This window comes from Mesoplodon mirus (assembly GCF_964341445.2).
Source record: "Mesoplodon mirus genome assembly, chromosome: 5".
Classification (NCBI taxonomy): Eukaryota; Metazoa; Chordata; class Mammalia; order Artiodactyla; family Ziphiidae; genus Mesoplodon; species Mesoplodon mirus.
The window spans coordinates 1,894,867-2,039,045 of record NC_138980.1 but is presented as its reverse complement, the minus strand read 5'-3'; the positions used below and the strand labels follow the sequence as shown (position 1 = coordinate 2,039,045).

General features: G+C 41.6%; 2 protein-coding genes across 8 annotated transcripts; one reads left to right on the top strand and one right to left on the bottom strand.

The window, feature by feature from the left end:
* Positions 1-26,632: 26,632 nt before the first annotated feature.
* On the top strand, positions 26,633-76,147 carry ZNF454 (zinc finger protein 454). Of its 7 annotated transcripts, XM_082620358.1 has the most exons (11): positions 26,633-26,691; positions 29,681-29,776; positions 38,140-38,273; positions 38,589-38,678; positions 47,341-47,429; positions 49,090-49,165; positions 54,402-54,634; positions 54,964-55,035; positions 56,975-57,101; positions 57,505-57,594; positions 72,000-76,147. In XM_082620358.1, the coding sequence occupies exons 8-11, from the start codon at positions 55,003-55,005 to the stop codon at positions 73,331-73,333; spliced, it is 1,584 nt and encodes a 527-aa protein (XP_082476484.1). In that variant the 5' UTR covers positions 26,633-26,691; positions 29,681-29,776; positions 38,140-38,273; positions 38,589-38,678; positions 47,341-47,429; positions 49,090-49,165; positions 54,402-54,634; positions 54,964-55,002; the 3' UTR covers positions 73,334-76,147. The 7 variants fall into 7 exon arrangements, 6 of the variants coding, with proteins under 6 accessions (XP_082476484.1, XP_082476486.1, XP_082476483.1 ...); XM_082620360.1 differs by having other exon boundaries at positions 54,402-55,035; positions 57,017-57,101; XM_082620356.1 differs by lacking the exons at positions 26,633-26,691; positions 29,681-29,776 and adding an exon at positions 31,094-31,657 and having other exon boundaries at positions 54,402-55,035.
* A 21,863-nt stretch (positions 76,148-98,010) lies between these two features.
* GRM6 (glutamate metabotropic receptor 6) lies at positions 98,011-109,243 on the bottom strand (the record flags this gene model as incomplete). Its single annotated transcript, XM_082622032.1, has 10 exons — positions 108,627-109,243; positions 107,473-107,689; positions 107,111-107,246; positions 106,309-106,463; positions 104,677-104,817; positions 104,370-104,574; positions 102,439-102,580; positions 101,723-102,346; positions 98,958-99,269; positions 98,011-98,208 (listed from the first exon to the last, which is right to left on the bottom strand). Exons 1-10 carry the CDS (start codon positions 109,107-109,109, stop codon positions 98,011-98,013), a joined length of 2,613 nt encoding a protein of 870 aa, XP_082478158.1. The 5' UTR covers positions 109,110-109,243.
* Positions 109,244-144,179: the final 34,936 nt, after the last annotated feature.

The window sequence follows — 144,179 nt, the reverse complement described above, 5'->3', positions numbered from 1 at the left end:
AGAAGGTCAGAACCCAGCATCACTGGGAGAAGTAATGTCCAATCCCTGTACTCAAGGGCTTGTCGGGAAGCATCTGTGTGCCTGGGTATTGTTCAAATTCACTAATGAATAACGAAATCTGAAAACACAGAACACAAGGACTTTGACTAAGTATTTCATGGCCTGAAAGGGCTCATCCTTTGTTTCAGGAATGTAATCCATCCTCAGAAGGGGCCTTGATCACCGTCTGCTTACCACTCTGTAGACAAAGACAGAGCTCTAGGTACAGGGAGCCACAGGCCCTGTCAGCCTCAGAGATGCCCCTGTGGACCTGGGAGGGGAATTTAGAGCTGGTGCAGGCCCTGAGGCTGAGACAGAAAGTTTAGAGAGAAAGAAAAGTGACTGATGGAATGTTGTAACCAGAAAGCTTCTCTTGTCCCTGAGTTTCCTTTTCTTTCTTAATGACTTAAAATTTTTAATATTTCAGTCATCACCTAAGTTTTAAAAATGAAGATATTTTAACATGAGGTAATCACTATTAATTCACAATCCTTGCTTGTGAATCTGTTAAAATTTGGAAAATCACACTATTGAAAATAAAAATCTAACATTCTTAACACTAAGAACTAAGCTAGAATTACATTATATAAAAGTAACAGGACATCCCTGGTGGTGCAGTGTTTAAGAATCTGCCTGCCAGTGCAGGGGACACAGGTTTGAGCCCTGGTCCGGGAAGATCCCACATGCCACGGAGCAACTGAGCCTGTGCACCACAACTACTGAGCCTGTGCTCTAGAGCCCTTGAACCACAACTACTGAGCCCATGCTCAGAGCCCATGCTCCGCAACAAGAGAAGCCACAGCAATGAGAAGCCCGCGCACGCCAATGAAGAGTAGCCCCCACTTGCCGCAACTAAAGAAATCCTGCATGCAGCAACAAAGACCCAATGCAGCCATAAATAAATAAATAAATAAATAATTTTTTTAAAAAAAGTAACAAAGATTCTCAGTCCCAAGTTAATAATCAAGAATTTATTTCAAAATCCTTTCAGAGCCTCCCCTTCTGCCTGTAATGGAATAACAAGATCCAGACTTCCTTCCAACATCAAATGAGTAAAAAGCCAGATGAACTATGTAAAGCAAATATTTCAGACACTGGATGAGAAGAGCACAGGACAGTGGTCTGGAGGCAGGAAGCAAGTGAGGGGAGGCCCACAGCTGGCCCAGCTCAGAGCCTGCAGAGCTTCCAGGATACAGTGATGAGGAGATCCAGGCAGAGAGTGAATTAAGTTAAGGAAACAGGGATAAAATTTTGAGGAGGGAAAGGCAGCTATAAATCTAGGGCCACAGTATAAAGAGAAGGTTGCTGCACACAGAGAGAACTCTGGAGATCTTCATGGGTGTTTGCTGAACTCTTTGCACAGGCACTAATGCGTATATGCACATGAGGAAACTATCCAGGCTGGATAAGAACCATGGATAGGGGAGCAAGCTGAACAATCCCCGGGGTCACTCAAGTGGGTCATTCTGTGTCCACAGAAGTCAGAATGGAAAAACCTCCTACCTGGTGGGTTATGCTATAGAGTCCTTAGAAATGTATTGCCCACTAGCAAAGCCACATTAGCCTATCCTGGTCCTGCCTTACAAAGCTTTTATAGTATCCTCCAAAGACCAAGCTCTTTAAAGCAACTGCATCATTTTAAAGAGTCTAAAAGTATTTAAAATAATTCTGTGATGGTTAATTTTATGTGTCAACTTGTTTGGGTGAAGTGATGCCCAGATAGCTGGTAAAACATTATTTCCGGGTGTCTCTGTGAGGATGCTTCCAGAAGAGATTAGCATTTGTATGGTAGACTCAGCAAAGGAGATCCACCCTCACCAATGTGGGCGAGCATCATTCAATCTGTTGAGGGCCGAAATAGCACTAAAAAATGTGGAGGAAGGGTGAATTTTCTTTCTCCCTCCTTGACCTGGGACATCCATCTTCTCCTGCCCTTGAACATCCAAGCTCCTGCTTCCCAGGCCTTTGGACTTGGACTGCATTATACCACCAGTTTTTCTGGTTCTCCAGCTTGCAGACAGCAGATCATGAGACTCCTTGGCCTCCAAAACTGTGTGAGCCAATTCCTATAACAAATCTCCTTTTATATATAATATAATATTGGTTACAGAAACTATGGGATATATGTATATTACATATAATAGGTCCTCTGGAAAACCCTAATACAAATACACACACACACACACGCACACACACACACACACATATATACAGTCTACTAACCACCAACATAAAATTAATGGTGTCTAGCCTCCAGGCCAAAATTACAAGGCATGCAAGAAATCCAATTCATGACAAGGAGAGATACCCATCAATAGAAACAAACCCATAAGTGATACTTATAAAAGAATTAGTAGACAAGGACTTGAAAATAACTATTACATAAATAACTGAGATGTGAAAGACATAAAATGAGCTGAAAAATCAAAGCACCTTCACATTCTCATTAAAATTAGAATGGTAGCATAACACAGTGGTTAAGGTCATGCACTCCAGGGCCAAGTGGCAAGTTCTAGTCCCAGCTTTGAAAATTACAACTGTGGAGTCCTGCTCTAGTGAGGAAAACATGCTGGACCTTAGTTTTCTATTTTGGAAAATAGGGATTGTAATAATACCTTCCTTGTAAGTTGCTATGAAGACAAGTGACTTAATATTTGTTATAAACATAGAAGGTATTTCAGGGCTGTATAAATACATATGAAATAACTGAAAGACACATAAGCCAGTGACCTGCCATAAGCAGAGTAAGTAGATAGCTCTATTTTACCTCCTTTATTGCCGAGATTTCAGCTGCACTTAACACTGAAATTCCGGAGAGCAGTCTGTATTTCTTTTCTCTGCATCTTCAAGGCCTATTCTATTGCCCAGAGGACAGGCAATGTTCTCTTAGTGGAAATTTTTGTTATTGATACTGTTTATTGTTTAAAGGTTTTATTTTTTATAATCACAAATAATTTCAGCTGATGAGCATCAAAGCCATCACCTATAGAGACTGTGCCCCAACTCGGGCATAGGTCTCCACTGTGTAGAGAAGAGTGGCTGCTAGGAGAGCTGGTGGCACATGCAAGAGCATATGCCAGAAATCTTAAAAGTTCAAAGTCCACACTGGTGTCAGAGTCAGGGCCAGAGTGGTCTTAGGCACAGCAACCCCTGCAGCCACAGGGCACACACCCAATGTTTCTGCCGTCTTCCGGCTGGCTTTGGGGACCCCAGCAAAGGCAGCTGGTTCCAGAATTGGTATTCCGAGTCTATTCATTTAGATACACAAGCTTTATGTGTTGTTGTTAATGTTTCAGTCAAATCTCTTCTCTTTTTAAAAAATTTATTTATTTATTTTTGACTGTGTTGGGTTTTTGTTGCTGCATGTGGGCTTTCTCTAGTTGTGATGAGCGGTGGCTATTCTTTGTTGCAGCACGCGGGCTTCTCACCGTGGTGGCTTCTATTGTTGTGGAGCATGGGCTCTAGGCATGTGGGCTTCAGTAGTTGTGGCACATGGGCTCAGTAGTTGTGGCTTGAGGGCTCTAGAGCACAGGCTCAGTAGTTGTGGCACACGGGCTTAGTTGGTCTGTGGGATGTGAGATCTTCCCAGACAAGGGCTCAAACTCATGTCCCCTGCATTGGCAGGTGGATACTTAACTGCTGTGCCACCAGGGAAGTCCCTCAAATCTCTTTTCAACTTCAACCTTTCAGTATTTCTTGTTTTAGATGTTTTGCTTATAAAATGCATATAATTAAATATTGTTTACTGTTTCCACTCTAATAAGTCATTCAACTGGAAGATTTAGTCCACTTACATTGAACATAAGTACTGATACATTTATATTTAAATAGGCCATATTTCTTTGTGCTTTCCATTGGTTCCATCTGTTCTGTGTCCCCTCTCTTTTCTCCATCCTTGAATTCTGTTGGATTAATAACTTTTAATCATTCTATCTTTTTTCTCTCTTCCAAGCAGAAGTTACTCACTCTGTCATTTTTATTCTAGTGATTAGCCTAGAAATGCACCACATGCATTAGTATTTATCAAAGCTCAATATCAATTGATGTTAACTGAGGATTAATTACTATCCTCCTAGAAAATAAAAGGACTAGATCTACAAAACACTTTTCTGCATGTGTTTTAGAGAGTATATGTATCCATATCTGTTGGAAATAGGAGTGAAATTGCTGAGTAGTAGGGTAGACATATGTCAGCTTTAATATTTAATGAATACTGCCAAACAATTTTATAATGTGATTGTACCAATTTATATTTCCCTCATCATTGCAAACAAGATGTTGCCTATCTATTATTTTAATGGATCTGGTGGGTGTGTATTTGTACCTCATTGTGATTTTATTTTATGATTTCCTGGTGTCTAATCAAGTTGAGCATCTTTCCCTATGTTTATTGGTTATTTGGATATCCTACTTTTTTTTTTCATTTTGATATCCTTCTTGTGTATTCATGTTTCATGCCCATCTTTCTATTGGGTTGTCTGTTTTTTACTGATTTATAGGAGTCCTTTATGTTTCATGAATTCAAGTCTTTGTAGACATTTAAGTATTACAAATATCTTCTCCCACTCAACTGCCTGCCTCTCATTATCTTAGTTGTCTGCCCACTTCCTCAAGTACTAATTAGGTTACCTTTTGGAGGACTGCTGGTGAAGGGATGCTAGTTGTTGTTGAAGGCCCTTCTTAGAGGCAGCTTCTAACTGCATTTCCAGATTTGAGTCCAGTTCTCTTTCAGATTCACAAACTGACTTTCTGAGGGCAAACAAAAATGAGCATACCCTTGGTAACAGACTCATACTATTAAAAATCCAAGAGTCTTATGGACATCATAATGGAATTGCTGGCTCATAAGGATGTAAATGTTCAATTTGAGTAGTTACAGCTAAAGAGTTTTCCAAAGAAGTTGTACAATACACATTTTGTATCCAGCCAGCTACTGCACATACTCATGAACACTGGATATTGTCAGTCTTTTAATGTTTCCCATTCTGCTGGGGATGTAGTAATATTGTGTAGTGATTTAAATTTGTATTTCCCTGATAATTAAGAAAGTTTATTGGCCATTTTGATATCTTTCTATTCAAATTACTTGTTCTTTTTAAATTGGATTTTCTGCTTTTTTTCTCATTTATTTTTAGGAGCTTTTCATATATTCTGGATGTGTCCTTTGCCAGTTAAGTGTGCTACAAATATCTCTTCCCATTGTGTGTCTTGCATTTGAATTACCTTAACTATCTTTTGATAAACAGAAAATTCTAATTTGAACGCATGGTGGTGCCAACTAAAAATTGTCACTTGCCATCTGCCTCTACAAGGATTAGGTCATTAGCCACTGCAGTCACTGACCTTCAGTACACTCTGAAAAGAGTTCAGGGTGGAGATCAGGAATGAGTCACTCTGTGCCCTGGGAAAAAACCGGCAGAACAAGCCTTCAGATAGTTAGATATTTTCAGGAGAAGATTTTATGAGCCCAATTTCTTGCATCTTCTCATATCTAGAAAAACACTAAAATCAATGGACACATCTGCTCCTGGTGACTAGCAGCAACCTTCTCATGTCTACCAGCAAGCCTCTTCCAAAATGTGTGCTTGACTGCACGTACCCCCCTTCACCAAAATCACATATATTCTAACCCTCCCCGCCACCTCTTCAGAGCAGTTCCTCAGAGCTATCAGAGATGCTGTCTCCCAGGTTGTAGTCCTCATTTTGCCCCAAATAAAACTTAACTCACGATTCTCACATTGTGCATCTTTTTTCAGTTGGCAGCAGTTTAATATATAGTCTAATTTATCAAGTTTTCTTTCCTTATGATTAGTGCTTTCTGCAACCTTTAAAAAGGAAAACACTTTCCCTATCATAAAGTTATAAAGATGGGGACTTCCCTGGTGGCACAGAGGTTAAGAATATGCTTGCCAATGCAGGGGACATGGGTTTGAACCCTGGTCCAGGAAGATCCCACATGCCGCGGAGCGACTAAGCCTGTGTGCCACAACTACTGAGCCCATTCGCCTAGAGCCTGTGCTCTGCAACAAGAGAAGCCATAGCAGTGAGAAGCCCATGCACTGCAAAGAAGAGTAGCCCCCGCTTGCTGCAAGTAAAGAAAGACTGCGTGCAGCAACAAAGACCCAACACAGCCAAAAATAATAAATAAATAAATAAAATATCCATAAAGTTATAAAGATGACCTCCTATTTTATCTTTTAGAACTGTACTCTCTAATATGGTAGTCACTAGCAGCATATGGCTATTTAAATTAATTAAAATTACATTAAGTTAAAAGTTCAGTTTCTCAGTTGCACTAGCTACATTTAAAGTGCTCAATATGGGACTTCTCTGGTGGTCCAGTGGTTAAGACTCTGTGCCTCCAATGCCAGGGGCCCAGGTTCAATCCCTCATCAGGGAACTAGATCCCGCATTCCCCACCTAAGAGTCTTCATGCCACAGCTAAGACCCTATGCAGTCTAAGTAAATAGATAAATAAATATTTTTTTAAAAATTAATAAAATACTCAATAATGGCATACAGTAGGGATTATAACATTGGAGAGTGTGTAACAGGAAAGAGCTAAATTGGACTCCATGTTGGATCTGTTTCTTTGACTTTAACCTTGGCTTTTCATTGCTTTTGTTATTATAACCATACATAATGGCCTGCCTCGGGGAACCCTGCCCACCTGTGAATGGTTGCAAGAAAAAAGAAACTAGCACATCCCCTCACCAAAGCTGGTCATTCCAGGAGATGTTTTGCAAGACTGCTGGCCCATTTACTTTACTTCCTCACCACCTCTCCCTCTCTGATTCTATAAAAGAAATGGGCATCCAGACCCAGGTAAGATGGTTTTCCACAGACACCAGTCTGCCATCTTGGTCTGCTGGCTTTCTGAATAAAGTCGTATTCCTTGCCTCAACACCTCGTCTCTGATTCATTGGCCTGTCGTGTGGTGAGCAGAGAGAGCTTGGACTCGGTGACAAATTTGGCGAGCCACCCAGGAGCCTTGCTGCTAGTAGCTAGCCAGACCTGGTCAGGGAATATTGGGGCAAGGCCCTAACAGCTGCCAGGACCATTTGTCCTGAGGATATTCCCTTCAAAGTTTCCTGAAGTGGAACCAGCTACCCCAGCGCTTGGCAGTTGAAGCAAGGAACTGATAAACTTCAATTTGTGGCTACGAGTTGACAGACTTGATTCGATTCTGGAACTTCGGTTCCATCTGGGGAACTTTAGTTCCAATTTGGGGAACTTCAGTTCCACCTGGGGATCTTTGGTTCCATTTGGGGAACTTCGGTTCCATCTGGGGCTACAAGTCAATGGACTCGATTCGATTCTGGAGGGTAAGTTGCTCCAGTGTGCACGCCAGGAACAAATTTCCCCCTCAATGTGGGCTTTTCCTTTACAGGACAAGCCAATCTGGTTGGGATACCCTGCTGGCGGGGAGAATTGTTGGACTCTACCTGATTCTGGGAACTGGTTCACTGGGAACTAGTTCATTGGTTTTGCAGGGTAAGTCTACCCATCTGGGAACTAGTTCGTTGGTTTTGTCTTGGTTTTGTGTGCATCGATGCTGGAATTTGTTAGTGCCTTTTCTGTTGGAACTTGTCTGCGTCTTTTGTGTTTTGGTGTTATCAAACTTATAAAAATGGGAACTACTCCTTCTATCCCAAAGGAAAGCCCTTTGGGGTGTAATTAGATAAATGGGCAAAACATAGCCGTGAGCCTATAACTAAGAAAGACATGATGTACTATTGTAATAGGGTGTGGACCTAATATATGTTAGGATCAGAAGAACAATGGCCCCTGAATGGCTCACTCAATTATTATACAATCTCGCAGTTAGAAATGTTCTGCAAAAAAGCAGGGAAAAGAGATGAGATTCCATATGTAGGAGCATTTATGCTGTTGCATCAGGAGGAAATGGAGTCAGAGGGCTGCCACCTTATGGTGCAGCAGTCTGAAAGGAAACACAAAGGGAAATCTGTTCTACAAGGGAAGAGGGAGAAAATGAGAGTGAGGACATATTATTTCAAAACTTAAACCCGCCCTCCAGCCTATCCAGCTTCCCCAATGGCCAAGCAGGCTGCACCAGCAGTTGTTCCAACTGTCCCCAACCCATGCCACCATCATATTCACCACCTCCTGTTTCCCTGACCCGTGGGGATCAAATAGAAGTTTCTATGTTAAAAACTGGAGCACAGGGACCTCTTTTAATATCACCATCTAAGACCCGACAGGGCACCCAATTTGTACCGGGAGGTACTTCTGCAGCTGGGCAATTTCCCCTGTCCCGATATCCTGCAAGAGGCCAGGGGACTCCCTTGGACATGAGGCATCCGATTCTGATTTCCCCACAGGAGCCCCAGGTAACATTGACAGTGGGGAACAAGTTGATTGATTTTCTAATAGATACAGGTGATCTTAAGAGGCTTGTAAATATTAAACAAAGGGGAAACAAAGTCATGCTAGGAGAAACTTGCCTGTATCTTTGAGATACAAATGTCCTATCTGGTCTTCTCAGAAACCCTTTTCTCTGCCATCTTTTTAAAATGCAAATTAAGAAAAAAAAAGAGGGTACAGTAATTTAGAACTTGACTTGCTTTCCATAAATATTAGTAGAAAGGTTTTAGCCATCTAGACAAGTGAGCTTGATTTTTTCCATCTGCCAGAATCCCAACTTTAATCCAACCTCTTTTGTAAACTGATGGATTTTACATTGCTGTACCTGACTCAGGACTGAAATTTTAAAATGGGAACTATGATGCCTCTCTGTTTGCTTGTGTGTTTGTATGTGTCTTTGGATAACATTGCTGAAGTTAATTTGTAAATGACCTCTATTTAACTGGCTTAAAGAAAAGTAAGTGCTTACAAACGAAACAATTCTAAATACAAGAGAAATTAAGCTAGATGAGTTTCAGGTTCACGTGAACTGGGATATATTTAGTATTAAATTAATAGCTGGTATTAATCTTTGTTTGTTGATCTAATTAATATAGACATGTTCTTTAGAGCCATCAACATTAAGTATAGTACTTTGACTGCACCTAGGTTTAATAGAAGTTAAACGAAATCTTGTTGTATCTGTTGCAAATTTGTCAGCAAGAAAAATAACTTGATATGATGAAACTTTAAATATAAATGAGATAAGTGTTTCTAGGTAAACTAAAAACAATTACCTTCTAAAAATCATCTAAAATAGTTTCTCCAGATTTTAGTAACTATTACTTGCCTCTTGGTTGTCACTAGAAATCAAGGTTTTTAAGAGTAGGGGATTCTAATTTAAATACATTAATTAAAGCTACTGAAAACAATAAAACATTTCAGTGTGGTAGAATGTGTGTTAAGATGGTATGAGAAATGGAATTACATTTTGCTGAGAAAGTTTTGTACCTGGTCAGGATTAACTAAATTTATATTGAAGTTAACTAAGTAAGTGGATTTTTTTTTAAGTAAGCTAATACAAGACTGGAATTTGATTTCTCTCTGTTAGAAGTGCTCTTTTTGATAACAGATTATATAAGTTTCTGTGCCCTTAGGTGATGCGTATTTGTTTTCTTTTAATCGTTTTGTGACTTTAGTTAAATGAATAAGGATTGTTTCACAGCGACCTGTTGTGTTTTAAAACTGTTTTGATATTTTTAACAAACTTCCCAAATATCAAATCTAAGCTTTTTAGCCTCCAGCTGACTATGGGATACTTCAAAAGAACAACTCTGAGACATCTCAGAGAGAAATGTCAAACTAGGTTTATTTGGTATGTTAAATTACTTCAAAAACATTGTCAAGTGGTTGGAGATGAACCTTAGGTTATAGTGTATGGATAAATGTCATTTATATAGATATTCCAAAATTTATATGGAATCCCTAACATCTGATATGTCCTGATATGTTATCAATCATAATACTAGTTATTCTAAAATGGTATATCCAAGTTTCCTGCTAATTGCATTGTACTCAAATCTTTAACTATGCTATTTTAAGTTTTGTCCTGATGCTTTTACAAAATGAAGATTTTCAAGAAGGCTGATAAAAAAGGAACTTTTAAACAAATATAAGTTTCTGATAGCCTTTAGATAATATCACTGGACTGGGTAACAAATGACAAGACTAATGGGAAGCCTGATTATTTCATCCAGATCAACGGGAATTAATTACATGGCACTGAATGAACTGGTAAATATGATTTATAACTTTATGACTTTGGGAAATATACTGGCTTTAATCTTTGTTTTTCGGAAAAACCCTTTCTCTTATGCTATGACCTACAACAAGTTGATAAAGTATGCCTTTGTAAACAAAGATGAAACCTTTTTTTTCTCTCTACTGATCCTGCCAGAATTTGTTGTCTCTAGCTGGCTCTCCTGTGGACTTAATATTATACTAATCATTGTTTTAATTTGTTCTTTGTTTCCAAATAGTTTGTGCTTTGTGTCTCCCTGCTGCACTATGTCTTTGTCAATGTTACTAGCTACATTACTTATATGCTGTCTATTTTATAAGATTGTTGCCTCTTGTAGTACCTAGTGTGTAACAAGGCCTCCAACAAAACTTCTTCTATGGCTAAACATCTTAAGTAAATAGATCACATTTATAACATAAAAAATTGTAATAATGTGATTCTAGGTATGGGAAGAAGCAACAAGGGAAAATGTCTTCTGGATCATAATTAGAGAATCCAGAGAATCTTTAATTATCAATAGGGCCTAATCCGAAAATTAGCACCTGGAGTAGCATATCAAGAATTTTCACCTGACCTCAGATAAGCCTCCCAGCACCGTGGGACAAAATTTGGTCATAAAATGTCTCCCAAACATTGGTCAAATTCCTGACCAAGAGGAGAAGATCAATCATCAGGGATTGCAGCCCTCCAACGTGAGCCAGTGAAGCCTGAGAAAACTCAGGAAGGAGAAGAATACCTGCCATCTAGCAGCCATCAGACTGCAGCCACTCCCTATGGTGAGTCCTGAGGAAACTCAGGATATGAAAATACAGGATACAGGCCCCAGATAGTTGTGGTATATATCAAAGAAATGACTTCACTGAGCCCAGACTCTTGCATCTTCCCATACATAGAAAAATGCTAAATTCCTTAACTTGAGATGTGGCCTCCTGAGCTAGAAGCCCTCAAAATTCCTGTTAACTCTCAACTTTTAGGCTGTAAATATTTTTAAGTCTACAGGTGTAAAGTAGACTCTTCCAAAGCGGAACAAAAGACAAATCTCAACATTTGGAACTCTGACACCGATGGCAGACACTCCCAGAAAGATCCATCTTACTGAAGAGTTAAAACGTTGTCACCCCTTTTTCCACAAGGTTGTGGAATGGACATTGACAGTGGGGAATTGTAAAAGGGAAGAGCTAAATTGGACTCCATGTTTGATCTGTTTCTTTCACTTTAACCTTTGCTTTTCGTTGCTTTTGTTATTATAATCATGCATAATGGCTGGCCTCAGGGAACCCTGCCCCTCTACCTGAATGTTAAACTAAAGTGCCTCTGTTCAGCTCACCGGACGACAATCTGACCCCGCCCACCTGTGGATGGCTGCAAGAAAGAAGAAATGTACACATCCCCTCACCGAGGCTGGCCACTCCAGGAGATATTTGCAAACTTAAGGCCTTTTTCCTTTACTTCCTCATCTCCTCCCCCTCTCTGGCATCCAAACCCTGAGAAGACGGTTTTTCAGAGACAGTAATCTGCCACCTTCTCGGTCTGCCGGCATTCCGCATAAAGTCGTATTCCTTGCCTCATCACCTCCTCTCCGATTCACTGGACTGTCGTGCAGCGAGCAGAGTGAGCTCGGACTCGGTAACATGGGGATCTGCTCAGCCCCACAGGGCCGCTGGGCTTGATCGGAAGCTCGGGAATCTCTCTCTACGCCAGCCTCCTTCAGGAGAGCAGAGGGTCGGAGAATATCTCTGAGTCCAGATTGCCAGGGACTCCCTGCCACAGGGCTGCGCCCGGGTCACACCCGGCCCGCCGACTCGGCTGTGGAACTCCGAGGCTGCGGCGTAGAATGGGGGAGAGGCTAACCTAGCAGCTGCCGAGGCTCCTTTTGCCTTGAGGACACCTTCTCTTCTCATGCCCTCGTCGGCCTGGACTTCCACTCCAAGAACACACTAAATATTGGAGGATCAGAAAGAGGGCGTTTGGAAGTCGAGACGCACCTGTCAGCACTTACGATGAGTCTCCCGGAGTGCACTCCATGACCTTTGACTGTCCCTGTACGGGAACTTCGGTTCCAATTTGGGAATTTCCCTGCAAGGGGAAATCCTTATGTGGAATTCTCCCTGCAAAGGGAAAATTCTGATGTGGAATTCTCCTTGCAAAGGGAAAATTCTGATGTGGAATTCTCCCTGCAAAGGGAAAATTCTGATGTGGAATTCTCCTTGCAAAGGAAGATTCTGATGTAAGGCGCCGCTTTGGGGCAACGGTCCAGGTTCAGTGGGACTCGGAAGTCACGTTTGGGCGCGTCTCCGCCATATGTTTCTCCTTTTTCTTTTTGAGCATCCCTTTGCTGTTTTCTTTTACGGTTTATGTTTTATGTGCGACTTCCAGCTGACGAGGTGAAGGTTTATGTTTTGATTTGAGTGCGCTAACATCTAACGTCTGTTACCAACTGCTCGAGCCAAAATGGGAAGCGCTTCCCCTAAGGTTCCACCCCAACCTGGGGACCCTTGGGGAAAATGTTAAATGACTGGTCGACCTATAGCTATGATCCAATGACAAAGAAAAATGACCTGAAAATGGGTCTCCTACAATTAGATCTCTATTGCCACAGGATGGGATAATGGACTGAGGTTCCCTTATGTTCAGGAATTTATGCCCCTTTTATTATAATCCTGCTCTGGGTGGCTCCATAATCAAAAGCCTGAGGGAAAAAACCCCAACTCTGCTGACACTCTAAATGATCCCCTTCTAACTTCTCCCAGCTCTCAGGGTGGGGGAACCAAGCTTCCCCGACTCCTGCAAGTTCCCTTACTCCTTCAGATTCTTCTGATCAAACTAAGACCCCACCTCCCCAGAGGGCCAATCCCTGCTGGGACAACATTTTATCAGCCAGTCTGCCCCTGTTATCAGAGCCAATTTGAGCACTATCTGGTTTAAATTTTAGCTATGAAACCATGACCACAGAAAGAGAAAGATGATTTTCGACAGTATGGCCACAATATTCTTTAGACTCCGGAGAAAATTGGTTAAAATAAAATTTTTCTTAAAATTGCAAAAACCAGTCCTTTTTGCATATGCAGTTAGAAAAAGCTACCTTGTTAAACAACTTCTCTTCAAAATTCTGACCCTGAGAGAACAAAAATATACCTAGGACAAAGCTTGAAGTTACCTCTTATCATGTCCTTGAGCTACAAACACAGCCCACATTACCTGAGACTTCAGCCTTGGGTTAATTAGTAGAACTTCAAGCCAAGAAGAAAAAAAAAAAAAAGAGGCAAAGAGACATTTTAAATCTCAAGTGAAAACTATGAGAGCTCTCTCTGTCTGGATATATGTGTATGTCGCAGTATGTGTTTTTGTCTTTGGATAATATTGCTGAGGTTAATTTGTAAATGAGCTCTATTTAATTAGCTTAAAAGAAATGTAAGCGCTTACAAATCAAACAATTCTAAATACAAGAAAAATTAGGCTAAATAAATTTCAGGTTCATGTGACCTGGGAAATATTCAATATTAAATTAATACCTGGTTTAATGTTTAAGTTTGTTGATCTAATCAATATAGACATGTCTTTAGAGCCAGCAACATTAAGTATAATACTTTTATTGTGCCTAGGTTTAATATAAACTAAATAAGATCTTATTATATCTGTTACAAATTTGTCAGCAATGAAGATAACTCGATGTGAAGAAACTTCCAAGAAAAAAAATGCAAATAAAGTAAGAACCTTGGATGAACTTTTTAGGAATAATTATGCTTTAGGAACGTCTACTTAAGAATAATCTCTCTAGATATTTGACAACTTAAAACATTTAGAGTTGTGCTAAATTAAGTTAAAGGATGGAAGTTTATTAAATAACTAGTCCATTTCCAAATAAAATAAGATACTGAAACTGTAATTACTGAACATTGGCTTCCTTTTACAGAGAAACAAAAGATTTAGAACTATTAAAAAATGTGTTTGGTGCCACACTGAGATGTTTTCTATAAGAAAGCACATTCTTCAAAAATTATTATTTGGATGTATATTTACCAACCTACAGAGTGCTGATATAAAGGATAGTTCATGGTTGCTTAAGGAAAGTAGGATGTATGTTTTTAGTAAAAAAGGTATGAGGGGGCTTCCCTGGTGGCACAGTGGTTAAGAATCCGCTACCAATTAAGGTGACATGGGTTCGAGCCCTGGTCCGGGAAGATCCCACATGCCTAAGAGCAACTAAGCCCGTGCGCCACAAGTACTGAGCCTGCACTCTGGAGCCCGGGATCCACAACTACTGGAGCCCGCGAGCTACAAATACTGAAGCCCGCGAGCTACAACTACTGAAGCCCGCGCACCTAGAGCCCGTGCTCCGCAACAAGAGAAGCCACCGCAATGAGAAGCCTGCTCACTGCAACCCCCCAGTTCGCCGCAACTAGAGAAAGCCTGAGTGCAACAGCGAAGACCCAATGTAGCCAAAAATAAATAAATTTATTTTTAAAAAAGGTATGAGGAATGGAATTGCATTTTATTAAGGAAAAAGGAAGTAGGACTGACTTACGGGTGGCTATTTCTGAATGGGAAAATAAGTTGATGGATACAGAAAGTGATAAAAAAAAGTTTGTGGAAAGTGGACCCCGAGAAAAGAGTTTTGTGCATGGTACAAGTTTTCTTAAGATGTTGAACTGCCTTGGATGACAGATTTTAATTCTTTACCTTTTAAGTGATCAGGTCTATATTTGCCTTTAAAGTCTTTTACTGTTACTTTGGCTAAGTGAATAACTGTTGTTTCACAGTGACATATGATCTTATGTGACTGAGTGTTCTAAACCCTTTTGGTTTTTTTTTTAATAAAACTTCCCAAATCAAATTGTAGTGAAGTTTCTTTGACCTCTAGCTAACTTTGGGATGCTTCAAAGGGCCCCTGAAACATCCCAAAGAGAGATATTACACTAATTAGGTTCATTTGATATTTTAAAAGTACATGGGAAGTATTGTCAAATGTGTAATAAATCTTCTTAGGTTATATTGTATGGTAATTGTTACTAATACAGATATTCTAGAAATTATATATGGAATTTCAAAAAATTCTGATATGTCGTGGTAAAATGTTATCAGTTATAGTTCTAGTTATTATTGTAAGTGTCATATGTCACAACAGTAACCAAGTTACCTTGTTAATTACATTGTAATAAGATTTTAAACATTCCTTAAGTCTTTAGTCATTATAGACACTTACACGGTTTTACTCTTATGCCTTTGCAAAAATGATTCCTCTTCAAGAAGATTTATAAAAAGGACTTTTGGATAAACACAAATTTCTGACTTTCAGACCATAATGATAAACTGGATATAAAGAAGCTCTTCTCCTCAAGCTACTTATGATTTACAATAATTTGGTAATTTACATCTGTGTGTAAAATTAAAACATTTATCTTTTCTCTCTATCTGCTCCCTCCAGAGATTGGAAACTCTTAGGTCCCCAGCAGCTTTATCAGATAAATTAGGAAAGCTATCTCACAGGTACAGAAATCTCAAGGTATTTCGGGGAACTTGAAAAGGGAGGAATTCACCTAGATTTGGTAAGCAAAATCTGTGACAAACCCTTGGTGTGACTTTCCTGAGAGGTCTTTTAAAAGTTCACTCTGAGACCACTTATAAAAATTTCAGCAAGCAAAAAAGCCTATATGATCAATTACAGTTATATAAATCATCAGACCAAGTTTGTTGAGACCAGACTGAAATTTGGTTCTCTCTCTCTGTTAAGAGAACAAAGTTTTCTTGGAGTGCTGCTCTTAATAACAGATTATGTAAATTTCTTTGCCTTCAGTGATTTGTATGTGCTTTTAAAATCTCTCGTTATTTTGGTTAAGTAAATAAGTATTATTTCAAAATGATCTGTGAAGATTTTGGCACATGTAGATAAAGTTCATTTAGCTTCTACACAAATTAGCCCCTCATTGTCGGACTTTTGGTATCCTGATGTCTTTGTAGCATGGCAACGGTCTATTCCTAAGTCAAAAAGTTTAACATGGGTAAACAATAGCTGTAAATTAAACAGTCAGGGCCATGGAAAATCCAAGATAGCCACTTGGCTTTTTCTGGCTCCCTGACAAATCTCATTTTATTTGATAGGATAAAGCCTTCCCTGGCTACAAGATTAATGCCCTCACAATGGAAAAAAATTATGTTTCACTAAATATTAAATTCTAGTTTTGTTAATTAAGGTCTGTGTTTACCAAGACTCACTTCCCAGATAGTTCCTTGCTGTTATGTTATATTGCTAAAAGTTTAATTAGATTATTAAAGGACACTCTAAGTTTGTTTCTAAAGCTTATCTCAGTAGTCTATCTTTAGATGAAGATTGGATGCCCTATGACTTACAACCAGGGAATTATACATACTGGAAAGGACACAATTTAAAGGACTATCTCCAACCTGGATGAAAGGACCCTTATCAGAGAGAACGACTGACCTCAAAATCACCTTAAAACAACGCTCAAACAGAGAAGAAACTACACTCACACCAGGATGAGAAGAAGACATCAAAACTAGATAGCTTACCCACGATCCTGGACCTGACTTGTATGACCATTTCTAATGTTTTCTTGACTTCTTGGACCTTTGTATATGAATCAAATGTTTTTCTATCATAGGCACGATCCTATGCTAGTTTTAAAAATCTATCCAATTGTTGATTTGTGGCCTATTACCTATGTCTAGTACTTCTGGGTTACCTGAGTGGATTTCTCTACTCCAAGGCTATAATTGGTTGACTCTTAGGAAATTTATCTTAGAAGGAAAATTATAATCATGCTCAGGCCACTGTTGATATTATTAGATGAGATCCCCTCACCTGACCAGTTAATAGTACCTGCTCTGATGCTGACCATAAATCTGAATTTTCCTCTATTACTCAAAGTTCAATCAGAACAACAAGCAAAATTTCAGCCAAGGAATAAAACCTCCCACAATTATGGGATGGATTTATGTAATTAACACCAGGCTATGGTAATTTAAGTTTAAAGACTCCCCTATGCTAGGAACAAATAAATCATACTAAGGATAGTCAGTCTAGTAATGCTAAGAAACTGGACTGGACGCCTTATGGACAGTGCCAATATATAGTTTCCCTGAAAGATAAGGATTGGTACAGAACACACTAATAAGTTAGATGACCTGAGGTATACTGGGCTGCACCTAATGGAAGTTCTTGGCTTAATTCTTACTTATGACTTTACTAATACTGCTAGCTATGTTATTTGTATTTTGCCTATTTCAAAAGAATATTGTTGTTTCTTATGTTACCAAATGTGTGACTGATCCTCTGATAAAATGGTGATATATAGTTCCATACGAGATCAATGATTGCAGTAGTCTAACTCTAGATATGGGGAGAAGCAACAAGAGGGATTATTTTCCTGGACCATGAAAGACTAGGAAGACAGGTCCAGAGACTTTTGGATACAGTAAAGGCCTAGTCCAGTAATAGCACATGGAGTGTCCTATCAGCAAAATCTTTGCCAGACCTGGGAATGAGCATTCCTAGCAACATGGGACAAAATGGTCATGAAATGCGCCAAACCATGGTTGAACTTATGACCATAAAGGAGCCCTGCTGACTAAAAACTGACCCTTTCCATCTACTTCTACAAGGCTTAAATCATGAGCCACTGTAGCTGGTGACCTTCAACACCCCCTGAAAGGAATTCAGTGTGGAGATCAGGAATGAGGCACTCTGTGCTCTGGGAAAAACAGAACAGTCCTTCAGATGGTTAGATACTTTCAGGAAAAGATTTTATGAGCCCCAAATCTTGCATCTTCTCATACCTAGAGAAGCATAAAAAATTGTTAATGGTGACAACTGCTTTGTTTTTTGTGTTAATACCACATCAAAGATTAAAACCTACTTGGATAAACCTAGCCAACTGGCAACCTGCTTACAGGTCTCCTCAAAGTGCCAAGTCTTGACTGGGATTCAGGCTTATTCTCCTAAAAAGAGATAAGATCTATTTTGTCCATAAATGTTCAGGTTGTCACTCCTCCAACTACTTCTGAGTCTGTTATACCGACATCAATCACACTGGGTTAATAAAAAGGACATCAAAAATGTACATGACCACGCCAAATGGCTCCATTCCTTTGGACAGGGTAACCCAAGTGCTGACTTTATCTGGACTAAGATCAAAATTACTACCAAACGAAATGTGGCTCTTACTCTTGCGTGGGCCCCTGGTTACAATAATTCTTTTACTAATCTTTGGCCTCTTTTTTTTTTTTTTTAAACTACTTGTTAAATTCTGTCTCCTCCAGAGTACAACAGGTTCACATCAAGATAATGAAGATGCAAAGATTCCAGCTATTTCTAAGAACAGATCCTGCCAAAATAACAGCAGAAGTCACCGTGGGGCCCCTTAATAAAACAGGGCAAGTGCTCCATGACCCCAACTAGGTGGGGTCTATGAGCCCCTTGCCAGCCAGCTACAGAAGACAGACCGTAATCCCTCATCCTCCCAATAAAGATTTCTTGGGGTTCATGTCTCAGGGGGGATTTGAAATGGAAGATAGATGGGCCCCTGGGCTGGACAGCTGGTGTTTGTCAAATGGAGCAAAACTGAAGTTTTGTCCTCAGTCAGACAAGAAGGGCGCCCGTTTCCCTTCCTCCATTGATATGGAGGGAATGAACTAGCAGTGGGGAATTTGTTGCAGCAAAAATAGAAATGAGACTTTTCTGATAAACAAGGAAAACAAGCAACAGTGAACAGGCTGGGAAAACAGCATAAACAGGCCTGAAAGAGCTAAGCAATCTTGGTTATTCTTTAGCTGTTACTACTAATGAACACTTGTAACTAGACTTGTACTTCACAAAGCTAAACAAAGCTAATTACTCTGATTCCATATGAATTGTTCCCTGCCTCTAGCATTTACTCTCACTGCATTCTCTTGTAGCAAATCACCCCTTGTAGCTGTTTACTATGCAGGCCATAACCCAGAGATAAACGGACCCAATTACCAGGTTGCCTGAAGCCAGCAGTGACTGTTTTAAAATACTGCAAGAAGAAGAAGAATGCAAGACCTTCACCACTTTGATCCTTATCACTTATCCTGGACTGCGAATTCCACCTATAAGACACCCTGTGATTCCCCAGGACAGGAGGGCACAGTTCTTGCGGCACTAGGCTGCTGTGTCTTCCCTTCTGCCTGGCAGAAAAATAAAGCCATCTCTCCCTTCCTCCAAAATCTCTGCCTCCGTGTTTCTGTTCGGCATCGGTGCACAGGGAAGCCAATATTTCGGCAACATCAGCACCTCGTCTCCGATTCATTGGCCTGTCTGCGGCGAGCAGAGCGAGCTTGGACTCGGTAACAAGTGCAGGTGTAAGATATGTCTATTATTACAGAAAGTTTTATTGAACAGCACTGATTTAGAATCTACATTTCTTTACCATTCACCTTTAGATCTATAATCCACATACTATTGAAAATGAGTCCTCCTAAAATCGAGTTCCTCTGACAAATTTATGATTAACCTTTCTATCCAAAGTGTTATTCCCTTTCTTGTTCAACACCTGTTCCCCTCAAGATTGAAGAGTATCAAAGAAAAGGTGGGGGGCGGGGGTCGAAACTGAGCAGGCCCCTGTGGGGCCCTCTTGGGCCCAAAAGACTTTCTGTGTCCCCCATTTCTGGTTTGTAGGAAAAAGGTTTTCAGCCTCCTAGACCTTACCTGAGTTCCAAAGAGCATATTCAAATAGTTACTAATTAGGGCAGTGAGAGAATGCAGAAAGAAACAGGAGTACAGCATGGGGCAGGGTACTGGTTCCTCCTCAAGGAATATACAGAACAATATGTCTCTGCATTCTTCTACAGGAACTAGCCTCCCCACCACCAGGTGGATGATGGTAACTTCAGGCTGAGCACAAGCACATGGGCCCAGACTGGTTGGAACCAGGAGGCTGATGATTGAGATTCTTGGAACCCCACCCCGTTACCTCACCACCAACCAAATCAGGAAGGTTACATACCCTGCAGCCCTTCCCTCAACTTTTTCCTGTAAAAACTCTTCCTTGAAAACTAATGGGGAGTTTGGGCTTTTTGAGCACAAGTCACTTGTTTTCCTTGCTTGGCCCTTTCAGTAAACCTTTCTCTGCTCTAAACTCCGATGTTTTGGTTTGTTTGGGCTCATTGTGTGTTGAGCACACTAACTAGGGTTCAACAACACTATTAAGTTTGCGAATAAGATAAGGAAAGGATCAAGTTTTATTTTTTATTTTTTATATATATATACACGTAAAGGCAAGTAAAAGAATATTCATAGCGGCGTTCTTCTTAATATCCAACAACTGGAAACAACCCAAATGTTTGAAGGGATAAATAAATTATGATGTATTCACATAACAGAGTAATGGGCTGCAATATACAACAATATGAGTTTATCTCCAAATATAATGTTGAATGAAAGAAGCCAGACACAAGAGAATATATACTGTATACTGTAGTTATTTTAAGTTTTTAAAATGCAAAAATAATCTACAGTGTTAGAAGTCAAGATAGTGGTCATGTTAGCTAGGCAGCAGTAGGGAAAGGATAGAGTTAAACCAAAGTGCGATTTGTTTTGCAGAAACTATCACTTAAATGGCAGAAACACACCATGTTCCAAAAAGGTTACAGTGCATTCCAGTCAACAAGATACTACCCTTTACCTCATTATAATGATCATGCCTACCCTTTCATGAATATTTGTGATACCCCCAGGCTTAAAACTTCCCCTGTCCAGCTGTTCATGGAGAGTTATGTCCCTGTCTCCTTACTTGTCAAAAGTAATAAATGCCTCTGTTTTAGTGGAAAGTACTTGGTGTGTTCATTGGCTATGCACCCCAAGGAGGGACCAATAGTGTCTAGTAACAGTTACCTTTGGGTAGAAGGGATGAGGTAGTTGTTGGGAGGGCATGAGGTGAGTATTTGGAGTACTGAAAACATTCTATTTCCCTGGATGGCAGTTATATAGCTGGATGGTGGTTGTGTTATGGAACCAAACTTTGGTCCGCTGGCCTGCAGGCGTAAACCAATCTACTATACTGGGTTGTGGTAAAGGGAAGTGCGGCGTTTACTGTAAGGCACCAGACAAGGAGTCTGGGACAGCTAGTGCTCAAAAAGCCCTAACTCCCAGATGGGTTTCAGCAAAACATATTTAAAGGCAAGGTGAGGGAGGAGGAGTCCCAGGGTCTGTGGTCAGTTCATGCACAATTTTCTGATTGGTTGATGGTGAGGTAACAGGGTGGTATCACTGGGGTTAACGTTACCAATCCTCAGGTACCAATAGGTCTGGTGGCAACATGCTCATGGTCATCAGTTAGTTAATTTCTTCCATTCGGAGGGGTTTTAGCATTTGCAAAACAACTCAGGAGATGTGCATCAGATACTATTATATAGGTACTTCAGAGAGGCGCTACAGCAGAGGATATAGAGGAGGGGTCTGTCCCAGGAAGGTCCCATAGGGTCCTGCTTGGTTACAGTAATATAGCAGTTTTAACTTGTGATGACCCATTAAGCAGTATGCTATTAAAGAATAGGGCTTCTTTTTTTAAGGTAAAATTATGACTGTCATATAGATATAAAATGAACAGATTTTAAGTTAATTACTTAATTAAATAGTGAGGGAACAAACAAAAAGTTACAAATGGTGCAAAAGACATGAAATGAATTTATAAATAGATACAGAACTGTTTTTTGTGTGTGTGTGGCGGGGGGTGGCTGGAGGGAAATCAGTTGTCCCTCCACCAGACAATTTATTTGCCAGTGTACAGAAAAGAATAATTTGTATTGTTTTCAGCTGTCTACTGATATTTAAACTTACAAACTTTTAAAATAGCCCAAAGATGATGAAATGTTCATACCTTATAGAATCAGATAACCTTGAGGGGCATGCTCTAGACACATAGTATTCTCCTGCAGAGACCAAATAATCTTTCTGGTCCATTTCACAGTCTTTTACATAACTTAAGAGCTGTCAGTCTGTATATTATACTTCCTTTTTTTTTTTTTTTTTTTTTTTATTTGCGGTACGTGGGCCTCTCACTGTTGTGGCCTCTCCCGTTGTGGAGCACAGGCTCCGGACGCGCAGGCTCAGTGGCCATGGCTCACGGGCCCAGCTGCTCTGCGGCACATGGGATCTTCCCGGACCGGGGCACGGACCCGTGTCCCCTGCATCGGCAGGAGGACTCTCAACCACTGCACCACCAGGGAAGCCCTATACTTCCATTTTTAAAAAGTTTATTAAAAAATAAAATTAAATAAAGGAAAATAGAGAGTTCTGTAAGCCATGCATCAGCTTTCTCAGGTGTTCCCCAAGGCTACTCTAAATTCCTGAGACTTCCGCACTGACCAGCTTTCTTTAAAGCTTCAACCTCTTGCCACATGGCTGGCGTCTGTCGTATTTCCCTCTTCCCAAGTCCCTCTCCAGAGACTAACTATCCAGATGTCTACTTGGTGGGGCAGGGGAAATTGACTGTAATGTTGATTGGGAAAGGAGATCTAAAGATCTGCCTCAAAGAGTTTTCTCCTTGCCCTCTTTATCTTTTTTTTGTTTTAGCCTCCACCTTCAGTCCCACTTCCAGAAGTATCTGGTATTACCATTCCTGTACTTTTGAGGTTTCTGAGATATCAAGTCAAACTGGCTTTCAGCTTTTGTTATAGCTGTCTGGGGATTTGGCATTTTTCAGGTTTGTCAAGAAAATAACATCCATCTACTTTTCAGGTCCAAAATATTGCTGGTGTGTCCTTGCCTGATTTTTCCTGAACTTGTGAGTTAACTTTTCAAATAATACCTTAATTTTGGCTTTACTGGGTTTTGGAAGGGAACAAAATTTTATGTATTGTTAGAGAAAAAAGTATTATCCTACCTGTTAAAAAAATTGTTCATGATATTTGTTAAAGAACAGTAAGGCAGAGTTTATTCAAGGTGGGGGGGCGTTGTTATTGGGTATAGGGACCACTGCAATGGAATCTTGCAGTTGGGAAGAGGGACTGGGATCAATTCCAAATACAGCATAAGCAAGTAGGAATTTATAGCCAATGAGCCAGGTAGGGGTGGTCAGAGAATAGATAATTACTAAGAGGTGAGGGGTGGACCAAACTAACAGAATACTTGCTGAAAACAGACATCACCTGAGGCATGGTGGAGGATGAATTACCAGATATCAAGAGTGATAAGATACGGAGGATGGGGTATTCTGGCTAACCTGATTTAGTAGTATTCTTGCTAAACTTTGACAATGCAGAAACAAAAATGAGAACCCAACTCTTGAGGCCTAGTTGAAAAAGAGCTCAGAGGAGCCTGATTAGAATGTGACCAGCCTAATCTCTAAATATTCCCTTTACCTAATTTTTTTTTTAAATTAATTAATTAATTAATTAATTTTTGCTGTGTTGGGTCTTCGTTTCTGCGCTAGGGCTTTCTCCAGCTGTGGCAAGCGGGGGCCACTCCTCATCACAGTGCGCGGGCCTCTCACTATCGCGGCCTCTCTTGTTGCGGAGCACAGGCTCCAGACGCGCAGGCTCAGTCGTTGTGGCTCACGGGCCCAGCCGCTCCGCAGCATGTGGGATCCTCCCAGCCCAGGGCTTGAACCCATGTCCCCTGCATTAGCAGGCAGACTAAATTTTCTGGTATTTTTTAAAATGTCTAACTGCATTGTTGTTGAAGAATGTGGTACTTATGACACCAGTTCTTTGAAATGTGTTGAAACTACTTTTATAGCCTAGCATAAGGTAATTTTTATAACCCTATGATTAAAAATTACTTTCATTAATTTGGGGATGCAATATTCTATGTGTTTGTCCATTAAGTAAAACGTGTTAATTTTGCTCTTCAGATATTCCACATCTTTAGTGATTTTTTTGGTGAGATTTTCTATCTCACCAAAAACTATCTATAGAAAGATAGTTTAAAAAATAACTCAGTAGGGCTTCCCTGGTGGCGCAGTGGTTGAGAATCTGCCTGCTAATGCAGGGGACACGGGTTCGAGCCCTGGTCTGGGAAGATCCCACATGCCGCGGAGCAACTAGGCCCGTGAGCCACAACTACTGAGCCTGCGCGTCTGGAGCCTGTGCTCCGCAACAAGAGAGGCCGCGATAGTGAGATCCTGTGCACCGCGATGAAGAGTGGCCTCCGCTTGTCACAACTAGAGAAAGCCCTCGCACAGAAACGAAGACCCAACACAGCAAAAATAAATTAATTAATAAACTCCTACCAACAACATCTTCTTAAAAAAAAAAAAACTCAGTAGATTTGTCAGTTCTCTTTGTTCTGTCAGTTTTTGCTTTATATATTTTGAAACTCCATTATTAAATACATAAAAGTTTATGAATATTTTCTTTTTTGGTGAATTAACTCTTTTATTGTTATGTAATTACCTTTTCCACCTCTAGCAATATTTTTTGCTTTAATGTGTGTGTGTGTGTGTGTGTGTGTGTGTGTTAGTAGTTACTTTAACTTTCTGGGGTTAATATTTGCCAGGTGTATCTTTTGCCAGTTTTTCACTTTCAAGGTTTGTGTATCCTTATGTTTTAGCATGTAGCTTAGATTTATAAAAATGTAGTCTGACAGTATTTTTCTTTCAATTGGAAAGTTCGGTTCATGTGAATGTGTAGTGATTACTAATAGACTTGGCATTATGGCTATCATCTTCTTGCATATTTTTTATTTACCTGAATTTTTATGTTTGTGGGCTGTTGCGTTGTGGTGGGGGGGGGTTGGTTTCTTTTGGTCATTCTCCTTCTCTCTATTCTACATTCTCTGCCTACTTGTTGGGAAATTGCACACTCTTATGTTGTGAGTTTTATCAAGGGCCATTTTTCCACCAAACCATGATGAATATATTCATGCAGTTTCTGATGTACGAATGAACTTGTAGTCCTGGAACAACTGTCTGATTCAAGGTATTTGAATCGAAAAATACAGTGGTAGATTTTTACTTTGTTTGTTGCTATCTGGGTTACCTTCACTTGATTAAATGAACTGTGAAGATTTTCATGTTTTTCAATATTTTGAAACAGTTCAAACATCTCTCAAAAAGAAACAGAGCTGGACACTAGTTAAACACAGTAAAGACATATTTTATTCAGTACTATTGCAATAGGGGCTTCAGTAAAACTGAACTCAACTCCCAGTAGAGCAAAGACAGCTGGGGATTTACAGCTCCAGCAAGCAGGGTAAAGGGGGTCAGTGGATGGAAAATTACTAAAAAGGAGACAGAAAATTTGGGGGGATCCTTGCCAAAGTCTGGCCAAGGACTTAGACATCAAGAGTAGGGGATGAGGAATTTGATCAGATATTAAGAATGGGGGATTCTACCTAAACTGACTTAGCAGTACTCTTGCTAAAACTGGGCTCCACAAGCCAAGGACAGGGCTCAAGGAGGAGGCCTAGTAGAAAAGAAGACTCATAGGAACCTTCCTAAAGTTTGGTCAAAGGTGGAGTCTTTGTCACATCAACAGAAAGAGGCAGATGAAGCTACCGGTAATTTTTAGAAAAACAAATATTACAATCTAAGCTACCATACTGATCTGCCCCAAATGTCATGCACTTCACCAAATTCCAGTGGCGGACCGAGCTGTAACTGACAGCTCTGGCCACATATTTAATTAGAGATTTTGTCTGCATTCCTTTTCTTTTAAAATTAATTTATTTTTGGCTTCATTGGGTCTTCTTTGCTGCGCGCGGGCTTTCTCTAGTTTGCGGTGATCAGGTGGCTACTCTTTGTTGTGGTGCTCGCGCTTCTCATTGCAGTGGCTTTTCTTGCTGCAGAGCACAGGCTCTAGACGCATGGGCTTCAGTGGCTGCAGCACGTAGGCTCAGTAGTTATGGCACACGGGCATAGTTGCTCTGCCGCATGTGGGATCTTCCCGGACCTAGGCTCGAACTTGTGTGCCCTGCATTGGCACACATTGGTGGATTCTTAACCACTGCGCCACCGGTGAAGCCCTTGTCTGCGTTCTCTACAGTGATAATTCTGAAGCAAATACGGCAGCACCTGACACTGAGCTAGGAAAGGAGATGCAGTAGCTACCATTCATGGAGTGCTCACTCTGCATCTGGTATGTTAACTACCACATCTACTCAGTCTTCTGACAACTTTGCAAGGGACTCCTCTAGGCTCCCTTTATTTCATAGGAGAAAAGTGAGGCTTAGCCAAGGCTGTCTGCCCCTTCTTCCCTACCCATGGGTTAGGAACCCACAGGTTCTAATGAGAGGCTTCTTTAGGGTTGCCGGGGTAAGGTTACCGCGCAGTCAACTCCTGGCTTGGCAAGCAACAACCCCACCAAAATGAGGTAGCCATTCAGGAAGCCACCACCTTCCGTCCCGCTGGAACCGCCCCTCCCCCCACCACCCGAGGCCCGCGCCTGCGCACTCCTGACGCCCGCGCCGCGCCCCCGCAGCTTTGTGGGAAATGTAGTCCGGCTTCCTGGGGTGGAGATGCTGGGAGGGGCGGCATTGGTCCGCTGGTTGCTCTGGCTCCTGCTGGGAGAGGGTGAGTGCGGGGCCACGGCGGGAGGCACCGGGTCTGGCGGGCGCCGGAGGGCCTGGCGGGAGGAGTCCAGCACAGCCGGGCGAGGCCCCTTAGGGGCGGGGCGAGGCGGGCTGCAGATGGGCCGCGACCTCTCGGACCCTGCGCAGCGCCGGGCTTCTAGCTCCAGATGTTCCTCCTCTCGCCCCGGGGGCCCAGCCGGGTTGGGAACACCGAGAGCTGAGGCGCCGGGCGCGGTCCTTCCACCACCTGTCCCCCGAGTGGCGAGGGCAGGGGACCCGACACGGCGGCCCCGGGTCCCAGGGGCAAGTGAGGGACCAAAGGCTCTGGAAGTCGCTCGGACCCTGGGTTCCTCCCCATCGCGGGCTGTCCCCCGGACCCACCTCGGAAGTCTCGTGGGATGCTGCACCAGGGTGCGGGTCTCCGGGCTCCAGCACCTGCCCTTTGTGTAAACCGCATCTCGGGGACCTCCCTCAGTGATTTCCGATTCCTAAGGGTGATGGCGTGGGCTCCCCTTAACTCATCTCTCTGTAAGAATGCGGAGGCCAACCCTGTGCAGATTTCTACTTCAGGGAATCCTTTTCTTTCTTTTCTTCCTTTATTTATTTATTTAAAGCAGTTTTTCTCTTACCAAAAAAAAAGTTCACTATAGGACAACTAGAAGATTCAGAGGAGCAAAAAGGAAAAAATCATTTGAAAACTGTCAGAATCTGCATGTCGGCATGTATATACATATAAACACAGAAACGCTTTGTTTTTAAGCAAATATATGGATATTATTCTTTTCTCCATTTACTTCAAAAATGAGTGCACAAGTCTCAAGCTCCGTGATTTTTTAATAAATATTTTTATCTGTGTAGTACCACTTAAGATGCAGAATAAACTTTTGTAAGTTTTGAAACTATCTACTTATACCAATTTTTAAGAACAGCTAAGTCTGCTTGTTAATGAATATGAGGAAAAGTATGTCTGTGCCATATTTAGTCCTCTCTTTAGGCCTCTGTGTTCTTTCTCAAGGTTGTTGTGGGTTTTTTTGTTTGTTTGTTTAGTATCATAAACAGTATAGGCCATCTGGCTACATATATCTTTGCATTCTTGTCTCATTCTATAAATCTCTTCAAGTGAAATTTCTAGATCATACTGTAAGGCTTTTGATACCTCCTGTCCTATTCTCTCTAGAAAAGTAGTAGTTTATAAACATTGCCCGATTGACCCACAGCAAGTCTGAGTGTTACTATTCTCTAACTTTCTGAGAGGTACAAACAATAGGGTTGTTTAGATTTGCATATTGAAAACTAGTGAATATTTTAATGCAGTTTGCATTGTGTTTTTAAATTGTGTCTGATACACAAGTATATTTCCAATTTCTATGCAGAAATGTTACATTTTCATATGCTCAGATGCGCAAAACTTCCCTTCATGTTTGGGTCTTCGACATCATTGTTAGGGGGTCTTCTATTCCATGTGTCACAAAATGTTCATCTTCATTTTCTTATAGTACTTTAGTTTCACTTTATATGCAAATTTTTATTCTTTTCCAAATGGTAAGTCCTTGTTCCAAGTTACTGAATCATTCATCCTTTCTTCATTGATGTGAAAGGTCACTTTTTTCATATCCTGAATTCTTATATATAAATTTTTTTTCTGAACTGATTGTGTTGGTAGGATTTTAATTTGTTCTATTCACCCTTTTTCCTGTTAGACTATAACATCCATGAGGGTAGAGAGTTTATCTATTTTGTTTACAGCTGTATTCATCCCTTGCCCTAAGAATGGTGCCTGGTACACAGTAGGTGGTCAACAATATATCTGGTGAATGAGTGACACTATACAGTAATACTATGTTCTAATTATCATAGCTTTATAATATCTGGAGGGCCAGTTCTCACATCCATTGTTATACAACACAATTAACTTTTTCATCTTTTCCATAATTAACTTTACAAGATTATTATTTAGCTGTAACTTGGTTGGGAATATGTTAAGCTTATAAACTAATTTCAAAGAAGTGACAACTTAGGATACTGTGACATCCTATCCAGGAGTATGACATGTCTCTCTCTGTTCAGCTTTCTTTATATATCTAAATAAGCTTAATAAATAAAAAGTATAGTTTTCTCTACATTAACACTTTTTTAAAAAAATTTATTTATTTATTGGCTGTGTCGGGTCTTAGGTGTGGCACACGGGATCTTTCGTTGCGGCATGCAGGCTCTTCATTGCGGTGCGTGGGCTTCTCTTTAGTTGTGGCACGAGGGCTTAGTTGCCTCACGGCATGTGGGATCTTAGTTCCCTGATCAGGGATTGAACTGGCATCCCCTGCATTGCAAGATGGATTCCCAACCACTGGACCACCAGGGAAGTCCCAATACTATACACTTCTTATTTGGCTTATCTGTAGGTATTATATTGTCGATGAGAAAAGATATTCACAACCTAAAAGTTGAGAGTTATGTTTTATTTGGCGGGAATTTTTAGGACTTCAAGCCCAGGAGGCAGCATCTCAAGTAACCCTGAGAGAACGGCCCCAAGGAGGCGAGGGGTGGGCGGGGGGGGGCAGGATATATAGGAGTTCTGCAACAAAGGGCAGGTAGTCTGAACGCCAGAAGATTATGGTTAATTAAAGAAAACCAGATATCTCAAGTTGAGGAATTTAGCACTTTTCTATGTGTGGGAAGATGTAAGAGTCTGGGTTCACTGAAATCATTCCTTTGATATGCGCCTCAGCTCTCTGGGGCCAGTATCCTGTGTTTTCACATCCTGAGTTTCCTCAGGGCTCACTGTGGGGAGTGGCTGCACTCTGATGGCTGCTAGATGACAGGTATTCTCTTCCTTTCTAAGTTCCCTCAGGGCTCACCAGCTCACTGGTGGTGGCTGCAATCACCGATGACTGTGACATCCTTTGTTTACTGATATGGCAGGCGGTATTCCATTTCTCAGTACTTTTTGCTGTTGCTGGAGTCTTGTTTCTCACACCTTTTCCTTCCCTCAGCTCTGCCTCCTCTGACCCTGCCCATCCCCTGGGAAGGACACCACAGGAAGGAAGGAGAAGGCAATGGCTGCTGGGCCTCTCCTATTGGGAGTTCAGGTGAGCTCATTTTTCTCTCTTAAATCTCTCCCTTACTCCTTGTTCCTATACTGTAGGTGGGCCTCACCACAGAAACCAGGGCCATTGAGATCTCTGAATGTTGGATGTTTTCCACAAAACTCCCCCTCAGCATCCCTCAGCTAGGTTCTCAGCTTCCAGTTCCTTATTCAGCTGGATGCCGTGGCCTGCTGAGCTGTTGGTATTGTCCAAGTGTCAGAAAAGGAACAAAAGTCATGTGAGAGATGGTCCTGGTGCTTATAGGGCTATGGACTTTCAGGTAACATAAAAGAGGTCACATCTGTACAAGGAACAGTCATGATGATTGCACATGTGTATGATAATAAGAACAAGTATGGTTAAATACCCACATTGCCAGTGTTCCAAGACCTGGAAAGAGAGAAGATCAGTGTGGTGACCAGAAGTAGGGTTGGGTAGGGATACCTGGAGAGGATTTGCTGTAATGGAGTCAGAGTGTCCCAAGTTTAAATTCCGACTACCATTTAATAGCTGCGCTGTCTTGGGTGAGTGACTTGACTTCCCTTGAAGCATCAATTCCTCATGTGATGATAGAAATAACAGCATTAACTGAGTGTTTGCCACATACTTGACATTGATAAGAATTTCACTGGACTTATTTTATTTGAACTTTCAACAAACTTATGAGGTAGGTATTATTAAATGAAATAAGTAATGTAAGTAAAAAGAGCCCAGCTTTGGTTCCTGGAATGTTGAAGGTACTAGCTCAGCGGTAGGCATTCTTAGCGTTATTCCAGCCACTAACTTGGTGTTTTAGAGTTTGTCGACTGAAAAAAAATGCACAACATGAGGGTTGTGAGTTAAGTTTTATTTGGGGCAAATTGAGGACTATAGCCTGGGAGACAGCATTTCAGATAGCTCTGAGAAACTTCTCCAAAGAAGCAGGGGGGAAGGTCAGCATATATGTGATTTTGGTGAGGTGGGGTGGGTGCATGCAATCAACCACATATTTTTTTTTTTTTGCAGAAGGTTTCTGCTAGTCTCTTGAAGGTTACTGCTAGTCATGAGGAGCAGACGTCACCATGAAGAATTTTAGTGCTTTTCTAGATGTGAGGAGATATAAGAATTGGGCTTATAAAATTGTCTCTTGAAAATATCTAACTATCTGAAGACCTGTTCTAACAGTTTTTCCCAGAGCAGAGTGCTGATCTCCACCCTGAACTCCTTTCAGGGGATGTTGAAAGTCAGCAGCTGTAGCGGCTCATAATTTGATCCTTTGTAGAGGTAGATGGCAAGTGCCAATTTGTAGGTGATAAGTTTTAGAGGTGGAGTGAAGGTAGAAGGGGCTGGAAGGGAGAGGGAATCAGATACAGTTTGGGGTCAAGTACCAGGAAGGAGGAGTTTGTGTGTTTGGTGGGGTGGTAGGCATGGCAGTAGAGGAGGAGTCAGAGGAATTTAAATAAGGGAGTTGGCATGATAAGAGCTTTCCTAAGAAGAAGAAGTGTTGGACCTCCCTGGTGGCATAGTGGTTGAGAATCTGCCTGCCAATGCAGGGGACACGGGTTCAATCCCTGGTCCAGGAAGATCCCACATGCTGCAGAGCAACTAAGCCCATGCACCACAACTACTGAGCCTGCCCTCTAGAGTCCGTGAGCCACAACTACCGAACCCGAGCACCACAACTTCTGAGCCTGCCTGCTGCAACTACTGAAGCCCACGTGCCTAGAGCTCGTCCTCCGCAACAAGAGAAGCCACTGCGATGAGAAAACCGCACCCCACTCACCGCAACTAGAGAAAGCCCGCACGCTGCAACAAAGACCCCACGCAACCAAAAAAAAAAAAAAAAAAAAAAAGAAGAAGAAGAAGCAGTGTCTCTCAGCTAGAGGAAATCATAGAGAAAAAAAAGTGAGTAAGGAGCCTAGGCTTTTTTTGCCCTGTGAGATTGCTTGAAAATGGAATCTGCTAGTTTTTGCTAGAACCTGGAGTTGTTCCTTCTCTGGAAAAGGAAATAAGACATCAGGGGCACTTTACCCAGGAAACCTTAAGTTCTTGGTTTTGTTTTTGTTTTTAGGGTTAGGTTTACTTAACTTTGTCTGCCATCCCAAAGGACTTGTGGTTTTTCTTTATTCATAAGATCATATGTTAGGATTCTCTTAAATATGTCACTTGGTTATTTACAAGAGGAACCAGTTTAAAGGCTTCATGAAGACAAGCATTAACTGTTGTGATTTTTTTTTTAAATTATTTATTTATTTATTTTTGGCTGCATTGGGTCTTCGTTGCTGCGCGCGGCCTTTTCTCTAGTTGTGAGCAGGGGCTACTCTTCGTTGTGGTGCACGGGCTTCTCATTACAGTGGCTTCTCTTACTGAGGAGCACAGGCTTTAGGCACACAGGCTCAGTAGTTGTGGCACATGGGCTTAGTTGCTCCGTGACATGTGGAATTTTCCCAGACCAGGGCTTGAACCCGCGTCGCCTGCATTGGCAGGTGGATTCTTAACCACTGTACCACCAGGGAAGTCCAACTGTTGTGATTTCTGTTTGTACTACTTTCTCTTCTCAGTGTTATCAAGCTCAGTTTTAAAAGGCAACATAACTCACAAAAATAGGTATCAGAGAGAGGGAGTTTCTAGAAGAGGGGAAGCTTTAAGGGGGGAGCACTCAGAAGATTTTGGTTGGTGTAGGTTGTGGTTTGGTTGTCAGTAGCCTTGATTTTATTTTATTTAGTTAAAATAGTACTAACTAAAATTTTAAATCAGCTTTATTTTTCAGGTATAATTTACATAAAATAACCCACTTAAAGCATATAATTCATTGAGTTTGACAAATTTATGCACCAACATCATCACCACCCCAGTCAAGCTATAGAACATTTTTATCACCCCAGAAAGTATCCTCATACCCTTCCTATCCACGATCCCCATCCCAGGCAACCACTGGTTTGATTTCTGAATACTTCAGTATGTGTTTCCTAAAAATAAGGACCCTGGGGGGTTTTTTTGTAAAAAAAGGTACATGTTTATTTTTCACTCAGGCATAAGCAAAGCAAGGTCATTCCTGGGAGAGGGGCATGACCCACCAGCAAAAGGGCTGTCATAGTGTCAGAGGGTGGGAATGGTGATAGCTTGAGGCCTGCAGTAAAAATATATTTAGTGTAAGGGCTGTGCTGAGCTCCACCCAGGGAATTCAGTGGAGAATATATTGGCTATTATTAACTTGACAAATATTTAACAGTTTAGCCAAAAGGCATTTGCTGAGCAAAGGACCCTGTTTTACATAACCAAAATATAATTATCAAAATGAGGAAACTTACTCTGATACACTACTGTTAACTAATCTACAGACCTTACTCCTAATTTGCCACAAATGTCCTTTATCTGGTCTAGGAACTAATCCAGATCACATCTGGCATTTAGCTGTCCTGTCTCCTTAGTCTCCCTTAATCTGGAACAGTTCTCAGTCTTTGTCTTTGATGACTTTTGACACTTTTGAAGAGTATAGTGATTGATTTAGGAGGTATCAGTGCAGCATTAGAGCTGTATTCCTTTTTTCATCTTTACTAATATTTTCATTTTTCCTACATTGGCCAGTGATGTGCCTGTGAATTGCCTGAGTATGACTTGTGTTTGCCTTTAAATTTTATCTTCCTTTTCTGAATATAAATATTAGGCATATAGTTCTAAAAAAAAATTAAGGCCATAAGATATATTTCTAGGTCTCAAATCCTCAAAAATAACTATGGATGTACATTCTTCTAGCCTTTATGATAGCTTTTTATATCCTTTGCCCCTTTTTATATTGAGTTGTTTATATATAAAAGAAGCCTTTTATATAATGTGGATATTAGTCCTTTCCCATAAATTGTCATTCTTGTTCTCTGTTATTTTTCTTCTAAAATTTTTTATAATCTTCTACAAATAAGTTTTGAAGTCCTATGCAGTTAACTTTCCTTTTCCCTTGTTTGGCTTTGGGAGCATTGCTATGAAAGGCTTTCTGTACCCTAAGATTATAGAAATACTTTTCTACATTTTTTATTAGTTTTATCATTTTAAATTTAGATTCTTGAGCTTCTGGAATTTATTGTATATATGTGAGGTTGTATTCTAGCTTCATTTAACATGGTGTGGTGAGGCATTTCATCATCCATCCTTTCATTAAACAGATTTTTAGCACCTCCCTACCATGTGCTAAACAGCGTTCTGGGTGCTGGGAAGGTAGCAGTGAATGAAACAGGCAACGCCCCTTCCTCCTGGATCTTCTCTTCTAGAAAGAGGAGGCAGCAGTGAAGAAGAAATACTACTGAGGACGAGGTTACATGCTGTGACGGCCACGCAGCAGGGTGGCCTGGCTGAGTGTGACGGGGCACCTTTGAGGAGATGGCATTCAAACTGTTGTAAATCTGTTGAAATAGTCTATTGAGTAATCTGCTTATTCTCCATAGATTTGAAATGCTACCTTTAAATTATACTAAATTTATATATGTATATAAGATGTGCACATATAATATATTCACACACATACATACATGCATGAGTTTATTTTTCTGGATTCTGTTCTATTGCTCTATTTCTACTATAGTAACACACTATTTGTTTTAGAATTTATTTTGTTATTTTATAAAGAAAATCCACCCCTCCCCCCTTGTTTTTCTTTTCAAAATTTTGGTTACTGTACTGTTCTTATACATTTATCCTTAGGGTCAAATTTTGTTAACTATAATCAAGTTCTAACAGAAACAGTTAAAAAGAAAAAATATTTAATTTGGATTTGGATTCATTAAATCTGTTTCAATTTGAGGAAGATTACCATATTTACAATGTTTATTCTTCCTACTGAGTAAAAAAATTACCCTTCATTTTATTTGGATCTTTCATTATGGATTTTAACTTTGATCATGAGGCTCTTGCTTATTCCTAGTAAGTATATTCTGAGGTGTTTCATTTTTGTTGCACTGTGATTGGGATTTATCCATGATTGTGACTATCACTATCATATCTTCTTTATAAAGTATACTTTCATTATTAAAATATCCCTATTTATTCCATTTGATAATTCATCTTTTTAAAGAATAGCAATATCAAAAAAGCCTGTGTTTTAGGTTTAAGAAAACCTCTGCATAAAGGAGATAAACCCATGAAGCTGCTTATTTCAAACACCCTGAGTTACCCCGTGCTTAATGTAGTGCTGGGGAGAAAAAACGCATAATAAGTGGGAAGGAGAAAGGCAGAAAACATTTTAAGGGATTAACAACAAATACATTTTATGAACGATACACTTAAGTTTCACTTCAGCCTTTTAAAATGCCTTTCTGTACTAATCTACCCAGGGCTCCATAGTAGATTACATAGTAGGGACAAGCCCTGCGGCACGAGGGCTGGAGATTGGGGGTGGGTAGGTTCTGCACTTAAGGGAATCTAGGGAATAGAAGAATCTAGGGAAGTGGGGAAGACAGCATATAGCCCATAGGAGTCTGAATTTGGGCTTTTAATTTTGCCCAATTATGTTCAGCTAAAAAGGCGATTGCCTTGTAATTAATTTATTGTAATTAATTTATTTATTGCCTTGTTATTAATTTATTGGAAAGAGAGTGTCATATTTCTGATCTGTTGTTTTTCAGAAAGAAGGGGCTTATGTTTTGTTTCCACATATATTCTGCCTTATCTGATATTGATATGGTCTCCTCCATGCCTTTTTGTTTGTTTGATTTTGCCTGCTATATCTTGTCTCTATCACCACCCCTTTTTAACAATTTTTTGGTTTGTGTTTTAGGTGTATCTCTTGTATGTGCCATATAATTGTACTTTAAACCAATTTTACAGTTTTTGCCTATTAATAGATAAAGTCAACTCATTTACATTTGTTGTTATACATGTATCAAGTCTTTTTCTGGTTATTTAATGATTTGTCCTTATTATGCTTTCTTGTTTCCTTTCTTCTCCTTGCTTTAAATTTTTGAACTGAGAATTTTTCTTGTTTCCTTTTCTTCCTTTCATAAAATGAAAATTCTGCCATGTATTTATATCCTGCTAGTAGCTACTTTTACTTTTCTTGACACTATTTGTCAGTGATTTTTAACATATTTTTTGTTATTTTGATATACTGATTTAAAAGTATTAGGAGAAAATAATGAGGTAGAAGGATATATAATAAATTCTGTGCCTCAGGGTTGACACTTTTTCTGGAGTTCATAGTCAGTAGTATGTAAAATACACAACTTGCTTGGAAATTTGTTTCATTCCATCTCTCGTCTCTCCAGTCCTTTTCTTTTCACTAACTTTCTCCCCTTTGCCTATTCACATATTACAGTGCTCTCTGTCCTTTAACGAAAACCTTTTCCATTGCTTATTTACACCACTTATTCCTTACTTCTTTTCATACAGTGTTATCTTTCATCTTCACAAAAAGTTTGAAGTAATTTCATCTGGCTGCTTCTGATTCCTGATCTTATCTTCCTTATCTTCTTCACTGTAAGCTGACTTCTTCCTTCACGACTCTTCTGAAATTAGCTAATTTTTGAATCAGCAGATTCTTTTCAATCATCATTCTGTTTGACCCACCCAGCTTCGGATAGTGTTGACTAGTCCCTCCTCTTTGAAACCCTCTTTCTCCTGAGTCTCCTTCCATCTCCCTTTCTGTCTTTCTCTCGTTCTTCCTCTTGCTGAGGATTGCTAGGGTCTTTTCTTGGCCTTCTCCTCACAACATGAGGAGTTGGATGGCCTTGGGTTCAAGCTGTATGATCTTGGAGAGGTTATTTAACCTTTTTGTTCCTCAGATTCCTCATCTGTAAAATGATGACTTTAATTCTGTCACTTTAGCAGGTTGTCCTTTGGATTAAATGAGCTGAGGCATATGAACCTTCTATTAGTACAAAACTGAGTACAATGTGAGTTATCATTTATGGTAACTGCCACTCAGTTAGTGTTCCCTCCTTGTATTAGTTAGGGTTCTCCAGAGAAACAGAACCAATAGGATATATGCAGATATACAGAAAGAGATCATGAGGAATTGGCTCACACAATTATGCAGGACGAAGAGTCCCCATGATCTGCCATCTACACTCGTAGGGCCCAGGAAAGCCAGTGCTGCAGTCCCACTCCAAACCCGGAGGCCTGAGATCCAGGGACCGATGGTGTTAAGTCCTGGTCTGAGTCTGAAGGCTCAAGAGGCAGGAGCATTTATGTCTAAGGGCAGGAGAAGATGGCTATCTCAACTCAAGCAGAGAGAGCAAATTCGCCTTTCCTCAGCCTTTTTGTTCTATTTGGGCCCTCAGCAGATTGGATGATGCCCTCCCACCTCTTTGCTCAGTCTACTGATTCAACTGGGAGAACTCTCACAGAAATACCCAGAAATAATGCTTTACCAACTCTCCGGGCATACCTTAGCCCAGTCAAGTTGACACATGAAATTAACTGTCATACGCATCAAATAGATAGTGAATGCTTACAGAGTTTTATTTCCTAGTCTAAGGGGTAGAAAACAAAGCTCAAATGGGCTTATAAATTTGAAATGCCATTTTCAAGTCAAGCTGGGTGTTTTGTTGGTTGTCTCATAGACCAACCACAGTCTAGATTTATCCTGTTTGCACATGCTTTCCCTGCATTAACTGGAATTCCCATCCAGTGATTGTAAAGCCTAAAATTCCATGTGCTGCTTCTACAACTCTGAGCCTTAGGGAGCTCCAAAGACCTCGTTGTGAGTTCCCCTGCTCTCCCTGGATAGGCCCCCACCCTCTGGGAAAGGTTCCACACCCAACCAGCTCCCCTGTCAGCCTGGCCAGGTACACCCCTCCTAATCCTCAACCTAATGGTTTTCACCTCCCTAGCAGCCCCTGAAAGTGTTCAAACAAGCCAGTCACATCTTCCCGTGGGAACCAAGGGTCACCTCAGCCTCCTGTCAGTACCAAGTCTGCCTCCCACAGCCCCTGTGGTTCACTGTGCCTGAGTACAGGCCCCGAGTGGTCTTGCATGGCATGGGGTTGTGAGGCCAACTTGTGACTAATGAACTCCTGTCAGGCTCATCTGTCCAGTGTTGGGTGTCATATATTCAGTCACCGTGTGCTATTTAGGGTGGCGAATCCCTCCTTCATCAATGGAGTGAATAGGATACAATCAGAACACCACCTACTCTTCTCTAGTGCTAATCTAGAGCAGCCTTCACTATCCTTCCCTATGACTCCTTATACTTCCTCTTCCTGTCCTTAACTGTCAGAGCACTTTCTATATTCATGATAACGTCTGTTTTTGTTGCAGATGTTTAGTTTCTTTGGGGATATTTTTCTCTCACAGATCTCTTCTGTCCCTTCTAATGCTGCTTGTTTTTTTGTTTTTTGTTTTTTAATTTCCTTAGAGGGTGTTATTGGCATAATCCTTTGTTCATTAGAAATTTATAGTTTCAGGAATCAGTGACATTCAAGGATGTGTCTGTAGATCTCACCTGGGAGGAGTGGGTCCAATCTAAATTCTGCTCAGAGGAACTTGTATGGGAAAGTGATGCTGGGAAACTACAGTAACCTGGTTTTGCTGGGTAAGGACTTCTCCTTGTAACTCAAATTCTACCTATTGCCATCTTTCCCACTATTGACATCTTGTACAGCCTCTGAAATTTGTGAATTTGGACTTGAAATCCTGATACTACAGGGCATTGTTTTAGGGTAGTTCCTTAGTGTCCTGTCTTTCAAGGTGAAAGCCCTTTTCTCTAGAGAATGGAAAAATGGGAAATCTCAGAAGCCACACCTTCCTTTGTTACAGAAGCCCTGAAGAGGAAGGGATAAGACATATGCTGGGAGTGGTTTTTATACTCAGTTCAGAAGTCAAATTTAGTGTTTTTCCTCCCGAGCAGGGCATCAGCTTTCCAAACCAAATGTGATATCTCAGCTGGATTGAGAACTGAGCCTGATGACAAAAGAACATCCAGGGTGCATTTCCCCAGGTAAGGATCTGGCTGCAAGAACTTGTTCCATGAGTGTCACCTTGGGGAGAAACCACTTCAGAGGTCCCTGGGTCTCTTGAGACCTGTACCATTTGCTGTGTGTTTCTCAAATGCCTCTGCATTGTTGATGTCACTCATCCTGCTGAGGTCTTGCATGTGTCCTTACCTCAGTGGCAGGTAATATCTTATGAGGATTAAATAAGTTACTACATTTGTGACTCTTTTAAATTGCCTGGAACATACTGAACATTCAGTAAATGTCAGCAGTTATTATTTCCTCTTCTGTCATCTGTGCTTTCTGTTCTTTTTCTTTCTCTCTTTTTTTTTTTGGCCATGCTGCGCGGCTTATGGGATCTTAGTTCCCTGACCAGGTATCCAACCCGGGCCCTCGGCAGTGAGAGCGTGGAGTCCTAACCACTGGACCACCAGGGATTTCCCTCATCTGTACTTTCAATCCCCGTCTTTCTATCCCCTTTACTTTATTCTCTTTATTTTCTTTTGTGAATCTTTCTTCTCGGCCATGACCTATATCCATAGCTTCCTTTCCATTATTCATTTAAACATTTGTCAGCTTTTTAAAAGGAAACTAACGTTTCTCTTCCTCTGAATTATATAGGTGTTTTATACAGTCTTCATTTAAAAACAAATGACGAGTGAGTTTAGCCCTGTTCTTTTTACTGATAACCTTACATTTTATGTATTTCCCTTCTCATTCCTAAATTTTTAATCTGAATCTACTACTTATTTAATCCCATTCTCCTCTAAGCATTTAATGCTTCGTAATCTTTGTTATCTGCCTACTAATCCCCCTCACAACTGAAATTTCTTTATTAGATGTTATCATGACTTTTCTCTGAAAAAATGCATTTTACACCTTTATCTTTTCTACTCATGTGAAAGTGTTGATCACTTCTTTTCAAACACTGTTTAAAGAGTTAGGCAGATATTTTTTGATGTCTGGATAGTGTATGGCTATCTAAGTACAGAGCAATAAAAGAAATCAGTAAAAAAAAAATTGATAGGAAAAAAATCATCTTGTGACCATCGCTGCTTGTTTCCATTAAGCTTTCTAAAGAACAGGATTCTGGAAGAGTCACTGTGTCAAAGGATATATACATTTTTCTGGCTCTTGCTACATATTGCACAACTTTGGATATTATCTTATGCTTTTCATGCTAATTTTTAGGTATAGAATGATCGCTTAAGGTAGCTTTAATTAACTTTATTATAGATTTCTGTGGATTCAATTACTATTGCTATTTGTATTCTTACATAAATAACAAACAAATGTTTTTTGAGCACTGGGCCCTGTTCCTAACATTGGGTGTAGAGCAATGAGCAAAACAGGCAGAGTTTCCACGTGGAGTTTATAGTCTAGTCGGGGAAACAATAAATTAATCAAGAAAGAAGGCAGGGAAGGAGAAGGGAGAAGAAAGGAAGGAAGAAGGGAGGGACTGACTATTCATAGAGTCAGGTGCTGCGTGGAAAAACAAAGCATCATAAGGGAAGTACATCAGTTAACAGGAGTCCTGTTTTATAGGGGTGATCAGGGAAGGCCTCTTCTTTAAGGTGACTACTGAACAGATACTCAAAGTGATGGTCATGTGGGAGCACATTCTGGGCACAGGGAGCAGCAGGTGCAAAGACCTTGTGGTAAATTGCATGGCATTGTTTGAAGGGAAAATGTGAGATGTGAAGATTTCTTTAAACTTTGTCTTTCAGTCCTTCTGTGAAAAAATTTATTTCTACTATCATATTTTTTATTTCTATGAGCCTTCTCATTCTCTAAGTGCTCCTTCTTTTTTAACAGCAATCTTTTAAAATGAATGTATTAACTTCTCTTGTCTGTATGAGGATATATAAATTATATTTTTGGTAGTGGTTTTTTGTTTTTGTTTTTGTTTTCTTTTGCAGCATTTTGTTCCCTAGATTATTTTAGTGCATTTATTTATGACTTTTTCATTCTTTCACTGTCATGTTGATGGGTTTTCTAGAAGCATCAGAGGCAAACAAAGGTATTGCTCATACTGGGTTTTCCTCTCCCAGTTTTTTACCCACCTTCCAACTTCTCTATTGGGCTGAATCCTAAAGATTTATCACTTGCATATGATTACATTTTGCACTGTATTTCTCTTGTCTCTTTGAATATCTATCTAGCCACTAGTATGTAGGCTCACTGAATTGTCATGATTGAGCTTACTTTTATTTATATCCCCTGCCTAGCATGTTGTCTGTGAGAGTAGGTATTTAATATCTTTGTTGAGTGAATCTTAGATGACATCAAGTAGAATTTTTAGTAATCAAGTAAAACTATAGCTTTGAAAATTATAATTATATTTATGACACTCATATCAATGAATATTTTAATTATCAGGAAGGGCGAATAAGAAGGGCAAAGCAGCAAGGATGGAATCTTGAGGAATAACATTTGACTGGGGGCCAAAGATGCTCTAGCAAAGGTGACAGAAAAAGTAGTCAGAGGGAGAGGAGAGAGTTATGGAGAGCCGGGCCAAGGGAAGAGAGAAAAACAGAGAAGAGTGCAACAGTGCCAAGTAAGAAATGAGAAACGCTATTGGTCTTAGTGTTGAGGAAGTGGCCTGTAACCTACGGAGGAGCACTCTGGTGCTGCAGGACATGTGCCTGGGGAGAAGAGTGAAGAAGTAAACAAGGACTTTTACGGGGAATTCCCTGGCGGTCCAGTGGTTAGGACTCTGCACTCTCACTGCCAAGGGCCTAGGTTCAATCCCTGGTCAGGGAACTAAGGTCCCACAAGCTGTGTGGCAAATCCCACCACCACCACCCCGCCCCCACCCCCCACCCCCCAAAAAAGAGAGACTTTTAAATACAGACTATCCTTTCAACAAAGTTAACTTTGAAGGAAAAGGAAGACAGGGCAGGACCTGAAAGAAGTCAGATGTAGAATGCCTCCGATTTGTTTTTTACTGAGATAGAGACTTGAATGCATTTACAAGAGCAGAGAGGTACCTGTTGGAGAGAAGGAAATAAAGACACAGAAAAGTGGAGGAAGAGAACGGAACTCAGAAAACGATGATGTGCAAATTCCAGATCTTGTTCTTTCTAGATTTTCTTTGATGTTACTGCCAGTTAGTCTCATTATGCTGTCCAAAACCAAGAGGGGAAAGTGGCAACCGAGTGCTGTGCTCAGCTCTTCCCCAGGCATCATCTGATTTACCTCTGTGTGTGAGTAAATGTATATGTGTGTACACGTGCACACACAAAGAGAGAGAATTTAGGTGCTCTTACCGAGTCCCCATGTACCTTCATGCCACCTTCATAATGAGCCTCATTAATGGTTAGTACAGGCACATATCTTTGCTTCCAGTAGGAAAGCTAATCTAAAAGACTGTAATCAATGTAGGTGAATCCAAAAAGTTTGTTCATCCTTGCACAGGCTCTCAGCACTGGTGGTTCCTTCTGCCTGAGATGCTCTCCCTTTGATAGTCCTGTGACTCCCTCCTTGGCCCCTAAAGTCTTGTCTTCAATGTCACCTTGTCAGTGAGGCCTTTCCCGAAGATTGTATCTAAAATTACAAACTTTTCCCCTTACCCATCATATTCCCTATTTCCATTTTATTGCTTTTATTTTTTCCATAAGGTATACCACTTAAATACTAAATATTTTATTTATTTATTATGTTGATTATCCTTCTTCCTCTCACTGAAATATAAGTTCCTCCAGGGCACTTTTGTTCATTGCTGTATCCCTAGCCCCTTGAACAGTGCCGCACTCAATAAACAGTTATTGAATGAATGATTTATCATGTTCAGAAGATCGATCCGGCTGCTTTGTGGAGAATGCACTGTAGGGTAGCAGGAGTGTTACATAGGAAGTCCAGTCAGGTGAGTACTGAAATAGTCTGGTTGAATGGAAGGAGTAACTTAACTGTTAGGCTGGAAGAAATATAAAAGGAGAAAAGAAAGAAATCAGCTTGCTCTAGGAAGAGCAGGGCCTGCTGCCCAAGTCTCTCATCCAGGCCCCCGACCCCTGGCCAAATACTCTGCAGGCTCTTGGCCTCTACTATGGCCAGTCCCAGCCATAAATACTGAAAGAGCTGTACTTTCCCATACCCCTTGGTCCTGGGGACTCTTATGTCCTGATGAGTACCAAAGTTAATATAAATCCTAAAGTTAACTAGGCATTCTAAGACTGTAAGGGAGTATGGGCCATCACTTGAAAGAACTGCTTAGGAATAAAGGAACAGAAGAGAGAGCTGTATATTGTTTGACATAAAATAATAATGATAGTGATAACCTCTAACAATCATTGAACTCTTATTGTGGCCAAGCATAAAGCTGTGCATGTTACAGGTCCTTATTTAATGAGAGCAAAATGGTAAGGATCTGAAATGTCGTCCAATCCTGAAAGAGCTATGGTTTTGATCTTTAGTGCTCAGTTCCAGGCTTTAATACTTCACTAATATGAGTAAAGCCACCTTAACAATTTTATGTTTTCCACAGAGACAGTTATGTAATCTTGGAAAAATGAAATTTCCTCCCCTCTCATTTGTCTAAAAGTGGTCACACTTTGGGAATAATATTAAATAGTTGCAGTAATAGTAAGCATCCTTTCCTTGATTCTGTTTTTTAGTGTGAATTCTTTTAGTGTTTTATTTTTATGCTTGGTACAATGCTAATATTTTTGTTTTTGAATCAGGATTGGATGTTGGATATTATCAAATACTTTGAAGCACCTTTTTCCCATGACCTATTAATATATTACTAGATTCCTAATAGTGAGCATTCTATTCCTGGATAAATCCTTTGTTCAAACATTTAAACATTTAGGTAATATTTCAGGAATGGTTTAGGAGTATTGCAATTACTGAATCTTTCATATTTAAGAACATGTTTTGTTTTTTTCCTATGCATGTATAGAGTACTGGCTATGTGGAATTCTTGAGTCACATCAGTTTTTCCTCAATCCTTTGTAGACATGACTCCACTGTCCTTCACCATCCCATGTTCTTGGAGAGATCACTTAGGCCAGTTTTAAAAAAATTTGTAGGGCAGTCTATTTTTTTTCTTTTTCTTAAGCAGCAAATCTTCAGAGGTAACTTTTTAAGTTAGGTCTCTAAATTCCATGAAGATATACTGAACCCCTACTATTAAGTTTTCTGCAGTACATGTTTCAACTTAAAATGATCAGTATTTTCAAAAATAGAAAATATTTTGTTGTTCTCATTTGTTTTTTGAAATGTCATATATACAGAAGAATGTGTAAAATACGGGTACTACTTAGCAAAAACCTGCGTAGTCTTCTAAGCCCTTTATAAATATCAACTAATTATTGTTCATATATCAACACTAGATAGGTACCATTTAACAGATGAGGAAACTGGAGCACAGGACAGGTTAAGTAATCTGCCCAAGGTCGCACAGCTAACGGTGATGGAGCCAGGCGGTCCGGCTCCAAAGTTGTTGTCTTAACCGTACTGCTTTTTTTTGTAGTTCATTATGATAAAAATGAATGAATAATAACGAAAGCAAACACCCAGGCACCAGAGCCCAGATTCAGATTCAGAAATGGAACACTGTTAGTACTCTAGTAGTACCTCCTCATTCCCATCCTCTTCCTCTACCCAAGACATAACCAACCACTGTTCTCACTTCTGTGATAAATCCCTTCCCTTGCTTTTCTTTATAGTATTGCTATCCACAGATGAACAATATATTTAGTTATAGTCTGTTTTTAAACTTTATCTAAATGGACTCTTACTGTATTTTTCTGTGACTTTGCTTAAATTATTTATTCATTTATATTGATATGTGTGGCTTTAGTTTATTAATGTTTACTGTCTTAAGCAGTTCAGGCTACTATAACAGAATACCATAGACCAGGTGACTGAATTTATCAGACATTTATTTCTCATAGTTCCAGACGCTGGAAGTCTGAGATCAGGGTGCTAGCATGGATGGGTTTTTGGTGAGGGCCCTCCACCTGGTTCACAGGATAGAGCAAGTTCCCTCGTGTGTGCCGCTTCTCATCAAGGCACTAATCTTATCAGGGCTTTACCCTCATGACTTAATGACCCAAAGACTCCCATTTCTTAATCTTGTCTCACTGGGGATTAGGCTTCAACATATGAATTTTGGGGAGAAGCAGACGTGAAATCCATAACATTCACTGTTTTCATTTCTCTTGTATAGGTATTTGACAATTTAGTTATCCTTTCTCTTGTTGGTAGACATTTGGGTTGTTTCCAGTTTTTTGCTCTTGTACACAATGCTACTTTAAAAATTATGAATCATGGTGAACCTTTACAAGACAGATTTACCTAAGTGTATGTACCTACTAGTGAATTTGCTAAATCTTATAGTCTGTGTGCCTGTTCTACATTCTAGGTAGTACTACACTTTTTTTCAAGTACTTGAACCAAATTACATTCCTACCAGCAGTATGTGAAGTTCCCCATACTGCACATCTTTCTAAATTCTGAAGCTGTCAGTTTGAAGTTTTGAATTTTGTTTCTCAGGTGGATGTGGTAACAGTATCTCACTGAGGCTTTACTCAACCTTCTCCTGGTTACTGTTGGATTGGCATCTTTGCTTATGTTTACTCACTATTCAGGTTTCCTTTTCTTTTTTAAAAATAAATTTATTTATTTATTTTTATGTTTGGCTGCATTGGGTCTTCGTTGCCGTGCGTGGGCTTTCTCTAGTTGCGGCGAGCAGGGGCTCCTCTTCATTGCAGTGCGTGAGCTTCTCATTGCGGTGGCTTCTCTTGTTTCAGAGCACGGGCTCTAGGTGCGCAGGCTTCAATAGTTGTGGCATGTGGGCTCAGTAGTTGTGGCTCGTAGGCTCTAGAGTGCAGCCTCAGTAGTTGTGGTGCACGGGCTTAGTTGCTCTGCAGCATGTGGGATCTTCCCAGACCAGGGCTCAAACCCATGTGCCCTGCGTTGGCAGGCGGATTCTTAACCACTGTGCCACCAGAGAAGTCCCCAGGTTTCCTTTTCTTAAGTGTCTATTCAAGTCTTCTGTCCATTTTTCTAGTGGGCTTAGTGTTAAACAGATATTGTTTTCCAAGTCTAAGTTCTAGAGCTCTTTTTGGATCACGTGTTGCAAACCCCTTCTCCCAGTATGTAACTTTTTTTTTTTTTTTTACTTTTTTTACATCTTTTGATGACTGGAAGCATTTATTCTTCCAATGTTTATTCTCCCATTTGGTTTTAATGCTTTCCCCCCACCCCCTTGTTCTCCTGCTTTTATTATTTTAAAAATTTCTTGAACCTCTACCTAGTTTCCAAATTTGATATTTTCTGTGTGTCATTTATCTTTGAATAGTTTTGTCTGTCTGGACATTGTATTTGTCTAACAGTGTGAATAGCTGCCCCATGTCCTTTATGTTGTTTACTGGGTAGCACTTGGAATGATCTCAAAGAACTTCAGTTGGATAGCTGGATATGATAGAGTGAAGTGGGGCAAGAGGCAGCCTCCAGTTCATGTGTTGCCTGTTGGTATTTCATGCTTGACTGGATAGGTCCTCTCTGAGGTTTCTTGGTGGTGTGTGTGTTTTACAGGTGGAGTCTGCTTGGCTTTCCACTTTTTCTGTTTTATGTAAGCAGGTCAGATTGGAAGGAGGAAGTCCAGTTCATGCGTATCTTTTGCTTCATAGTAAACCTCCTGCCCAGAGACCTTTGGTCTGTTGGTTCAGTGTTGATAATTTTGATCAAGCCGACAAGGTGATTCTCAGATTGTAGTTCCCTGTCCTCAGCCTCTCTGCCTCCAGGATGTTTTGTCTGGGATAAGAAATGAGATCTGAGAAAATAAAGTCTGAGTGGCTACAAGGCCTTTCCTCCAGCCCCATCTCAAGCAGTTCAACAGATTCTCCCCTACCTGCCTCTGCCACCAGTTCTTATCTGTAAGGAATGGATATTTAGGAAAGGGTAGGGCCCTTTAGGACCCTCTTACCTAAAGAGAGTGAGAAAATCATATGCTCCTTGTGGAGCACAGGAGCTTTTAGATTTTGCCATCCTCCCTTGAGAGTTTAGGTTTCAAGTATGTTCTGGTATTTTATGTTCCAGACAAGTATGTTCCCTAAGGGTAGTTTATATACATTAATTTACTTATCCTTATCAGATTATTTTATCCTCATTTTATATCTCTGAAAACTCAGACTCAGAGAAACAACTACTTAAGATGATAAGTGATTAACAGCCAGTGTTTAAACCCACGTTTGTCTGACTCTAGGGTAAACAATCTTTTCACTGTGTCACACTGTGATGTTTTATGAAGATTTAGTATCAGAATTATAGGCAGCCTTCGGGAGGGAAGAAACTGCTGGTAGGAATACCAGATAAATGTTCCAGGGCTTTGTGATCTGCCTCTCCCAATCCCAGCTCGTCTGTATATCTTCCCTTAGTTCCATCTTCATTATTTAGCCTTGTCCAGTGGTCAGTGATTTCAGTATCTATCTCTCCTGCATAGGCTCACTCTTTCCTCTGCTTACCCTGCTTCTAGTTTCCCTATTATTTATGGACAGCTCACTGTTTTTCCCTCCCTTCCAATTCTCTTCCTAATTATAGGGACATCTTTGAAAGCTCTCAAATGTGCCCTATAGTTATTCTCAGTTTCATTCTCTTCTTCCTGCCTTATAAGTTTTCAGCACAGAAACCAATGTGTATTTGAATTTTTATTTTTTTCAGACTGGGAGATAAGACTTGAAACCAAAGAGTCAACTACAAAGCCCTAATTACTGAAGATTTATCTTATGGGGTAATAATGGAAAGAGAAGGTCTCTGGCATTCTTCTTTAGGGGAAACCTGGGAACCTGATAATTGGTTAGAGGGGCAACAGAAAAACCAGGATAGACATCTGGGCCAAGTGCACATTACCCATAAGGAAACCCTCACTGTGAGAAGGACATGTGGAGGTAATGAATTTGAAAGATGTTTCAGTCAGGGTTCAATCATTGATACACAACAAACTATTCCTGTGGGGAAAAGTCCTCACAGTTGGAATTCACATGGAAAAGACACTAAACAAAATGCTGAATTAATTAAAACTCAAAGAATGTTTGCAGGAAAGAAAATCTACGGATGTAATGATTGTGGGAAAACCTTCAGCCAGAGTTCATCCCTCCTTAAGCACCAGAGGACTCATACAGGGGAGAAACCCTATAACTGTAATGTATGTGGGAAGCACTTCATTGAACGCTCCTCGCTTACTGTACATCAAAGAATTCATACTGGAGAGAAACCTTACAAATGTAACGAATGTGGGAAAACCTTCAGTCAGAGCATGAATCTTACTGTTCATCAAAGAACTCATACTGGAGAGAAACCATATCAATGTAAAGAGTGTGGAAAAGCTTTCCGCAAGAATTCATCCCTTATTCAACATGAAAGGATTCATACTGGAGAGAAACCCTACAAATGTAATGAATGTGGTAAAGCTTTTACCCAAAGTATGAATCTCACAGTGCATCAAAGAACTCATACAGGAGAAAAACCCTATGAATGTAATGAATGTGGAAAAGCCTTCAGTCAAAGTATGCATCTCACTGTACATCAGAGAAGCCATACTGGAGAAAAGCCCTATGAGTGTAGTGAATGTGGAAAAGCCTTTAGTAAGAGCTCAGCTCTTACCCTGCATCAGCGAAATCATACTGGAGAAAAACCCTACAAATGTAACAAATGTGGGAAATCCTTTAGCCAAAGTACATACCTTATAGAGCATCAGAGACTTCATTCTGGAGTAAAACCTTTTGAATGTAATCAGTGTGGGAAAGCTTTCAGTAAGAATTCATCTCTTACTCAGCATCGGAGAATTCATACTGGAGAGAAACCTTATGAGTGTATGATATGTGGGAAACATTTCACTGGGCGATCATCCCTTACTGTACATCAGGTTACTCATACTGGAGAGAAGCCTTATGAATGCAGTGAATGTGGAAAGGCCTTCAGCCAGAGCGCATACCTGATTGAGCATCAAAGAATACATACTGGTGAGAAGCCCTATGAATGCAATCAGTGTGGAAAAGCCTTCATTAAGAATTCATCCCTTATAGTGCATCAGAGAACGCATACAGGAGAGAAACCCTATCAGTGTAATGAATGTGGAAAAGCCTTCAGTCGGAGTACAAATCTTACACGGCATCAGAGAACTCATACGTGAGGGAAGCTTCCGTGGGATCCTTCACCATGATGAACTCTTCAGTGATAATCAGATAAGTCATGTGATGTAGAAACCTAATAAATGTAATGATTGTAGTAATCTTTTAGTTGAAGTATAATATACCATATCAGAAAATACAGACCACTGCAGAGAAACCATATAGAAGTGGAGAAATCTTGATTCAGAAAGTAAAACTTTATACTAGAAGGTTTAAGTAGCTAATGTTCTAAGCAATGAGGATTCATGCTGAAGATAAGTTCTATTGTATTATACTGCAGATTCTCCTTTGGACATCAGAGACTTCACACTGGAGAGGAAATGTGAGAGTGCTTAACTGGATAGCCCAAAGACCTGGTATGTAGTCCTGATCTGCCACTAACTTGGACAAGTCACCTACTTTCACCAGGTCCCAGTGTCCTTATTTGGTAAATGAGGGATTTTAGATTTAGAAGGCTCCAAGATCCCTATAAGCTCTAAAATGCTACAAACATAAATATGCTTGATTTTTCACCATGTTATATATGTTATCTAGATGCTCCTATTCCATAATCTGGTTTCCCTGAATGTTTTAAGTCAAAATTCTCTACCTCTACCAACTTCTATTATTCCTCCATGTCCTTCCCCCTCCCCCTGTTATTTTCTCCTCTGAAATATTGGCTGCTTGCTACCAGGTGATAGAATAATTGTGCAAATCTTAATGCAATAGCATGCTGTTTTAAGTTCTCAATTAACAGTCATTAAACTATTGTTAAATAAGCTAATTACTTAGAAAACAATATAACAAATATAGTCTTTGAGTACATAGGATTCAAATACATCTTTGTGTTGTACTCTAACTATCAAAGTGGAAAGGAGAAGAGGCTGAACACTAACAGACATGAAAATTTGACATATTAACAAAATCTTTGCTACTCACAACATATTCAAAACAAAGAGAAAGATTTTATAGATCTATAGTTATGAGAGTAGTTAAGGCAATTTCATTTGTTTTATACACATTTAATAAGTGCTAAATAGGTGATAAATATGATTAGGAAATCAAACTGCATAAGATAGTCTTTGTTTTGTTTTTCAAGGGCTGAACCAAGAAACTGGCAGTGGGATGGGAGAGGAAAGGAAGAATTCAAGCAATAATAAGGCAGAATCTAGGTAATGTAATCAATTAAATGTGAGCACTTGAATTTATTTGGGTGGATGGGTGCCATAATTAAGAACACAAAAAGTTGACTGGCTATGTGGGGCAATGATCAGTTTGGTCTGGGGGTATTTTATGAGTCTGTGGGTATCCAAGTGAAGATTCCTGATAGGCAGTAGAATAAGTAGAAGGGGCAGTGATAAAGGATTTTCTGGGAGTACTGTCTTTGAATGCAGTAAGTGGAAGGCGTCATCAGTAGAAGCTGAGGGGAAACAACAGGCAAAAGAAAAATGAAAAACAGAAAGAAAAATCAGGAGAAGGTGGTGGCATAGAAAAAAGAATTTTAGCATAGGGATAGGATATTTCATATTTTCAAATGCCACAGAGGATTAAAGTAAGGTAAAAATAGAAAATGGCCTTTGGTTTGGTTATTGATAACCTCTGTAAATTTTAGTGGGTTGAAGAGTGACTTAAAGATTGAAAAGGACTTAGTAGTTTGAGAAAGGAGAGATTTAGGAAGATAACTAGAGAGAGATTGTGGTTGAGAGAGGGTGTATATATCAGAAGAGCTTTTGGCTACAAATAATAGAAAGCCCAGATAACAATGGCTTACAAGCAAATAGGGATTTGTTTTTCTCCCGTAACAAATCTGGAGGTGGTTGGCATTGGTTCAGACAAAATAATTCAATGCCTTGAGTTTCATGACTTTTTCATCATGTCACATGATATGGCTCCTATATAGCTTCATGTAAAATATCTGCATTCAGAGCAGGAAGAAAGGGGGTGTGTAGCACCAGCAACATCTGTGCCTTTTATCAGAAAAGGTTTTCCCAGAAGCCCCTCAGGAGACTTCTTCCTAAACCTCACTGATCACAGCTGTGTTGCATGGAGGCTAGGAGCAAAGGAGGCTGAAAAAAATAAGTACTTAGCTCTTCCAGCCTCTATAGAGGAGGTAGGCAAGGAAAAGGGGGGATTGAGAAAGGTGTTGATTTAGCCAACAAATAATCTGCCAAGAGCATTTGTATGATTTAAAGTAGAAGAACTGAGCATGTTTATCACTGCATGGGAGAGTCTGAAGGTGCAGAAAGGAGGAGATGTGCAGCTCAAAGTGTGAAAATAAGATTTGGGGCACAGGTGGAGGCTCCAGGGATCTTTTTTCAACAGGAGGAAGGAAACTTTCCACTGGGAGAGGTGGAAATCAAGAAACGATGGGTACAGAAGATATCTGTGGGTGGCAATGGAGGAGGTTCCCCATGGACTCTGAGTGTTTGGAATTTGAGCAGTTTGGTCTCTTTGGGCTACAGGACCTCTATGGAATTAGAAAAGGCAAGGACTAAGGAGGAAGGAAACACTGAATTAATTGTAACCTCAGAAACTTAAGATTTTAAATAATGTCTCTCGCTTGCATCCAGCTTCTTCCTTTCTCTTCATGTATTTTCTTGTTCCCCACCTGATCTCAAGAGACAGAAATGGAGGGGAAGAGGGAGGCAGAGAGATGGGTAGAAAACAGATGGAAGATTATAAAGAGAGCAGCAAAATTAAAGGCTCAAAAGGAAGGCAGAAGACAAGGGGGAGAGGAAGAATAAAATGTATTGAAGCCTAAGATGGATGCAATAACCCCAAACTGGTAAAATATTAACACTTAGAGGGAGCAGCAGGAGAAATGGGTCAGATAAATGGGTCAGTAGAAGGTTTCACTACTTTTTCAGGAGTTTTGGAAGCTTCGGGCCCTTGTATGTCAGTGCTTAGCCATTCTGGGCAACAAGTCAGGAGGAAACTTCTGCACCTTTCCTCTATCAGCAGGGGCAGGACTCCTGGTCCCACTTACTAGACATGAGACCTTGGGCAAGGCACTTAGTATATCACTGTCTCAGTTTTCTTATTTGTTAACAGTGCAAACCTCATAGCTTTGGATTACATTCAATACTAATGTAAAGTGCTTATGAAAGTGCCTAACACATATTTAGTGCTCAATAAATATTTTATTATTATTATCCTTATATATCTGAAAACAGAACAATATCCAAACTCCTTAGCATGGCATCCACAACCCTTAATTATCTTAGGCTCTCAAAGCAAATGCCTTGTACGAAGGTGATATAATTGTAGGAGGCTCTCTCTTCCCCCCACCCCACCCCCACTGGTGTAATAGCCTCCTAACTGGTTTCCCTGTATTCCCTCTAGCCGCACCACAGCCTGTTCGCCCCACAGCGGACCAGTGATTCTGTCAAAATGTGTTCAGCCAAGCCACTCTTTTGCTCAAACCCCTTCGATGGTTTTCTGTCACACAGAGAATACGTGCAAACTTTTTACGATGTCCTTCAAGCCCTCTAATTACCCTTCCAACCTCCTCTCCCACTCTCCCTTGTTCACTATGCCCTCTCCTGTCACACTGGCCTTGCTAAACCACAGGCTCACCAAGCACACTTCTATCTCTGGTCAGCATTTCTGTTCTCTTCCCAGATATGCACATGGTTTCCTTCCTCACTACATTCAAATCTCTGCTCAAATGTTACCTCCTCAAAGAGAACTTCTCTAAACGCTTCTCAAAACACCTCCCCACCCCTGTCACACTCTAAACCGTAACACAGCCTCAATGTGTCATCACTACCTAATCAATATTTTCTGTTTATTGAGTACCCCCTCTGGTAGAATTCAACCTGCATAAGTTCAGGGTTTCACTATTTCTCCAGCCCCTAGAACAATGCCTGACACATAAAGGCTCCAAAAGTGTCTATAGAATGAAATCTTCAGTAAAACCCAAAACAATGCCATAGTGCCACGTAAGTAAAGTCACTGACACCGCTCACTAAGAGGTCCGTTCTTGGCTTTTTTTCCCCACCGACAGTTAAAACTCTCTCATCTTTCCTTCCCGCGATCCGTGAAAATTCAAAGGCAACTAAATATCTCCAGTTGGATCTTTGTATATTTTATCTCATCCTTGCCCGCCTCCGCAAAACACTGTCCACAAAAATAAATACCACCTCTCTAAATACCACCCAGTTGTACAAGACAGCCTTGGCATCCAGCTCCTTCCTCGTGATAAGTCGTGGAGAACCAAGTTTATTCTACCTGTCGACGTTCTCGCGCCGTGCCCTTGGTCCCGTGGCCACCACTCTGGTCCCGGCCACCACTCTGGTCCCAGCCACTATTCGCTGGGTCCTGAACTGCCGCAGCAGCCTCCTCACTGGTCCGCAGGCCTTCAGCCCGCACCTCCGTCCTCCCGGTCCCCGGGCCCCACTCATCGCCCGAACCACGCCCCAGCCCGAACGCCAGGCCACACTGTTGGCATTTTTTGCATCCCCGTGGCCGAGGCACAATCCCGCTGCCTTCTCAAGTCATCTCCGCGCGGTCATCCCTCAGGAATGCTCCTTTTCGACTTGTCGCCTCCTGAGTCCTTGGGGGCCGTCCTGGATCAGCTCTACTCGCCGGATCAGGTGCCGCTTCCTCGGACTGACCTTTCTTATCCCTTCGTTAACTTTTCGCTGGTCTCTGCCTTCCCTAGTCTGATCCAAACGGAACCAAATCCTCACGTGCGGGTTAGCGCGCGGGTGGTTACCTGCCTAGGGAACCGTGACGCCTCCGCCGAGGTCCCTGGGAAATGTAGTTTCTGCAAGGAAACCCCCTTGGCCTGGGGGGGTGGGGGGTGGGGGGTGGGGGTGTTGAGCGGCGGGGCCCTAATCTGCGCAGGCGCGCAATATCAGTTTCTACGCCCGGCGCTGGTGCGGGCGCTTCCCGCCGATTCGCCCTCTGGGAAGTGGAGTCTGCGAAGCAGAAGCGCTGCAGCTCTCTGACTTGAGGGAATCCGGCTCGGCGGGTCTCCCGGCAACGCGCAAGCGCAGTTCGGATCCGGACTGCAGACTCCAGCTCATTGTGTTCTGCCTGCGATGTGGCGGTGGCGGTCTCGCGCCGCGGGCAGAGGCTCCTCGAAGGGCAACGCAGTGTTGACTAGACACGGTGGCCGAAGCCGCATCGGGAGAGCGGGAGCAGCCTTGGGGTGGTGGAGCCCGGTGGGAAGGGCGGATGAAAACCGAGTAGGTCTGGGTCGTGGTCCGTTCTGAAAGACGGTAATCTGATGCCCCAAACTTCCCGGGACGTATGACTAAGGTTTGATTCCAAAGACAAAAAGGCCAGGTGTGAGCTCTCGGGTTTAGGGTCCGAATCTGCGGGTGCATGTGGAAAAGGATGCGGTCAGGGCCTCTGGCGTGTGTTTTGGAAACGACTCCGGGAAGCCCATTTACGCTCTGTGGTAGATGCTCCCGGTGTTGTCCGGATCACAGTATCCGGAACTCGCTGAGGCCGGGTCAGCAGCTGCGCAGCCCCTGCAGCTGCTTCCCAGGGGACCTGGCAGAGGGCGGGAGGGTGGGTTGTACGATTAACATGCGTGGCGCCCAACGCCCACTCCTACCCCCACCCCGCACAAATACACTGCTTCTCTCCCACCTTTGACTCCAGGTCTCCCAAACTGGGCGCCAGAGAAGGAGAGGCCTGAGGCCAGAGAACGGCATGGCCTTGAGAGACGTCTCGACAATGAAAATCCAGCCTTCTTAGCTTTTTTCTAGGAGAAAGAAGACGACCCTCCTTCCCTACTTCTTTCACTCCCCGCCCCAGGATTAGGCAGCCATCCAGGCAGGAGACACACTTTTCTTGAGATCTTTCAGCATAATTTAAGGGCAAAAGGCTGGAGGGTGTGTAGAAAGTGTGAAAACGGGCTGGAGGATGCTTTCTTCAAGAAAAGTCAAAGTATTTAAATACAGAAGGGAAGATAGGGAGGATCTGACTCAGATTGCTAGGGGGAAAATTGGTGGGGGGTGGTGGGAGTAACTGCAAGGTGAGCTATTCCCTTTACAGGGGAGGCCATCAGAAAGACCCTCCAGGAGGAGAGAGGATTGGGAGCAAATAGGGACTAAGAATTCACTACCTGGAGTACTGGAGGATTCCCAGGGTGTGAATGCTCAAAGCCCCACTCTGGACTGCTGTGTGATATCTTTTGACCCAGTCCTCTCCTCATAAACAGTAGAAGGTGTTACCAGCCTGAGTCATCAGAGAAGAAGGAATGGCAGTCAGGTGCCTGCCAACCATGGTCCAGGTGAGTGAGGGATTGCTGTGGGCTTCCCCCTCTAAATTGCCTTAGGAGATTTGAATGTAGTGGTTGAAGAGGGTGGGCCTGTTTCTTTCCCCTGACCAGGAGCTTTTCTCCCAGTCCAGTCTCACTCAGGAGCCTGACCCGTTCCTGCCCCGCCATCTTGGGCACATCCTGGTGGGTGTCAGAGCTCAGGAACTTGCTAAATCTCACCTAAGTGACGCAACTGGAAGTGAAACCCAGGTTGGTCCAAAGTGGAAACCTGCACTCTTTCCACTAGCAAGTAAAATAAGGGTCTAAAGTGGTAAAGGCAGTACCTAACATGGCAGTGATAGAAGAGAGAAATTGGAATGCTTTCTTAGAAAGGTGGGATTTACTGGGCTTTTTAAAAAAATTATATTTGGCTTTTTACTTCAGAGGAATATTGGGTACAAATGAAATCACTCAAGTGGTATGTTTTCAATTTCAGTAAATTACTGAAAAGCTTTGAGCAGTGCTAACTTCTTTAGAATAAGGGTATGGACTCCACTTTGAAGGAGACAACATTCATTTGAGTGTACAAATTCTGATGAATTTGGTAAATTTGTTCTAACTCATTCACACTTAAACCTGTCCAGGGCAGGAATCTGTGGCAGAAATCACTGGAAAGGCTGAGCAGCCGATTGAAAGTGCCGTGTCAACCCAGTCCCAGCTCACTGGTTGCTCACCCTTCTCCTTGGTTTCTAGCTTGTCCTTTAGAACCCATCTCAGGCACCACTTTTGTTTTGAAACCTGTCTTCATGGTGCCAGTCCACTGTGATATTTCTCTTCCCTAGCCTTTTCCTCAAATTCATTGTTGGTGTCACACAATTACCTTGTGTTTACAGGCTGCCATAATTTTGGTTGCCATTCAGCAGACCTGTATTAGGGATGTAAAATGTGCCAAGTATTAGATCTATGCCCATGACAGAAAGGTGAACAATGGTCCCTGACAGATTGGTTCATGGGTTCAGTCCAACAAATGTTCCTTGGTTCAGCCTACTTTGTGCAAGGCTCTGGGTGCAGGTAACAGAAGCCTAACTCAGACTACCTTAAGCAAAAGCAGGCCTTTATTGGAAGGATACTGGGATATTGCCCAAAATCCAAAGGCCAAAATGCACCTGTACTTCAGCTAGGCAAGTGGGGTCTAGAATAATCTAAAAGTCCTTTCTCTTGGACCCTTGCCTTTCTTCTCTGGGCTTCTACTTTTCTTTCTCAGTTCACAACAGCTCTCTTGGCCTCTCAGCCAAGAATTTCCACAGAAGGTACTAGTTGTGACCAGAGGGAACAAGGTCACATTGTCCAGAAGGACTGTTTCCATGAGAACTGTGTATGTGTGTTGGGTTCAGCTGAAGAAAAGCAGGAGTTGCTGAGTAACACATTTGTAACAGGTGCTGGGTACACGGGCCATGTTCTAGAAGACATGATGGGAAGACAAGGGAGATGTGGAAATGGTCCATAGCTTCTTGGAGTTAACAGTCCAGTGGGGGAAACCAAAAGTAAACCAAAACTCAGTAAAGTGGGACAGTGCTTGGATAGCCCTGCACAGGTGAAATGGGAGCAGTTGAGGAGGGGTGCTGAAGAGGTAATGCTGAAGCCAAGACCTGGGTAGGATTGGTCATGGGGGTGGGGGTACAGGCAGGGCTGTGCAGATAGATGGAGATGGGAGAAAATGTTTTGGGCAAGATGAACAGCCAGTGTGAAGTCCCAGTGCTGAGGAGGCCTGTCTTCTCCACAAGGTATTTTTCTTCAGGGGAACGAAGTCTGATAAAAGCTTGACCCCTAGGAGACCCTGAGGAAGTGCTTCCCTTGTCACAGAACACCATCCCCCTTCTGTGCTAACAGCCCTGCAGAAGGTCACAGCATTTCCCAGAGAGTCATGTGAGGGAGTAGCCACCAGTCAACGGGGATGGGTTTGCCCTTACAGGAATCAGTGACCTTCAAGGATGTGGCCGTGCTTTTCACCCAGGATGAATGGGCGCAGCTGAGCCCTGCTCAAAGAGCCCTGTACAGGGATGTAATGCTGGAGAACTACAGCAACCTGGTGTCCCTGGGTAAGTGGGAGCCTCTGAAGGCTCATCTTCATATTTGGAGATTTCTTTGGGACCCTTCAACTGGTTCCATACAGAAGTTTGGGTTGGGAGTGAGTTGTTCTGAGGATGTTATCTCAGTGCCTATCCTTTGTGTCCTGGGCACAGGGCTCTTTGGAGTCTTAAGTGCAGATGTCTCAAAGGTGACTAGAGGTCGAATCCTCCCTCCCTTCCAGCAGAGAGAAAGACGGGAATGGATTCTCTGTGTCAGGCCCAAACCATCTTTTCCTCCTTCTGGGAACTGTTGTCTACCCTGGACCCTTATCAGGTCACCTTTTCCAGGAAGTTCCACGGACCAGATCTCATCCTTGCAATGATTTTATCTCTGGTATGAACAGATATGGCCCTTTTTTTCCCTCAAAAACAGGACTCTTAGGACCCAAGCCAGATATGTTTTCCCAGCTGGGAAAAGGGGAAGAATGGATGCCGGAAGACTCCTTGGGAGACTTCTGTCTTGGTAAGCATCCTGCATGTGGGAGGCATTGGGAGGAACACAGCACGTGCGCCAGGCCTGTGGACTGAGAAACGAGCATCTTTTCCCTTCATGTTCACCTCAATACCTCGTTGCCATATTTGTCCCCACGTGTATGTGGCACTCCTTTCTTGTGGCAGTTTGTGCCTCCCTGGATCCTCCTTCCCGTGATTTTTCTTCTCTATTTGGCATAGATGGACAGCTCCCCAGTGTGCTTGTGTGTCCTGTTGTTCCCTTCAGCATCTGACCGTGCAGTCTCTGCTCACACTTCTCCAGTGAGGAGGAACAGCATGGGTTACACACAGCTGAGCAGCTTCTGGTCCTCAGGGCCAGTCACCATGTGCCTACTAAGGCAGCTCTTCTAGCTAAACATTGCACATTTCTTCAACCACCTTCGTATTTGTTCATCCACGTGTACCTACATTCAGCATTTAATTATTCTCCACCTTCTGCTGGTGCTGCACTGGGCTGTAAGCACCATACGAGCACAGCCAGATATTTTGCCTGTTTTGCTGTATTGCTCATGCCCAGCACAGTGCTTGGCACCTAGTAAGTGGCAAAGACTTGTTGCCTGGGGATACAGAGAACATGACAGTTTAGTGGCTGTTACTTGTTTTGAGGAACCCATTGGATCTGGTAGCTTAAGCACAGGAGCAGGGGTGCCTTTCCCTAAACCCCCCAATGTTTTAAAGAGCTATTGGCATATTCAAGACATTACATTTCACTTTCTGCCAGCCTTTGGCCAACTGTAAAATATTTTTAAAAACCTTTTGTTATTGATTTTTCACAGGAGCCCAATGAAGTAGGCAGGACTTTATATCCTACAGTAAGTAACTGTTTACTGGAATGTCTAGGCTCTAATCTGTTATGGAATTTATATGTCTTAACTCCAAAACTCAGTTATCAAAAAAATCTTTTAACTTACTCCAATAGCATTCTGAATTTGTATGTTCTGTTACACCCAAACTAAGGCATTTTTAATATTTCACTCAGTATTATATTATACAAGCAGTGTTATAACAAAAAAAGACAAGGGATGGGAATTAAAAGAAATCAATCCACTGTCCCAGTACTCTGGCCTAATAACATCATTTATTCTTCCATTATTCATCACTGACACTAATTCTTTATTGCACTTCTGAGGGGGGATTGTGAAGATGAAAGGGACTTTTATGCCTAGAAGGGATTTTATAATCAGGTACGAGTAATGACATGAAAAACCATGAGGTCATGGTTCAGTCCTTCCCAGATGCCTTTCACAAGCCTCTGTTCCAGCACCTCTTGTTTCCTGGACACCCTAAGCTGTGAGCTGATTCACGAAGGATGATTAGTGGTCAGCCAGTCAGACATGGAAAGAAATCTTACATTTCCCAATAAACTTTTGGGTTTTTGTGTTGCTGTTGTTTGTTTGTTGGGGTTTTTTTTGTTTGTTTGTTTGTTTTTTGGCTGTACCACGCGGCTTGCGGGATCTTAGTTCCCCAAACTTAGTTCCCTGACCAGGGATTGAACCCAGGTCCACAACAGTGGAAACACAGAGTCCCAACCACTGGATCGCCAGGGAATTCCCCCAGTAAAATTTTAGTAAAGTTTTATAGTTGTTCCTTCAATTTCCTATTAAAGTTATAGTTCTGTTTTTTAATAGAACTACCTCCTTATTTTTCAACTGGAAATTGCTGCTGTAAAGAAGCGGTAGTCATTTCCAAATATTTATTCCCCTTGTCACTCTCCAATTCTTATTCTTAAAGTGTTCACTGAATCGTTTTTAGTATAGTTTTTTCTTATTTCTGTTTCACTTCTTAATGACTGGCTAGGACTTCAAAAACCATGTAGAACAATGATAATAGGTTTATCTCTGATTTTTCAAAGGATCGGATCTAGAACTTTTCCATTGTTACATCAATCACTCTTGGTTTAGAAAGACACTTAATTTTAATAATAGTAAGAAAAAGTCCTTCTGATAGCTTTCTTTAAAAATTTTTCTCTTCCCTGGGCCATGATCTAGTGTAGGCAGGGAGCTGACATTTGAGCCTCTGTGGGTCAGCACTGTGCTGGGTGATCTCCGGGGATTTGTTAGCTGCCCCATTTCAACCTTATAGCCTGTGAGGCAAATATGATTAACCCCACTTACAGAAAACCCAGAAAACTGAACTTCAGGGTGGTTAACTAATATCAATGTATTTAATGTTGCCATTTTGTTGCAAGTCAGGATGAGGGTTAAACCAGTGTGACCCTCAAATGGTGTCATTTCCCCCCCCCTTCTCCAAAATAGCTTTAATTCTACAGAAATTGTTTACCCAGTAAACCTAAAGAAAATGGCCTGATGCCTTAATTTGAGTAGTTTGCTAATAACTTTTTACATTTCTTCCTTATTTATTAATCTGTTTAGTTTCTTTTTGTTATATCAATTGTATATTTTGCCCTTTAGCTTTAAATTATCTTTTCTTGAGCCATAAAATGTATTCATTTACAACTGCACATGGTATTCATCTATAATTTTAACATTTTATATTATATCCTCTTTCTCATTTCCAACTTTATCAGTGTTTTTTTCCTCTAAAATTTGTTGAGACTTTTTGTAAAGAACCAGCTCCTATTTCTCTTACATGTTATAATTTTATTTCGACACTTAGCACTATCATTTCCTTTTTTTACTTAAAGCAAATATATTTTGATACTGTAACCCTATCTACAGAACAGAATATATAACATGTTTGAACAGCCTGAAGAATGGGCAGACACCCTCCATACCCCGCTCTCCAGCTGAAGAAACAGAACAACGCTGCATATGTGAAGTTCGATGTGCCCCTCCTCATCAGATCTTCCTCCTTTCATACCAGAGAACCACTAGCTTGAATTTTACATTAGCTCCTGTGCTGCTCTTCTTGCTCTTTACCACATTTATCCATAGCTCTGAGCAATATTGTTTAGCTTTGCACACTTTAAAGCTTGATATATATGTATTGTCCTATAGATACCTTTCCACAGCTTGCATTTTTTTAAAATCCTTGTTGAGATGTGTAGCTCTAGTCATTTTTAACTGCGCTTTGATACTCCTTCAATGGCTATACCTTTATTTAACTGTTTTCTTGCTGATAGACCTGTAGGTTGTTTCCAGACGTTTTGCTGCTTTTTGAATGATGCTGACCTGAATATTCTTTTTTTTTAAATTAATTTATTTATTTAATTTTGGCTGCATTGGGTTTTCATTGCTGCACGCGGGCTTTCTCTAGTGGCGGTGAGTGGGGGCTACTCTTTGTTGTGGTGCACGGGCTTCTTATTGAGGTGGCTTCTCTTGTTGCAGAGCATGGGCTCTAGGCGTGCGGGCTTCAGTAGTTGTGGTGTGAGGGCTCAGTAGTTGTGGCTCATGGGATCTAGAGTGCAGGCTCAGTAGTTGTGGCACACGGCCTTAGTTGCTCCACAACATGTGGGATCTTCCTGGACCAGGTCTTGAACCTGTGTCCCTTGCATTGGCAGGTGGATTCTTAACCACTGCACTACCAAGGAAGTCCAGACCTGAATATTCTTGTACATACTTCCTTATACACATGGGCCTTGTTTGGGAATTTCTTTAGGTGTATTCATAGGTGTAGAAATAGTGGGTTTAAGAGTATATACTTCTTCAGCTCTGCTAGATGGTCCCAGATTGCTGATTAAATTAGTTGATCCAAATTATACTAATAGTTGATGCAGGTTAGTTGATGTTACTTTGGCAAGTAACAGGAACTTAACCAAAATTCCTAAGAAATGGTATCTCATTGTGGTTTTAATTTGCACTTCCTTGTTTACTGGTGGAGTTGAACATCTTTTCATATGTTGATTATTTGTGTTCTGTGACATATTCTTCATCCATTTTTTCTGTTATAGTTTATCTTTTTCTTATTCACTTGTAGGACTTCTATATATAATTAGGAATTGAATACTTTTATCAGTTAATATGTGTGCCAGTCTATAGCTTATCTTTTCTCTTTCTTTACTAGCAGAAGTTCATAATCAGTCTTTGTCTTAATGATCTTTATCTTAGTGTTTTCTGTGTCCTGTTTAAATAATGCTTTCTACCCTTAGATCCATAAGGGAAGGACTTGGTCATGTTTGCTCTTGTATCTCAGCTCACCAGGTCCCAGTATGTATTTGTTGAATGAAAGCATGAATTTTTTCTAATAATAATTTACTTTTGTCTTTTTTTTCTGTATAAATCTTATCAGAGGTTTGCCTTTTTAATAAATTTAATAAATAATTTTTGACTTTACTGATTGTTATCTTTGTTTATCTTTATTTCATTAATTTTTGCTCTTCATTATTTCTTTCCTTTGACTTTTTTGGAGCTTATTCTGTCCTTTTTCTTTATTTTTAGTATTAAATTTCATCACAATAATGCATTTAGTTTAACAAAACTACAATGTTTATTATGAAAACTGATGGCCTCTTATCCCCCCTTATCCCCATTCTCTCCTCTTTAGAAGTAACCATTTTCTCTTCTTTCAGCTGATTATTTGGTATATTTGTTTCCATGTCTCCAAGGAATGTTTTTATATTGCCACCTCTTGACTTTTCAGTTTTAGGCATTATTTACTGAATTCCTTCTATAAAAAGTGAGGATTAAACTCAACTCCCCGACTATTCGTCTTACTACCTTTTCCATTCCCTGTCCTCCCAGTAGGGTTATAGTGTACTTAATGGTCAGAGAAATAGTCATTGTTTACATTCTGAAGCACTCTTCACAGCTGATCCATGAAGTAAATCCTGGTAACTTTTGCTTTTGCTTTCCTAAGCAATGTTTCCCAGGGTTCATTTAGTTTAATTTAATTTAATTTAATCTCAGACCTTCTCTAGTTGTCTGCATCTCGATTTCAAGATTTTTAGATCAGAAGTCATTCTGACAATTTCATTTTCCTGGAAAAGTCTCTTCTGGAGCCATCTGACCTGCTCCATTCTGGAACGGCAGGTGCCTAGCTGTCATCCTCCTGCAAATCCCGTCTTTCCCGGCCTGCACGTCACACATCATGCTTTTTCTTGGCTTATCTCTTCATTTGCACATGTCTTCCAGTAGCTTCCTAAGAAAGGATGCACAGGAATAAGTTTTTGGTAACCTAGCAAGTCTGTAAATGTCTTTTTCCTGCTGTAACACTTTCTGGATAGTTTGACTAGATAGAATTCAACACTGGAAATCTTTTTTCTTCAGAATTCTGAAGACATTGCTCTGTTGTTTTCTAGACCTAAGTCTGCTATTGAGAAATCCAAAATCTTCAGGTTCTTCATCACTTGTGACCTGTTTTTCCTCTCTGAAAGCTTGCGTGATCTCCTCATTTACTCCAGTGTTTCTCAGTAGTGTACCCTGGTGTGCTCCTATATTTGGATCCACTGAGCATTGGTAAGCCTTTCCATCTAAATTTCTGCCCTGTGGATCTTGGACATTTTCTTCTAGCATTTTTTAATTTCCACCTACAGTTTTCTCTATTTTCTCTTGGTGGAATGCCTGATACCACCTGGACTAGTCTTCTAATTTTATCTTTTTTTTTTTTTTTATAAATCTTACTGTCCCCAGTAAGGTTTCCTTTTTTTTTTAAAATTAATTTATTTGTTTATTTTTGGCTGGGTTGGGCCTTTGTTTCTGTGTGAGGGCTTTCTCTAGTTGCAGTGAGCGGGGGCCACTCTTCATCGTGGTGCGCGGACCTCTCACTGTCGCGGCCTCTCTTGTTGCGGAGCACAAGCTCCAGACGCGCAGGCTCAGTAGTTGTGGCTCACGGGCCTAGTTGCTCTGCGGCATATGGGATCTTCCCAGACCAGGGCTCGAACCCGTGTCCCCTGCATTGGCAGGCAGATTTTCAACCACTGCGCCACCAGGGAAGCCCTAATTTTATCTTTTTATTAAAATTTCCATCTTTATGTTTTTTTTGTTCTACTTTTGACAGGTTTCTTCAGTTATGTCTTCCAGTTCATCTATTGAGATTTTAAAAATATTTTTAATCAGCTTCATTAAAGTATAATTTACATGCAATAAAATTCACCATTTTAAGTGTAATATTTGATCCGTTTTGACAAATTTATCACCAAATCAAAGGAATAACATTTTTTGTCATCTCTAACCAAAAGTTCCTTCTTACCTCTTTGCAATTAATCCCGTTCCCTGTCCCCAGCCCCTGGCAACCACAGGTCTGCTTCTGTCACTGTGAGTTTACTTTTCCAGGATTACTTTTCCATTGCCTAAAAATAGTTGTTTCATTTTTTCCTTGGTTTTCTAATTGTTTATGGTGGGAATTCTCTGTTGAGTTTTCAAATTCTGCCATCCTTTTTAATTTCCGAGAACTCTTGTTTTATTTGTAAGCTCTTATTCGTGTTTTACAATTGTAATATCTTACCTCTAAAGATAATGATTTCCCAAAACACTTTCATCTCCCTTTATAGGCACTGTGTTCTCAAATCTTCTCTTTGATTGTTTTGGTATCTCTTTCTTGTTAGAGGCTTTCCTCAGTTGGGAGAGGGAAACCTTCCAGCTCCTCTGAGTTGGGGAAGGGATCTGAGGGCATAAAGGCTTCATAAACTGACCTTAATCCAAAGCTCCTTATTTTATCCACCCCCACTCTCAGATGTACTTGATAGTGCCAAGTCTTGAAACTTTTGATGATTTGGAGGAAATTAGGTCAGTTTCTGGTCCCTCCCTGGGGGTGACCTCTTGACTACATTGTATAGGGTTTGGATCATTCTACTTGCATGCCTTGTTTGATACCCTAGAGTTATCGATATATAGTTTAAAACCATACTTTTTTTTTTAGTGTGGCCCAGTGCAGCTACAGGTACTGCTCCTAATTCAGCCCCCATAAAGTGACCTGGGCCCCAATGAGAACTGACTCTGAGGGTCGAGTCTCCCCATCTCAGTTCATCTTCAGCGTCGGGAAACCAGCGTGTGTTTGACCCCCTCTTGATAACACAATTAGATGAGTGTTTTCCTGTAACACAAAACATTAAAAAGCCAATTTTCTCATATATAGGTGATAATGTTTTATGATCACAATCAAGAAAAGGCTTTAATAAACATAGCTATCTAATAGCTGCTAGAAAAGAAAGCTAGCAATTGGTTGTTTTTATTGAGCCAAATTATTATTTTTGAAAGCCACTCCCAGATTTTTAAAGTAAACTTTTATTGAAGTAATACTAACACAGGAAAATACATAAATTATAAGTGTACAGCTCATCAGATTTTTACAGTATAAATACATCTGTATAACCAGCACCTATATCAGGAAATAAAATGTTCCTAGAACACCAGAGATCCCCCTCCCATCCCCTCTGTTTCTTTTGTCCTGAAGATAATTACTACCCTGATCATAGCTTTGTTTTGCCTATCTTAAAATTTTTTATAAATGGAATCATATGTGTCTGTTCTTTTGAGTCTGGCTTCTTTGCTTCCACAGTGTATTTGAGATTCATCCATGTTGTCATATGTAGCAATAGTTGGTTCATTCTCATTGAGGTATGATATTTCACTCTGTAAACCTACCACTACTTATACATTGTACTGTTGCTAGACATTTGGTATATTTCTGGCTTGGAGCTATTATCAGTAATACTGGAACTATTATGAACATTCTTGTACATCTTTTAGAGAATGTACGTTATACATTTCTCTTGAGCATATAGCTAGGAGTATATGTTCATGAGTAGGCAAGCTTTTTTTTAATTTTTTTTTTTTTTTTTTTTTGCTGTGTTGGGTCTTAGTTGCAGTGCATGGAATTCTCTGTAGTTGTGGCGTGAGGGTTTTCTCTTCTCTAGTTGTGGCGCACAGGCCCCAGGGCACGTGGGCTCTGTAGTTGTGGCGTGGGCTCCAGAGTATGTGGGCTCCGTAGTTTGCAGCATGCAGGTTCTCTAGTTGAAGCATGTGAGCTCAGTAATTGTGACTTGTGGGCTTAGTTGCCCCGCAGCATGTGGGATCTTAGTTCCCTGACCAGGGATCGAACCTGCGTCCCCTGCATTGTAAGGTGGATTCTTTACCACTGGACCACCAGGGAAGTCCCTGCAAGCTTTAATAGACACTGCCAAATAGTTTTATTTTATTTTTTTTAAGCTGTACTCAGACCTCTCACTGCTGTGGCCTCTCCCGTTGCGGAGCACAGGCTCCGGACGCGCAGGCTCAGCAGCCATGGCTGACGGGCCCAGCCGCTCCGCGGCATGTGGGATCCTCCCGGACCAGGGAACAAACCCATGTCCCCTGCATCAGCAGGCAGTCTCCCAACCACTGCGCCACCAGGGAAGCCCCAAATAGTTTTTTTAAAGTGGTTATACCAGTTTATACTCCAGCCAGCAGGATATGAGTGTTCCATGTCCTCTTATATACTTAGTATTGTCATTAAAAATTTGTTTTTCACCATTCTAGAGGATATATGGAGTATCTCATTGTATCTCAACTTATGACTGATGAAGTTGATCATCTTTTTATTTTTTTATTGATCATTTAAATATCCTCTTTTGTAAAGTATCTATAAGTCTTTCCCCTATTTTCTATTTAGTTGTCTAATCTTTCCTTACATTTTAGGGTTGTACATTTGGGATTTGATCCTCTGTCATATAGATACATATGCATTATAAATATTTCATACTTTGAATAATGGTGTTATTTGGTAAACAGAAGTTCTAAATTTTTAGGATAGTCCAATTAATTGGGGTTTTTCTTAAAGTTAGTGCTTTTTGTGTCCTACTTAAGACATTTAATGCCATGAAGATCTTCTGTGTTTTCCTTTATTCTTTTGTTTTTCATATTTAGGTCTACAAAATACATGGAAGATTTATTTTCATTATTTTCCATAAAGGTATTCAGTTGACCCAGGATCATTTACTGAAAAGACTATCTTTTTCCCCATTGTACTGCAGTGTACCTTTGTCATACATATGGTGACTGCATGTGCATAGGTCTGATTCTGGGTCTATAATCTGTTCCGCTGGCCTGTTTGTATACAGACTGGACTTCCTTAAATGTTCAGAAGAATTCACTAGTGAAGCCATCTCTGCTTGGAAATTTCTTTGTGAGAAGGTATTAAATGAAAGATTCAATTTATTTATTAGATGTAGGACCATTCAGATTTTCTGTTTCTTCTTGCATCTATTTTGATACACTATACCTTCATAGAATTTAGTCTTTTAATTTATTGACATAAAGTTTCCTCATTATGCTATTATCTTATAAATCTCTTTAGAATTTGTCTTGATGTCACCTTTATTATTCTTGATAGTGGTAATATGTGCCTTCTCTCTTTCTCCACTAGTCTTGATAGCGGTCTATCAATTTTTTATTGTTATCGATTTCTGTTATTTTTATTATTTCTTTCATTCTCCTTTGTATTTAATTTGCTATTTTTCTGATTTCTTGAGATTGATCATTGATACAGATAGATAGATGTACATTTCCTTCTAACCATGCTGTAGCTGCCTTTTGTAAGTTCCATTTCATGGTTCTATTATCATTTAGTTTAAAATATTTTCTAATTTTTGTTTTGATTTCTTCTTTGCTTTATCAGTTATTTAGAAATGTATGGACTAGTTTTAAAATATCTGTGGATTTTCTAACTGTCTTTTTGGTATTTTATTATTCATTTCTGGCATAATTCCACTGAGTTCAGAGTACACATTCTGAATGATCTCTGTCCTGTGAGATGTGTTCATACTACTTCACATCCCAGTATATGTTCAATTTTGGTAAATGTTCTATATGCACTTAAATATGTATATTCTGTCATTGTTGGGTATAGTATTGTAAGTATATCATTTAGATCAAGTTTGTTTATCTTGTTATCAGATCCCTTATTCTTAATGGTTTGATTTCTGAGTTACTGAGAATGGTATGTAAACATATTTCACTATCATTGTTAAGGTTTCTCTATTTTTCCTTTTTATTTTCTCAATTTTTACTTTATACATTTTGAAGTTATATTATGTGAAAATGTAGATTTGTTATATTTTCCTAGATAATTGAACCTTTTGTTAATATGAACTATCTTAAAGCCTGTTTTCTCTAATATTATGAGATTTGTCTGATATTAGTATAGGTATACCAGCTTTCATGTGGTTAGTGCTTGCTTGATAAATCCTTTTCCATTCTTTTCTTTCCTTTTATTTCTGTATCTATATTTTTGATATTTCTCTTCTGAGTGCCATATAGTTGGATTTTATTTTTTTAATCCAGCCTCACAACCTTAGTTTTTTGTTTTTGTTTTTGTTTTTTTTTTTTGCGGTACGCGGGCCTCTCACTGTTGTGGCCTCTCCCGTTGCGGAGCAAAGGCTCCGGACATGCAGGCTCAGCAGCCATGGCTCACGGGCCTAGCCACTCCACAGCACGTGGGATCTTCCTGGACTGGGGCACGAACCCGTGTCCCCTGCATCGGCAGGCAGACTGAGCCACCAGGGAAGCCCAACCTTAATTTTTTAATAGGATAATTTAGACTAGTTACTAATATGTATAGGATTGGTCGTCTGCTACTTCATTATTTAATTTTAATTTTACTCACCTGCTTTAAGTCTGTTTTTTTTCTTGTCTTCTTTTGAATCAACTATTTTTATAGTTCCATATTCCAATGAGCTTGTATCTTCTTTAACTAGTCTTAAAGTTAAAGACTGTATGAGCTAGTATCTTCTTTAACCAGTCTTTTATTGGTAAGTCTAATAAGTAAAACCAGCTTATTACTATCCAAAATAAATAATTCCCAGGCAATGCTAATAGCTTAAAACAATTCTATTTTCTTTCTTTCATCTTTTGTGTTATTTTTGCTATGTACTTTAATTATGTATATATTTTCAACCTCTTAATACATTATAATTATTGTTTTGTGCAATAATATTTTTATTTTCTCTTTCCATTGCCTTTTCTTACTTTTACACCCGGGATTATCTTTCTTCTGCCTGGAACACTCCTTTTATTTTTTTTTGATATGGGCCTGCTGGTGGCACAATCCCTGTTTTTATTTGTACGGAAATATCCATTTCATATTTACTTTTTTGGGACATTTTGTTTCTGTTGGGTTCTAGTTTAGCAATTATGTTCTTTCAGCACTTCAGATGCTATTTCATTGTCTTCTTTTTTTTTTAGACAATTACAGAGCTATTTTTATTTATTTATTTATTTATTTTTATTTATTTAATCTATTTTTAAATTTTTGTCTGCATTGGCTCTTCATTGCTGCACGCAGGCTTTCTCTAGTTGTGGTGAGCAGGGGCTACTCTTTGTTGCGGTGCACGGGCTTCTCCTTGCCATGACTTCTCATTTTGCGGAGCACAGGCTCGAGGTGTGCGGGCTTCAGTAGGTGTGGCATGAGGGCTCAGTAGTTGTGGTTCACTGGCTGTATAGCGCAGGCTCAGTAGTTGTGGTACACAGGCTTAGTTGCTCCATGGCATGTGGGATCTTCCTGGACCAGGGCTCGAACCCATGTCCCCTGCATTGGCAGGCGGATTCTTAACCACTGTGCAACCAGGGAAGTCCCTATTTCATTGTCTTCTGTTTTCCCTTGTTTTTGGTTGAAAAGAGAGCTATCAGTTTTATTTTTTTCTCTTTTAAAGGTAATATATTTTTTCTCTCAAGGAAATTTCAAATTAGTCTTATGTTTTCAGTAGTTTTACTATGGTGTACCTGGTGGATTTTCTCTGAATTTATCCTGCTTGGAGTCTATAGTGCTTCTCAAATTCATTTTTCAACCTTTTTTAAAAAAAATAATGTTTTTGCCCCATTCTTTTCCTCCTCCCATTCCAGAGCTCCAGTCACACATGTGTTAATAAATGTTTTCACCATGTCTTATATGTCTCTTTAAATTTTTTCCTCCAGGTTTTACCATGGATATTTTCTGCCTATGTATTTTTTTTAGTTCATTATTCCTCTCTTCTGCTATGTCCTATATACTGTTTCTTAAAATATTTATTCAGTTTATTTATTTATTAAAAAAATTTTTTTGTCTGTGTCGGGTCTTTGTTGTGGCATGTAAGATCTTCTTGTTGCAACACAGAGGCTCTTCTTTGTGGCACGTGGGCTTCTCTCTAGTTGTGGCGTGTGGGTTTTCTCTCTCTAGTTGTGATGCTTGGGTTCCAGAGCACGTGGGCTCTGTAGTTTGTGACACATGGGCTCTCTAGTTGAGGCGCGCACTCTCAGTAGTTGTGGCGCACAGGCTTAGTTGCCCCGTGGCATGTGGGATCTTAGTTCCCTGACCAGGGATCGAACCCCTGTCCCCTGCATTGGAAGGCAGATTGGACCACCAGGGAAGTCCCAATGTCTGATATACTGTTAAAGCTATCTATTGAGTTCTTAATTTTAGTTATATTTTTCAGTTCTAGAATTTTCATTTGATTCTTTGGTTCCAATTCTCTGTTAAAGTTCTCATTCTTATCTGTTTTATTGAACATGTTAGCCACACTTATTTTTAACCCCATGTCTGATAATTTTGGTATCTGAGTTCTGAGGGTCTTTCTCTATTGTCTGTTTTTTCTCTTGATACAATAATTTCTTAGTACTCCTGGTACTTTTTGACTGAATCCTTGACATCATGTGTGAAGGAGTGAATAGGCTCTGGATGATGTTATGTTCCTCCAGAGAATATTTGCCTTCCCTCTGGTAGGCAGCTGGAGTACAAGCAAACCACCTAATCCATCCACCCAGGGACTCATTAGCTGGAGATTGGGTTGAATGTTTATGAAGCTTTACCTATCTCTTGTTTGCCCTTGCTGCTAGGTTGTAGCCTTCCAGGAGTCCCAACTGAGAGCTTTTCATGTTTACTCTGACCACTGTTCACCCCACAGCCCCCCCCTGAAGGTCCTGAACTCCAGTTTTTGGCTCAACAGTAGTATAAGACTATAGAGAATTATGAATTTCTACTTAGCTTAGTCTCTTGCCCTGAGAAGCTTAAGAATTCAGCAAATTCTCTGATGAAAAAAACACTGTTAGGATCACCTCTATATTTCCCTTCTATCACAAATATTAGACTATTAAGTTGACCTCAAGTGATATCTGATGACTTCAGACAGATTTTTTTTTTCAATTCAGATTTTTCGGGTGTTTTTTGCAAGAATCTGGTCTTCCACAGGCTACTCTGTGAGGTCCAGAAGCAAAAGTCAGTTCTTAAAATTTTGAGATTTGGCAAAACTGGTGTTTAACTTTAAGCATTCTTTGTTTTGAGCAAGGATATATTATTCTAAGCTCACAAGGATTTTAGCCTTAAAGTGCACCTGTTTAACTTTCTTTTCCAGGTAAGTACAAGGAGTTTTATTATTATTATTATTATTATTATTATTATTATTATTATAGCTATTTATAGATTTTCTGGAGTGAGTAGGAGAAAAAAGCATTGAGGGAGGCTTGTTCTTGATAGGCTTTCCCAGGAATCTTTGCATCATCTGTGTTAGTATCAAGTCCTTATCATTGCATTTCTTAGTACAAAGTCTTAAATAGACAACACAAAAGACAGATATTCACAAATACGTACAGAAAACTAGTATACATTCAGAACTCTGCTTGTTAATATCAGGATACCCATGAGACCAAGTGAGACTGTTGTTGAGTAAGTGTGGAATTTGTTTGTGGGGAGAGAAATCATTTTGTCAGACAACTCATGGGACCTTGGCCCAGATCCCAGTAGCAGAGTCCCATTTCTAATGACCAGTATACTCCTTTCCCCAAATTCAGGGCCTTGCTTCCAAGACATACTGGATATATCCTGGCAGATTTGCTGCTTTGTTCCTATTTTTTTATGCTCACATATACATCCTCATGGTACATTTTCCTTATATCGATGTCACATTATTCATATAGGTTTAAAGATGTTGCTTCCTCACTGGTAGCAGGAGGTTCTAACTTTATTAGTAGGTATCAGTGTTTCACAGGCTCTATAGTAGCTTAACTTTTTATTTTCCATCTAAATGCTAAAATGAGTCTATAAAACATAAATGCTGGTTTTAGTAGTTACTCCAAAGCTGAACTTTTTTCCTACCAAGTATAGACCTCTAGTTTCAATGGTTTCTTAAGGTCACATCTAGGTTATTTTAAAGACTATATCACTAAAACAAATAAGGTACAATTTTTTCTTATCTGTTAGCATAGTGTGGTCTTACAGGTGTTTTTGAGGCTTCAAAATTCAGGTAACTTCTCTGTAATCACAAAGAAAATAAATATTGTACTCAGGATCCCAGCTCAGCCCTGTGACTTCTGAATGCCTGCTCCAAGCTCTCCTGCTTCATACATTGTATAGTTGTCAGCCCTTTCCTGCCATGTCCTCTGTTCACCTCTTCTCCCTTTTCCTGTTTTATCTTCACTTCAAGAAATCTTCAAAATTACAACCTCTCTGTTAGCATTATAAACAAGGTCACGTTCTTATCCCAACTAGATGTTTTACTAGGATAAAACAGACTTAATTTTTGATGTCTTTCAGATTGGATGACTACACCTGTGAGTAAGAAATCAACCCTCAAGGCAGATATTCCTGAAGGAGAATTGGGTCAGTGGATGATAAAGGAAAGATTCACTAGAGATAGTCACTGGAAATATGATACACTGTTGGAATGGCAGCATGGAAGCCAGGAGATAAAGTTGCAGCAAGTGATGCTAGCTCATGAGAAAACTTCACCTGTGGTTGGTGACCAGAAATGTGATGAATCTGAGAAGCACTGCACCACGAGCTCATCCTTTGTTCAGAGTCAGGGATTTCAATCTAGCAAAAAAGCCTTTGAGTGTAGTGAGTGTGGAAAAGTCTTCACTAAGAGTTCAACCCTCAATAAACATCAGAAGATTCATACTGAAAAACTTAATGCAAATCGGAAAATTCTTATTAAAGAGAAGCGATATGAATGTAGAGAATGTGGAAAAGCCTTTCACCAGAGCACACACCTCATCCATCACCAAAGAATTCACACTGGTGAGAAGCCGTATGAATGTAAGGACTGTGGCAAGGCCTTCTCAGTGAGCTCCTCACTTACTTATCATCAGAAAATTCATACTGGAGAGAAGCCTTTTGAATGCAACTTATGTGGAAAAGCTTTTATCCGAAACATACACCTTGCCCACCATCATAGAATACATACTGGAGAGAAACCTTTTAAGTGTAACATATGTGACAAAGCCTTTGTGTGCAGGGCACATCTTACCAAACACCAGAATATTCATAGTGGAGAGAAACCCTATAAATGTAATGAATGTGGGAAGGCCTTCAATCAGAGTACAAGTTTTCTTCAGCATCAGAGAATTCACACTGGGGAGAAGCCTTTTGAATGTAATGAATGTGGGAAGGCTTTCAGGGTGAACTCTTCCCTTACTGAACATCAAAGAATTCATACTGGAGAGAAACCTTATAAGTGTAACGAATGTGGGAAAGCTTTCAGGGATAATTCATCCTTTGCTCGACATCGGAAAATTCATACTGGAGAGAAACCTTACAGATGTGGTTTGTGTGAGAAAGCCTTCAGGGACCAATCAGCCCTAGCCCAGCATCAGAGAATTCATACTGGGGAGAAACCTTATGCATGTAATATATGTGAGAAAGCATTCAGTGACCATTCAGCCCTCACTCAACATAAGAGAATTCATACTAGAGAAAAACCTTATAAATGTAAAGTCTGTGGGAAAGCCTTTATCCGAAGTACACACCTGACTCAACATCAGAGGATTCACACGGGAGAGAAACCCTATAAATGTAATAAATGTGGGAAAGCTTTCAATCAGACTGCAAACCTCATTCAGCATCAGAGACATCATATTGGAGAAAAGTGATATGGAAGAGCTTTGAGACTAAGTGTATTAATTATTGAATGCAAGAGAATTTCCATCCTACAGAATAACCATGAAAGCTTACATGAAGATAGTCATTTTATTTACTGAGAGTCAAGGTTCACAGTAGTGTGGGTTTTGAGAACTTAAGAATGGCAAACACTCCTCATAATTCAGAACTGCCTCAGTTGAATAGTCTGAATTAGTCTGAATTACCAAGTATCAGAACCAACATGGACCTTCATTAACAACAGAGAAATTAGTTGCCCATTAAGAGAAATTGTAAAATTGTAAAAATTGAGAAGCACAAGAACAAAAACAATAAGAAAATGGTCTGTAAGCATTTTACCATACTTGATTCTCTTATACAGGAGGGTTTCTACCTTTAATGGAACCCTTTATTTTCCTCACCCCCACCGCTTACACCCAGTGTAAGGAAAGTGCAGTCACCTGTGCACTGGCCCAGGAGTTACTTAATTTATGCTCCCCACCTTCTGCTTCAGACCACCTTTTGTCAGATTTCCCTGGTTCGTGTGTCCACTGGCTTCTTACCTGTATTCTTCTCCTGGGACAATTCATTTGAACCGCGTGTCCCTTTTTGATTTAGCAACTCCTAACTGATAACATTACGTCACTTACTACCACCCAGTTTGCCCTTGAAGACGGTGGTGATCTGACCTCACACACAGTCCATGATTCTGGATGTTGCTCCAAACCCAGCTTTCAGAACTCAGGACCCCTATCTGGAAGGCAGAGGTTGATAAAAATTCCTGAGTTACCCAGTTCCCCTGGGCTTCAGTTTGACTCTGACCCTCGAATAATCCCTAAAGTAGGGGCTTAATCTGTGCAGACATTCCCCCCGCCTGTTGTTCTGCACTGCAGTTACTCTACACACGGCAGTCAGGGGCATGCTCAGCTTCAGGTGTGACGATCCCAGCCACCTAGAGATGTTCTGGGCACTGCCACTTCCGTGACTTGCCATTTCCTGATGTGCATCTGACAAGGGAGGTTAGAGCCTGAAGGGAGTTGTCAAAATGCTCTCACCTACTTTTTCCCTTGGCTGGGCAATCCTCTGTGTCCACTGCATTAGCGTATATTTGTTACTCCCAGAATATTGAACTGCTGCATCCTGGTTCTTGCCCTGCTTTTGTCTACTTTTCTGAAGGTATCAACTGTGTTCACAGAAAACACAGAGAGCTTTGAATTTCTGATTTTGCATTTGGAAGTGGCCATTTCCTGTCCTCCACCTGGGTATTCCACCACTTAAAGATTACCCCGTTCTGACAGTGGTAAGCAGCATGTTGAGTAATTCCATGGAGTAGTCAACAGCACCATGACATTCTCTGGCAGGGGCAGTGTCCACACCCAGAAGTCTGAGTAATACTCTAGTCCTGCAGGTACAGTTCCTTCACTATCTTTAATTCTTCAGTGCTATCAGTAGAAGTCACAGATAAAATAACATCTGTGTCCCTTCACACACAGCCTCTGGGGGCACCTCCCCTTCCCCACCACAAAGAATGTGGATCCCGCACTACTGCAGACTGGAACATGCTACAGCATGAAGATGGAAGAGCAAGTCAACTGTTGTCTGGGAAGCAGTGTGACAGGTTCCTGGTCTGTGGAAGTACTCTCTATCAATTTGGGCAACTGCTGGCCCCTACGAATGCTGCACCTCAGCTCCAAGTTACAGGAGAGGATAGTCTTTCATGGTGGAATCAGGACTTCAGGTTGAACATAGACTTGGAAGCTTCCAGCAGCTTTAAATACCCAAGTTCTCTAAATTCAGCTCCCACCTAATAAAGGCCACTGGTGTGGGTAGGCATCTCCTGTTAGATGATCAGCAACTCATCCTTTCTTCCCTATTGAGCTTCAGGTGAAGCAGCATTTCAAGAGGTTGCTTGGAACTCTCCATGCTCTGGGCCCACACATGTTCATCTGCAGCCTTACATGGCTGGCAACCCCAGATTCTACAATAAACTTGGAAAACTGCTCACTGCCACAGAGATCTGCCTTCAGTACTATTCCTATGGCCCGCCTTGTCCTCACTATTACCTCCTTGCCTTGAATCCCTCACAAGGAACATATTTCTCAGCTAACTTTGTTGTTCCTTTTGTTTGTTTTTAATGAGAGCTGCTGCCCCTTGGAATGTGCTTGCAGTTGGGCTAAGGCCAAGACTCATCCCAGTGGCAGCTCCAGCAGCTGTCCTTCCACCAGCATTAGTGCAGTCTGAAGGCCCTCCATATGATTACACTCCACTTTCCCTGAGCCCACCACTGTCAGGCTTGGGTCTTCATGAAATTAGACATCTGAGATGCCTAGTCACTCATCCCTGGCTGGGGAGGCAAAAAGTATATGGCCTATTAGAAATGCCTGAGTCAACTTGGATATATTTATGATAGTACTGTTCATCTGACCAGACCATTAGCAGTGGCTTTATTATATTATGCCATATGATTAATAGCTTATGGTATGACCTTCTCAACTAAGTGAGCCAAAATTTGCCTGGGTGCTATTTCATACTTTTTAAATCTGAAGTATGTTCTCCACACTGGCAGTCTGACCTTTGGCTTAACCCCCCAAAAGTGCGTTTTTGAGAACTCTGAGTTAAAGTCCCTCAGCCACCTTTTCTTCTGCCAGCTGATCTGCATGGTATTAGACAAAAGTTGGGCAATTATTTATTTTTTTAAATTTCTTTAACATACTTTATCTCATAGTACTTTTCGCAAATACCTTGTTATAGAAAAATTCTAAAGTAATGTAGATAATATTAAGCTTATATTGCTGAATTAGTTTATAAAAAATATATTCATATGAATTGTCTTATCTGTGCCTAACAAGAATTAAGCAATTATTGACAGGGACTTTTCTCTACCCCAACCTCCTAGGAGGAGCAGTTCATTCTGCACCTCGCTTTTCTAGTTTTACTGATAGACACCGTGATAGAAGATGAGGACCACTGTTTGGGACACTCCAGGGTTAGATGGTAATGTGCCATCCTTAGCACATCCAGCCCATCCCCCACTACTCCCTACTGGCACAAACACTTCCCAGCACACCCACGACTATGCCATCTCAAGATAACGGGTCTGGGGCTTCCCTGGTGGTGCAGTGGTTAAGCATCTGCCTGCCAATGGTGGGGACATGCGTTCGAGCCCTGGTCCGGGAAGATCCCACATGCCGCGGAGCAACTAAGCCTGTGTGCCACAACTACTGAGCCTGAGCTCTAGAGCCTGTGAGCCACAACTACTGAGCCCGTGTGCCACAACTACTGAGTCCGCACACCTAGAGCCCATGCTCTGCAACAAGAGAAGCCACCACAATGAGGAGCCCGTGCACTGCAAGGAAGAGTAGCCCATGCTCACTGCAACTGGAGAAAGCCCACACTAGCAACGAAGAGCCAACGCAGCCAAAAATAAATTTTTTTAAAAAGTGGGGGGTGTGGGTAGAGAGAGTTGGGAACCATGTGAGCAAGATGAGGTTGGATGGGAAGAGGCGAGACCACACAGCCGGACCAGCCTGTGTGATGAGCTTTGGCAGTTTAACACAAAGGAAGCTACTGCCAGGTTTTAGCTTTTGCATTTCAAACTTCTAAGCTACAGAGAGTTGCCACTGATATATAAATTTTACTAGAGCATAAAAGATTGTAAATTTTTCTGATTTTTTTCTTTCCCAATTAATTTCCCTTGTAATGAATAAGAAATTCCAAAGTTGGAAAAACTACTTAACCACCTAAAGTTCAATTGCTAATTTATTGCAGCAATATACCTTAACCAATGTACAGGGTTGCTCTCTGACACAACCCTGATTATTACCTGATGTTATTTTATAATTTCTAGCTCTTAGATACAAAAAATAAAGAATTATAAATATATTTTCAGGCAGGCATATGCCAGATTCCCCCTGGTAAGTTGCCCCAGCCTCCTGACCAATCTTTCTGGTGCGGTCCAGTCCATCTTCCACTCCAGCAACCAGTGACGTGTCCACCCTACAGATGGTGAGGTCCCACCTGCTTAAAAGCAAGGCCTTCAAGACCTTTCACAACCAGATCCATGTAGACTCTCCAGCCTCATCTCCCTACCTTACCCTGCAAAAATGGAACTGCCAGTAGCTCCTGGCATGCCAGATTGGGTTATCATCATCTCTTTGTCTAGTTCCCCAAGAAGGCTGTGAGCTAATGTTAAGAACTTGGCCCAGCACCCAACTCAAGTTGAGCACATAGTGATGTCAACAGATGTGTGTTAAATTAGTAAACAGGTGATCCTCACTATTTCCAACAAATAATTTGCTGAGGCCTGACACATCTCTTTAAAGTAAAATGCCTTCAGTTGGCTTATGGGTTATAAAATGCACTTCTATTCCCAGGGCTACATTATAAGGGAAAATTCTATACTCAGCCAGCTACTCTGTGTATAAATGTTGGGGAGGAGAAAGGAAGTGGGAGGAGTGGCTGCGTTGTCCTCTGAGTGTTAGTCAGTAGATATATCACTGTTTTTTAAGTGATTTAATGTGGTTTCTTTTTTTCCTTTTTGATAGCACGTGGTACAAATTCAAAACTTGTACAGTGAAAAGCAGCTGCCTCTCTCCCATTCCTCCACCTTCCCAGTTTCCCTCCCCAGAGGCAACAGCAGTTACCAGATTCTATGTGTCCTTCCAGAGATAGTCTATACATATACAACCCCCAACTGTTTTATAACACAGATACTAGATATGTTGTCCTGCATTTTGCTTTTATTTAACGACATATCTCAAAGATCTTTTCATTGCAGTACTTATAGAACTTTCTCATCCTCTCTGGTGGCTGCAAAATATTCCATTGCTTGTGATAAAGGAAATATTCACATATTGAAGTATGGGGAAGTCATTCTGGCTTATACATGTGTTAACTTGAATTTGTTGTTAACTAAAACAGCCTGTTTGTGGCCTATCAAACATACATTGTACATCTGCTTTAATTATTAAAGAAACGGACACATTGACCAAAAGTAATGTCCATATTAAAAATAAAGATTAAATGCCTCCCTTCCTGGGACACCAATGCTGGTACTCCTTCTATGATAAGCCCGCTTCCCAGGTGCCAAGGCCATACTGACTTACTGTGTATGTGCTGATCTGTTTTTTGAAAACTTGAAGGAATGTATCCCTGACTTGTTTAATGTTCTTTGTTCTAACAAGATATAAAACTGTGCTGAAAGCCATGCTTCTCTGGAGCAGTTCCTCAGAGTTATCTGAGAGGCTGTCTTCTGGGCTATGGTCCCCAGTTTGGCTCAAATAAAACTGTTTTCTATTCCTATTTTACATTATTTATTGGTTGGCCTCATCGACACATGGATGCACCATAATACACTTAAATCAGTGCTCCCAACTGAGGTACAGTGAGGCTGTTTTCAGTCTTTCATTATTTCAAACAATGCTGCAATTAATGTTCTTAGATATGTGCCATTTCATGCCTTGGCAAGTATTTCTGGTGGAAAAACTCCCTGAAGTGGGCTGCTAGGTTCAAAGGGTGTGTGCATTTTTAAATTTAGCAAAACAGTGCCATCTAGCCCCCCTTGGAGGCTGTACTGTGTGTATTCCACAGGCCATGGGAGGTGGGGGCCATGCCCCACAACTTGCCAGCACAGAACATTAGCTAACTCTTTGATCTTTGCCAATCTGATAAAAAGGGTGTCTCAAGGTGGGTTCTTGTTCCAGCTTGATTGAGATATAATCAATATACAGCACTGTGTAAGTTTAAGGTGTACAATGTGATGATTTTTTTGTTGGTGGTGTATAATTGCTTTATAATGTTGTGTTAGTTTCTGCTTTACAGTGAAGTGAATCAGCTATGTGTATACCTATATACCCTCCCTCTTGGGCCTCCCTCCTACCCCACCCCCAATCCAACCCATCTAGGTCATCACAGAGCACTGAACTGAGCTTCCTGTGCTTTATAGCATGTTCCCACTAGCTATTTTACGCATGGTACTGTATATATGTCAATCTTAATCTCCCAATTCGCCCCACCCTCCCCTTCTCGCCCTGTGTCCACATGTCCATTCTCTACATCTACATCTCTATTCCTGCCCTGCAAATAGGTTCATCTGTACCATTTTTCTAGATTCCACATATATATGCATTAACATACGATATTTATTTTTCTCTTTCTGGCTTAATTCACTCTGTATGACAGACTCTAAGTCCATCCATATCTCTACAAATGACCCAATTTCGTTCCTTTTTATGGCTGAGTAACATTCCATTGTATATACTACCACATCTTCTTGATCCATTCATCTGTCATTGGACATTTAGGTTGTTTCCATGTTGTGGCTATTGTAAATAGTGCTGCAATGAACATTGGGGTACATGTGTCCTTTTGAATTATGGTTTTCTCAGGGTATATGCACAGTAGTGGGATTGCTGAGTCATATGGTAGTTCTATTTTAAGTTTTTTAAGGAACCTCCATTACTGTTCTCCATAGTGGCTGTATCAATTTACATTCCCATCAACAGTGCAAAAGGGTTCCCTTTTCTCCACACCCTCTCCAACATTTATTGTTTGTAGATTTTTTTGATGATGGCCATTCTGACCGGTGTGAGGTGATACCTCATTGTAGTTTTGATTTGCATTTCTTTAATAATTAGTGATGTTGAGCATCTTTTCATGTGACTCTTGGCCATCTGTACCAATGGCATTCTTCAAAGAATTAGAACAAAAATTTTTGTTCTAATTTTCTAATTCCATACAATTTGTATGGAAACACAAAAGATCCTGAGTAGCCAAAGCAATCTTGAGAAAGAAAAACGAAGCTGGAGAAATCAGGCTCCCTGTCTTCAAACTATACTACAAAGCTACAGTAATCAAGACAGTATGGTACTGGCACAAAAACATAAATACAGATCAATGGTGCAGGACAGAAAGCCCAGAGATAAACCCATACACATATGGTCACCTAAATTAGGACAAAGGAGGCAAGAATATACAATGGAGAAAAAACAGCCTCTTCAATAAGTGGTGTTGGGAAAACTGAACAGCTACAGGTTAAAGAATGAAATTAGAACACTCCCTAACACCATACATAAAAATAAACTCAGAATGGATTAAAGACCTAAATGTAAGACCAGACACTATAAAAACTCTTAGAGGAAAAGTAGGAAAAACACCCTTTGATATAAACCAGCCAAGATCTTTTTTGACCCACCTCTTAGAGTAATGGAAATAAAAACAAAAACAAACAAATGGGACCTAATTAAACTTAAAAGCTTTTGCACAGCAAAGGAAACCATAAACAAGACGAAAAGACAACCCTCAGAATAGGAGAAAATATTTGCAAACGAAGCAATGGAAAAAGGATTAATCTCCAAAATATACAAACAGCTCATGTAGCTCAATATCAAAAAAACCCCAAACAACTCAATTAAAAAATGGGTGGAAGACCTAAATAGACATTTCACCAAAGAAGACATACAGATGACCAAAAGTCACAATGTGATGATTTGATACACATATATATTACAAAATGTTTACCACAATAAGGTTAGTTAACACAGCCTTCACCTCACATAATTACCATGTTGTTCTCATTGTATGGTGAGAACATTAAAGCTCTACTCTCATAGCAACTTTCAAGTGTACAATGCAGTATTGTTAACTCAGTCACCATGCTGAACATTAGATCCTGTCACTTACTCATAACTGAGAGTGCAGTTGTCTTACTATGAATAGGGCATCATTTCGTGTGCTTAAGAGCCACTGTATATCTCATTCTAGGCTTGTTGGTTTCTAGAAATCAATTTGTAGGTTCTCTTCCATAACAAGGTGATTAGCCCATTGTCATGAGTTGCAAATATATTTTATTAGTTTTGTTTTTGGTCTTTTGACTTTGTACAGAATGGTGTTTTTATTTGTTACAAAGCTTTATTTTTAAACAAAATTGATTAATTTTTTCTTTCATGGCTTCTGAGTTTTAAATCACAGGTAAAAAGTACTTATCCACACCAAGATTACTTTTTATTTTTTTATTTATATTTTTTATTAGTTTCTGCTTTATAACAAAGTGAATCAGTCATACATATACATCTGTTCCCACATCCCCTCCCTCCTGCGTCTCCCTCCCTCCCACCCTCCCCATCCCACCCCTCCAGGCGGCCACAAAGCACCGAGCCGATCCCCCCGCGCCACGCGGCCACCCCCCACCAACCATCCACCCCACGCCTGGCAGTGTATACACATCCATGCCTCTCCCCCACCCCGTCACAGCCCCCCCCTCCCCATATCCCCAAGCCCACCCCCAGTAAGTCTGTGTCTGTATTCCTGTTTTACCCCTAAGTTCTTCATGACACATTTTTTTTCTTAAATTCCGTATATATGTGTTAGCATACGGTATTTGTCTTTCTCTTTCTGACTTACTTCCCTCTGTATGACAGACTCTAGGTCTATCTACCTCATTACAAATAGCTCAGTTTCGTTTCTTTTTATGGCTGAATAATATTCCATTGTATATATGTGCCACATCTTCTTTATCCATTCATCTGATGATGGACACTTAGGTTGTTTCCATCTCCGGGCTATTGTGAAGAGAGCTGCAATGAACATTTTGGTACATGTCTCTTTTTGAATTATGGTTTTCTCAGGGTATATGCCTAGTAGTGGGATTGCTGGGTCATATGGTAGTTCTATTTGTAGTTTTTTAAGGAACCTCCATACTGTTCTCCATAGTGGCTGTACCAATTCACATTCCCACCAGCAGTGCAAGAGTGTTCCCTTTTCTCCACACCCTCTCCAGCATTTATTGTTTCTAGATTTCTTGATGATGGCCATTCTGACTGGTGTGAGATGATATCTCATTGTAGTTTTGATTTGCATTTCTCTAATGATTAATGATGTTGAGCATTCTTTCATGTGTTTGTTGGCAGTCTGTATATCTTCTTTGCAGAAATGCCTATTTAAGTCTTCTGCCCATTTTTGGATTGGGTTGTTTGTTTTTTTGCTATTGAGCTGCATGAGCTGTTTATAAATTTTGGAGATTAATCCTTTGTCAGTTGCTTCATTTGCAAATATTTTCTCCCATTCTGAGGGTTGTCTTTTCAAGATTACTTTTTATTTTTTAATTTTTTAATTAATTAATTAATTAAATTTTTTGTGTGGTACGTGGGCTTCTCAGTGTTGTGGCCTCTCCTGCTGTGGAGCACAGGCTCCGGACGCGCAGGCTCAGCAGCCATAGCTCATGGGCCCAGCCGCTCTGCGGCATGTGGGATCTTCCCAGACTGGGGCATGAACCTGTGTCCCCTGCATTAGCAGGCGGACTCTCAACCACTGCACCACCAGGGAAACCTTATAACTTGATTTTAATGCTGGGAAGTATGCCAATGAAGATTTTAAGTCTTTCACTTCAATGAAGATTTAAAAAGTGAAAAACCGGGTCTTACCTTTTAGACCCAGTTTTCAAGGATGTGTTTCAGTCCTTTGTACACATCCTTTTCCTTCACAGTTGAATTCCCTGACAATCAACCTAGTCTAAGGAGCATTTCTGAGTGGAGCTCAAGAGTCACTGCTTTTGGCACATTTAAGGGTGTCCATGTGTCTTTGTTTCTATGTGGTTTTAGCCCTGTATCTTTTCTTGCTTTATTTTTAACTTGAGTCATTGGACAAAAAGTCAGTATGATATAAAAAATCATGGTTAACAAACTTGACCTTATGGGATTATATACAGAATGCATCATTGACCCCTGCAGAAAACTGATGGTAATGAAATGTTACATATCAAAACTAATGTAGATCTTTTATTCTACTTGAAATGCTAGATTGTGTGTGATCCCCTACAGGGATGATATTTTCAAGCTTGTCTTCATAGTAAGCAGGTTATTTTATTATTTTTTTCTTGAAAATGTGGTCCTTTTTTTTCATGTGAATACTTCAAGGGAAGTCATCACTAGCTTTTGTTTAGTATAAAAAAGGAAAAAAGAAAGCTACAAAAAATAACCTTGGACTTAAAGGAAACCTAAGCCTGTCACTAGGAGCCTGGTTGAAGAATTCATATTTTTATAAAGGAAATAGAGTTCAGATTTCTCTACATAGCAGTTTTTAAAGAAGAAATACTAGTGGAGGGGTTGAGCAGCTTATTTCCCAGGCTCAAAGTGATTTTGGGAAGGTGTAGCAGGTTATTTTTTAATTTGTGTCTGATAATTTCAATATCTGGAGTCTTTGCTCCAGATAGTTTTCTGCTGGTTGTTTATCATGGTGCTTTATTTCCCTCTTTGATTGATTACTTTTTTTTTTTTTTTACACTGGCCTCTCACTGTGGTGGCCTCTCCCGTTGCAGAGCATAGGCTCCAGACGGGCAGGCTCAGCAGCCATGGCTCACGGGCCCAGCTGCTCCACGGCATGTGGGATCCTCCTGGACTGGGGCATGAACCCATGTCCTCTGCAGCGGCAGGCAGACTCTCAACCACTGCGCCACCAGGGAAGCCCTGTTCCTTGTCTTTGAATAACTATATTGGAGGAATTCTGAAGCCTAGTTGAAGGTGTATTCTTCTAGAGAAGATTTGCATTTGCCTGTGTGAAGCACCTCATGATCTGGGATATTTTGGAACACTCAAGGGAGGTAATGGCTCTCTTCACTAATTTCTTGGATTGGATCCACTGTTTCTTGGATCCCATGTTTCCTTCTCTCTTGGTTTACCCTGTAGATTTTGTTTGTTTGTTTTTTATAAATTTATTTATTTATTTTTGGCTACGTTGGGTCTTTGTTGCCATGTGGTGGACTTTCTGTCGTTTCGGCGAGCAGGGGTTACTCTTTGTTGCAGTGCACGGGCTTCTCATTGCAGTGGCCTCTCTTGTTGCAGAGCACGGGAGCTAGGTGCGAGGACTTCAGTAGTTGTGGCATGTTGGCTCAGTAGTTGTGTCTCACGAGCTCTAGAGTGCAGGCTCAGTAGTTGTGGCGCACAGGCTTAGTTGCTCTGCGGCATGTGGGATCTTCCCGGACCAGGGCTCAAACTCATGTCCCCGGCATTGGCAGGTGGATTCTTAACCAGTGCACCACGAGGGAAGTCCCTACTATGTAGTTTTTGTTGGAGGATATCCTCCAAAAGCATTCTAAGGAAGCATGAGAGATGAACTTCATGTCCTTGCATGTCTGAATATGTCTTCATTCTGCCTTTGTTTCAGATTGGTAGTTGATTGATTATAGAATTCTAAGGGTGGGTGAGGGGCAGATGAATTTTTCTGTAATTAGGTTTGTAAATAATACCCTTGTTTCTAGTCCCCTGCCTCACCCCTGTACCCTGCCATGCCTTGCTCCTGTATCTAAGACCTCAGTCTTTCCCAGTCAACATCTCTAAGAAAAAAACTATCTTCTTCTCTCATCCCTGGTGGGTAGGTGTCTGTTGATGGCTTTCTGCATCTGGTGTGAATGTAGAGGTGTATTGTGTCATAGATGGACTTTCAAAATAACTTCCTGTTTTCTCTGCCCCTGCCCAGGCACACTCCCCCTCTTTTCTTTACCTACTACTTCTAAGCATTCAGTCTTTATGGGAGACTCTTGTGCAAATTAGCCCTCTCTGCTTTCCATTTTCCATAATACTGTTGCCTACTTTGTCCCTTTTTATACTCTCTTTGTTCATCTGAGTTTATATAATTTTTATATGTGTCATTTGATTGGGGCCTTAAGTAGGTGAGAAGATAGGTGTGTGTTTAATTTGCCACTTAAACCAAAAGGCTATATATCAGTTTATTGAGGTGAAGACAAAAGAAAGGTAGGCCTTTGCCACAGCTTTGTGTTATGCTATTTAGAACTGAAATTTGTTCTGTATGCACATGTCCACCCTCATTCTTTTCATGACATTATATTAAAAGTTGAAATGGGGCCTCCCTAGTGGCGCAGTGGTTGAGAGTCCGCCTGCCGATGCAGGGGATACGGGTTCGTGCCCCGGTCTGGGAGGATCCCATATGCCGCGGAGCGGCTGGGCCCGTGAGCCATGGCCGCTGAGCCTGTGCGTCCGGAGCCTGTGCTCCGCAACGGGAGAGGCCACAGCAGTGAGAGGCCCGCGTACAGCAAAAAAAAAAAAAAAAAAAAAAAAAAAAAAAAAAAAAAAAAAAAAAGTTGAAATGGGCATTAATATCCAGGGATCAACATTGAAACCAAACAGTATAGCAAATCAGATGCTTTCCATAGGTCAATACATTACATGGAAATTATCTTTTAGGCAAAGAATGTCTAAAGTTGGAGTAGAATAGTTGTAAGTAGAGTCTGGCTTTCATGTAAACAAAGATATTCAGTAACCTGTTTCTGGAAAATATGTGTTTCCAGAAAACTAAGGTACATCATTTGGGAGAAATTGTGTAATAAGTTTTGAACATAAGGTGAAGTTAAATTTCAATCAATTCTAATGGGGCCAACCTTGATTAGTTAATCATATTGCCTTTGATGTTACTGTATTATTATGAAGCATTTGTATGAAAAAAATTCTGAGATGAATAAATACTGAATGAAAATTACTGGGCCTTAGTGTCAGCAGAAGTAATTCCTCCACCTTAATGTTATTGTTCACACAGTTCTGTTATTTGTCCTAATACTAAGTTTTACCCACTTTGTTTTTTAGAGATGAGAATTGTTTAAAAATTAAGGGTTTAAATTTAATATATTTGCAAGTATTTTTCTACTGAGATTTGATTATGAATGTTCAGAATCACTGGGGATAAAAAAGATGAATGAGCCATGAACTATTAGAGGTCATTTGGTTTGATGGTCACAAGAAGCCACAATGCATGAGGTGCCATGAGGAGATAAGAACAAATCATTGTTGGAATTCACAGAAATGACAGAAGTCTTGGCAAAGGCTTCATGAAATTTGGTTACATACAGTAAGATCTTTAAAACTGAAATCAAGTCGTAAGCAATGTGGAAGAAGCTATGTGTGGGTACTTTTGAAAGTGTCATGCTGTTTTTGTAGGGGTGATGCACTCAGAGACACAGACTTGCCTTTCATTTCTGGCATTTCCTAGGTGTGTTACTTGGGGCAAATCTTATATCTTCTAGTATTTAGTTTCTTTACTGATTAAGAAAAAGTAGCAGACCAGAGAATTTTAACTATCCTATCCACTTATATTATTTCTGCCGTTCTTTTCAATGAGGATGTAGTCTGAGAATGGATCTTAAAGGGCTTTTGTTACCAAGGTTATGTGTTTGATCTTATTGAGTAGGCAGTGGGGATGGACTGGGATGATAAGAGAAGAGAAGGTCATGATTACACATTTTCATTAGGAAAGTGATTTGTTAGCAAGGATGGTTATCAGGATTACCTGTGGAGGTGTTAAAAATGCAGCTATTTATATCTTTGGCCCTACTCCAACAGATTCTGTGGTAGGAAAATATTGTGGATACCTGAAGTTAGGGGGAGACTGGATCTTGAGAGTCCAGTTATGCAGCTGTTACAATAATTTGTGTGAGTTAAATGATAATATAGGTAAAGAAAGTGTCTATGGCTATTCCTTGAGAAGTAAGTCGTGATCCTCATCTTCATTCTCATCTTTTAGGTTTTCTTTAATCATCAACTTTTCTTACCCTTTCTAGTTGTTTTTATTCATACCATCATAGAGTCATAGATATGTTCACATCATAGGTAATATTCACTAAGCACGTACTATCAGTCAGGCTCTGTACACTTTACCTACATTATGCCAAGAAATTTATACAAAACCCCCAGGTTTGTGGGGAAGGATGATTATCTATCAGCTAGATATGATTATCATACTTACTTTATAAATGAGGCATCTGTGAGTTGTCCAAAGTCACAGTGTTAGAGTAACAGAAGTGTTTAAATGTGAAGTCTTTTTGAGTCTAGAAACCAAACCCTTAAACACTAAGCTGCACTGCCATGGATTGGAGACTTTGTCACTCTGGCTGCCAGAGTCCTCCACTCACCTCTTCTCTCTCTTCCTTTTCGTACCCTTCCCAAAATATAAGGTGACGTTAAAAGGTGTTTCTAAGAATGCTAGTGCGTACGTGATTGAGAACAGTGTTATTTCAATGAATGAATGTGTCTACCACACTAGTCTGCATGTAATATACTCTGAAAAGACACATGCATAGTAGATGTTTCTCTCTCTTTTTTTTCCCAACATCTTTATTGGAGTATAATTGCTTTACAGTGGTGTGTTATTTTCTGCTTTATAACAAAGTGAATCAGCTGTACATATACCTATATCCCCATATCTCTTCCCTCTTCGTCTCCCTCCCTCCCATCCTCCCTATCCCACCCCTCTAGGTGGTCACAAAGCACCGAGCTGATCTCCCTGTGATTTGCGGTTGCTTCCCACTAGCTATCGGTTTTACCTTTGGTAGTGTATACATGTCCATGCCACTCTTTCACTTTGTCCCAGTTTACCCTTCTCCCTCCCCGTGTCCTCAAGTGCATTCTCTAGTAGGTCTGGGTCTTTATTCCCATCCTGCCCCTAGGTTCCTCATGACCTTTTTTTCCCCCCTTAGATTCCATATATATGTGTTAGCACACAGTATTTGTTTTTCTCTTTCTGACTTACTTCACTCTGTATGACAGATTCTAGGTCCATCCACCTCACTACAAATAACTCAATTTCGTTTCTTTTTATGGCTGAGTAATATTCCATTGTATATATGTGCCACAGCTTCTTTATCCATTCATCTGTCGATGGACACTTAGGTTGCTTCCATGTCCTGGCTATTGTAAATAGAGCTGCGGTGAACATTGTGGTACATGACTCTTTTTGAATTATGGTTTTCTCAGGGTGTATGTCCAGTAGTGGGATTGCTGGGTCATATGGTAGTTCTATTTTTAGTTTTTTAAGGAACCTCCATACTGTTCTCCATAGTGGCTGTATCAATTTACATTCTGACCAATGGTGCAAGAGGGTTCCCTTTCCTCCACACCCTCTCCAGCATTTATTGTTTGTAAATTTTTTGATGATGGCCATTCTGACAGGTGTGAGATGATATCTCATCGTAGTTTTGATTTGCATTTCTCTAATGTTTAATGATGTTGAGCATTCTTTCATGTGTTTGTTGGCAATCTGTATATCTTCTTTGGAGAAATGTCTCTTTAGCTCTTCTGACCATTTTTGGAGTGGTTTGTTTCTTTTTTTGATATTGAGCTGCATGAGCTGCTTGTAAATTTTGGAGATTAAACCTTTGTCAGTTGCTTCACTTGCAAATATTTTCTCTCATTCTGAGGGTTCTGTTTTCATCTTGTTTATGGTTTCCTTTGCTGTGCAAAAGCTTTTAAGTTTCATTAGGTCCCATTTGTTTATTTTTGATATTATTTCCATTTCTCTAGGAGGTGGGTCAAAAAGGATCTTGCTGTGATTTATGTCATAGAGTGTTCTGCCTATGTTTACCTCTAAGAGTTTTATAGTGTATGACCCTACATTTAGGTCTTTAATCCATTTTGAGTCTATTTTTGTGTATGGTGTTAGGGAGTGTTCTAATTTCATTCTTTTACATGTAGCTGTCCAGTTCTTCCAGTTCCACTTTTTGAAGAGGCTGTCTTTTCTCCATTGTATATTCTTGTCTCCTTTATCAAAAATAAGGTAACCATATGTGCGTGGGTTTATCTCTGGGCTTTCTACCCTGTTCCATTGATCTATATTTTTGTTTTTCGGCCAGTACCATACTGTCTTGATTACCATAGGTTTGTAGTATAGTCTGAAGTCATGGAGTCTGATTCCTCCAGCTCCGTTTTTTTCCCTCAAGACTGCTTTGGCTATTCGGGGTCTTGTGTGTCTCCATACAAATTTTAAGATTTTTTATTCTAGTTCCATAAAAAATGCCATTGGTAATTTTGTAGGGATTACATTGAATATGTAGATTGCTTTGGGTAGTACAGTCCTTTACTCAATATTGATTCTTCCAATCCAAGAACCTGGTATATCTCTCCATCTGTTGGCATCATGTTTAATTTCTTTCATCAGTGTCTTATAGTTTTCTGCATACAGGTCTTTTGTCTCCCTAGGTAGGTTTATTCCTAGGTATTTTATTCTTTTTGTTGCAATGGTAAATGGAAGTGTTTCCTTAATTTCTCTTTCAGATTTTTCATCATTAGTGTATAGGATTGCAAGAGATTTCTGTGCATTAATTTTGTATCCTGCAACTTTACCAAATTCATTGATTAGCTCTAGTAGATTTCTGGTGGCATATTTAGGATTCTCTATGTATAATATCATGTCATCTGCAAACAGTGACAGCTTTTCTTCTTCTTTTCCAATTTGTATTCTTTTATTTCTTTTTCTTCTCTCATTACCGTGTCTAGCACTTCCAAAACTATGTTGAATAATAGTGGTGAGAGTGGACATCCTTATCTTGTTCCTGATCTCAGAAGAAATGCTTTCAGTTTTTCACCATTGAGAATGATGTTTGCTGTCGGTTTGGTGTATATGACCGTCATTATGTTGAGGTAGGTTCCCTCTATGCCCACTTTCTGGAGAGTTTTTGTCTTAAATTGGTGTTGAATTTTGTCAGAAGCTTTTCCTGCATTTATTGAGATGATCATATAATTTTTCTTCTTCAATTTGTTAATATGGTGTATCACACTGATCGATTTGCATATTTTGAAGAATCCTTGCATCCCTGGGATAAATCCCGCTTGATCATGGTTGGATTCTGTTTGCTAGTATTTTGTTGAAGATTTTTGCATCTATATTCATCAGTGATATTGGTCTGTAATTTTCTTTTTTTGTAGTATCTTTGTCTGGTTTTGGTATCAGGGTGATTGTGGCCTCATAGAATGTGTTTGGGAATGTTCCTTCCTCTGCAATTTTTTGGAAGAGTTTGAGAAGGATGGGTGTTAGCTCTTCTCTAAATGTTTGATAGAATTCACCTGTGAAGCCATCTGGTCCTGGACTTTTGTTTGTTGGAAGATTTTTAATCATAGTTTCAATTTCATTACTTGTGATTGGTCTGTTTATATTTTCTATTTCTTCCTGGTTCAGTCTTGGAAGGTTATACCTTTCTAAGAATTTGTCCATTTCTTCCAGGTTGTCCATTCTATTGGCGTAGTGTAGCTTGTAGTAGTCTCTTAGGATGCTTTGTATTTCTGCAGTGTCTGTTGTAACTTCTCCTTTTTCATTTCTAATTTTATTGATTTGAGTCCTCTCCCTCTTTTTTTGTGATGAGTCTGGCTAATGGTTTATCAATTTTGTTTCTCTTCTCAAAGAACCAGATTTTAGTTTTATTGATCTTTGCTATTGTTTTCCTTGTTTCTATTTCATTTATTTCTGCTCAGATCTTTATGATTTCTTTCCTTCTACTAACTTTGGGTTTTTTTGGTTCCTCTTTCTGTACCTCCTTTAGGTGTAAGGCTAGATTGTTTATTTGTGATTTTTCTTGTTTCTTGAGGTAGGTTTGTATAGCTATAAACTTCCCTCTTAGAACTGCTTTTGCTGCATCCCATAGGTTTTGGATCATCTTGTTTCATTGTCATTTGTCTCTAGGTATTTTTTGATTTCCTCTTTGATTTCTTCAGTGATCTCTTTGTTATTTAGTAATGTACTGTTTAACCTCCATATGTTTGTGTTTTTTTACGTTTTTTTCCCTGAAATTGATTTCTAATCTCATAACGTTGTGGTCAGAAAAGATGCTTGCTATGATTTCAATTTTCTTAAATTTACTGAAGCTTGATTTGTGACCCAAGATGTGATCTATCCTGGAGAATGTTCCATGCGCACTTGAGAAGAAAGTGTAATCTGCTGGTTTTGGATGGAATGTCCTATAAATATCAATTAAATCTATCTGGTCTATTGCATCATTTAAAGCTTGTTTCCTTATTAATGTTCTGTTTGGATGACCTGTCCATTGGTGTAAGTGAGGTGTTAAAATCCCCCACTATTATTGTTTTATCATTGATTTCCTCTTTTATAGCTGTTAATAGTTTCCTTATATATTATGTGCTCCTATGTTGGGTGCATATATATTTAAAATTGTTATATCTTCTTCTTGGATTGATCCCTTGATCATTATGTAGTGCCCTTCCTTGTCTCTTGTAACATTCTTTATTTTAAAGTCTATTTTATCTGATATGAGTATTACTACTCCAGCTTTCTTTTGATTTCCATTTGCATGGAATATCTTTTTCAATCCCCTCACTTTCAGTCTGTATGTGTCCCTAGGTCTGAAGTGGGTCTCTTGTAGACAGCATATATATAGGTCTTGTTTTTGTTTCCATTCAGCCAGTCTATGTCTTTTGGTTGCAGCATTTAATCCATTCACGTTTAAGGTAATTATCGATATGTATGTACCTATGAGCATTTTCTTAATTGTTTTGGGTTTGTTTTTGTAGGTCCTTTTCTTCTCTTGTGTTTTCCACTTAGAGAAGTTCCTTTAGCATTTGTTGTAGAGCTGCTTTGGTGGTGCTGAATTATCTTACTTTTTGCTTGTCTCTAAAGCTTTTGATTTCTCCATCAAACCTGAATGAGATCCTTGCCAGGTAGAGTAATCCTGGTTGTAGGTTCTTCCCTTTCATCACTTTAAATATATCATACCACTCCCTTCTGGCTTGTAGGGGCTGCTGAGAAACCAGCTGTTAACCTTTTGGGAGTTCTCTTGTATATTATTTGTTATTTTTCCATTGCTGCTTTGAATAATTTTTCATTGCCTTTAATTTTTGCCAACTTGATTACTATGTGTCTCGGCTTGTTTCTCCTTGGGTTTATCTTGTATGGGACTCACCGAATTTCCTGGACTTGGGTGGCTATTTCCTTTCTCATGTTAGGGAAGTTTTTGACTATATTCTCTTCAAATATTTCCTCTAATCCCATCTCTCTCTTCTCCTTCTGGGACCCTATAATGCGAATGTTGTTGCATTTAATGTTGTCCCAGAGGTCTCTTAGGCGGTCTTCATTTCTTTTCATTTCTTTTCTTTATTCTGTTCCGCAGCAGTGATTTCCACCATTCTGTCTTCCAGGTCACTTATCCGTTCTTCTGCCTCAGTTATTCTGCTATTGATTCCTTCTAGTATAGTTTTCATTTCAGTCATTGTATTGTTCATCTCTGTTTTTTTGTTCTTTAATTCTTCTATGTCTTTGTTAAACATTTCTTACAGTTTTTTGATCTTTGCCTCCATTCTTTTTCCAAGGTCCTGGATCATCTTCACTATCATTATTCTGAGTTCTTTTTCTGGAAGTTTGCCTATCTCCACTTCATTTAGTTGTTTTTCTGGGGTTTCATCTTGTTCCTTCATCTGGTACATATCCCTCTGCCTTTTCATCTTGTCTATCTTTCTGTGAATGTATTTTTTTCTTCCACAGGCTGCAGGATTGTAGTTCTTCTTGATTCTGCTGTCTGCCCTCTGGTGGATGAGGCTATCTAAGAGGCTTGTGCAAGTTTCCTGATGGGAGGGACTGGTGGTGGGTAGAGCTGGGTTTTGCTTTGGTGAGCAGAGCTAGTAAAACTTTAATCTGCTTGTCTGCTGATGGTTGGGGCTGGGTTCCCTCCCTGTTATTGTTTGGCCTGGGGCCACCCAACACCGGAAGCTACCTGGCTCTTTGGTGGGGCTAATGGCGGACTCTGGGAGGGCTCACGCCAAGGGGCACTTCCCAGAACTTCTGCTTCTGGTGTCCGTGTCCTCATGGTGAGCCACAGCTACCCCCCGCCTCTGCAGGAGACCCTCCAACACTATCAGGTAAGTCTGGTTCAGTCTCCTATAGGGTCATTGCTTCTTCCCCCTGGGTTCCAATGCACAGACTACTTTGTGTGTGCCCTCCAAGAGTGGAGCCTCTGTTTCCCCCTGTCCTGTCAAAATCCTGCAGTCAAATCCCGCTTGCCTTCAAAGTCTGATTCTCTAGGAATTCCTCCTCCCGTTGCTGGACCCCCAGGTTGGGAAGCCTGTCGTGGGGCTCAGAACCTTTACTCCAGTTGGTGGACTTCTGTGGTATAAGTGTTCTCCAGTTTGTGAGTCACCCACCCAGCAGTTATGGGAATTGATTTTATTGTGATTGCACCCCCTCCTACCATCTCACTGTGGCTTCTCCTTTGTCTCTTGATGTGGGGTATCTTTTTTGGTGAGTTCCAGTGTCTTCCTATCAATGATTGTTCTGCAGTTATTTGTGATTCCAGTGCTCTCACAAGAGGGATTATTCCACCATCTTGAACCAATCTGGAAGCCATTTCTTAAAATATATGTCTTGACATTATGCATACACACACACACACACACACACACCCATCCTATTGTGTACAAGTTAGACAGATAGATAGTTAGAAAGATGATAATATAGATAGATAGAGAGATCTATCCACCTATTTTTTAGCCTTTCTATCTTATATATATACATACTATATATTCTCTATATCTCTATCTCTATCTAACCTATCTATCAGCATTCTCCAGAGAAACCAATATGTTCTATTGGTTCTGCTTCTCTGGGGAACTCTGACCGATATACCTAACCTACCTTTCTCACATTATTTCCTCCACTTGCCCTACTGCAACCACACCAGCCTCTTGACTGGCTCTTCAGACACACATGCATGCCCTTGCCCTAGGGCTTCTGCATTGGCCGCTCCATCCACTAGACCCTTCTTCCCCCAGATAATTCCATGGCTTACTCCCCACTTCCTTCAAGTTCCACCTTCTCAAGGAAGCTTACACTAACCACTTTATTTAAATTGCAGCCCATCCCCTCTAGTCTTTTTCTTTCTCCCTACCCTGTTCTGTTTTCTTTTTTCCACAGCACTTTATCACCTCCTAACATATTTCATAATTTATTTGTCTTATATATTGTTTATTGTTTGTCTCCACAACTAGGATGTAAGTTCTGTGAAGGAGATAATCCTTGTCTATTTTATAGACTGATGTATCCCAGGTGCTTAACCCAGAGGAAATACCCAATGATAATTGTTGGAGCAGCAATGAATGAGCAGTCTGTGGAGATCAGTGAATCAGAGGGCTAGTGGGTCTGAGATGGGCAGATGGGACTTGTCAGCTGAGGACTTATCTTAATGAATGGGGTCTGCATGGACAGTGATTGGTAGGACTAGGAGGGTCAATAGTAGGTAAATGGGGTCAATGATTTGGGCATCTCTGTGGAGATCATTAAGGAGACTGGCTATGGGAGAGGCTAATTATCTTGCCCAAAGTCACCCATCTAGTAAGTGGCAGAGCTGGAATTGATCTCAAGATGTCTTAACCTCAGTGTTGTACAAGTCAAGATGTGAAAGCTGACTGAAGGAAGTATACAGGGGCAGGGGCAAGACAAGGTCTGTGGATCCTGGAAATTTTCCCTGTGTAGCAAATCAGAATGGGGAAAAAACTAGAAAGTTGATACTACAGGTAAATTCAGCACTCAAGAGCTCTTATTCTGTCAGATTATATCAGTGAACAGCGCATGAAGCCATGATTCTCTAGACTAATGCACCCTTCCTGCGATTTCTGCCCCTGAGACTGCAGGTAAATATGAGAATGAATCACAGCCTGATGCAGGTGTTGAGTGAGGGCAGGACCCACAGCAATGTTCCTATAAATGTGGGGAGCTGGTGCCCTGGCATGATGATTTTGATACTGGTGTGTAGGATGAGAGGGGGGAAAATACAGAAAGCAGAAAGACTAAAGTCTTGCAATAGTAATCCATGAATGAAGTGATGAGGTTAAAAACGTCCAAACCCAGTCCCATCACCATTAGTGCCTCTCTCCACCTTTCTTTGCCTTTTCCATCCAATCCTCCCACTCAATCTTCCCCTTTCAGAGCTGCAGCCCATCTTGATTCCTAGTCTTTGCTCCACAGATTAAAATGTCATCTCTGAAACTCCCAACCTACTTGTCATAGCTTTCAGTATTCTGCTCTGTCCACACTGGAGCAGATTTCTCCCCTCAAAGCCCAAGAGGTGGGAAATGTTTATGCTTAGGAATTTTTCATATTTAGAGGCAAAGACGTCAGTATAACAGAGTATTCCTGAAGACGTTTCCTTCTATAAAATGATGGTGAAAAGATTCACTTGGAATTATCATTTTATTCCATATTAGAGGGAGTCTTGCAAATCAATAACTATATACAAAAGGGACAGAAAACCCAAGTCAAACGTTTGGGAAAAGTTACATTTATTTACCAAGAAATTACTGAATAAAGTGAGAGACAATGAATGTAATGAATTTGGGAGAAATTTCCAAAGACCACAAAATGTAATAAATGTGACAAGTTGTAATAAATGTTATAAATGTGTCCAAAAAAAACCACACTAGTGAAAGTGCATAAGAATATAATATTAAAAAATCCCTCCTGTACAAGTCTCAACACATTGAACATGGTGAATAAAAGCTTATAACAAAATGTAATATTACTCTGCTTTAGAGAACTCATACTGGAGAGAAATACTGTGATTGTAATGTGGAAAAGCCTCCAACCAGAACCCCGTATTCACTGGAATATATAATCCATACTGGTGAGAAATCATTCAAGGACAATGAATGTGAGAAAGCCTATAATTATAGCCTGGCTCTTATTCAACAGAAAATGAAACACACAGGCAGAATGCCTTATAAATTCCACAAATTTTGGGGAAAAAATTTTTTCAGGGGTTCAAATTGATTGATTGGACATCGGAGAAGGCAAACTATGCATGCAAAGAGCATGGAAAAACCTTCAAGGATTTGTCACCCTCCACTGAACATCAAAGAAATGATCCAAGGTAGAGACCTTATGTACACACTGAATGTGGAAAAGCCCTCTTCCAAGAGTCAGAACTTTTTGTACACATTAGAGAATTCAGAAAGGAGAGAAATCTCACAAATGTTAAATATGACAATGCCTTTAACAATAGAGGATACCCCCACTGCACACAAAATGGTGCATGCATCTTCTACAAGTGGGCTGAATGTGAGAAGGCACAGAAGAAGACGATAGAACTCACTGTGCATCAAAGAATCCACATCAGAGAGACCAGTCTGAATGAATGTGGGGGTGTATGAAAGTCTTCAGCAGGAAGCCAGGACTCTAAGTCTGAAACTTCACATGGGGAGAAAACCTCTAAATGTGGAAAAGCTTTTACTAAGAAATCATCCAAAATCTAAGTCACAGAGTTCAGAGTGGGGAAAACCACAAAAATGTAAAAAATGTGGAAAAGTTTTCAACTAGAAGTCAAGACTCACTGCACATCAGAGAATTCATACCGAGAGAAACATCAAGAAAATAATAAATACAGGAAAACCTTGATTTGGAGATCAGAGCTCATTGCTCTCTAAGAGTTAATATAGGAGAAAAACCCTATCAAAGCACTAATGTGGAAAAGCCATCAGTAAGAAAACACACCTCATTGTACATCAGGAAACCCACACAGGAGAGTAGCTGTATGAAATAATGAATTTTGGTAAGCATCCTGCAATATATGAAATGTCATAGTTCACACTGTGTAGAATTCCTAGGAATGTAACAAATGTGAGGAAGGAGAATTTGTACAACAAAAATGTTATTCTGAGGAGAAGCCCTTTTAAAGAATGCAGAAACACCTAGTCCCAAGGTCAAAATGGATTATGCAGAGACTCTGTCTAGGGAAGAGTCTCCATGTTGTGTGAAGTGCTGTTGATCTTCAAAGTCAGTTCCAGACATTAGATACTAGAGAATTCATACTGATAAATAAAAAGAATCAATTTAACAAATTTAAATTCTACCCCAGGGAAATAAAATTCCATTAACTTAAACTGAACTTCTTGTTCAAAAGAAGATTACTGAAAAATGCATTTGAAGTCCAAGCATCTTCCTTCCCAGGCCTCATGCTTACCTTTCAAAGGGGACCTGCCCAGGAAATATTGGAAGAGAACAGTTTTGATGTTCATCCTAAGTTATCCACTTGGAATTAATCTTCACCATGGACACAACTCTCTCTGTCACTGGTCCCAACCTAGAACTTGTGAACACCATCCCTTACAGGCATCAGAGGAGGGCAAACACCACCGTTGCTAGTTTATTCTCACACCCCTACCACCACACAAGTGTATCTGATTTTCTTAAAGTTCAGGGTACATTTAAGGGAATACACATGGGAAAGGAAAAAAAAGCAGTTCTCTAAGTGTGACATCCCCCAGATCCCAGGAGAAAAGATCTCGAGGAAAAGACCCTGCCACAAATAATCTCATGGGAGCATTCCAGTTCCCTCTGCTCACTTCCCTGTCCTGTGCAGACCCATCTTCTCTCACAGGGCTCTCACCCAAGGCTCGATGCCTCTGTACCAGCAAAATATTTACCAAAGCCCAAGTTACTCAGTCCAAAATACAGACGCACAGAGCTCTTGTGGAAACTGCTCTTCCCTGACTCCAACCCTGAATTTCATTCTGGGGTCTACGTGTTCTCACATGCTGCCCAATCCCCAAATTCTGGTGGTTGATCAAGGGGTGGAAATCCACTCACACTGGGCCAAACCCAGGGCTTCATCATGATCTCTGAACTTCAAATCAGTGAGTATAAGTTTAGTCCCTCTCCAGAGTAGGATTCTCTCAGTGGCTGTTTCCCACCATAAGTAGAAAGTCTGGTCTGCAGCGAGGAAGTATGAAGCCATCATGCACAGAAAAACAGAAAAATGTGTCATGTGGGTCCAGGCCAGCTCCATCCTGGTGGCCATGGCCTTTGTGGACTCCCCACCCTGATTGCTCACTGCAGATCTGGACTCTTCACAGCTTCCACCATGAAGCGAGGCAAAGAAAAGAACAGAGGATGGGGAGCAATTGTCCCATTCATCCCCTACTTGCTACTTGGGGGCCTCTGTGTCCTCGCCCTTGGGTGGAGCTGCCACTGTGGAGGTTGTCTTGAGGCTCCGTTTCCGCTTCTGCACGTTCTGCTCCGGGTGGAACAGGATGACGTAGGTTTTGGGTACATAGAGCATGCCGAGGGACACCGACGCACTCAGGCTTAAGGACACAGTCAGTGTGGTGGTTTGGATGTAGATCTAAGCCACGGAGGAAGGGACCAGGTGGGACTCAGCCCAGGTCTCTCCCGCCCTCCACCCCCACACAGCCTGGAGGTGAGTCTACTTCAGTCAAGTGACTGGGAATGAGCACTCAATAAAGGAGAGCAGTGTAATCAAAGGCCCCGTGGCATGAAGAATTGGTAGTCACAGTTTGGCTCTGGTATAGGCAGGAAGAAGGGTAAACGACACAGGACTGAGTGGACAAGTGACCAAGGGAAGTGAGAGGTTCATTCACAGAGAGCGACACCTGGGGAAATGGTCCATATGCCTAAAAAGGGCTAGAGCATGTTAATGAATGAATGAACATGTTTTCAAATGTACAGATGAATGGATGAACCAAACCTGAATAAAGGAGCAAGTAGGCAAACAAAGGGAGGGCGGAGGGGAATAAACAAACGCTCCACTGTACACGTGAATCAATGACTGTCAAACAAATAGACCGACAGATGAATGGATTGGCAAATATAAAGTATATGAAAAGATAATTGAATAAAAGAAGGTTAACTGATGGTTGGAAGAAGCACGGATGAAAAGAATGAATGAATGAACAATGGAAATGGGACTGAGAGGACAGCCGGAGGGAGACTGGAAAGACAAATGAGTCCATGAATTCATCAGCCAAGCAAGCAAGCATTCATATGGGTGGCCCGGCTCTTGGAATAATCGAGCCCTTCCGTGGACAGGCAGGAAACAAATGAGGTCGTGACACTGCCGGGGACCCGGATTACCTTTTCCGCTGATTGGGCAGTGCCAAAGAAGAGAGGCACAAAGGCAAGCCAGACGATGCAGGTGGTGTACATGGTGAAGCCAATGGGCTTGGCCTCATTGAAGGTCTCAGGCACGCCACGAGCCTTGATGGCGTACACCGTGCACGTGACCATGAGCAAGAGGCTGTAGCCCAGGCAGCCGACGAGGGACAGATCTGACATGTCGCACTTGAGCACCCCTCTGGCGTGCTCTGGTTCCACCGTCCGCTGCTCTTCGTAGTCAATCACACTGTGTGGGGGCTGGGCCCCCATCCAGGCCATCACTCCCACCACCTGCAGGACCAACATGGTATCAAGGACACACCCAGCCTCACTCTCGACTGAGATCTCTGGCAGGTTAGGGTCGCTTTTAGGCTCCTGGCCTATTGAGTGGGATGCTCAGGCCTGAGAGTCACTGTGGAGAGGGGAGGATTGTCCAGGAGGGGACTACCTGGGCAAAGGCCTGTGACACAGGCAGGTGGAGAGAAGGGGCTGCAGTGGAAGTATGTGCTGGGGACATCTGGGCTGATTGGGGAAGGGGCCCTGGATGTCCTCTTCCTGTATGTCAGCCATTACCAGCCCCGTTGACTGAGCCCAGCAAGGTGCAGTGACTGCAGGCAGAGGCTCTGGAACGGTGACCCTAATCACATCTCCTCTATCTACCGAATGGGAACCCTCATAATCTGTTGTGAGGACATGATGCCAGCTTGGGGGAGGAGTCAGTGCATGTCCCACTGATCAGGAACCAGGCCCTTCACAACCCTCCAGGGAGGCAGTATCATGTATTCAGTAGGTGAGAAAACACTAGCTTTATCCAATCTAGCAATATGGCAAACCAAGTTCTGGAGGACCCCTTTCCTTCTCCAGAGCCAGAGAACTGTTGAACAAGATACAATGAAATTGTGTGTGAATGCATAGTGAGGCTCAAAATATAGAGGCACTGGATGGAGAGCAGTAAGAATGTGAACTGATGCCGGGTGGCCAGGGAGGTCAGAGTCAGACACAGGCCCTAACAAGGAGAAGATGCAGTATGAATTCCTTCACAGTGAGGGGAGACATGACCTCGAGCCAAGGGAAGCTGGGGAGTAGGAAGTAAGACACCTGCATACAGGTGGGACCCTGGAAGGACCAGCCCCTACATTTGTGCAGGTGGTTCACTGCACAAGATGCTTGACTTGGGAGGAGCGGGGCTGAAACCTAGCCAACACTTCAGTACCATACTGTGCACCTGGAGTAGGGCCGTGTGATCCTAGAGGAAAGGATGCTTTTTAAATAATTTGTACACCCAGAAGGAGCACCTTTTTGTGATTCTCCCAAAGGCAGCAGCTCCATGAACAAGGGACTAATAAAATAAAACTCCACCCACTGTCCAGGAAGGAAGCAGGGGGCTCCTCTTAGAAATCCTCTAGCTGGGGGGAAAAGTTGCCCAAGAGAAACTAAAACCCAAGGCCTATGATACACGGGAGTAGCAACCAAAATGCGCCCCACTGAATTTGCAACCCACATACTTGGTAAAAGAATTACCATCCAGTACAGGTAACAAACGCCTACAAAATAATAGGAAGTGAGCAAAGCACAGGAACAGGCACAGGCACATCACAGAAGAGGGAAGTACAAAGGCTGGCTGCACTAGTAAGTAGGGACCAATTAAAACAACGAGATACTATTTCACATCCATCATACTGCTGAATAACCCTGTAAAGTTGAAGGTGTGCATCTTTGAAAATATCTGGGATTTCTAGACAGAGAGGTATAATGTGGGGAGTCCATAGGTGAGCCGGAGGGGGGCACTGAATGCAGTCTAAGCGTCTCTATCCTGGGGCAGGAGGTGCCATGGGGGTTTCAGGCAGGAAGCAGTGAGGTGCTTTCTGAGGATGGGCTGTGCACTGAGATTCCGGCCCTGACAGAGGACGCTCAGACCCTGCTATGTGCCAGAAAAGTGGGAGCACCTTCCAGTTTTGAAGAATTGCATGGACTGAGGCCCATGGGTGGGAATGACCATGTTACATGCAGAGCTGGGTAGGAAGAACGGCTCTCCTGGGGTGGAGAGTGAGCCGTGTCCAAATGAGCTGAGCATGGGCCATCCACCTGGCCCTGAGAACTGGGCTGGCTCTTCAAAGTCATACAATGTCACACACACTTGTCTCTTAGCACGCTTTACATAGAAAACATCCAGTGCTTTCCAGACCACAGGAGCCATTTCCAATGTTGTAATATTACCATCTCAGAGAAAACCCTAAAGGAACTCTGCTTTTGCTGCACAGACAGCATGAAATTCTGGCCATCTATGGAACTGGATGCTTCACTCCACATAGTATCATTAGACCCTGTGCCCCTTATCCAATTACCCAGTGACTGCGCAGCAGGAACTCCCTTTATGGAAACAGATTCTCTGCTTGGGGGAAATTCATCAGATTCTCTTTGCCCTGGGAGCCAAATTATGGAAGAGCATGTTCACTTTATGAAAATAATTTCACTGTTTTACAGAAAAGTAACTGGATGCTTGCACTCCCCACCTTACTGATCCATTTTCCTTCAAGGATGAAGCAGGAGGAAACAGCTGCTCCTAAATGAGTTCTTCTAGTTACAGAAATAGTAGCGCCCTATCTCCTGGGACTTTTTTTTTTTTTTTTTTTTTTAACACAGAGGCCAAAATAGAAGAGGGACTCTGATTTTTAAGGTGGAGGTCAGTGCCCGCACCCCCAGCCCCGACCCCGTCTGCCCACCCCGGGAGCCCAAGGACCCACCTGAACGGAGGTGAAGCTGAAGGTGATGACGAGCTGCGAAGTGGGGCTGATGAAGGGAGGGGGTGTGACCGAGCGCTTCCCTTGCTCAAAGATGCGGTAGATGCGGTTGGTCTTGGTGAGCAAGGCAGAGTAGCTGAGGGTGGTTCCCAGGCCCAGGAAGAGCCTGCGGGCAGCGCAGACAGCCGCCCCGGGCTCAGCCACCATGAGGAAGGTGACCGTGTAGATGAGGAAGATGCCGGTGAGGAGGACGTAACTGAGCTCGCGGCCAGAGGCCCGGACGATGGGCGTGTTGTTGTGCCGCACGAAGGTGGCCACCACTGTGGTGGTGGCCATGATGCCCAGCACGGCCAAGAGGAGGGGCGGGGCCGCCCAGGGCGAGGACCAGGACAGGCGGACCACTGGCGTGGGGCGGCAGCCCGTGTGGTTGTGCGTGGGCCTCATGTCCCCGGGGCAGGCCTCGCAAGTGAACTCGTCCACCTGGAAGCGGTACCCGTCGCAGGCCTCACAGTGCCAACAGCAGGGGACGCCCTTCACCATCTTTTTCCGCTCCCCCGGCCCACAGGGGAGGCTGCACTGAGACTCGGGCACCTCTCGGGGGTCTCCCGACCACTGCAGGGCTTCCACCTGGGACACAGGGGACACCGGGACCTGCGACTCCCGCCTCCGGGAAGGTGGGTCCGCCTCCCTGTGCCCAGAGCTCATTCTGTGCCACTCACATCCAGCCTGAGGGTCTCCGCCCACTGGCCCACGGCCTGGTAGCTGCCACTGCCCGCACTGCCGTTGGTCACCTGGTACTGGAAGATGTCGTATCGCCCGGGCGCGTCCCCGTGCTCATTGAACACCACAGGGGTTCCTGCGCTGCCTGGAAGGAGAGCCTGTCATCCTCGGCTGGTGCTCGAGCCCATCAGAGGCCCAGCCAGGACAAAGGAAGAGCTTAGCAAGCACGTGAAAATGTGCTCAGCATCACCTATCATCGGGGAAATTCGGATCAAAACCACAGTGAGATACCACCTCACACCCATTTAGGATAGCCACTGTCAAAACAACAGAAAGTAAGTGCTGGCAAGTGTATGGAGACATTGCAACCCTATACTTCACTGGTGGGAATGCAAAATGATGCAGTCACTGTGGAAAACAATATGGTGGTTCCTTAAGAAATTAAACATAGAATTACCACACAATCCAGCAATTCCTTTTCTAGCTATATATCCAAAATAATGGAAAGCAAGGACTCAAAGAGATATTTGTACACTTATGTTCACAGCAGCATTATTCACAGTAGCGAAAATGCAGAAGAAATGCAAGTGTCCATCAACGGATGAACGGATAAGCAAATTGGGGTCTCTACGTACAATGGAATATTATTCAGCCTTAAAAAGGAAGGACATTCTACAACATGGATGAACCTTGAGAACATTATGAGAAGTGAAATAAGCCACTCACAAAAGGACAAATACTGTGTGATTCCACTCATATGAGGTACTTAGAGCAGTCAAATTCATAGACAAAATGTAGAATGCTGGGGGAGGGGGAAATCGGGAGTTAGTGTCTAGTGAGTATAGAGTTTCAATTCTGCACAATGAAGAGAGTTCTAGAGATTGACTGCACAACAATGTACACCACTCAACTGTACGCTTAAAATGGTTAAGATAGTAAATATTACGCTATGTGCATGTTACCACAATTTACAAAGGAATAAGAAAGAGCTTAACTGTGCAGGTGAGAGGATGAGTTCAGACTTACAAAGGTACTGATTTGAACAATCAGCTTTATTTCTTTTAGAAGCTTGTTCTACCAGCTTGTAGAGCTGTTCTGGACTGCAATTAAGGCATGCTCTTTATTTATTTATTTACTTATTTATAACTTTTTGGCCACTCAGCATGAGGCATCTTAGTTCCCTGACCAGGGATTGAACCTGTGTCCCTTGCGGTGGAAGCACAGAGTCTTAACTATTGGACCGCTAGGGAAATCCCTAAGTCACGCTCTTTAACAGAGATCTTGGCAGAGAAAAGGTGCTCAACATTTGGTGGAAGAAGAGAGTTCTTAATTTACTAAAGGATAGTAATTGAACACAATGTGAAGCCCCCCCAGCAAACCATAAGCACAGCTGAGTCCATCTGGGCCTTTTCAGAAACCCTTATTCTGAGCCCTGACCATGTGCCAGGCCCTCCACTCATATTGGGGGGACAGAGACTCATGCTTTGTGCTCAGGCAGCCCAGGGCCTGGCTGGGGAGGCATTCGGAAGCCTGAGACTCAGAGTGGGCTGCCTGTCCACTGTGTAAGCAGTGCCTTTGCACAGTCTGTACTGTGCCCCATGCGTGCCCTCAGAGACCAGACGACTCCAAACTCCGTGCAATGGAGAGGAGAGTTGTGTGTGACCCTCTGAGGGATCCAGGCAGAAGGGGTCACAGAGAAGTTCCCCAACACCTGGAATTTGCAGCCTGTGGCAGGAGGTACTGAAGCCTGGAGAAGGAAGAGTGTTAAAAACTGTTCCCCAGAACTTGGCTCGAGCCTCCAGCTCTCAGGCCCAGATGCTCCCACTATACTCTTCTGCTCTCCCATTCCTTCCATACTGAGTCATCCCAGGTCCCGAGAACTCCATCCCAGCAGGCTTCCCCTCATTCACGTAGGGGCTCTGGCTCCCACTCACCATTGAAACGTACAGCTCGAATATACTGCAGCAGCATCCGCCCGTCGGTGGGCTCCATTGCCGGGCACAGGCCTGTGTGCCCCGGGCAAAGAGCCTGGTGCATGCTGTGGAGGGCGTGGGCAATGGCGTACACAGCATCGATCACAAACTGCACCTTCCCTTCCTGCTCGTAGGCAGAGTCCCGGCCGATGCGTTCCTCACCTGTCCTAGGGATGCCCAGAGGAAGTGTGCCTGGCTCCCAGATGCCCAACCTGGCCTCCCACCTTCTCCCTCACCACCCTCGCCACCCTGGGCAGCTCTCACCTGTGCATTTGCGGGTGGAATCGTCTGACTGGGTACCTGAGCTGGTCAGTTTGCAGTTAAAATTCTCTTCCCAGAACTCAGCAAACCAGATGTTCCGGCGGTTGTTCTCCAAGGAGCGAGTCATGAAGTACTGGTCAAATCCTGAGAGACAGGGAAGGAGGGAGGGGGCTGGCAACATTCTGAGCCAGCCACAGCTCACTACTTGTGTCCCTTCACCGCTTGCTCACTTTGCAGCTGGGGATACACATGTGACCAATTTCTAACCTGGCCAATGAGTTCAAAGCCATCTAGGGACTCCACGGTAAATTTCCATCCTGATACAAGCTCAGAGCCTCACCACAGGACAGAAATTTTTGCTGCCTTTTCTTTCCTGGTTAGGATGCTGCTATGAAGATGTAATGGGTGGAGCTTCAGCAGCCACTTTGTGAATAAAACAACACAATCAAGAAGGCACATGGGACTTCCCTGGTGGCACAGTGCTTAAGCATCTGCCTGCCAGTGCAGGGAACACGAGTTCGAGCCCTGGTCCAGGAAGATCCCACATGCCGCGGAGCAACTAAGTCCATGTGCCACAAATACTGAGCCTGAGCTCTAGAGCCTGCGAGCCACAACTACTGAGCCAACATGCCACAACTACTGAAGCCCGCACGCCTAGAGCCAAGAGAAGCCACCGCAATGGGAGGCCCGTGCACTGCAACGAAGAGTAGCCCCCGCTCACCACAACTAGAGAAAGCCCGCGCGCAGTAACGAAGACCGACCGCAGCCAAAAATAAATAAATTCATTGAAAAAACAAAAACAGGTTGACTTTAGAAAAAAAAGAAGGCATATGGCAACTACAGAGGATGGTGGAACAGAAGGGAAGACAGAGCTCAGGGCTCTGAGAACATCATTGACTTCCTGCCCCAAGCGTGAAGTTGCCCCTATTTTGAAACCTCTTGCCTTGTAATGAAATGCCTTTATCGCTAAAACCACTCTCAGTCTAGTCTGTTGCCTGCAACTGAATGCATTCTAAGGGAAAGAAAGAGTGTAAGGGTGGGTGTACACCTCCAAAAGGCTGGGAGCCCCTGCGAGTCAGGGCTCAGCATTTACAAGGGTCTGCGCTTCATAAAATAGCCCTGAAGTGCCTCATCAAAGCATGTTCAGTTTAGCCTTTGGGGAAATGAGCAATCCTAGTGTAAAGTGGCCACCTTTCCTGCATTCTTCCAGATATTCACAGGCGGGATGGTGGAGGAGGGGTGGAGAGGAAGGCCTCATTAATTGATCAACAGAACAGTATGACCCACATCCTTGGTTTCTATCCCTCCCACAGTCACCCTCAAATTAGAGTGCCTTTGGCAGAACCAGGAATATAGGCACTGAATTAGCACAAAACTAAACAAACTAACAAAACCTAACAATTCTTCACCCTGTAGAGTGGGATGTGCATTTCCTCACTTGCCAATTCATTCAAACACTGCTTGGAGGGGTGTATTCACAGAATCTCAGAATTCTAGAATCTGGGAATCCTAGAAGGGACCCTGGATCATGGTACAATTTTACAGAAGGGGAAAATGAGCACCCCCAAGAGGGGATCATAGGGAAGGATAACTATGGGTGGGAGATGCAGTGGGGAAGGGCATTCCCCCACTCACCATCAATAGAGGCCCTTTTGGGCAGGATGGTGATGGCTCCCACGGCCACGTCCTCCAGGTTCAGGATGGGTGAGATCTTGGCTCCCCAGCTGTCTGAGCCAACCCACAGGAAGTAGCTGGTCAGGTTGGCCTGGCGTGCAGCCTCCAGGACCCTCCTGGTAAGGATAGGGTAGGGGTGAGTGAGGGCCGAGAGCCTCCTCCAACTTAACTCTGGTCACTTTCCATTCTTCTCTCTCCATCTACCCTATTCTGCATCACTTATCAGACCCTTTGTTTATCAGGAAAAGTAGGATGTAGGGAGTTTAGGACACTTGCCCTGGGTTTCTCAGGTAGTAAAGTGTCCAGCCAGGCTCTGACCCCAGGCCTGCCCTCTTGTTCTGCACACCATAGTCCACTGCATGCTGCCTTTAAGAAGGGCCTACCTTCTCTTGCTGGGGCTCAGGCCGGGGTCCATGGCCTTCTGCGGATACCCTCCTACCCCTGGGAGTCCTTCCCTGACAGCTCATTTTCTGCCCTTACATGTGCCCACCAGTCTCTCCCTCACTGTTAATTATAGAAACAGACATATATTCTTGTGTCTCCCTGGCTAGGTTTGGGGCATCTTCACCCAGACCAGGCCTGGTTCATTTCTGGGGGCACCAGAGAGGTGGCAGTAGAAAAGGTGTGTGGGGGCAGGAGGGTAAGGGGGGGCGAGGAAGAGGGAAAGGAGGATGTCCGTGACTGGGATGTGTGAGAAGGGGTGGCAGGGTCTTCCAGGAGAGCCTCTGAAGAACACGGTGATGGAACATGCCATCTGTCCCACCTGATGTCATCCTCGTTGGCAAAGATGATGATGCCCCGGGCATTTGGTGTCTCCATGAGTCTCCTGATCACCTTATTGAATTCTCCTGGCTTTGGTTCCCTGGGAATCTTGATGGACTGGGCAATGCAGACCCCCCCTGGGTGTCGGAGATGCCCAAATCAGCTGCGGTCCCACCCATTCACCCACCAGGGCCACCACCACTCATGACTGTGGCAGGGGCTGTGTCTTCCAAAGGACCCCCACAGGGGGCACCATCCAGGCTCCCCATCATGAACCCAGTGCCCTCCCTCACTGCTTATGCCCTGTCCAACGGACCCCCTATAGGCTCCTTCATGCCTCAGACCCCCCTGCCCCAAGCTCACCAGCCTCTCGGGAGATCTGCACAAAGGCGTCAACCCCACTCTCGCCATAGTTGCCCTCGGAGGCCAGCGTGGACACGTAGTTCCATCCCAATGCCCGCACGATGTCCACCATGGCCTGGGCCTGGTAGGAGTCAGGTGGCACCACGCGGGAGAAGAAGTCATAGCGTGTGGAGTCGCTAAGCTCAGGGGCCGTGGAGGCGTAGCTGATCTGGGGGATCTGGAGTGGGGAAGGACACCTGGGCTGTGGATGGAGGGTCAGTGACCCTAGGGAGGGAGGGCGGTGAGGACCCAGGAGAGGGACGTTTGGGGTTACAGTGCTGGGGGCAAAAGCTGGAACAGCCACAGAGAGAGGCCAGGAGGGGCAGAGCAGGCAGGAGAGCTGGGGAGGGGTTACCTGATGGAAGGCTGTGTCTGGACTGATGGAGGGGCCTGCTTGGAACTGGGTTTATCTGTGTGCGTTAGAGTGATGAATAGGGATTACAGCTGAGCTGATCCAGGAGACGGAGTGGGGGCAGTAAGTGTGAAAGCAGAGCGGAGAATGGTGGCTGGGGAGGCTGGGAAGAGGGCGGCTAGCAGAGAAGAGGGTGTATCCCTCATGTTCAAGAAAAACTCACGAGCAAAAGAAAAAAAAAAGAAAGAAAACAACAAACAACACACACACATAAAAGGGAGCAGGTGGGAGCTGGTATGAAGGTCAGAGAGGGGGAGGTTCTGGAAGAAGCGGGCTGGAGCTGGTCTAGGGAAGACAGAGATGTTTGAAGCGGAAACAGAAAGGAAGGGTGGACTGTGAAGACGTTATGAAAAGGAGAGGGGAAGAGAGAGAAGGAATGATGCGAGGAGGGAGGGGGAGAGAGAGACAGGGAGGTGGAAAGAGAAAATCAAGAAGAAAGACAAAGAAAGAGGGAAAACGAGAGCAAACGAGGCAGAGAAACGCTCATGGGCTACAGTGCAATTAATGGACGCCGTAGTTACCCCGGGCACTCTAGACGCTTTAATCTTCCGAATAACCTTCCCAGACAGGCTTGCGTCTGGCCCGGGGGACAAGGTTTCTTTGCGGACTAGAGTGATTCTCGCAAGGAGACCAGACCTCAGCCACGCCCAGGGCAAGGACGAGGGAGAGAGGCTGCAACCCAGGCGCTCCCCCGGGCCCTCACCGCAAACAGGCGCAGCACGTTGGCGACCATGATGGAGACGGAGCTGGCCGAGGCGCCCACGACAGCCACCACGCGCTCAGGGGGCGCGGCGCGCATCGGGGGGACGCCGCCTGGGCAGCGCACGGCTGCGTCGTGACCGTCGCCGCGGCCGCGGATCAGAGCCTGCACGAAGCTCAGCGCCTGCTCCAGCGCGTACGTGTCCCGCGAGCAGGTGTCGAGCAGCCGCGCGCCCAGGCGCACCCCGGGCAGCAGCTCGGGGTCGGCGTTCACGCGGTCCAGCGCGTACAGCATGGCCTCGAGCCGGTGCACGCCCTGCTCCTTCTTCAGCGGCCCGCACGCTCTGCCCGCCGCGCCCCGCGCGTGCACCGGGAACAGGCCGCCCAGCGTGAGGCCGCCCGCCAGGCGCACCGAGCCCGCGGCGCCCGCCACGCCCGCTTGCTCCAGCGTCAGCAGCAGCGGCAGCAGCGCCAGGATCCCGGCCATCGGCTCGGGGGCTGCGGGAGGAAGACGGGGTGGGGACGGGAACAGAACGGGAGAACGCTCTGAGCGCCCGGCAGAGGAAGGACCCGGGTCGGTGGAAAGGCGAGTGAGCCCCAAGCCTTGGGGAGAGGGGAGGCGCTCAGTATATAAATATTGGCCGAGCCAGCTGGAGAAGTTATGAAGCATCAACTCGGCCAGCCTTCCCGGGCCACCTGCCTCTCACAGTCTCTGAACCTCATCATCTGGGTCCCCCCTGCCCGACCACTGGCTCCAGTCCTACCCCTGCCCTCCCCGACAGCCCTGGGCCGCTCTTACTGGGAGTCCATCCCCAGCGCACACCCAGGCCCCCTCTTTAGCCACACTCACCTGAGCCAGCCGCTGTCGGTTCAGGAGGGGACAGTGACAGATGCCGAGGGCCCTGAGGGAGAGAGGATTTAAGGATTCTGGGGAAGGGATGAGAGGCCGCCCTGAGGGCGGAGACCCGTCCTGAGCAAGGCGTGTGCGCAGGACTGGCTCTCTCCACGTCTCCTTTCCCTCCCTCTCCTGCTCCCTGGGTCTGTTTCTTTCCTGTCTTTGGATATGTGTCTGACACACATATTTTCTGTGTTCTGGTGTCTCTATTTCTCATCTCTGTCTCCGGCTTTCTCTACCCACCCCTCTCCCTTCTCTCTGTCTTTCTTCTCTTTCTGTCTCAGTCTCATTCTACCTCTCTCTGTCAGTGTCCCTTTCTCTCATTGTCTCTCTCTGTCTCTTACCCGTTTTCTTTTACTCTTCCTCTCTTCTGGCCACCAGTGTCTTGGCTCAGGCTGCTTTAGGCACTTCACAGCTTTCTCCTTGCAAATCCCTGCAATAAACCCGTGAGTGGAGTTAGAAAGGAACACGGGCTGAGCAAAGAGGATTGCACCTGAACAAGAGGAGGGAGAACAGGGCTGAGCTGGAAGAAGGCAGGAGCAAGCAGACCTTTAATGGTAACAAGGTCTCTGCTTATCACACACATACAACCCTACAAAGAAGAGACTTCTACCATCAGACCCATTTTGCAGTTGGGGAAGTAGAGACCTCAAGGAGTTAAGTGACTCACCCAAGGTCATACAGTGGACATGGGTCAGCATCAGGATTTGTACCCAGGTTGGTGTGAAACGAGCAGCCTTCACTGCCTTTGATGGAGGGAGGGGACAGGGCACTCTTGCCCTGCAGTTCCCACCCCTGCCTCTTGCATCTGATGATGGAACCCTAAGGAGTTGCTCTTCTGGTGGTTCATAAAGCCTTCCTGGCTCTGGGGTCTGAAGCAGTGACACACCGTGTGAGGCTCTTGGTACCTGAATTTCCTCATCTAAGGTTTTGGGCCAAGGTGATGGACGTTTTTACCACCATCCCCATCTGAGGCCCTGGATTTGCCTTTCTGACGCTGAGAGCAAAGTGCATCCTGGAGGCAGGTGGTGCGCTCCGAGCCCCAGGGATTAGCAAGTTCGTGCTAAGGGGGGCTGAGCCGGCTTGGGCTCCATTAGAGAGGGTGGATTAGGGTGGCCCCATGGATTTGGGCAAAGCTAGCAGAGGGAGCAAGCAAAAGCTATGTCACCCTTCTCCCTTCCCTCACCACATCCAAGGGCCCTGATCGTCTCTGTTTTCAGAGCTGTCCAGGCACCTGTCCCTGGCAGAGTTGGGAGGTCCAGCTTGGCCTTCATCCATTTTACAGGTTGGGAAGGATGGGGCACTTAGCTAGGCCCCAAGCTTGATGTTGCAGAAGTGTGTACGAACCGGGCATTTGAGGTAGTAGGTTCCCGCCACTGGGCTCACACAGCCCCCCACGGCCCTCCCCTGCTCAGGACAGGTTAGGCAGGGCCACAGCTGACTTCACAAAGCAGGGTCCTGATTTACAGGATGAGAGCATCTCACTGGTTCCCTGAGTGTAGGATGGACCACCAGGGGGCTGGGGCAGTAGCCCTCACAGTGGTGCAGGAGGGAGGTGAGCGTCTGACCAGAGTGCGGGAGGTGGAAGGGGAGAGAAGTAGGTGAGTTCCAGGCAAGGGGAAGAACCAGCTCTGAGGATGAAGAGGGGCCATCATGGCTGGGGCACCTGGGAGGAGGGAGTAGCCACCCGTGAGCATGTGAGGACCAGGACCAGGGCAGAGCAGGTCAGAGGAGGGCAGAAACCAAGACTTTGGCTTTGGACACAGGAAAGCCAAGAATTTCATTTGAGATTTGAGAGGTTAGGTCAAGCTCCTGGTTAGATTCAGTAAAGGGGGAAATTTTTTTTTTTTTTTTTTTTTTTTTTTGCGGTACGCGGGCCTCTCACTGCCGTGGCCTCTCCCTTTGCGGAGCACAGGCTCCAGATGCACAGGTTCAGCGGCCATGGCTCACGGGCCCAGCCGCTCCGCAGCATGTGGGATCTTCCCAGACCGGGGAACGAACCCGCGTCCCCTGCATCGGCAGGAGGACTCTCAACCACTATGCCACCAGGGAAGCCCGTAGGGGGAAATTTAATATGGCAGATTCCACAATTTAAAAATTTCAGTTCAGTGTTTTGAGTACCAATGTCTAGACTCCATAATGTTCTCTTCTGGGGCTTATAGGAAGTGTTGAGAGTAGTAATTAAATAATTACAATGGGTGTTAAAAGCTTACACTTACTGTGTGAAATATATATATAAATCTCCTTAATTCTCACAACACTCTCCGTGAAGTTGGTGTCAGTATCATCCCCATATTACAGATAAGAAAACTGAGGTACTGAGGAGCACAGAGAGGTAAGGAACTAATTTACCCAGGATTGCACAAACATTAAGTAACAGAGTTGGGATAGTGAAGCCAAGTCAGGCTGACTCTGAACTAGGCTATTACTCACTGGGCTATACAGATGACATCAGTGCATATACATCTTTCTAACTCTACATTTCTCATTGCACTTCCCACCATGCCCCTGCTTGTTGTAGACGTAATCTTGACAGAAAGGGAAGAGAGTGTTACAGAAATGACAATTTGTTCATTTTGAACATGTGGTTTTTTGGTTCCTGGGGAATTCCAACTCTGGAATTCCTTTGGAAACAAGAATCTCTCACCACATATATTAAGTTGATAGAGCTGCCATAACAAAAAGTACCACAGATCTGGTGGCTTAAACAACAGATGTTTATTGTCTTATGGTTCTGGAACCTGGAAATCTGAAGTCAAGGTGTCAGCAGGGTTGGTTCCTTCTGGAGGCTGTGAGGGAAGAATCTGTTCCAGGTCTCTCTTCTTGGCTTGTCTTCTCCTTGTGTCTCCACATTGTTTCCCTCTGTACATCCAAATCCACTTCTTATAAAGACACCAATCATATGGGAGCAGGGCCCACCCTAAAGACCTCATTTCACCCTGGTTACCTCTGTAACAACTCTATCTCCAAAGAAGGTCACATTCTGAGGTACTGGAGGTTAGGACTGGAGGTTAGGACTTCAACATACGAATTTGGGTGCAGAGAGGCAGGGGGTGACACACACAGATCAGCCCATAACACCTCAAAAAACTTTGCAAATGAGCTTTCTCCCTAGTCAGCCAGCCCTTTGCTTTGGGACAATAATAACTGATAACATGAGTTGTGAGGTGAGTAGAGGCAGCTTGAGCCAAGGACTTGACACTGTGGACTCAGTGATATTGCTCAGGTGTGAAATATACTTGAGAAACTGTTCATTTTAAGGGAACTATTTGCTAAATAGCATGGTATTCAGTGGGAGATACTGCCTAGTTATTGTTGTTGTTGTTTATGATGGCAAACCTTTAACCAGAGTATACATTTTCTTCAAAATTAGAGAAATCAAAGTGAGGAAAGTCATAGAATGAATCTCAGGGAAGTTATCCCTGATATAGTGTAGAACAGCAGTCAGAAAAAAGTTTTTTTAATTAATGGAACTTAGATTTAATGGAATTTTCTCCATAATACACAGTGTCAAGGTATGATGATCACAGCAAAACACTTTTTTTAAAAGGGCCATATGGTAGGCCGAATAATGCACTCCCCCCACTTCAATCTGTCCAAGTCCTGATCACCAGGATCTGTGAATGTTACCTCATATGGCAAAGGGGACTTTGCAGATGTGATTAAATTAAGGATTTGTGATGGAGAGATGATCCTTGATTATCCTGGTGGGCCCCATGAATGCATAAGGGTCCTTATAAGAGAGAAGGTGATGTGAATATGGAAGCAGAGAGAGATTTGAAGATGCTAAATGCTGGCTTTGAAGATGCAGAAAAGAGCCACAAGCTGAGGAATACAGCCCTAAAACCTGGAACAGACGAGGAAATGGTTTGCCTCCTAGAATCTCCTGAGGGAGCACAGTTCTGCTGACACCTTGATTTTGACCCAGTGACATTGATTTTACAACTTTGTAGGAGGATAAATTTGTGTTGTTTTAAATAACTAAGCTTGTGGCAATTTGTTGCAGCAGCAATAGAAAGCTAGTGCAGGCCAGGTAGTAAATATTTTAGGCTTTGCAGACCATACAGTTTCTGTCATAAGTATTCCACTCTGCTGATGTGGTGTGAAAACAGTCACAGACAGTTCCCAGAGTCAGCCTCAGGGTCATGGCCAGGAATGCAAACAAGGCACTAGCTGGTTGTGTGAATGGTATTCCCCTTCTCTGTGTCAACTTGGGTCAGGAACCCCAACTAGTAGGCCTGATTTGGGTTCTGGAGGGCCAGCTGGAGGCTAAGAGAAAGAGGGAGAAAGAGAGACAGAGAGTGAGGAAAGCGGCACTGCAGAGATTTGGATAAAAGACAATCTTCTCAGTAAATAATGTGGAAAAATCGTGTGTCCATATGAAAATAAATGGAACCTGAACCGTACCTCATTCCAGATTCCAAAATCAATTCCATATGCATTATTGACCTAAATAGGAAATGGAAACTGATAAAGCAGGTAAAAGATTATATATGAGCGTGTTTCATGACCTTAGGGAAAGATATCATAAAATGAACATGAAAAGTACTAACCATAATAACTATAACTATAATTCAACAACTTTAAAATTAAGAACTCTATCAAAAGATATAAGGATAAAATGTTGATAATTATAGAAGATAAGTGATAGGTTTATGGGAGTTTATTACACTATTTTCTCTATAAAACAAAACAAGAGAAAAAGACAACAAAATGAGAGTGAAAAGGAAAGCCACAGAGTGGGAGAATATATTTAAAACTCATATAACCAACAAATAACTGTATCCAGAAGGTAATAAAAAGACAAATAACACATGAGAAAAATGGGCAAAAGATTTGAGCAGTCACTTCACAAAAGAAGATATCAAAATATGAAAAACCAAATGAAAAGTTATTCAACCTCATTAAACATTAGGAAAATTTAACTTAAAATTACAATAAGCAGGGCAGGCCAACTAGCAACTGAAAACTCCATGTGTTAATGCAGATGGGGAGAAATAGGAATTCTTAGACACTGCTAGTAGGAGGATAAATTGATATAATCCTAAGGAACACAGTTTTGCATTATAACTAAAGTTGAAGACATACATGCCCTATTTCTTAGCAATTTTACTGCTAAGTATATTCCCTGGAGAAATGAATGAATAGATGCATGCAAAAGAATATTCAAAGCATTATTATTCATTAGAGAAAAAAATTAAAAATAAATCAAAAGTGCATTAACAGTAGAGTGAATAAATAACTTGTGGTATATTCATGCAATGGACTGGAATATTACATAGAAAAATGAGTGAGCCAAAACTATGCATAACAACACATCTTACATATTGTTGAATACATACACTGTGATTCCATTTTACATAGTATTCATAAGTAGGCAAAGTAAATCATAGTGTTTAGAGATACATACTTCAGTGGTAGAACCACAAATAAATGCAAGGAAGGATTGTAATAGGGAAGTTGTTTGTGAGGATGCTTAGTGCTGCTAGGGATCATACAGGTGTTTGATTTATACTAATGAGTTACACTGCACATTTATGCTCTTGCATTTTAAAAATGTATGTGTTATTTTTCACAATTAAAGATATTAAAACATGGAAAATATAGAACAATTAGGAAAAATAAGATGTGAGAACTAAATTGAAATATATCAGTAATTAGAATAAGTGTAATTGGACTAAGTGCTTCCTTTAAAAGAAAAAAATTTGAGGTTGGGTAAAACAAAATCCATTTTGAGTTGCTTTTAAAGGACACACCTAAAACATAAGAGTACAAAGTTGTGTTCCCAAAGTTGTGTACCTGTCTGACCTATCTGTTGGTTCCCTGGAAGACCCTACTTGAAAGGCTTGTCTTTATTTTACCTGATTTGGTGGTCAACCAGTGCGAAAAGTCTTTCCCTGGGGAACACTTGTGAAAAAAATTTGCAAGCAAATGTCATAATATTGTGGCTAAGGTGATGGATAACAGTTGGAGCAAAAAATAGGCAAGCCAAATAAGGATTTTTTTAAAAAACTGACAACTTAGATGACTACTGGAGCTTTGTAAGGCTCTGACATGTTCCTGGGAATCTAGAAGTCCACACACATGTGTAGCCTGTACACATACTGAGGAAAGACATGAGAAAGCCCTAAGCCCTCAACTCTGGCTGACCTTGAGGCTCTGCAGAAGCAGGAAGCAAAGGTAAGGCAGAGTGAGTGCTGAGTGCTGAAGGTGTGCACTACTGTACCCAAAGTGTCTTGGCAAGGACTGGGAGATTATTAGTTCCAGGTGTTTGAAGAAATCTCCATCCAGTCATTAACTGATCACTAAGCTCACCAACAGGCAACAAAGAATACAGACTTTACAGAACTAGTTCAAAATAGTCACTAAACAAGTACAACAAACAAATAAAAACAACAAATGCTGGGGAAGGGGAAACTCTGATTCTAAGAGCTATCACATTTTAATATCCAGTTTTCAACAAAAAAAAATATGAGGCATGCAAAGACAAGAAAGGGGGAAAGAAAAATAAATCAACTGAAACTGTTTCTGAGGAAGAACAGATATTGAAATTTCTAGACAAAGCCGTTAAATCATCTATTTAAAAAATGTTCAAAGAGCTAAAAGAAACCACATCTAAAGAACTAAAAGAAAGCATGAGAACAATGCCTCACCAAATAGAAGATATCAATATTGAGATAGAAATTATAAAAAGGAAACAAGTAGAAAATCTAAAGCTGAAAATTGTAATTCCTAAAATGAAAAAGTCACTAGAAAATCTCAGTAACAGATTTGAGAGAGCAGAAGAAAGAATCAGTGAACTTGCAGAACTTGCAGGACAATTGAGATTATCCAAGGTAAGGAAGAAGGGGCAGAAAAGGAATGAAGAATAGTGAACAGTGCCACAGAGGTCTGTGGGATACCACCAAGGATACCACGTGAGAGAGAAATGAAAATGAAAACACAACATAACCAAACTTATGGAATGCAGCATAAACAGAGCTCAGGGGGGAGAGTTATCACTGTAAATGCCTACATTAAAAAAGAAGACAATCTCAAATTAATAACCTAATTTTACACACTAAAGAACTAAAAAAGAATAGCAAACTAAATTGAAAGAAGAAAGAAAATAATAAAGATTAGAGCAGGCATCATTGAAATGGAAAATAGGAAAAAAATGATAAAAATCAATAAAACCACAAGTTGGTTCTTTGAAAAGATCAATAAAATTAAAAACCTTTAGCTAGACTAAGAAAAAAAGGGAGAAGATGCAAACAATTAAGATGAAATAGGTGTGTGCACACATGCATGCATGTGTCATGTTGGTTCTGTTTCTCTGGAAAACCTTGATTAATACAAGCAGGATTGGAGGAAGTTTTTGGGAAAATGCAACATCTGACAAATTTATGAGACATGAGCAGGATTTATATGCAAGGGGAAATATTAGATTAAAAACTGTGCTCTCGAAGTATGGGGAGATTCAAGATGGTGGAGGAGTAGGTGGACGTGGAGTTCATCTCTCTCCATGGATGCATAAGGAATACATCTATAGATGCAACAATGCTCACAGAACACCAGCTGAAAACTAGCAGAAGACCTTGGACACTGGAAAGGACTATAAAGATCCCTGCATAACTGGGTAGGATGGAAAAAAGAAGGGAGAAGGAGGAGGAGAGGAAGCGGGACAGGACCTGCACCCCCGGACGGGGTTGCTGAAGCAGAGGAGAGATTCCCGAATTCGGGGAATCCCCCTCTCTGACAGGGAAACCACCTCTCCGATGGGGAAATGGACTGGGACAGAAGGGAAGCCTTTGAGGCTGTCATAAGTGGGTGAATCGGCTGATCTGTAGCAGACGGGACAGCGTGAGAAATACACAGACGGTCCGTACCTCAGCTTTATGTGCCACAGACTAGGACGTGTGTTCACAAGTGTGCAAGGGGGCTGGGAGCTGGTGCGTGGGGATTGGAGAACAGGTGCTGAGCGAGAACTGCTGTTGGCTGTGGGGAGACGGACTGATGGGATGGGAGGGAGGAAATCTGCAGCAGAGAATGCCTATGGAGGAAGACTGGACTGCCATGAAAGCAGGGCGCTACTGCTGAGTCACACGCAGGGGGAGGAGCCACTATTGTAACCTCTCTCTCCCCACATGCTGGTTCCTGCCGATGACAATAAAAGAAGCCTACTCAGGGCTGGCTCTTGTGCTCTGGCTGCTGAGCAATAAAAATAGCCCCCTCAGAGCTGGCCCTCACGTGCCAGCTGCAGGGCAAAAAAAAAAAAAGAGCCCTCTCAGGGCTGACCCTTGCATGTCTGCTGCTGGGTGCCAGAAAAACCCTGGCTTGGGTTGGCTCTCATGTGCCTTATGCCAGGCGCCAGAAAAATCTCTCACTAGGGCCATATCTCTTGTGCCTGTGGCCACTGGCTTCCCTGTGCATTTGGTGCCACTGGGGCTCCTGCGATCCAAGCAGTCATACCACCTCTGTGCCAGGTCCTCACAGGGGCAGACCCAAGAGCTCCAAGGCAGCCTCAGGACCAGACTCCTGTGGGTGGACCACATGCAGAGGTGGAGATAAAACCAAAGCTGAACCCCAGGAACAGGGCGACTAAGGAAGAAGATCGAAAATCTTTCCATCAGCTGTACAAGCTGCAGATTAACCCGCTGTGATCAGCTACGTAGACCCTGTGTCTATGGAATATCTGAGTAGACAATGAGTGTTCCCACAAATGAAAACGGTCTAGCTCTGGCAGCTGTGGACTTTGGGGTCAAGCACACACAGGAATTAGGCCCAATCAGAGTCTGAATGGTGTCCACAGGGCCCACAGCAGTTCCAGAGACCAGCCCAGAGGCAGAGGAGAGCTTCTTGGGGAGGTGGAGGTGGGCTGTGGCTCATGGCATGTTCAAGGACACTTACAGCAGAGACCCCAGGGCAGAATAATTATTACTATTAATTTTAGGATATTTTGATTCATTCTGTTGTTTGCTCTAGCTTTTTTTTTTTTGGTTTCTTTTTCTTTCTTTTTTTGGTGGTTGTTATTTTAGTAGTGTTTTTTTTTTCTCTTCTTTTTTACTCTTTTGGGATCTCTGTGTTTTATAACATATTTTAATTTTTTAAAAACATTTCTATTTTTACTTTCCTCTTCTGTTGTTCTGTGTTTTTTCCTTTATTGTTTTCTTCCTCTATATCATATATATATATATATATATATATATATATATACATATATATATATATATGTTTATATTTCTACTTTGCTTCTCTGTTGTCCTGTGTTTTTCCCTTTTTATTTTATTATTGTTATTTTAAATCATTTTTATCAGTTTGTTCTGTTTCCTTGCTTTATTCTTCAGTTGGCACACTACTTTGGTTTTGTTTTTAAGTTATGTGTTTTTGTTAGTTTTAGTCTTAATTGTTTGATTTCATTTTTGAGCTCTTCTATTTGTCTGGTTGTTCTCTTGCTTTTTGTTGTATTTAGCTCTATTTTTGTTTCTTTTACGTGTGTGTGTGTTTCTTTATTTCTGTTTTTGTTTGTTTTTACCATTCTTCCAGGGTTTTGCTTGTCTTTTTCTTTCTTTAATATGTTTTCCTTTTTAATATATATTTCTGTTTCTACATTGCTACCAGAACACAGGTACCAGTCCCTTCCATCAGAAAGCCTACACAAGACACTGGGCCAACCACACCACCGGGGGCAGAGAACAGAAGCAAGAGGAACTACAATGCTGCAGCCTAGGGAAAGGAGACCTCAAATACTGTAAATTAGACAAAATGAGAAGACAGAGAAATATCTTACAGGCAAAGGAGCAAGATAAAAATCCACAAGACCAAATAAATGAAGAAGAAATAGGCAAACTACCTGAAAAAGAATTCAGAGTAATGATAGTAAAGATGATCCAAAATCTTGGAAATAGAACAGAGAAAATACAAGAAACGTATAACAAGGACCTAGAAGAACTAAAGAGCAAACAAACAAAGATGAACAACACAATAACTGAAATTAAAAATACTTAGAAGGAATCAATAGCAGAATAACTGAGGCAGAAGAACAAAAAAGTGAGCTAGAAGATAGAATGGTGGAAGTAACTGCAACAGAGCAGAATAAAGAAAAAAGAATGAATGAATGGAGAACTGTCTCAGAGACCTCTGTGACAACATTATGTACATCAACATTTGAATTATAGGGGTCCCAGAAGAAGAAGGAAAAAAGAAAGGGTCTGAGAAAATATTTGAAGAGACTATAGTTGAAAACTTCCCCAACATGGGAAAGGAAATAGTCAATAAAGCCCAGGAAGTGCAGAGAATCCCATACAGGATAAACCCAAGAAGAAACACACCAAGAAACATATTAATCAAACTAACAAAAATTATACACAAAGAAAAAAGTATTAAAAGCAGCAAGGGAAAAGCAGCAAATAACATACAAGGGAATCCCCATAAGGTTAACAGCTGATCTTTCAGCAGAAACTCTACAGGCCAGAAGGGAATGGCAGGATATATTTAAAGTGATGAAAGGGAAAAAGCTACAACCAAGATTACTCTACCCAGCAAGGATCTCATTCAGATTCAATGGAGAAATCAAAAGCTTTACAGACAAGCAAAAGTTAAGAGAATTCAGCACCACCAAACCAGCTTTACAATGAATGCTAAAGGAACTTTTCTACACAGGAAACACAAGAGAAGGAAAAGACTTACAAAAACAAACCCAAAACAATTAAGAAAATGGTAATAAGAACAAACATATAAATAATTACCTTAGTATAAATGGATTAAATTCCCCAACTAAAAAACACAGACTGGCTGAATGGATACAAAAACAAGACCCGTATATATGCTGTCTACAAGAGACTCACTTCAGACATAGGGACACATACCAATTGAAAGTGAGGGGATGGAAAAAGATATTCCATGCAAATGGAAATCAAAAGAAAGCTGGAGTAGTTATATCTTCTTCTTCAATCCAAGAAGAAGATATAACAATTGTAAATATCTATGCACCCAACATAGGAGCACCTCAATACATAAGGCAAATGCTAACAGCCATAAAAGGGGAAATCAACAGTAACACAATCATAGTAGGGGACTTTAACACCCCACTTTCACCAATGGACAGATAATCTAACAGAAAATAAATAAGGAAACACAAGCTTTAAATGACACATTAGACCAGATGGACTTAATTGATATTTATAGGACATTCCATGAAAAGCAACAGAAGACACTCAAGTGCACATGGAACATTCTCCAGGATAGATCACATCTTGTGTCATAAATCAAGCCTTGGTAAATTTAAGAAAATTGAAATCATATCAAGTATCATTTATGACGAAAACGTTATGAGATTAGATATCGATAGCAGGAAAAAGCCTATAATATATACAAACACATGGAGGTTAAACAATATGCTATTAAACAACCAAGATATCACTGAAGAAATCAAAGAAGATATCAAAAACACCTAGAAACAAATAACAATGAAAACACAACGACCCAAAACCTATGGGATGCAGCAAAAGCAGTTCTAAAAGGGAAGTTTATAGCAATACAATCCTACCTCAAGAAACAAGAAAAGTCTCAAATAAACAACCTAACCTTACATCAGAGAAAGAAGAACACAAAAACCCCCAAACTTAGCAGAAGGAAAGAAATCATAAAGATCAGATGAGAAATAAATGAAAAAGAAATGAAGGAACCTATAGCAAAGATCAATAAAACTAAAAGGTTGTTTTTTGAGAAGATAAACAAAATTGATAAACCATTAACCAGGCTCAACAGGAAAAAAAGGGAGAAGACTCAAATCGATAGAATTAGAAATGAAACAGGAGAAGTAACAACTGACACTGCAGAAATACAAAGGATCATGAGAGATTACTACCAGCAACTATATGCCAATAACATGGATAACCTGGAAGCAATGCACAAATTCTTAGAAAAGTACAACCTTCCAAGACTGAACCAGGAAGAAATAGAAAACATGAACAGAACAATCACAAGCACTGAAACTGAAACTGTGATTTAAAATCTTCCAACAAACAAAAGCCCAGGGTCAGATTGCTTCACAGGCGAATTCTATCAAACATTTAGAGAAGAACTAACACCAATCCTTCTCAAACTCTTCCAAAATATAGCAGAGGGAGGAACACTCCCAAACTCATTGTATGAGGCCACCATCACCCTGATACCAAAACAAGACAAAGATGTCACACACACACACAAAAGAAAATTACAGGCCAGTACCACTGATGAACATAGATGCAAAAATCCTGAACAAAATACTAGTAAACAGAATCCAACAGCACATTACAGAATCCAACACCACATTAAAAGGATCATACACCATGATCAAGAGGGGTTTATACAAGGAATGCAAGGATTCTTCAGTATACGCAAATCAATGTGATACATCATATTAACAAACTAAAAGATAAAAACCATATGATAATCTCAATAGATACAGAAAAAGCTTTTGAAAAAAATTCAACACCCATTTATGATAAAAACTCTCCAGAAAGTGGGCAGAGAGGGAACCTACCTAAACATAATAAAAGACATATATGACAAACCCACAGCCAACATCATTCTCAATGGTGAAAAACAAAGCATTTCCTCTTAGGTCAGGAACAAGACAAGGATGCCCACTATCACCACTATTATTCAAAATAGTTTTGGAAGTTTTAGCCACAGCAATGAGAGAAGAAAAAGAAATAAAAGGAATCCAAACTGGAAAAGAAGAAATAAAACTATGACTGTTTGAAGATGATATGATACTATACATAGAAAATCTTAAAGATGTCACCAGAAATCTACTAGAGCTAATCAATGAATTTGGTAAAGTAGAAGGATACAAAATTAATGCACTGAAATCTCTTGCATTCCTATACACTAACAATTAAAAATCAGAAAGAGAAATCAAGGAAACACTCCCACTGCAACAAAAAGAATAAAATACGTGGAATAAACCTACCTAAGGAGAATAAAGAACTGTATGCAGAAAATTATGACACTGATGAAAGAAATCAAAGATGATACAAATAAATGGAGAGATAGACCATATTCTTGGATCAGAAGAATCAACATTGTGAAAATGACTATACTACCCAAAGCAATCTGCAGATTCAATGCAAACCCTATTAAATCATGAATGGCATTTCTCACAGAGCTAGAACAAAAAATTTTACAATTTGTATGGAAACACAAAAGTCCCCAAATAACCAAAGCAATCTTGAGAAAGAAAAGGGGAGCTGGAGTAAGCAGGCTTCCTGACTTCAGACTATACTACAAAGCTACAGTAATCAAGACAGTATGGTACTGGCACAGAAACAGAAATATAGATCAATGGAACAGGATAGAAAGCCCAGAGATAAACCCACACATATATAGTCACCTTATCTTTGACAAAAGAGGCAAGAATATACAATGGATAAAAGACAACCTCTTCAATAAGTGGAGCTGGGAAAACTGGACAGTTACACATAAAAGAATGAAATTAGAACACTTCCTAACACCATACACAAAAATAAACTCAAAATGGAGTAAAGACCTAAATGTAAAGCCAGACACTATTAAAACCTTTAGAGGAAAACATAGGGAGAACACTTTTTGACATAAGTCCCAGCAAGATCTTTTTTTTTTTTTTTTTTTTTTTTTTGTACGCGGGCCTCTCACTGCTGTGGCCTCTCCCGTTGCGGAGCACAGGCTCCGGATGCGCAGGCCCAGCGGCCATGGCTCACGGGCCCAGCCGCTCCGCGGCATATGGGATCCTCCCAGACCGGGGCACGAACCCGTATCCCCTGCATCGGCAGGCGGACTCTCAACCACTGCGCCACCAGGGAGGCCCCCAGCAAGATCTTTTTTGACCTACCTCCTAGAGTAATGGAAGTAAAATCAAAAATAACAAATGGGACTTCATGAAACTTAAAAGCTTTTGCACAGCAAAGGAAACCATAAACAAGACAAAAAGACAACCCTCAGGAATGGGAGAAAATATTTGCAAATGAAGCAACTGACAAAGGATTAATCTCCCAAATATACAAGCAGCTTATGCATCTCAATATCAATAAAACAAACAACCCAATCCAAAAATGAACAGGAGACCTAAATAGACATTTCTCCAAAGAAGACATACAGATTGCCAACAAACATATGAAAAGATGCTCAACATCACTAATCATTAGAGAAATGCAAATCAAAACCACAATGAGGTATCACCTCATGCCAGTCAGAATTTCCATCATCAAAATAATCTACAAACAATAAATGCTGGGGAGGGTGTGGGGAAAAAGTTACCCTCCCGCACTTTTGGTGGGAATGTGAATTGATACAACCACTATGGAGAACAGTATGGAGGTTCCTTAAAAAACTAAAACTAGAACTACAATATGACACAGCAATCCCACTACTGGGCATATACCCTAAGGAAACCATAATTCAAAAAGAGTCATGTACCACAATGTTCACTGCAGCTCTATTTACAATAGCCAGGACATGGAAGCAACCTATGTGTCCATTGACAGATAAATGGATAAAGAAGATTGGGCACATATATACAATGGAATATTACTCAACCATAAAAAAGGAATCAAAGTAAGTTATTTGTAATAAGGTGCATGGACCTAGAGTCTGTCATACAGAGTGAAGTAAGTCTGAAAGGGAAAAACAAATACCATATGCTAACGCACACATATGGAATCTAAAAAAAAACGGTACTGATGGACCTAGTGTCCATCAGGAATGAAGACACAGATGTAGAGAACAGACTTGACACAGGGAGGGAAGGGTAAACTAGGATGAAGTGAAGGAATAGCTTTGACCTACATACACTACCAGAGGTAAAATGGATGGATTGTGGGAAGGTGCTGCGTAGCACAGGGAGATCAGCTCAATGCTTTGTGATGACCTAGAGGGTGGGATGGGGAGGATGTGAAGGAGGCTCAAGAGGGAGGGGATATGGGGATATATGTATATTTATAGCTGATTGACTTTGTTGTACAACACAAAGTAACATAACATTATAAAGCAATTATACTCCAAAAAAGATATATAAAAAAAGATGAAATAAAAGTGGGGACATTACTACTAACCTCATGGAGATAAAAAGGGTTATAAGAGAACACTATGGACAATTGCACACTGGCAAATTAGATAACCTAGCTGAAATAAACTACCAAAACTGACTCAAAAGGAAATAGAAAATCATAACAGACATATACTATTATCAGTAATGAAAAATTTTCCAAGAAAGAAAAATCCAGGGTTAGATGGCTTCTTTGGGTGAATTCTACCAAACAGTTAAAGATTAACAACAATCCTCCTCAAACTCTTCTGAAAACAGAAAGGAAAAAGCACTTTCTAAACCATTGTATGAGGCCAGCATTAATCTGGTACCAAGCCAGTCAAAGACTGATGTAGAGGAAAACTATAGACCAATATCTCTTATAAATCCAAAAACCTCTCAACAGAATAGTAACAACATTGAATCTGGCAGTGGATAAAAAAGATTATGCACCATGAGTACATGGGATTTATGCCAAGACTGCAGGGTGGTTCAGCATAAGAAAATCAATCAACATAATACAGTATGTAATAGAATGAAAGAAAAAAATAATATATTATCATCTCAATTGATGCAGGAAAAGCATTTGACAAAACTGAACACCTTGGGCTTCCCTGGTGGCACAGTGGTTGAGAGTCCGCCTGCCGATGCAGGGGACACGGGTTCGTGCCCTGGTCCGGGAAGATCCCACATGCCACGGAGTGGCTGGGCCCATGAGCCATGGCCGCTGAGCCTGCATGTCTGGAGCCTGTGCTCTGCAACGAGAGAGGCCACAGCAGTGAGAGGCCCACGTACCGCAAAATTAAAAAAAAAAAAATTAAAAAAAAAAAACTGAACACCTTTTTACTATTTTTAAAGTCTTTTGTGTGTGTGAATTCTAGGTATCCTTTTTCCAAAAAATTATTTATTTATTTTTGGCTTCTTTGGGTCTTCGATGCTGTGCGTGAGCTTTCACTAGTTGTGGCGAGTGGGGTCCACTCTTCATTGTGGTGTGTGGGTTTCTCATTTCAGTGGCTTCTCTTGTTGTGTAGCACAGGCTCTAGGCAGGTGGACTTCACTAATTGTGGCATGCGGGCTCAGTAGTTGTGGCTTGCGGGCTCTAGAGTGCAGGCTCAGTAGTTTTGACACACAGGCTTATCTGCTCTGCAGCATGTGGGATCTTCCTGGACCAGGGGTTGAACCCATGTCCCCTGCATTGGCAGGCAGATTCTTAACCACTGCACCACCAGGGAAGTCCAACACTCTTTTACTGTTCAAAAACTTCAGAAAACTAGAAATAGAACATGGTAAAGGGAATTTATGAAATCCCCCCAGCTGAGACTTCCTCTGGGAAGAGAGTTTGCAGCAGAAATGACTTGGGCCTGAGTCCATGGTTCTCTGAGCCACTCATGGGGCTTGGTGAATCCCAACCGACCCTCTCCCTGTGGCTCCATAGGACCTACAGTTATTGCCTCAACATACCTGAGACCACTTAGTGCACACTGCAGGCTCCAGCTATGCCCTGTTTACCCCATTCCACCCACCCAAACCAAGCCCCACCCGGGGCCTGCAGGCAACACCTGGTAAAGCAAGAAAATAAATACTTGCTGGTTACTCAGAGAAGTCAACTGTCAGATAGTTTTTACATTCAGTCCTCTATAGTTTGGGAAATACTGACCTATATTCAAGTAATCTAATTCTTTCCTCAGCCATGACCAGTCTAGCTCATCCAAGTTGTTTACAAATATAAATTCCCCTCTGAGCACTGCTTTCACTGTTTCCCATAAACTCTGATGGTGAAGTAGAAGCTCACCTCCTCTATGGGCACAGCAAAATCACAACTAACTGCTGAACAACCATCAATAAAAAAAGACTGGAACCTACCAAAAAAGATATTCTACATCCAAAGACATAAAGAGGAAACCACAATGAGATGGTAGGAGAGGCACACTCGTTATATAATCAAATCCTATACCCCCCAGGTGGGCAACACACAAACTGGAGAATAATTATATTGCAGAAGTTCTCCCACAGGAGGGAGTGAGAGTTCTGAGCCCCACATCAGGCTCCCCAGCCTGGTGGTACTGCATTGAGAAAATGAGCTCCCAGAGCATCTGGCTTTGAAGGCCAGCAGGGCTTAACTGCAGGAGCTCCACAGGACAGGGAGAAAAAAAGACTCCACTTTTAAAGGGTATACACAAAATCTCGTGCACACCAGAACCCAGGAGAAAAGCAGTAAATTCACAGGAGCCTGGACCAAACCTACCTGCTCGTCTTGGAGGGTCTCCTGGGGAGGCAAGGGGGAGCTATGGCTCACCATGTGGACATAGACACTGATGGCAGAAATATCAGGGAGTATTCATCTGTATGAATTCTTGCTAGAGGCTGACATCTTGCTTGGGTCATTAGCACTGGCCCAATGCAACAGCCTGTAGGCTCAGTGCTGGGATGCCTCAGGTCATGCAGAGCAGGAACACAGCTCCACTCATCAGCAGACAGGCTGCCTAAAGACTTCCTGAGACCACAGACACCTCTAGATACACCCCTTGACATGGCCCTGCCCATCAGAGGGCCAAGATCCAGCTCCACCCCAAAGAGAGCAGACACCAGTCCCTCCCACCAGGAAGCCTGCACAAGCCTCTAGACCAGCCTCACCCACGAGGAGGCAGACACCAGAAGCAAGAAAACTAAAATCCCACAGCCAGTCTACAAACACAAGTCAGAACCTACCCGGGGACCAGCTGGTCCCTGGCCCTTGGGTGAAGAGAGGGGAGTGTACTGCTGGGACACATAGGACATCCTTAGAGAGGGCCACTTCTCAAAGGTCAAGAAACATAACTAACCTTCCACATACATAAAAATACAAATAGAAATTTAAACAAAATGAAAGGGCAAAAGAATATGTTCCAGATGAAGGAACAAGATAAAACACCAGAAGAACAACTAAGTGACATGGAGAGAGGTAATCTACTTGAGAAAGAGTTCAGAGTAATGATCATAAAGGTGATCCAAGAGCTTGGGAAAAGAATGGATGTACAGAGTGAGAAGTTACAAGAAATTTTTAACAAAGAGAAAATATAAAGAACAACCTAACAGAGTTGAAGACTACAATAACTGAAATGAAAAATACACTATAAGAAATCAATAGAAGAATAAATGAGGCAGAAGAACAGATAAGTGACATGGAAGACAGAGTGGTGGAAATCACTGCCACAGAACAGCATAAAGAAGAAAATAATGAAAAGAAATGAGGACAGTTTAAGAGGCCTCTGGAACAACATCAAATGCACCAACATTCACATTATAGGGGTCCCAGAAGGAGAAGAGAGAGAGAAAGGGCCTGAGATAATATTTGAAGAAATAATAGCTGAAAACTTCGCTAACATGGGAAAAGAAACAGTCACCGAAGTCCAAGAAGTGCAGAGAGTCCCATAGAGGATTAATCGAGGAGGAACATGCTGAGAAACATAGTAATAAAGTTGACAAAAATTAAATATGGAGAGAAATATTAAAAGCAACAAGGGAAAAGCAACAAATAACATACAAGGGAATCCCTGTAGGTTATCAGCTGATTTTTCAGCAGAAATTCTGTAAGCCAGAATGGAGAGTCATGATATACTTAAACTGACGAAATGGAAAAACCTACAACCAAGAATACTCTACCCAGCAAGGCTCTCATTCAGATTTGATGGAGAAATCAAAAGCTATATAGACAAACAAAACCTAAAAGAATTCAGCACCACCAAACTAGCCTTGGAACTTGTCTAGGTGGAAAAGAAAAGGTCACAACTACAAACAAGAAAATTATGAAATGGGAAGCTCTAAAGGCAAATATAAAGTAAAGGTAGGAAACCATCCACACACAAATATGATATCTAAACCAGTAATTGTGAGAGGAGAGTACAAATACAGGATATTTGAAATGCATTTGAAACTTAAAGATCAGCAACTTAAAACAATCATGTGTTTATTTAGACTGCTGTATCAACACCTTATGGTAACTGCAAACCAAAAATCTATAATGGATATACACACAAAACAGAAAAAGAAATCCAAACACAACACTAAAGATAGTCATCGAATCACAAGAGAATAGAACAAAAGAGGAAAGGAAAAAAAAACCCTACAAAACCAAATCCAAAACAATTAACAAAATGGCAATAAGAACATACATATCAATAATTACTTTAAATGTAAATGGATTAAATGCTCCAACCAAAAGACATAGATTGGCTGAATGGATACAAAAACAAGAGCCATATATATGCTGTCTACAATAGACCCACTTCAGATCTAGGGACACATACAGACTGAAAGCAAGGGGATGGAAAAAGTTATTCCATGCAAGTGGAAGTAAAAGAAAGCTGGAGTAGAAATACTCATATCAGACAAAATAGACTGTAAAATAAAGACTGTTACAAGAGACAATGAAGGACACTACATAATGACCAAGGGATAAATCCAAGAAGATATAACAATTGTAAATGTATATGCAGCCAACATAGGAGCACCTCAATATATAAGCAAATGTTAACAGGTACAAAAGGAGAAATTGTAAGTGGGGGAGTTTAACACCCCACTTACACCAATGGACATATCATCCAGAGAGAAAATCAACAAGGAAACACAGGCCTTAAATGATGCATTAGACCAGATGGACTCAATTGCTATTTATACACCATTCTATCCAAAAGCAGCATAATACACATTCTTTTCAAGTGCACGTTGAATATTCTCCAGGATAGATCACACGCTGGACTGTAAAGCAAGCCTTGGTAAATTTAAGAAAATTGAAATCATATCAAGCAACTTTTCTAACCACAATACTATGAGATTAGTAATAAATTACAAGAAAAAACTAAAAAACACAAACACATAGAGGCTAAGCAATATGCTACTAAACAATCAATGGATCACTGAAAAAATCAAAGACGAAATCAAAAAATACCTAGGGACAAATGAAAATGAAAACACAATAATCCAAAACCTATGGGACACAGCAAAAGCAGTCCTAAGAAGGAAGTTTACAGAGATACAATCTTACCTCAGGAAAGAAAAATCTCAAATAAACAACCTAACCTTATACCTAAAGCAACTAGAGAAAGAAGAAGAAACAAAACCCAATGTTAGCAGAAGGAAAGAAATTATAAAGATCAGAGCATAAATAAATGAAATAGCGATGAAGACAACAATGGAAAAGATCAATGAAATTAAAAGCTAGTTTTTGAAAAGATAAATAAAATTGATAAGCCCTTAGACTCATCAAGAAAAAAAAAGGGAGAGAGCTCAAATCAATAAAATTAGAAATGAAAAAGAAGTTACGACTGACACCACAGAAATACAAAGGATCATAAGAGACTACAACAAGCAACTATACGCCAATAAAATGGACAACCTAGAAGAAATGGACACATTCTTAGAGAGGTACACTCTCCCAAAACTGAATCAGGAAAAAATAGAAAATATGAACAGACCAATCACAAGCACTGAAATTGAAACTGTTATTTAAAAACTCCCAGCAAACAAAAGTCTAGAACCAGATGGCTTCACAGGTGAATTCTATCAAACATTTAGGGAAGAGTCAAAACCTATGCTTCTGAAACTCTTCCAAAAAATTGAGGAGGAAGGAACACTTCCAATCTCATTATCTGAGGCCACCATCACGCTGATACCAAAACCACACAAAAATACCACAAAAGAAGAAAATTACAGGCCAATATCACTGGTGAACATAAATGCAAAAATCCTCAACAAAATACTAGCAAACTGAACTCAACAATACATTAAAAGGATCATACACCATGATCAAGTGGAATTTATCCCAGGGATGCAAGGATTTTTCAATATCCACAAATCAGTCAGTGTGATACCCCACATTAACAAATTGAAGAATAAAAACCATATGATAATCTCAACAGGTGCAGAAAAAACTTTTGACAAACTTCAATGCCCATTTATGATGAAAACTCTCCAGAATGCAGGAACAGATGGAACATAACTCAACATAATAAAGGCCATATATGACAAACCCACAGCTAACATCGTATGCAATGATGAAAAGCTGAAAACATTTCCTCTAAGATCAAGAACAAGACAAGGATGTCCACTCTCACCACTTTTGTTCAACATAGTTTTGGAAGTCCTAGCCATGGCAATCAGAAAAGAAAAAGAAATAAAAGGAATCCAAACTGGAAAAGACGTAGTAAAACTGTCACTGTTTGCAGGTAACATGATACTATACATAGAAAATCCTACAGACACTACCAGAAAACTACTAGAGCTCATCAATGAATTCAGTAAAGTTGCAGGATACAAAGTTAATACACAGAAATCTGTTGTATTTCTATACACTAACAACAAAAGATCAGAAAGAGAAATTAAGGAAACAATCTCATTTACCATCACATCAAAAAGAATAAAATACCTAGGAATAAACCTACCTAAGGAAGCAAAAGACCTGTACTCCAAGAACTATAAGACACTGATGAAAGAAATGAAAGATGAGAGGAAGTTCAAGATGGCAGAAGAGTAAGACATGGAGATCACCTTCCTCCCCACAGATACATCAGAAATACATCTACATGTGGAACTGCTCCTATAGAACACTTACTGAACGCTGACAGACCTCCCAAAAGGCAAGAAACTCCCCCACGTACCTGGGTAGGGCAAAAGAAAAAAGAAAAAACAGAGACAACAGAATAGACACGGTACCTGCACAAGTGGGAGGGAGGCTGGGAAGGAGGAAAGGTTTCCACACACAAGGAAGCCCCTTCAAGGACGGAGACTGTGGGTTGCAGAGGGGGGAAGCTTCGGAGCCGCGGAGGAGAGCACAGCAACAGGGGTGCGGAGGGCAAAGTGGAGAGATTCCTGCACAGAGGATCAGTGCCAACCAGCACTCACCAGCCTGAGAGGCTTGTCTGCTCACCCTCTGGGGTGGGTGGGGGCTGGGAGCTTAGGCTCAGGCTTCGGAGGTCAGATCCCAGGGATAGGACTGGGGTTGGTTGCGTGAACACAGCCTGAAGGGGGTTAGTGCACCACAGCTAGCTGGGAGGGGGTCCAGGAAAAAGTCTGGACCTGCTGAAGAGGCAAGAGACTTTTTCTTCCCTCTGTGTTTCCTGGTGCATGAGGAGAGGGGATTAGGAGGGCCGCTTAAAGGAGCTCCAGAGACCGGTGCAAGCCGCGGCTATCAGCACGGACCCCAGAGACGAGCATGAGACGCTAAGTCTGCTGCTGCAGCCACCAAGAACCTTGTGTGCAAGCACAGGTCACTACCCACACTGCCCCTCCCGGGAGGCTGTGCAGCCTGCCACTGCCAGGGTCCAGTGACCCAGGGACAACTTCCCCGGGAGAACGCACGGCATGCACCTCAGGCTGCTGCAATGTCACACTGGCCTCTGCTGCTGCAGGCTCGCCCCACATCCGTATTCCTCCCTCCCCCTGGCTTGAGTGAGCCAGAGCCCCCGAATCAGCTGCTCATTTAACCCCATCCTGTCTGAGCAAAGAACAGATGCCCTCAGGCGACCTACACAAAGAGGCGGGTCCCCATCCAAAGCTGAACCCCGTGAGCTGTGCGAACAAACAAGACAAAGGGAAATCTCTCCCAGCAGCCTCAGGAGCAGCGGATTAAATCTCCACAATCAACTTGATGTACCCTGCATCTGTGGAATACCTGAATAGACAACGAAGCATCCCAAATTGAGGAGGTGGACTTCAGGAGCAAAGATATATTTTTCCCCCCTTTTGTCTTTCTGTGAGTGTGTATGTGTATGCTTCTGTGTGTGATTTTGTCTGTATAGCTTTGCTTTTACCATTTGTCCTAGGGTTCTGTCTGTCTTTTGTTTTACTTTACAAATGTTTTTTTCATAATAATTCTTTTTTATTTTAATAACTTTATTTTATTTTATCCTCTTTCTCTCTTGCTTTCTTTATCTCTCTCTCTCTCTCTCTCTTTCTTCCTTCCTTCCTTTCTTTCTTTCTTTCTTTCTTTCTTTCTTTCTATTTTTTCTCCCTTTTATTTTGAGCTGTGTGGATGAAAGGCTCTTGATGCTCCAGCCAGGAGTCAGTGCTGTGCCTCTGAGGTGGGAGAGCCAACTTCAGGACACTGGTCCACAAGAGACCTCCCAGTTCCACATAATATCAAATGACGAAAATCTCCCAGAGATCTCCATCTCAACGCCAAGACCCAGCTTCACTCAACGACCAGCAATCTACAGTGCTGGACACCCTATGCCAAACAACTAGCAAGACAGGAACACTACCTCATCCATTAGCAGAGAGGCTGCCTAAAATCATAATAAGGCCACAGACATCCAAAAACACATCACCAGATGTGGACATGTCCACCAGAAAGACAAGATCCAGCCTCATCCACCAGAACACAGGCATTGGTCCCCTCCACCAGTAAGCCTACACAACCCACTGAAGCAACCTTAGCCACTGGGTACAAACACCAAAAACAATGGGAACTATGAACCTGCAGCCTGCAAAAAGGAGACCCCAAACACAGTAAGTTAAGCAAAATGAGAAGACAGAAAAACACAGAGAAGATGAAGGAACAAGGTAAAAACCCACCAGACCCAAAAAGTGAAGAGGAAATAGGCAGTCTACCTGAAAAAGGATTCAGAATAATGATAGTAAAGATGATCCAAAATCTTGGAAATAGAATAGAGAAAATACAAGAGACATTTAACAAGGACCTAGAAGAAATAAAGAGCAAACAAACAATGACGAACAACACAATAAATGAAATTTAAAATTCTCTAGAAGGGATTAATAGCAGAATAACTGAGGCAGAAGAACGGATAAGTGACCTGGAAGATAAAATAATGGAAATAACTACTGCAGAGAAGAATAAAGAAAAAAGAATGAAAAGAAGTGAGGACAGTCTCAGAGACCTCTGGGACAACATTAAATGCACCAACATTTGAATTATAGGGGTACCAGAAGAAGAAGAGAAAAAGAAGGGGACTGAGAAAATATTTGAAGACATTATAGTTGAAAACTTCCCTAATATGGGAAAGGAAAGAGTTAATCAAGTCCAGGAAACACAGAGAGTCCCATACAGGATAAATCCAAGAAGAAACACGCCAAGACACATATTAATCAAACTATCAAAAATTAAATACAAAGAAAGCATATTAAAAGAAGCAAGGGAAAAACAATGAATAACACACAAAGGAATCCCCATAAGGTTAACAGCTATCTTTCAGCAGAAACTCTGCAAGCCAGAAGGGAGAGGCAGGACATATTTAACACGATGAAGCAGAAAAATCTACAACCAAGATTACTCTACCCAGCAATTTCATTCAGATTTGATGGAGAAATTAAAACCTTTACAGACAAGCAAAAGCTAGGAGAATTCAGCACCACCAAACCAGCTTTACAACAAATGCTAAAGGAACTTCTCTAGGCAGGAAAGACAAGAGAAGGAAAAGACCTACAATAACAAACCCAAAACAATTAAGAAAATGGGAATAGGAACATACATATCGATAATTACCTTAAATGTAAATGGATTAAATGCTCCAACCAAAAGACACATACTGGCTGAATGGATACAAAAACAAGACCCGTATATATGCTGTCTACAAGAGACCCACTTCAGACCTACAGACACATACAAATTGAAAGTGAGGGGATAGAAAAATATATTCCATGCAAATGGAAACCAAAAGAAAGCTGGTGTAGCAATTCTCATATCAGACAAAATAGACTTTAAAATAAAGACTATTAGAAGAGACAAAGAAGGACACTACATAATGATCAAGGGATTGATCCAAGCACAAGTTTTTTTTTTTTAATTATTTTATTTTATTTATTTATTTATTTATTTTTAATTAATTAATTAATTAATTAATTTTTGCTGTGTTGGGTCTTCGTTTCTGTGCTAGGGCTTTCTCTAGTTGTGGCAAGCAGGGGCCACTCTTCATCGCAGTGCTCAGGCCTCTCACTATCGTGGCCTCTCTTGTTGCGGAGCACAGGTTCCAGATGCGCAGGCTCAGTCGTTGTGGCTCACGGGCCTAGTTGCTCTGCAGCATGTGGGATCTTCCCAGCCCAGGGCTCGAACCCGTGTCCCCTGCATTAGCAGGCAGATTCTCAACCACTGCACCACCAGGGAAGCCCCAAGCACAAGTTTTAACAATTGTAAATATCTATGCACCCAACATAGGAACACCTCAATACATAAGGCAAACGTTAACAGCCATAAAAGGGGAAATCAATGGTAACACAATCATAGTAGGGGATTTTAACACCCCACTTTCACCAATGGACAGATCATCCAAAATGAAAATAAATAAGGAAACACAAGCTCTAAATGATACATTAAACAAGATGGACTTAATTGATATTTATAGGACATTCCATCCAAAAACAACAGAATACACATTCTGCTCAAGTGCTCATGGAACATTCTCCAGGATAGATCATATCTTGGGTCACAAATCAAGCCTTGGTAAATTCAAGAAAATTGAAATCATATCAAGTATCTTTTCTGACCACAATGCTATGAGACTAGATATAAATTACAGGAAAATATCTGTAAAAAATACAAACATATGGAGGCTAAACAATACACTACTTAACAACTAAGAGATCACTGAAGAAATCAATGAGGAAATCAAAAAATACCTAGAAACAAATGACAATGAAAACACGATGACCCAAAACCTATGGGATGTAGAAAAAGCAGTTCTAAGAGGGAAGTTTATAGCAATACAATCCTACATTAAGAAACAAGAAATATCTCAAAAAAACAACCTAACCTTACACCTAAAGCAATTAGAGAAAGAAGAACGAAAATCCCAAAGTTAGCAGAAGGAAAGAAATCATAAAAATCAGATCAGAAATAAATGAAAAATAAATGAAGGAAACGATAGCAAAGATCAATAAAACTAAAAGCTCTTTCATTGAGAAGATAAACAAAATTGATAAACCATTAGCCAGACTCATCAAGAAAAAAAGGGAGAAGACTCAAATCAATAGAATTAGAAATGAAATAGGAGAAGTAACCACTGGCACTGCAGAAATACAAAGGATCATGAGAGATTACTACAAGCAACTCTATGCCAATAAAATGGACAACCTGGAAGAAATGGACAAATTCTTAGAAATGCACAACCTTCCGAGACTGAACCAGGAAGAAATAGAAAATATGAACAGACCAATCACAAGCACTGAAATTGAAAATATGATTAAAAATCTTCCAACAGAGCTTCCCTGGTAGTGCACTGGTTAAGAGTCTGCCTGCCAGAGCTTCCCTGGTGGCGCAGTGGTTGAGAGTCCGCCTGCTGATGCAGGGGACACGGGTTCGTGCCCCAGTCCAGGAGGATCCCACATGCCGCGGAGCGGCTGGGCCCATGAGCCATGGCCACTGAGCCTGCGTGTCTGGAGCCTGTGCTTCGCAACGGGAGAGGCCACAACAATGAGAGGTCTGCGTACCGCAAAATAAATAAATAAATAAATAAAGAGTCTGCCTGCCAATGCAGGGGACACGGGTTCGTGACCTGGTCCAGGAAGATCCCACATGCTGTGGAGCAGCTGGACCCGTGAGCCATGACCGTTGAGCCTGCGCGTCCAAGCCTGTGCTCCACAAAGGGAGAGGCCACAACAGTGAGAGGGCCATGTACAGAAAAAATAAAATAAAAATTTCCAACAAACGAAAGCCCAGGACTAGATGGCTTCACAGGCGAATTCTATCAAACATTTAGAGAAGAGTTAACACCCATCCTTCTCAAACTCTTCCAAAATATAGCAGAGGGAGGAACACTCCCAAACTCATTCTACGAGGCCACCATCACCCTGATACCAAAACCAGACAAAGATGTCACAAAGAAAGAAAATTACAGTCCAATATCACTGATGAACATAGATGCAAAAATCCTCAACAAAATATTAGTAAACAGAACTCAACAGCACATTAAAAGGATCATACACCATGATCAAGTGGGGTTTATCCCAGGAATGCAAGGATTCTTCAATATATGCAAATCAATCAATGTGATACACCATATTAACAAACTGAACGAGAAAAACCATATGATCATCTCAATCGATGCAGAGAAAGCTTTTGACAAAATTCCACACCCATTTATGATAAAAACCCTGCAGAAAGTAGGCATAGAGGGAACTTTCCTCAACATAATAAAGGCCATATATGACAAACCCACAGCGAACATCGTCCTCAATGGTGAAAAACTGAAACCATTTCCACTAAGATCAGGAACAAGACAAGGTTGCCCACTCTCACCACTATTATTCAACATAGTTTTGGAATTTTTAGCCACAGCAATCAGAGAAGAAAAAGAAATAAAAGCAATCCAAATCAGAAAAGAAGAAGTAAAGCTGTCACTGTTTGCAGATGACATGATACTATACATAGAGAATCCTAAAAATGCTGCCAGAAAACTACTAGAGTTAATCAATGAATTTGGTAAAGTAGAAGGATACAAAATTAATGCACAGAAATCTCTGCCATTCCTATACAGTAATGATGAAAAATCTGAAAGAGAAATTAAGGAAACACTCCCATTTACCATTGCAACCAAAAGAATAAAATATCTAGGAATAAACCTACCTAAGGAGACAAAAGACCTGTATGCAGAAAATTATGACACTGATGAAAGAAATTAAAGATGACACAAATAGATGGAGAGATATACCATGTTCTTGGATTGGAAGAATCAACATTGTGAAAATGACTCTACTACCCAAAGCAATCTACAGATTCAATGCACTCCCTATCAAAGTACCACTGGCGTTTTTCACAGAACTAGAGCAAAAAATTTCACAATTTGTATGGCAACACAAAAGACCCCGAATAGCCAAAGCAATCTTGAGAATGAAAAACGGAGCTGGTGGTATCTGGCTCCTTGACTTCAGACTATACTACAAAGCTACAGTAATCAAGACAGTATGGTACTGGCACAAAAACAGAAATATAGTTCAATGGAAAAGGATAGAAAGCCAAGAGATAAACCCATGCACATATGGTCAACTTATCTTTGATAAAGGAGGCAAGAATATACAGTGGAGAAAAGACAGCCTCTTCAATAAGTGGTGCTGGGAAAATTGGACAGGTACATGTAAAAGTATGAAATTAGAACACTCCCTAACACCATAAACAAAAATAAATTCAAAATGGATTAAAGCCCTAAATGTAAGGCCAGACACTATCAAACTCTTAGAGGAAAACATGGGCAGAACACTGTATGACATAAATCATAGCAAGACCCTTTTTGACCCACCTCCTAGGGAAATGGAAATAAAAACAAAAATAAACAAATGGGACCTAATGAAACTTAAAAGCTTTTGCACAGCAAAGGAAACCATAAACAAGACACAAAGGCAATGCTTAGAATGGGAGAAAATATTTACAAATGAAGCAACTGACAAAGGATTAATCTTCAAAATATACAAGCAGCTCATGCAGCTCAATATCAAAAAAAAACCAAACAACCCAATCCAAAAATGGGCAGAAGACCTAAAGAGACATTTCTCCAAAGAAGATATACAGATTGCCAACAAACACATGAAAGAATGCTCAACATCACTAATCATTAGAGAAATGCAAATCAAAACCACAATGAGATATCATCTCATTCTGGTCAGAACGGCCATCATCAAAAAATCTACAAACAATAAGTGCTGGAGAAGGTGTGGATAAAAGGGAACCCTCTTGCACTGCTGGTGGGAATGTAACTTGATACAGCCACTATGGAGAACCGTATGGAGGTTCCTTAAAAAACTAAAAATAGAACTATCATAGGACCCAGCAATCTCACTACTGGGCATATACCCTGAGAAAACCATAATTCAAAAATAGTCATGTACCAAAATATTCATTGCAGCTCTATTTACAATAACCAGGACATGGAAGCTACCTAAGTGTCCATCAACATATGAATGGAGAAAGAAGATGTGGCACATATATACAATGGAATATTACTCAGCCATAAAAAGAAACGAAACTGAATTATTTGTCATGAGGTGGATGGACCAAGAGTCTATCATACAGAGTGAGGTAAGTCAGAAAGAGAAAAACAAATACTGTATGCTAACACATATATATGGAATCTAAGAAAAAAAAAAGGTCATGAAGAACCAGGGGCAAGATGGGAATAAAGACACAGACCTACTAGAGAATGGACTTGAGGATATGGGGAGGGGGAAGGGTAAGCTGTGACAAAGTGAGAGAGTGGCATGGACATATATACACTACCAAATGTAAAATAGATAGCTAGTGGGAAGCAGCTGCATAGCACAAGGAGATCAGCTTGGTACTTTGTGACCACCTAGAGGGGTGGGATAGGGAGGGTGGGAGGGAGGGAGATGCAAGAGGGAAGAGATATGGGAACATATGTATATGTATAATTGATTCACTTTGTTATAAAACAGAAACTAATACACCATTGTAAAGCAATTATACTCCAATAAAGCTGTTAAAAAATAAAAGAAACCAAAGATGACACAAACAGATGGAAAGATATACCATGTTCTTGGACTGGAAGAATCAATATTGTAAAAATGATTACCCAGGGTAATCTACAGATTCAAAGCAATCCCTTTCAAATTACCATGGCGTTTTTCACAGATGTAGTACAAAAAATTTTTTAATTTGTATGGAAACACAAAAGACCCCAAATAGCCAAAGCAATCCTGAGAAAGAAAAACGGAGGTGGAAGAATCAGTCATCTGGTGAGTTTGAGTTGAAGCCAGAGCTTATTTACTATTTCCAAAAACCTAGGACCCTTAAAAATTACACTAAATCTACTCTGCTTATGCTCTATAAATGGAACAACAAAGCCTGGATGACAACACATCTATTTACCCCATGGTTTACTGAATATTTTAAGCCCACGGTTGAAACCCACAACTCAGAAAGAAAAGATTCTTCTCAAAATATTACTGCTCATTGACAATGCATCTGGTCACCCCTGAGCTCTGATGGAGATGTACGATGAGATTAATATTGTTTTCATCCCTTTAACACAACATCCATTCTACAGCCATGGAACAAGGAGTAATTTGAACTTTCAAGTCTTATTATTTAATAAGTACATCTTGCAAGTCTATAGTTGCCATAAATAGTGATTCCTCTGATGGATTTGGGCAAAGTAAGTCAAAAACCTTCTGAAAAGTATTCACCATTCTAGATGCTATTAAGAATATTTGTAATTCATGGGAAGATGTCAAAATATCAACATTAACAATAGTTTGGAAGAAGTTGATTCCAACCCTATGGATGACTTGGAGAGGTTCAAGACTTTAGTGGAGGAAGTCACTGCAGATGTGGCAAAAATAGGAAGAGAATTAAAATTAGAAATGAAGGCTGAATATGTGATTGAATCGCTGCAATCTCATGGTAAAACTTTAATGGAGGAAGAGTTGTTTCATTTGGATGAGCAAGGAAAGTGGTTTCTTGAGATGGAATCTATTCCTGGTAAAGATGCTGTGAAGAGTGTTGAAATGACAACAAAGGATTAAGAATATTACATATTACATAAACTTAGTTGACAAGGCAGTGGCAGGGTTTGAGAGGATTGATTCCAATTTTTAAAGAATTTCTACTCCAAGTAAAATGCTATCATTTCATGCTACAGAGAAATCATTTGTGAAAGGAAGTCAATGAATGTCGCAAACTTCATCATCGCCTTACTTTAAGAAATTACCACAGCCATCCCCAAACTTTGGCAAGCACAAACCTGATTGGTCAGCAGCCATCAACATCAAGGCAAAAGCCTCCACCAGCGGGCTTCCCTGGTGGCGCAGTGGTTGAGAGTCCGCCTGCCGATGCAGGGGACGCGGGTTCGTGCCCCGATCCCGGAGGATCCCACGTGCCGCGGAGCGGCTGGGCCCGCGAGCCGTGGCCGCGGAGCCTGTGTGTCCGGAGCCTGTGCTCCGCAACGGGAGAGGCCACAGCAGTGAGAGGCCCGCGTACAGCAAAAAAAAAAAAAAAAAAAAAAAAAAGCCTCCACCAGCAAAAAGATTATGACTTGCTGAAGGCTGATGATGTTTAGCATTTTTTAGCAATAAGGTATTTTTTAATGAAGGTATGTACATTGTTTTGACATAATGCTATTACACACTTAATAGATTACAGTATGGTGTGAACAAAACTTTTATATGTACTGGGAAACCAAAAAAATTTTGTGACTTGCTTTCCTGCAATATTCACATTATTGCAGTGGTCTGGAACCAAACCTGTGATATCTCTGAGGTACGCCTCAGAGGTGTGGCAGAGGTTCAAGTTCAGTTTTTTGCAAGTGGATATACAGTTTGATATGTAGGTCTCTATGGCAGGTGATACTTGGGCAGAGACTGAATGAAAAGTGTGATAAAGCAATGTTGATATCTACCGGGCAGAGGAGACAGCAATTGGAGACTTCAGGTACAGACAGGTGGCACAAATTAATCAAGGAATGAATATAGGTGTTTCCATGGGAGTACAGTATATATATCTCTGAAAAATCTTCTGTTGAGTAAAAATGCAGACAAAAAAATAACTGGAGTTATGGGAAGAATAGGATTTGAACAGAACACTCAAACTTTAGCAGGTTTGGAACAATCCTAATAAAAAATAACAGCATAATTTAAAAGACATGATTAGTTATTAGATACCTATATATGCACATGCATGAGAGAGAGAAAGTGAGAGAGAGAGAGAGAGAGAGAGAACTTCTCCTATTAAGAAAGGTGAAAGTTGGAGTTCCCTGGTGGTATAGTGGTTAGGATTCAGCACTTTCACTGCTGTGGCCGGGGTTCAATTCCTGGTCAGGGAACTGAGATCCCGCAAGCTGTGTGGTGTGACCAAAAAAAAAAAAAAAAAAGAAAAAAAAAAAAAAAGAGTGAAAGTACGTTGGATAAAGAGAAATTGATGAAGAGTTGATGCCACTGAGTCATGAAGACTCAGAAGTGTTTCTGAGAGAGAAAGCAGGTGGCCACATGGAGTTAGGAGAGAGATTGTGAGAGTTAAAGGCATATCAGGAACAGTCCTATTTTCTCCAATTGTACTGCTCTCAGCTGTGTTGGTTTACCTGCACTCAGAATCCTCTTAGTTGAAGACTAACATATTAATGTGCTAGAGGGAAAAAATCTCCTATGAACCAAGAAACCTTCCACATCACACTAAACTGATCCATAATACAGAAGCATCTGTTGCAGCAGAACATATTCTTCACAAAAAATTCAAAATAGACAAAGAAAACATCTTACAATATATTTTATAATATATTATAAAATATATTATATATATTTTATAATATAATATAAATACTAATACTTACCTAGGACAAGAATAAAATGTACAGCCAAACCAAGGAGCACAAATACAAAAATCCTTGTCAAACATTTGCAAGCTGAAGAACACAAAAACATCATAATCAAGGCTGGTTTGTCCCAGAAATGCACTTTAGCAGATTAACGACTTAGGAAATTATTAATGTAATTCCTGGCATTAACAGATTAAAGGAGAAAACATTATCTAAATGGATGTGAAAAAGCATTTGAGAATATCTAATATTCATTCATAATTTTAAAAACTTAGTAATCTAGGGATCTTCTTTAACCTGATAAAATTATCTACCAACATCCTCCAGAAAAAATGATATTCAGTGATGAGTCATTTCAAGTATTTATTTCATTTAAAACCAGAAAAAGACAATACAGTTGATCCTTAACAATACAGGGTTTAGGGACGCTGACACCCTTCACATGTATAACTTTATATTTAACAAATGATCTTCATCCACAGATTGAACCAACCACAGACTGTGTAGTTCTATAGTACGAATTCACTGAAAAAAAAATCTATATAAGTGGACCCATGATTTCAAAGCTGTGTTGTTCAAGGGTCAACTGTAATTCCAATTATCACCCCCTGTAGGGGGCACTAGTCAGTGCAAGAAAAATAAGCATAATAATCGAATTAAAAAATATACAACTCTCGAGGAGCATCCGGACACTTCCGCAGCCAAGTGGTGATCCTGGCAATGGCAGCAGCTGTGGCGGCAGTGGTTGAGGAGCTCCCATGCCTGGGACCAGGAGGGGGGACGGCAAGAGGTGGGGGAGGCCTTATGCCTGAGCAGTGGCAGGGTGGGTCCCAAGGGAGGCAGAGTGGGAAGCACCCTTGTGGGTGGAAGAGGGCAGGGAGCAGGGCTCATTGAGTCTCTAGTGCATTCGCCTGGCCAGCCAGGGCTTCAGAGGTGCATCTGCATCAGGTCCTCACTGGAGCTGTCAACCCTGGAGACAACTGCTATTCCATAGGCAGCTTCGAGGATGTCCCCTTTACGGAGAGAGGAGCCCGAACCCAGATGGTGGAGTAGAAGCATGTGCTCTCACTCCCTCTTCTGAGAACACCAGAATCACAAATAGCTGCTGGACAATCATCAACAGGAAGACACTGCAACTCACCATAACAGATATCCCACATCCGGAGAACCCACAGTGAGAAGGTAGGAGGGGCACAATCACAGTAAAATCAAATCCCATAACAGCTGGGTTGGTGACTCACAGACTGGAGAATACTTATACCATAGAAGTCCACTCAGTGGAGTGAAGGTTCTGAGCCCCACAACAGGCTTCCCAACCTGGGGGTCCGACAATGGGAGGAGGAATTCCTAGAAAATCAGACTTTGAAGGCTAGTGGGATTTGATTGCAGGATGTTGACAGGACTAGGGGAAACAGAGACTCCACTCTTGGAGGGTACAAACAAAGTAGTGTGCACACTGGGACCCAGGGGGAAGAAGCAGTGACCCCATAGGAGACTGAACCAGACCTACCTGCTAGTGTTGGAGGGTCTCCTGCAGAGGCGGGGGGTGGCTGTGGCTCACTGTGGAGACAAGGACACTGGCAGCAGAAGTTCTGGGAAGTACTCTTTGGCATGAGCCAACCCAGACTCTGCCATTAGCCCCAACAAAGAGCCCAGGTAGGCGCAAGTGTTGGGTTGATTCAGGCCAAACAACCAACAGGGAGGGAACCCAACCCCACCCATCAGCAGTCAAGTGAATTAAAGTTTTACCGAGCTCTGCCCACCAGAGCAAGAGTCAGCTCTACCCACCACCAGTCACTCTCATCAGTAAACTTGCACAAGCCTCTTAGATAGCCTCATCCACCAGAGGGCAGACAGCAGAATCAAGAACTACAATCCTGCAGCCTGTGGAACAAAAACGACATTCACAGAAAGACAGACAAGGTGAAAAGGCAGAGGGCTATGTACCAGATGAAGGAACAAGATGTAACCCCAGAAGAACAACTAAATGAAGTGGAGATGGGCAACCTTCCAGAAAAAGAATTCAGAATAATGACAGTGAAGATGATCCAGGACCTCGGAAAAAGAACGGAGGCAAAGATCGAGAAGCTGCAAGAAATGTTTAACAAAGACCTAGAAGAATTAAAGAACAAACAAACAGAGATGAACAATACAATGACTGACATGAAAACTACACTAGAAGGAATCAATAGAAGAATAACTGAGGCAGAAGAATGGATAAGTGACCTGGAAGACAAAATGGTGGAATTCACTGCTGCAGAATAGAATAAAGAAAAAAGAATGAAAAGAAATGAAGACAGCCTAAGAGACCTCTGGGACAACATTAAACACAACAACATTCACATTAAAGGGGTCCCAGAAGAAGAGAGAGAGATGGGACCAGATGAAATA

What these genes read in the sequence shown, in the direction of transcription:
- ZNF454 (XM_082620358.1), top strand. Translation starts at nt 55,003, where the DNA reads ATGGCAGTCAGGTGCCTGCCAACCATGGTCCAG. An exon ending in GCCTGCCAACCATGGTCCAG is followed by an intron (nt 55,036 to 56,974) that starts GTGAGTGAGGGA and finishes TTGCCCTTACAG; the next exon opens with GAATCAGTGACCTTCAAGGA. An exon ending in CAGCAACCTGGTGTCCCTGG is followed by an intron (nt 57,102 to 57,504) that starts GTAAGTGGGAGC and finishes CCTCAAAAACAG; the next exon opens with GACTCTTAGGACCCAAGCCA.